The sequence below is a fragment of the Chlorocebus sabaeus genome, chromosome 20 (assembly GCF_047675955.1).
Source record: "Chlorocebus sabaeus isolate Y175 chromosome 20, mChlSab1.0.hap1, whole genome shotgun sequence".
In the NCBI taxonomy this organism is placed as follows: domain Eukaryota; kingdom Metazoa; phylum Chordata; class Mammalia; order Primates; family Cercopithecidae; genus Chlorocebus; species Chlorocebus sabaeus.
The window spans coordinates 15,249,206-15,366,811 of record NC_132923.1 but is presented as its reverse complement, the minus strand read 5'-3'; the positions used below and the strand labels follow the sequence as shown (position 1 = coordinate 15,366,811).

Sequence of the window (117,606 nt, the reverse complement as noted above, 5' to 3'; positions counted from 1 at the left end):
TGTTCTACCAGGACCTCTAATTTCTGCCAGTTACTCCATTCATTTGTTCTCTTCAGCACGAGTCTCCAGAGGATGCTTCTTTTGTCCATGCCTCCCCATCTCCCAGCAATTCTGCGTTTCCAAGATTGGCACCTCTGGTCCTCTGCATGGTGAAGCCCCTTCCTTTCAATTCCCCAGTAGCCAGTGCTCTAATCCACCAGGTCTCAGGCACGATCTGTGTTTCTCCACACTCACTTTCCGAGGGTAGTTTTACCTGTGTTCTGTCATGAACAGCCCCTGCCTGCTGTCCTGGCCTTTATTTGCATAGTGTTTCCTGCTCCCTCTGCTGTGGTGTGGCTCCCAGACCCTGCTAAATAAAATCACCTGAGGACCACGGTGTTCCCTAGCCCTGGTGTTTAGGGGCAGGATTATGGGTGAGATTTTTGATTCTCTAAGATAACCCCTAGGGCTTTGAAGTGTATGTTGAGAAATTCAGTTGTTATCATCCTAGGTGGCCTTGCTCTCTCCTATCCTCCTACTTCAAATGCAGAACTTCAGTTGTGTATAAAAGAAGACTGAATCATATAATAGAACACACCCTTATTCATTGGCTGGCTTCACCAATCATCTCATGGCTGAACTGTTAAAAATACAACCTTAGTCACATACCTATGAAATGTATACGTGTGTATATATATATATGAATTTGCTTCTGAGATTATGGAAGCTGAAATTCCCAGGATGGAAGGAAAGCTGGATACCCAGGAAAGCATTTGTTTCCCATTAGGCCTCTTAATTCTCTCCTGGCCTTTGATTGATTGTATGAGTCCCACCCCCATTAAGGAGGACAATCTGCTTCACTTAGTCTGCCCATCCCAATGTTACTTGTATCCGAAACACTTTCTGGAACACAACAAGAATCATGTTTGGCCAAATGTCCCGGCGCCCTGGTGCTTGGTCACAGTGACACGTACAAGTAACTATCACACATGCCATTTGTCATATTTGTGATTTCCACTGTTTTTCTTCCAGTCTGCAGCTTATATCTGTTCTCTTATTACTGTCTTGTGTTGAGCAAAAACTTTTAATTTTTATGAAGTTGAATTTATCAATGTTTTCTTTTATGGTTTGTGTTTATTGATAACAAAGATCACTTTGCCTAACTCTGTATCGTGAAGATTTTGTCTTATATTTTCTGCTATACTTTTTCTAGTTTTATAGTTTAGTTGCATAATCCATTTTGAGTTAGTTTTTGAGTGAGTATTGAGGTTCAGGTGAATTTTTTTCCTTTGGGGATATGCATGTCCAGTTGTTTCTACACAATTTGTTGACAAGAGAATGCCTTTTCCACTGAGTCATATTTGGACGTTTGTCAATCTGTTGGGTGGTTGAGGCTGGTGAGAGGACTGTCCAGGTGTTTGGACAGAGAGACAGGGCATGAAGTAGGGTGGTTCTTATGGTAAAAATTAAGGAAGGCACATCTTTCCATGAGGCATAGGAAAGCCCCCAGCACAATTGGGGTACCCTCTACCAGCATGTTGTAGCACACTCATCTCTGCTCTCTCTTCCTCTCCTGTTGCAAAAGCTTGAGTGTGCATAGACACTGAGGTCGAGTGGTGTCTTTGAGCACTTTTGAGCATTGACACCAAAGCTCCAGCATCAAATCTTAGAATATAAAGCAGCCAGGTGGATCACCTGAGGTCAGGAAGTCATGACCAGCCTGACTAGTGTGGTGAAACCCCGTCTCTACTAAATACAAAAAAATTAGCTGGGCATGGGGGCGTATGCCTGTAATCTGACCAATTGGGAAGCTGAGACAAGAGAATCACTTGTGTACCTGGGCGGCAGAGGTTGCAGTGAGCTGAGATTACACCATTGCACTTCAGCCTGAGAGTGAAACTCCATCCCAAAAAATAAATAAAAAAAATAAAAGAATATCAAGCAGCCAAAGAAACAGGAAAACATGACACATAATGAAGAATCTAATAATCTAGTTGAAATTGACACACATGTAGGAAATAGAAGAAAAGGACGTTAGAACAGTTAGTATAATTGTATTTTAATTAAATGGAGAGATTGAAGATTTTTTAAAATATCAAATTCTGTAGATAAAAACTGATTTATAGTCTGAAATGGAAGAAAGCACTGGATTAAACATTGCAGAAGAGAAAATTATTGAACTAGAGGGAATAGAAGTTGAAACTAACATAAAGGAAACACACAGTAACAAATGACTTGAAAACATAAAAGGACCATCAGCATAAAAACTTTAAACACCCTAGTATAGGACTAAATGGAATCCCTGAAGGGCGTGTAGTGGTGAAGAGAGACAAAGATACTTAAAACATACTGGGTGAAAGATTTAGAAGCTCCATGGAAACCATAAACTTCAAATATTACAGAAATATGATTATTCTAAGAACAAGAAACATGAAGAAAACTTCACCAAGGAACACCTTAATCAAATCCATCAAAATGAGTGATCAAAAGGAAATCCTAACAGTAGTAAAAGGGGAAAGAACATGTTACATACAGAGCACTAAATGTAAGGATGGCATAAGATTTCTCATAGGAAACTTTACAAACAAGAAGTTGGCAATAAAATAATTAAAAAAAGAAAAACTGTTGCCTACAATTCTACACCTGGACAAATTATCTTTCAAAAATAAACATGAGGGGGGCGGAGCAAGATGGCCGAATAGGAACAGCTCCAGTCTCCAACTCCCAGCGCGAGCGACACAGAAGACCGGTGATTTCTGCATTTTCAACTGAGGTACTGGGTTCATCTCACTGGGGAGTGCCAGACGATCGGTGCTGGTCAGCTGCTGCAGCCCGACCAGCGAGAGCTGAAGCAGGGCGAGGCATTGCCTCACCTGGAAAGCGCAAGGGGGAAGGGAATCCCTTTTCCTAGCCAGGGGAACTGAGACACACAACACCTGGAAAATCGGGTAACTCCCACCCCAAAACTGCGCTTTAAGCAAACAGGCACACCAGGAGATCATATCCCACACCTGGCCGGGAGGGTCCCACACCCACGGAGCCTCCCTCATTGCTAGCACAGCAGTCTGTGATCTACCGGCAAGGCAGCAGCGAGGCTGGGGGAGGGGTGCCCGCCATTGCTGAGGCTTAAGTAGGTAAACAAAGCTGCTGGGAAGCTCGAACTGGGTGGAGCTCACAGCAGCTCAAGGAAACCTGCCTGTCTCTGTAGACTCCACCTCTGGGGACAGGGCACAGTAAACAATAACAAACGCAGCAGCTCTGCAGACGCAAACGACTCTGTCTGACAGCTTTGAAGAGAGCAGTGGATCTCCCAACACGGAGGCTGAGATCTGAGAAGGGACAGACTCCCTGCTCAAGTGGGTCCCTGACCCCTGAGTAGCCTAACTGGGAGACATCCCCCACTAGGGGCAGTCTGACACCCCACACCTCACAGGGTGGAGTACACCCCTGAGAGGAAGCTTTCAAAGCAAGAATCAGACAGGTACACTCACTGTTCAGAAATATTCTATCTTCTGCAGCCTCTGCTGCTGATACCCAGGCAAACAGGGTCTGGAGTGGATCTCAAGCAATCTCCTACAGCTACGACCTACAGCTGAGGATCCTGACTGTTAGAAGGAAAGCTATCAAACAGGAAGGACACCTACACCAAAACCCCATCAGTACATCACCATCATCAAAGACCAGAGGCAGATAAAACCACAAAGATGGGGAAAAAGCAGGGCAGAAAAGCTGGAAATTCAAAAAATAAGAGCACATCTCCCCCGGCAAAGGAGCGCAGCTCATCGCCAGCAACGGATCAAAGCTGGACGGAGAATGACTTTGACGACATGAGAGAAGAAGGCTTCAGTCCATCAAATTTCTCAGAGCTAAAGGAGGAATTACGTACCCAGCGCAAAGAAACTAAAAATCTTGAAAAAAAAGTGGAAGAATTGATGGCTAGAGTAATTAATGCAGAGAAGCTCACAAACGAAATGAAAGAGACGAAAACCATGGCACGAGAAATACGTGACAAATGCACAAGCTTCAGTAACTGACTCGATCAACTGGAAGAAAGAATGTCAGCGATGGAGGATCAAATGAATGAAATGAAGTGAGAAGAGAAACCAAAAGAAAAAAGAAGAAAAAGAAATGAACAAAGCCTGCAAGAAGTATGGGATTATGTAAAAAGACCAAATCTACGTCTGATTGGGGTGCCTGAAAGTGAGGGGGAAAATGGAACCAAGTTGGAAAACACTCTTCAGGATATCATCCAGGAGAACTTCCCCAACCTAGTAGGGCAGGCCAACATTCAAATCCAGGAAATACAGAGAACGCCAGAAAGATACTCCTCGAGAAGAGCAACTCCAAGACACATAATTGCCAGATTCACCAAAGTTGAAATGAAGGAAAAAATCTTAAGGGCAGCCAGAGAGAAAGGTCGGGTTACCCACAAAGGGAAGCCCATCAGACTAACAGCAGATCTCTCGGCAGAAACTCTTCAAGCCAGAAGAGAGTGGGGGCCAATATTCAACATTCTTAAAGAAAAGAATTTTAAACCCAGAATTTTATATCCAGCCAAACTAAGTTTCATAAGTGAAGGAGAAATAAAATCCTTTACAGATAAGCAAATGCTTAGAGATTTTGTCACCACTAGGCCTGCCTTACAAGAGACCCTGAAGGAAGCACTAAACATGGAAAGGAACAACCGGTACCAGCCATTGCAAAAACATGCCAAAATGTAAAGACCATCAAGGCTAGGAAGAAACTGCATCAACTAACGAGCAAAATAACCAGTTAATATCATAATGGCAGGATCAAGTTCACACATAACAATCTTAACCTTAAATGTAAGTGGACTAAATGCTCCAATTAAAAGACACAGACTGGCAAACTGGATAAAGAGTCAAGACCCATCAGTCTGCTGTATTCAGGAGACCCATCTCACACGCAGAGACATACATAGGCTCAAAATAAAGGGATGGAGGAAGATTTACCAAGCAAATGGAGAACAAAAAAAAGCGGGGGTTGCAATACTAGTCTCTGATAAAACAGACTTTAAACCATCAAAGATCAAAAGAGACAAAGAAGGCCATTACATAATGGTAAAGGGATCAATTCAACAGGAAGAGCTAACTATCCTAAATATATATGCACCCAATACAGGAGCACCCAGATTCATAAAGCAAGTCCTTAGAGACTTACAAAGAGACTTAGACTCCCATACAATAATCATGGGAGACTTCAACACTCCACTGTCAACATTAGACAGATCAACGAGACAGAAAGTTAACAAGGATATCCAGGAATTGAACTCATCTCTGCAGCAAGCAGACCTAATAGACATCTATAGAACTCTCCACCCCAAATCAACAGAATATACATTCTTCTCAGCACCACATCGTACTTACTCCAAAATTGACCACATAATTGGAAGTAAAGCACTCCTCAGCAAATGTACAAGAACAGAAATTATAACAAACTGTCTCTCAGACCACAGTGCAATCAAACTAGAACTCAGGACTAAGAAACTCAATCAAAACCGCTCAACTACATGGAAACTGAACAACCTGCTCCTGAATGACTACTGGGTACATAACGAAATGAAGGCAGAAATAAAGATGTTCTTTGAAACCAATGAGAACAAAGATACAACATACCAGAATCTCTGGGACACATTTAAAGCAGTGTGTAGAGGGACATTTATAGCACTAAATGCCCACAAGAGAAAGCAGGAAAGATCTAAAATCGACACTCTAACATCGCAATTAAAAGAACTAGAGAAGCAAGAGCAAACACATTCGAAAGCTAGCAGAAGGCAAGAAATAACTAAGATCAGAGCAGAACTGAAGGAGATAGAGACACAAAAAACCCTCCAAAAAATCATTGAATCCAGGAGTTGGTTTTTTGAAAAGATCAACAAAATTGACAGACCACTAGCAAGACTAATAAAGAAGAAAAGAGAGAAGAATCAAATCGACGCAATTAAAAATGATAAAGGGGATATCACCACCAACCCCACAGAAATACAAACTACCATCAGAGAATACTATAAACACCTCTACGCAAATAAACTGGAAAATCTAGAAGAAATGGATAATTTCCTGGACACTTACACTCTTCCAAGACTAAACCAGGAAGAAGTTGAATCCCTTAATAGACCAATAGTAGGCTCTGAAATTGAGGCAATAATTAATAGCCTACCAACCAAAAAAAGTCCAGGACCAGATGGATTCACAGCTGAATTCTACCAGAGGTACAAGGAGGAGCTGGTACCATTCCTTCTGAAACTATTCCAATCAATAGAAAAAGAGGGAATCCTCCCTAACTCATTTTATGAGGCCAACATCATCCTGATACCAAAGCCTGGCAGAGACACAACAAAAAAAGAGAATTTTAGACCAATATCCCTGATGAACATCGATGCAAAAATCCTCAATAAAATACTGGCAAACCGGATTCAGCAGCACATCAAAAAGCTTATCCACCATGATCAAGTGGGCTTCATCCCTGGGATGCAAGGCTGGTTCAACATTCGCAAATCAATAAACATAATCCAGCATATAAACAGAACCAAAGACAAGAACCACATCATTATCTCAATAGATGCAGAAAAGGCTTTTGACAAAATTCAGCAGCCCTTCATGCTAAAAACACTCAATAAATTCGGTATTGATGGAATGTACCTCAAAATAATAAGAGCTATTTATGACAAACCCACAGCCAATATCATACTGAATGGGCAAAAACTGGAAAAATTCCCTTTGAAAACTGGCACAAGACAGGGATGCCCTCTCTCACCACTCCTATTCAACATAGTGTTGGAAGTTCTGGCTAGGGCAATCAGGCAAGAGAAAGAAATCAAGGGTATTCAGTTAGGAAAAGAAGCAGTCAAATTGTCCCTGTTTGCAGATGACATGATTGTATATTTAGAAAACCCCATCGTCTCAGCCCAGAATCTCCTTAAGCTGATAAGAAACTTCAGCAAAGTCTCAGGATACAAAATCAATGTGCAAAAATCACAAGCATTCTTATACACCAGTAACAGACAGAGAGCCAAATCATGAATGAACTCCCATTCATAATAGCTTCAAAGAGAATAAAGTACCTAGGAATCCAACTTACAAGGCATATAAAGGACCTCTTCAAGGAGAACTACAAACCACTGCTCAGGGAAATAAAAGAGGATACAAACAAAAGGAATATACCATGCTCATGGATAGGAAGAATCAATATTGTGAAAATGGCCATACTGCCCAAGGTAATTTATAGATTCAATGCCATTCCCATAAGCTACCAATGACTTTCTTCACAGAATTGGAAAAAACTGCTTTAAAGTTCATATGGAACCAAAAAAGAGCCTGCATTGCCAAGACAATCCTAAGCCAAAAGAACAAAGCTGGAGGCATCACGCTACCTGACTTCAAACTATACTACAAGGCTACAGTAACCAAAACAGCATGGTACTGGTACCAAAACAGAGGTATAGACCAATGGAACAGAATAGAGCCCTCAGAAATAATACCATACATCTACAGCCATCTGATCTTTGACAAACCTGAGAAAAATAAGAAATGGGGAAAGGATTCCCTATTTAATAAATGGTGCTGGGAAAATTGGCTAGCCATAAGTAGAAAGCTGAAACTGGATCCTTTCCTTACTCCTTATATGAAAATTAATTCAAGATGGATTAGAGACTTAAATGTTAGACCTAATACCATAAAAACCCTAGAAGAAAACCTAGGTAATACCATTCAGGACATAGGCATGAGCAAGGACTTCATGTCTAAAACACCAAAAGCAACGGCAACAAAAGCCAAAATTGACAAATGAGATCTAATTAAACTCAAGAGCTTCTGCACAGCAAAAGAGACTACCATCAGAGTGAACAGGCAACCTACAGAATGGGAGAAAAGTTTTGCAATCTACTCATCTGACAAAGGGCTAATATCCAGAACCTACAAAGAACTCAAACAAATTTACAAGAAAAAAACAAACAACCCCATCAAAAAGTGGGCAAAGGATATGAACAGACATTTCTCAAAAGAAGACATTCATACAGCCAACAGACACATGAAAAAATGCTCATCATCACTGGCCATCAGAGAAATGCAAATCAAAACCACAATGAGATACCATCTCACACCAGTTAGAATGGCGATCATTCAAAAGTCAGGAAACAACAGGTGCTGGAGAGGATGTGGAGAAATAGGAACACTTTTACACTGTTGGTGGGATTGTAAACTAGTTCAACCATTATGGAAAACAGTATGGCGATTCCTCAAGGATCTAGAACTAGATGTACCATATGACCCAGCCATCCCATTACTGGGTATATACCCAAAGGATTATAAATTATGCTGCTATAAAGACACATGCACACGTATGTTTATTGCAGCACTATTCACAATAGCAAAGACTTGGAATCAACCCAAATGTCCATCAGTGACAGATTGGATTAAGAAAATGTGGCACATATACACCATGGAATACTATGCAGCCATAAAAAAGGATGAGTTTGTGTCCTTTGTAGGGACATGGATGCAGCTGGAAACCATCATTCTCAGCAAACTATCACAAGAACAGAAAACCAAACACCGCATGTTCTCACTCATAGGCGGGAACTGAACAATGAGATCACTTGGACTCGGGAAGGGGAACATCACACACCAGGGCCTATCATGGGGAGGGGGGAGCGGGGAGGGATTGCATTGGGAGTTATACCTGATGTAAATGACGAGTTGATGGGTGCAGCACACCAACATGGCACAAGTATACATATGTAGCAAACCTGCACGTTGTGCACATGTACCCTACAACTTGAAGTTTAATAATAATAAATAAATTAAAAAAAAAAGAAAAGAAAAAAAATAAACATGAGAAAAAATATTTTTGAACAGAAAACGAAATGATCTCAATTTGCAGATGGTGTGATTCTCTATATAGAAAATCCCAAATAATACATATAAATGCAAACACACATGCACACAGAGACCACACACACACACACAAACACACATACACACTACTAGAGTTAATAAGTGAATTCAGCAAACTTTCAGCAAGCAATCAGTTGTGTTAGCAATGAACAATCTGAGAAGAAAATTGACACAATGATTTCATTTATAATAGCACCTGTAAGAATAACATGCCTGGGAATAAATTTGTTCGAGTAGGTGCAGTACTTGTACACAGACAACTACAGAACATTGCTCGAGGAGATTAAGGAAGATGTAAATCAATGGAAAGACATCTTGTGTTCATGGGTTGGAAGTTGTAACATGGTGAAGATAAAAATACAACTCAAAGCAATCCACAGATTCAATACAATCCTATCAAAAAGTGGCCTTTTTTACAGAAATGCCTAAGAAGAACTTCATATTCCTAAAAAACAGCAAGTGTCCCCCCAAAGCAAAAGCAATCTTGAAATGCAAGGAGGAACATTCTCTATTCCAAAGGTCTTTAACTGCTCTCAGCAATACTTGGTAGTCTTCAATATATAGGCTTTCACATCTTTTTTTTTTTTCTTCCTTTGTTTCTAGACACAATCTCACTCTTTCACTCAGGCTGGAGTACGGTGGCACGAACACAGCTCACTGCAGCATGGAATTCTCAGGCCTGTGACATCCTAGGGCCTCATCCACTGAGTACCTAGGACTACAGGCTCACACCACCACATCCGGATAATTTTTCTGATTTTCAGTAGAGATGAGCTCTCACTATGTTGCCTAGGCTAGTTTCAAGCCTCTGAGCTCAAGCGACCCTCCTGCCACAGCCTTCCAAAGTGCTGGCATTTGAAGCCGAACCTGGCTGGCTTTCACATCTTTTCTATGTAGTTTATATTTCTTGATGCTATTGCGAGCCTGGCTGACTTTCACATCTTTGCTATGTAGTTGATACTTCTTGATGTTATTGTATATGTTTATTAAAGGAATCTTTTAAAAATTTTGTACTAAAATTATATATTTAAGGAATTATATATATTATATATATTTAAGGAATACAACCTGAGGACTACATATACATATACATATACATATACATATACATATACATATACATATACATATACATATACATAAGGAACTAATGCCTGCTAGGTGAGGGGCTGCCTTGTGAGTAAACCCAAGGTCCCTGGCTCACGAAGCCTTTGTCTAGAAGGATGGAGGGATCAGCAAGGTGGGCACACGGCAGGTTCTGTCTTTGGTGCGGGCACCTGCCCACTCAGGTCTCTGGCAATACTAACCAGGCTTCACGATGGGTGAGGTGAGCTAGGAATGGGAAAGTGGATGACCTCAGATCCAGAGACTGCAGTTGTCACCTGGGGACCTGGCATGTGTGTGGAGGAGTCTCCCACGGATTTGGCCCTGGGTCAATGCCCAAACATGCACAAGGACAGGACTCTCGGCCTCAATGTTTTAGGAGCCCCCGGTCTTCTAAAGAGGGTTTGTGGTGGGGAAGAATGTTCAACAAAACAGAACAGTTATGGGTACTCTAGCTTGGCAACAGAGAATATTCCTTGTGCTACTAAATGGCAATATTTGACAATTATGGATGACACAATTGAGCAACAGCTTTCACTCTTTAACAAGCAGTGTCTCTGGAACCCTAGGTTAGTGCTATTGGATGTTGATGGAAAAGTCAGTGGTTTGAGCCCATCCAGTCACATTAATGTTCTAGCTGACGTGACCTTCCATCTGAAGAGTCTCTTCCTTGGACCAAATATATCTTAAAGCTTCTCTTCTTCCTGTCTCTTTTCTATTTTCCAAGGTGCCTCTTTGTCGCTTGGGGCAAAAAAAGTTCATTTTTAATCCACACCCAACAAACATCTACCCTCTCTTATCCTGGTTTTCAGGGTTTTGAGTTTGTTTGTTTTCTCAGCTTGTCATATTTGGAATACTGGAACTTCCTAAAATGGAGAACAGTAGAACCTGAATCACATCTGTGGTGAAGCCACAGGCTCTGGATGAAAAACCTAATCTGCCAGGGTTTGAAGTTAAACACATTAATCTTCTGTGCCTCCATTTCTATTAAATGGGCTAAATCAGAACACTTAGGTTTTCCAAAGTTTAAATGAGCAGTGCAGGAAAAGCATGGAGCCAATGCCTGTCATATAGTAATTGGTCAACACGCATGAGCTCCTATCAGCGTCAGGGCCTCCAGCATTTCCATCAGGCTTTGATCTTTGAAATGTCCTTCTGGATGTGAATGGATCATTCTTCAAACATCCTCTAACCGATGGCCTTGAAATTGCTCCAGTGTGTATTATTACAAATACAACTGCAGGGACCAGACTGACATATGCATCTGTCGTGCATTGCTTGTCTATTTCTCTGTAGACACCTGAGGATGGAATTGTCAGACCAAAGTGTTTATACATTTCTGATTTTGCTAATTTCTGTCTAAATTTCTGGGAAGAGAAGATATAACAAGTCATACTTTTAACATTTTATGAGAATTCTTTTTTTTCTCCATCTTCTGGCCAAAACTGGGAAGTATTTGCCTACCATTTGCTCTGAACTTACTTTTGCCAGCATTTCTGTAGTCATACAGTGGGATCACATTGTATGCATGACATCAAACTCAAATCCTTAAATGAAAAGAGGGATTAATATGATTGTATAAAAATTTATACTCAAAATACAATGAATGCAAATATATATATGTATATAAATACATATATTCACACATACATATATGGGAAAGGAATTTTTTTATTTGGATACTTTAGCAAAGTTATATATACTTGAAAATTTGTTTAATAAAACAGCAGTCCCCTTGTGTACTCTCAGAGTTTCATCACATGAAGCAATTATTTGGTTATTTATCTCCTTATGTCTAAATAGATATTATAACTTTTTGATTTTCAAGTTTAGGCACTATCTCTCCTTCACATACTTGCTCATCACCACCCCCCACCCAAACATGCCTTTCACTACCTCACCCTCTAACATGTTTGTGTCCTAGTTTGCTGGGTCAATTACTGCATTGTTATAACTTGTACATTTTATTCAGAGCTCAGTCACATTGGATATACATAGCAGGAATGAGAGGCCAGTATCTTCAGGTTCTCTCTCTCAAGTGGATAAGCTTCAGAGATTTTTGTAATCTTTGGTCACCCTCCCCGTCTTTTTCCTATTCCAGGTAAGTACTGGATCTGATGGGCCCAGCTGAGGTCAGGCACTCACTCCTTGAGCAGGGCAGAGCAGGACATCTTCATGTGTAGTACCAGGAAGACACTGTCTAAAGAGGGACAGGTAATTCTAAGACAGAAAAGTCAATCCGGGGTACGGGTAGGCAAAACAAGGACACGAAAAAAACCGTGTCTGTTCTGTGAGGGGAGCATGCAGTAGAGGGTGGATTCAGAGTGGGAGGGGAGAGTTTTGAGAGATATGGGCCATGGATATTCCTCCATGGGCTGGAGCCACACAGGACTCTTGGGGTCTCTCAGGGGCAGGGAGCTGAGGAGAATCTGCCCTCCCCAACCTCGGAGATTGGTGAGGGGACTGTCCTTGTCAGCAGACAGAAATGGGGTCTGGGCCAGGGCAGTTCTGGTGGGAAAGAAAGAACAGGACATCTCCTTAAGGTAAGATCCTGAGTTCAAGTCTTGGTAGGGAGGGCGGTTACTTCGGGCATTGGCAGCTGAAGATGGTTGGCCAGATGAGGGCACTGAATCTATGTACTATAAACTTCTAGTTCTAGTAAAAGAATAGCTGCAGTAAAGGGTCTTTAGGAAGAGGAGGTGGAAGACTTGATTTGGGTTGGGGGGTCCAAGAAGAATGTCTGCCTTGCTGTGCAGAAGCCTTCTGCATAACCTCCCTGGTCCCCTTGCTCAGTCTCCTGGCCAGAACCCCAGAGTACCTGCCCTGTGTGCCCTGGAAGTGCACAGTCAGCTCAGCCAAGGCATCTCCAGCCGGGACTCATCCCTGGGCATTTCTGTGGCCTTGGGTGCCCTGGCCTTCTCCAGGCCCTGTCCTGTAGCCAATCGGCCTGCAAGGGAAGGGGGGAAGGAAGCTACTTGACAGTTAACTCTGAGCAGCTCCACAAGGTCCTGACTTAGCTCCTAGTCACTTGCAAACCTATACACCCCCATGTCATCCCCAAAATGATGAAAAGAAACTATGCTGGGACTCATGCCAAATAGGGTGGGACTGTTCTGTAGAGCCGAGTTCTTAGGACATCAATAAGAGATGGAAACCACCTGCTGGAAGATGCCACAGTGGGAACTTTGGGGGCAGGGAGCAGTCACTGAACCATCAGGGTGAATCCTGGTTCCTGGCCCCCACACACCCTTTCTCCCCCTCCCTCCTTCTCTCCTCCATTCTATCTGCTCTTTCCCTTCTCTCCCCTGCATCCCTCAGGTACCTTCCATGGGCCCAGACCCCTCCTTTTCAGAGGCTCAAAAGTGAGCCCTCAAAACATTTGGTAACCTTGGACATTTCCAGAACTGGAGAGATTTGGCCACACCATTTTTATGAGCTAGGAAGGTCCTCCAGAGCGCCTGCCTAAATTTTTCTGCTGAGAAGAGAACAAGAGTTTCCATCTGATCTGGTCCTAAGGCAACTTCTCCTTGGAGCAGAGTCTGGGCAGGAAGAAGGGGGTTGCCCAGGGCCCTGGACTTGCCCCTCCCAGCTGCTCTGCTCCTCTGCCCTTCACTGTGGGAGAGCTGGCCAGGGACCAGGAACCTCTGTTCTCCACAGATGCTGGGATCCCAGGCTCAAATCTAAATATTGGCTGATTTAGGAGGCTAAGAGAGGCAATTCCCTGGAGAGAGGATTTGGGACAAGAGCAGGATCTAGTTGCCGTCCACAGACACCCCAAGGACAGGAATCTACTGGCAGCTGGTTGGAGGGGATCCCATGAAAACAAAATGAAATGCGTGCATTCATACCGGCCCCAAGATCAGGAGATTAAAAACTGTGCCGTCCTCAGGGATGAAGGAATTAGGGCATCCCGGAAGTAAAGTTTTTCATATGGGTCATTTCTTCCTAAGAGACACAGGGCAGTGGCCCAACGATGTGAGTAAAAGAAAACTCGGGGTCTAAGATTGAGGGGAGGTGGCCTTTTTAGTGGAGGAGACCTGTCACCTGGAGGCCCAGGGTCACCCTGAGAGGGGAGGGGTCTTGCTGGGTCGCTGGGTCTGGGACTCCAATTGCACACAGCCAGTGGCCTGGAGGGTCCATGACCACGATTGGGGCAATTTACCCCATTCTGCTTAGGGAGCAATAGAGAGGAACCTCATGGGAATTATACAGAGAGGTCCCACTGAGACTTGAACTCTGATCATTGTATTCAGAGTCCACAGCGCTCACCATTACACCATGGACCCTCACACTAGTTCATAGCTGGAGGTAACTGAGTTCATACTTAGCAGCCATAGTTCTCACGCACCTATGTTAAAGCATTTCTTCTGATCCCTCAAGCAACACTGAGGGAGGTGGACCTACGAGGGAGGAGTCATCCTCTCTCTTTCTCTCTGCCCTCTCCATTGATCAACTTTTATCATTTCATTTGCACCTCGGAAAATGAGGCAAAATCCAGTTTGGGCTTAGGGCCAGAGAAGAGCCCTTGAGGCCTCCCTCATGGAAAACATACTCTCTCAGTTTACCAGAGTTTCCTGTACCAAGGGGAAATTTCTGCAAACAGTAGTGTTATATTCTTTTTGCCTTCCCTCTTTTCCCTTTGCCCAGGGAGGCCAGATGATTGTCAGAACAGGACTTGGGACTTCCTGGGTGCCTTGCCCCCTTCCTCCATGTAATAAATAATGGCTGACACCAAGCAAGGGGGATTGGGAGGCAAGGAATCTTTCATTTTCTTCTTCATATACTTCTATGCATTTGTTTGGTTGGTTTTGGCAAGATTTTTTCACCAGAAATGGAAATTTGTTGGATTTAAAACAAAAAGTAATCAGGCATGTTTTACATTTCGATAAAACACTTAAACCAGGCCATACTCCCCTGCTATGCCTCAAAATGAACCATATACTGTCAAGGTCAGGAGGCAGGGCCCTGACACTTAAGCACAGTGTGTTTTCTCAGAATTGGCCAAGTTGATGCCATTCCAATTTCTCAATATACCACAACCCATTAATTGTGGTTTTTAAAAGTGTACATGTATTTTTACCAAAACCCCAGGGGTCCAGTGTAGGTCTTGCTGCTCAGCACACAGAAAGCCAAAAATTGAGACATTGAATATTGCTGAGGAAGAAGGCTTTAATCAGGTGCTACAGCTGAGGAGATGGGAGATGAATCTCAAATCTGTCTCCCTGATCAACTAAAGTTAGGGGTTTACATAGCAGGGAAGAAACATAACTGTGTGGGAAAAGAGGAACTGGGGAGGGGTGAGGAAGCAGTCATGGTGAGTGAGGGGTTTGGCATCTCATTGTCTGGAGGCTGTGATCGGCTGAGTTTCAGGTCTATGATGCTTTTTGGGAGGGGTCTGAGAGTCCTTTCCTGAGGAAGGAACTCAGATAAAACAAATATAAGTTTGTTTTATCGAAAGGCTTGACCTCAGGAGTTTGAAACTAGCCTAGGCAATATGGTGAAACCCTGTCTCTACCAAAAATACAAAAAAAGAAAAAAAAAAAAAAGAGGGTTGCTTCCAAGATGGCCAAATAGGAACAGCTCCATTCTACAGTTTCCAGCGAGATTGATGCAGAAGATGGGTGATTTCTGCATTTCCAACTGAGGTACCTTGTTCATCTCACTGGGACTGGTTGGACAGTGGGTGCAGCCCACGAGGATGAGCCAAAGCAGGGTGGGGTATCACCTCACCCGGGAAGTGCAAAGGTTTGGAGGATTTCTTTTTCCTAGCCAAGGAAGCTGTGAGTGACTGTACCTGGAGGAGCAGAACACTCCTGCCCAAATATTGCACTTTTCCCACTGTTTTCACAACTGACAGACCAGGAGATTCCCTCCCATGCCTGACTTGGTGGGTCCCAAGCTGATGGAGCCTTGCTTGCTGCTAGTGCAGCAGTCTGAGATCAACCTGGGATACTGCAGCACAGCAGGGGAAGGGGGAATCCCCCACTGCTGAGGCTTGAGTAGGCAATTCTACGGTTACAGTGTAAACAAAGTGGTAGGGAAGCTCAAACTGGGTGGAGCCCACCACAGCTTAGCAAGGCCTCCTGCCTCTCTAGATTCCACCTCTGGAGGCAGGGCATATCTGAATAAAAGGCAGCAGACAGCTTCTGCAGACTTAAAAGTCCCTGCCTGACAGCTCTGAAGAGAGCAGTGGTTCTCCCAGCACAGCGTTAGGGCTCCAGTAACGAACAGACAGCTTCCTCAAGTGGGTCCCTGACCACTCTGTAGCCTAACTCGAGACACCTCCCAGTAGGGGCTGACAAGACACCTCATACAGATGGGTGCCCCTCTGGGACGAAGCTTCCAGAGGAAGGATCAGGCAGCAATATTTGCTGTTCTGCAGCCTCTGCTGGTGATAGCTGGGCAAACAGGGTCTGCAGTGGACCTCCAGCAAACTCCTACAGACCCACAGCTGAGGGACCTGCCTGTTAGAAGGAAAATTAACAAACAGAAAGGAATAGCATCAACATCAACAAAAAGGACATCCACACCAAAACCCCATCTGTAAGTCAACAACATTAAAGACCAAAGTAGTTGATAAAACCACAAAGATGGGGAGAAACCAGAGCAGAAAGGCTGAAAATTCCAAAAACCAGAACACCTCTTCTCCTCCAAAGGAACACAACTCCTCACCAGCAAGGGAACAAAACTGGATGGAGAATGAGTTTGACGAGGTGACAGAAGTAGACTTCAGAAGGTCGGTAATAACAAACTTCTCCAGACTGAAGGAGCATGTTGTAACTCATTGCAAGGAAGCTGAAAACCTTGAAAAAAGAATAGATGAATGGCTAACTAGAATAAACAGTGTAGAGAAGAGCTTAAATGAACTGAAGGAGCTGAAAACCACAGTACGAGAACCTCGTGAAGCATACACAAGCTTCAATAGCTGATTCGATCAAATGGAAAAAGGATATCAGTGATTGAAGATCAAATTAATGAAATAAAACAAGAAGACGAGATTAGAGAAAAAAGAGTAAAACGAAATGAACAAAGCCTCCAAGAAATATGGGACTACGTGAAAAGACCAAATCTACGTCTGATTGGTGTACATGAAAGTGATGGGGAGAGTGAAACCAAGCTGGAAAACACTCTTCAGGATATTATCTAGGAGAACTTCCCCAACCTAGCAAGGCAGGCCAACACTCAAATTTAGGAGATACAGAGAACACCACAAACATACTCATTGAGAAGAGCAACCCCAAAGCACACAGTTGTCAGTTTCACCAGGGTTGAAATGAAGGAAAAAATGTTAAGCACAGCCAGAGAGAAAGGTCAGGTTACCCACAAAGGGAAGCCCATCAGACTAACAGCAGATCTCTTGGCAGAAACCCTATAAACCAGAAGAGAGTGGGGCCAATATTCAACATTCTTAAATAAAAGAATTTTCAACCCAGAATTTCATATCCAGCCAAACGATGCTTCATAAGTGAAGGAGAAATAAAATCCTTTACAGACAAGCAAATGCTTAGAGATTTTGGCACCACCAGGCCTGCCTTACCTGAAGAAAGCACTAAAAATGGAAAGGAACAACCGGTACCAGCCACTGCAAAAATATGTCAAATTGTAAAGACCATCTATGCTATGAAGAAACTGCAGCAATTAATGGGCGAAATAACCAGCTAGTATCATAATGACAGGATCAAATTTACACATAACAATATTAACCTTAAATGTAAATGGGCTAAGTGCCCCAATTAAAAGACACAGCCTGGCAAATTGGATAAAGAGTCAAGACCCATTAGTGTGCTGTATTCAGGAGACCCATCTCACGTGCAAAGACACGCAGAGGCTCAAAATAAAGGGATGGAGGAAGATCTACCAAGCAAATGGAAAGCAAAAAAAAGCAGGGGTTGCAATCCTAGTCTCTGATAAAACAGACTTTAAACAAACAAAGATCAAAAGAGACAAAGAAGGCCATTACATAATGGTAAAGGGATCAATTCAACAAGAAGAGCTAACTATCCTAAATATATATACATCCAATACAGGAGTACCCAGATTCATAAAGCAAGTCCTTAGAGACCTAAAAAGAGATGTAGACTCCCACACAATAATAATAGGAGACTTTAACACCCCACTGTCAACATTAGACAGACCAACGGGACAGAATGTTAAAAAGGATATCCAGGAATTGAACTCGGCTCTGCACCAAGCGGAACTAATAGACATCTACAGAACTCTCTACCCCAAAGCACCAGAATATACATTCTTCTCAGCACCACATTGCACTTATTCCAAAATTGACCACATAGTTGGAAGTAAAGCACTCCTCAGAAAATATAGAACAGACATCACAACAAACTGTCTCTTAGACCACAGTGCAATCAAATTAGAACTCAGGATTAAGAAACTCACTCAAAATCACACAGCTACATGGAAACTGAACAACCTGCTCCTGAATTACTACTGGGTAAATAGCAAAATGAAGGCAGAAATAAAGATATTGTTTGGAACCAATGAGAACAAAGACACAACATACCAGAATCTCTGGGACACATTTAAAGCAGTGTGTAGAGGGAAATTTATAGCACTAAATGCCCAGAAGAGAAAGCAGGAAAGATCTAAAATAGCCACCCTAACATCACAATCAGAAGAACTAGAGAAGCAAGAACAAACAAATTCAAATGCTAGCAGAAGATAAGAAATAACTAAGATCTGAGCAGAACTGAAGGAGATAGAGACACAAAAAACCCTTCAAAAAATCAATGAATCCAGGAGCTGGTTTTTTGAAAAGATCAACAAAATAGATAGACCACTAGCAAGACTAATAAAGAAGAAAACAGAGAAGAATCAAATAGATGCAATAAAAAATGATAAAGGGGATATCACCTCCAATCCCACAGAAATACAAACTACCATCAGAGAATACTATAAACACCACTATGCAAATAAACTAAAAAATCTAGAAGAAATGGATAAATTCCTGGATACATACACCCTCCCAAGACTAAATAAGGAACAATTCAAATCCCAGAATAGACCAAAAACAGGTTCTGAAGTTGAGGCAGTAATTGATAGCCTACCAAGCAAAAAAATTCCAGGACCAGGCAGATTCACAGCCGAATTCTACCAGAGGTACAAAGAGGAGCTGGTACCATTCCTTCTGAAACTATTCCAATCAACAGAAAAAGAGGGAATCCTCCCTAACTCATTTTATGAGGCCAGCATCATCCTGACACCAAAGCCTGGCAGAGACAAAATGAAAAAAGATAAATTTAGGCCAATATCCCTAATGAACATAGATGTGAAAATCCTCAATAAAATACTGGCAAACTGAATCCAGCAGCACATCAAAAAGTTTACCCACCATAGTGAAGTCAGCTTCATCCCTGGGATGCAAGCCTGGTTCAACATAATCAAATCAATAAATGTAATCCATCACATAAACAGAACCAATGACAAAAACCACATGATTCTCTCAATAGATGCAGAAAACGCCTTTGACAAAATTCAACAGCCTTTCATGCTAAAAGCTGTCAATAAACTAGGTATTGATTGAACATATCTGAAAATAATAAGAGCTATTTATGACAAACTTACAGCCAATATCATACTGAATGGGCCAAAACTGGAAGCATTCCCTTTGAAAACTGGCACAAGACAGGGATACCCTCTCTCACCACTCCTATTCAACATAGTGTTGGAAGTTCTGGCCAGGGCAATCAGGCAGGAGAAAGAAATAAAGGGTATTCAATTAAGAAAAGAGGAAGTCAAATTGTCTCTGTTTGCAGATGACATGATTGTGTATTTAGAAAACCCCATTGTCTCAGCTCAAAATCTCCTTAAGCTGATAAGCAACTTCAGCAAAATCTCAGGATACAAAATCAATGTGCAAAAATTACAAGCGTTCCTATACACCAATAACAGATAAACAAAGAGCCAATCATGAGTGAACTCCCATTCACAATTACTAAAAGAGAATAAAATATCTAGGAATCCAACTTACAAGGGATGTGAAGGACCTCTTCAAGAGAATTACAAATCACTGCTCAACAAAATAAAAGAGGGCATAAACAAATGGAAGAACATTCCATGCTCATGGATAAGAAAAATCAATATTATGAAAATGGCCATACTGCCCAAGGTAATTTATAGATTTAATGCTATCCCCATCAAGCTACCAGTGACTTTTTTCACAGAATTGGAAAAAAACTACTTTAAAGTTCATATGGAACCAAAAAAGAGCCCACATTGCCAAGACAATCTTAAGCCAAAAGAACAAAGCTGGAGGCATCACGCTACCTGACTTCAAACTATACTACAAGGTTACAGTAACCAAAACAGCATGGTACTGGTACCAAAACAGACATATAGGCCAATGGAACAAAACAGAGTCCTCATAAATAACACCACACATCTGCAACCATCTGATATTTGACAAACCTGACAAAAGCAAGAAATGGGGAAAGGATTCCCTATTTAAAAAATGGTGCTGGAAAACTAGCTAGCCATATGTAGAAACCTGAAACTGGATCCATTCCTTTCACCTCACACAAAAATTAACTCAAGATGGATTAAAGACTTAAATGTAAGAAGTAACACCATAAAAACCCTAGAAGAAAACCCAGGCAATGCCATTCAGGACATAGGCATGGGCAAAGACTTCATGATCAAAACACCAAAAGCAATGGCAACAAAAGCCAAAATTGACAAATGGGATCTAATAAACTCAAGAGCTTCTGCACAGCAAAAGAAACTATCATCAGAGTGAACAAGGAACCTATGGAATGGGAGAAAATTTTTGCAATCTATCCATCTGACAAAGGGCTAATATCCAGAATCTACAAAGAACTCAAACAAATTTACAAGAAAAAAACAACCCCATCAAAAATTGGGCAAAGGATATAAACAGACACTTCTCAAAAGAAGACGTTTACTCAGCCAAGAGACATATGAAAAAATGCTCATCATCACTGGTCATCAGAGAAATGCAAATCAAAACCATTCACATGGTAATTTATAAATTCAATACTATACTTATCAAGCTACCAGTGACTTTCTTCACAGAATTGGAAAAAACTACTTTAAAGTTCATATGGAACCAAAAAAGAGCCCGCATTGCCAAGACAATCCTAAGCAAAAAGAACAAAGCTGGAGGCATCATGCTATCTGACTTCACAGAAATGCAAATCAAAACCATATCAAAACAATGAGATACCATTCATGTCAGTTAGAATGACAATCACTAAAATGTCAGGAAACAACAGATGCTGGAGAGGATGTGGAGAAATAGGAATGCTTTTACACTGTTGGTGGGAGTATAAATTAGTTCAACCATTGTGGAAGACAGCGTGGCAATTCCTCAAGGATCTAGAACTAGAAATACCATTTGACCCAGCAATCCCATTACTGGGTATATACCCAAAGGATTATAAATCATGCTGCTATAAAGACACACACACATCTATGTTTATTGCGGCACTATTCACAATAGCAAAGACTTGGAACCAACCCAAATGTCCATCAATAATAGACTAGATAAAGAAAATGTGGCACATATATACCAAGGACTACTATGCAGCCATAAAAAAGGATGAGTTCATGTCTTTTCAGGGTCATAGATGAAGCTGGAAACCATCATTCTCAGAAAAATATCACAAGGACAGAAAACCAAACTCTACACGTTCTCACTCTTAAGTGGGAGTTGACACAGGGACACAGGGAGGGGAACATCACACACCAGGGCCTGTTGTGGGGTAGGGGGCTGGGGGAGGGATAGTGTTAAGATAAATACCTAATGTAAATGACGAGTTGATGGGTGCAGCAAGCCAACATGGCACATGTATACCTATGTAACAAACCTGCACGTTGTGCACATATACCATAGAGCTTAAAGTATTAAAAAAAAAAAAAGATTATTTCTTTGAATAAGCATTCTACTCTTTGCACCCTTCTCAATCCCCTCTTTAAGGCCAATGAATCTTTGATTTTCCCTTTTGAGGCCCTCCTCTAGATCTCTTAAACATTCTGTGTTCCTTCTCATTCTTTTTTCTCCTCTGACTGTATTTTCAAATAGCTTGTTTTCATGCTCACTAATTCTTTCTTCTGCTTAATCAGTTCTACTGAGACCCACTAATGCATTTTCCCGCTCCAGGATCTGTTTGATTTTTTTTTTATTACTTCAGTATCCTTGTTAAATTTCTGATATATTTCTGAATTGTTTCTCTGTGTTTTCTTGAAGTTCATTGAGCTTTCTCAAAATAGCTATTCTGAATTCCCTGAGAGGTTACACATCTCCATCTCTCCAGGGTTGGTCACTGGGTGCCTTACTTGGTCCATTTGTTGAGGTCATATTGACTTCAGTGTTGTTGATACTGTTGATGTTCGTCAATATCTGGGCATTGAAGGATGAGATATTTATTCCAGCCTTTGCAGTCAGGTCTTGTTTGTACCTGCCCGTCAGAGGACCTTCCAGGAATTCAAAGTAGGCTGATGGGTTCCCTAAGCCAGTGATCACTGCAGCCATGTTTGTACTACAGGGCACCCCAGGCCCAGGTACACTGCAATTCTTACAGATTCCTAGGTCTCCAGCCCTGTGGACTTGGGGGAGATCGTGGATTATTCTCTGCATTCCCAGGTAAAGCCCCTAGCTTACTTCCCTTTCTTTCCCCCAAGCAAAAGGAATCTGTCTTCAGGCTGCACTGCCTGGAGTGTGGGGAGGGGTGATACAGGCATTCCCATAGCTGCTGCAGCTGCTGCCGTCATACTGGCTCACACCTCAAGTCCAGGGTCTTCCAGACCTATGCAGCATCAGGGCTTGCCCAAGGACTGCGGTGACTACAGCCTGCCTGCCACTGAATTTATTTGAAGCCTAAGAAATTTCCAGTGATAAAGTCGGCCAGAATTTTGGTGGGTTCTTCCTGAGGGGGCAGCTGATTCCCTTGTGGCCCAGGGTGGGTCTAAATGCTTCTTTTGTGGGTGCCAGCCTGGAATCAAGTGCTGTGGGGTTCTGTCCAGTGTCGTGTGTCACTATGGCAAGACTGGTACTAAGTTTCAATATGAAGTTCTACACTTTCCTCCTTGTCCCCAAGCCATTAGATTCTCTCTCGGAGATGCTTTCCTGTGGCTGGGGGAGAGGTGTCATAGGCAATGCAGGACTGTCCTTCCTCCTTTCTTCAATCATCTTTCCTTGTTATCATGTTAAAAGCAGGTGCTGTGATCTCTCACCTGGTCAGCTCTTGTGAAAGTGTTTTCTTGCATAGACAGTTGTTCAATTTGATGTTCCTTCAGGGAGACCATTGCTGGAGAATTCTATTCTATCATCTTACTCCACCTTCTACCTATTTATTTTTTAAATGTGTCTAGTAAATAATTGTGAAGTGATAGCTTTATTTTAATCTTGGGGATCAAAAGCATGTAGCTAAGATCTTTTCCCAAGGAATATTTTAAAAATTTTATATCAATGTTAATGGAATGACATATTTTTGATTCAAGGTTCTTAAATGTAGTTTTAGTTTTGATTCTGCTGTTAGTATTTCTCAGGTCTACAGCTAGTACAGCAGGGATTGAATGACTTCCCTGTTAGACCCTGAGCCAGCCATACTGTATATGCAATTTCATTTAAGCATTTAAGCATCTGCTAACTCCACTAGGTAAGTGTTATCATCCTTATTTTATATAAAAGGAAACTGAGGCTCAAAGAAGTTAAGTGAATAGACTTGTTACAGCCATGTTTACTTCCACTCAACCCTAGTGTGAGTTTGCTATTGTGGAAAGAATTTATCTAGAATGTCTTGGTGAAAATTAGGCCTCAGTGGGGACGGCCAGGTGTGCATGTGCTTCACAAGCAGGGTGTTCCAGGGCTCCTGAAAACTGTGGTTGCCTTTACCCCCTAGATTCAGCTGTGTCCCCTGCAGTCCGGGATGTTGCGATGAATTCCCCAGCTCTGGTCCTCCCCAGCTCTGCTTCCTCTACTCCTGGCTCAGAAACGGCCATAATCCACAGAACAAATGGTAAATATGGCAACGAAAGGGCCCAGGGACTGATGACGGAAAGTGATTAATGCAAGCAACCTTTTATTGTCTCTAAACATGTTATCTGTATTTACAGAGTTTTCTCCGCGTGCCCCGAGGCCTTTAGCCCTACTCACTGCACCTTCTATGGCTGCCTTTCTTGCCATTGTTCATCCTCCTGTAGTTTTCCTACAGCTGTTTTTGCTTCATTGCACCATAATCTCTCCATTCTTTTTTTTTTTTTTTTTTTTTTTTTAATCTCTCCATTCTTAAAAATGCTCTCTGTATCCAGCTTGAAACCCTCCGGCAGGGAGCGGTGGCTCACACCTGTAATCCCAGCACTTTGGGAGGCCAAGGTGGGGGGATCACGAGGTCAGGAGATTGAGACCATTCTGGCTAACATGGTGAAGCCCCGTCTCTAGTAAAAATACAAAAAAAAAAAAAGAAAAGAAAAATTAGCCTGGCGTAGCGGTGGGCGCCTGTAGTCCCAGCTACTCTGGAGGCTGAGGCAAGAGAATGGCATGAACCTGAGAGGCGAAGCTTGCAGTGAGCCAAGATCTCGCCACTGCACTCCAGCCTGGGCGACAGAGCGAGACTCTATCTCAAAAAAAAAAAAAAAAAAAAAAATCCTCCTCCTTCATGGACTGTTCTGGTTCTCTATACAGCAGTGAAACATACTAGGTAGCAGGGATTCCTTATATGTTTCAGTCAATTAAAAAGAGCAATACTGGTCATGTAATAAGGAGGTTTCCACCATGACTGTCATATGTATAACTGGCAGATGCACAATAATAGTGGGCATTGTTATACTGAATTAAGACCAGGATTATTTGAATAACAGAAAGTGATTACCATTAGCCAATATTACTTACTTTTATCTAAGGAATTTGTAGAAATATTAATGCATTTCTGCCTGGGATACGGACCAAGTAGCCCCTTGTCACACGGATGCCTTGGCTGCAGCAAGGCGAGGCCCTTGGCTGTGGTGCCTCATGACCCACAAGTTTCCCTTCTCTGGGAAGAACGTCCTACCTGATGTGGGACACTGAGGAGAATCCTGCTTCCTCAATTTGAGCCTTTAGCTCCTTCAGTTCCTCCTCAGCTTTCCTCTTCTCTTCTAAGTGCTGGTGAATCTCAGCCCTCAGGTGGAGTATTTCTTCCTGAAGACACTTGTTACTGTCCCCTCCCATCGGGGAAGGAGGGGAAAAAGATGGGTTCTGGGTCTCCACAGTTGCCAGACTTTTCTCCAAAACCACCTTGACGAGCTAAAAGAAAATCATGGTTTGAAGAAGTTAGGCCATTAAAGAGGACCCAAGAGAAACATGAGATTGCAAAGGCAGTTCTCAATGAGAACAAAAACAAACAAAAAAAGAGATCTAAAATGAACTCCCTACCCAGAACCTCCTTAGTCAGGCATAAGGGCACTGGGGACTGGTTTGGGTGGGAAGGACACACCAAATGAGCAGGAGGAATTTCCCCATGGAGAAGAGGAGAATCCAGAGATGGTGAGGGAGAAAAGCACATAAGAAATTAAAACAAATGCAAACAAACAAGGTTGAAACAGGACTGGAGGGTGTGAATGCGGTGATTCTTCTCTTCCCGAGGAGACAGAGTCCTGAGAGTTTCCTCACAAGTCAGGAAGCTTCATCAGCTCTGTAACACTTGAGTGCTGGATGGCGGGAGATGAAGGCTTAAGGTATCAGGGCGCAAAGCCTAAGGCCCTGCCTGTAACTCTGACTCCCTCAAAGACAGCTGAGAGGGAGGACTTGGGGCACTGGGGAAACAGTCAGCAGACATAGTCACAGAATTGGAATAAGGTGGAGCTACAGGGAAGACAACACCAACCGTTTCATTGGCAGCAGAAGAATCACACTCTGCAGCTACTGGGAGGTACAGGTGGAGCCACCCCTGCCACGCAGCCGACCTCACTTTTTGGTTATTATCCTTATGCCGATGCTGCCAGACAAACTCTCTCTACAAATCTCAGCATGTGGAAGAAACAGAGGGAGGAACAATTGCCCAGCACCTTTTTATTTCTCGAGGACACTCTTGAAGTTATTCATCAATGTTTTAATTAAAGCAGATCTTATGGCTTTTCCTCAAATGGGAATTTGTTAACTTTTAGACTTCGTTATTGTTCATTTTGGGCTTATCTTTGGTCTTTTCCCATGCTCTTAAAAGTGTAGAAATCAAAATCTGAGTATGATAATTTACTTAGCATATGACTAGTTACTTTAGTACAAGGAGTTCCTGCCTGTCTGTCCAATATTAATCTAAATACGTCCCAATGTCACATTGGCTTCTTTTTCTTCTCAGTGGCAGCATCTGGAGCTTTTACTTAACTTCAGGTCAATTTTGACCTCAATTTTCCACCCCTCCCCCACAGCTGTTGTTGGGTCGTATTGGTTTGTTTTATCTCTATACATATTGTGACTTGTAATTGTCACTTACAAATTCATTCTAGATATACTGAATCATTCCCCAATTACCCAAGTCATCCAAATATTTGACGTGCATTTCCACAAATCATGTAGTGGCCCCATGATTGGGGCTAATTTGTAGAATTAATTATATGTTTGTTTTTTTTTTTTTGAGGTGGAGTCTTGCTCTGTCGCCCAGGCTGGAGTGCAGTGACGTGACCTCGGCTCACTGCAAGCTCCGCCTCCTGGGTTCACCCCATTCTCCTGCCTCAGCCTCCCGAGTAGCTGGGACTACAGGCGCCCGTCACCACGCCCCACTAATTTTTTGTATTTTTAGTAGAGATGAGGTTTCACCATGTTAGCCAGGATGGTCTTGATCTCCTGACCTTGTGATCTGCCCGCCTCGGCCTCCCGAAGTGCCGGGATTACAGGCGTGAGCCACTGCGCCTGGCCAATTATATGCTTTATATTTCCATTCAGGTCACCAATACATTGAACAGAGCAGGGCCCAGAACAGCTTATATGGATCAACGATTGACAGAGCTGCTGGGGTTGGCGCAAAGCCACTGACTTTTGCTATTCCCCAAAACAAAGTATGTTCAAATCTAGGTCACAGGTTTGTGGCAGGGTTGATTCACAGTATGCATGTGCAATGGTGTTCAGTAGCATAGCAGTTGAGGTTGTGAAGACCTGTGCACCCAGGTCAAAGAAGAGACATCCTTAGACAAAGCCACTCAATTCCCAGGCACCCAATCTTACTTGGGCTTTCTGAGCCTGAGATTTGGCAGGCTCCTGGGAATGTCTGTCTCTAAGACTCTGCTGGCAGGCTTAATCATGCTGGTGGCCATCTCCATATGTGCCCTCCAGCATTTGTGACAAAATAAGGGAAGGGGGACCAAATAAAACCACTTCTGAAAGCTTATGATCCCATCCCTCATTTAAACTGTGTGATGTAGTCATTCTATATAAGCTCTTTGCAAGTAACTTAACTAAAACGCACTTTGCCATTAGTCTTGAGTGCGGGCACAGCATTATTCTTTTCTAGGCCTTAAGGGTTCCTTCTGCTTAAAAATAATGTCTAACTTTAATGAAGTTTACCCATTATTAAAATGCCTTCTGGATATATGTTACCTTGTTCTATTGGTTTCAATATACCTATTTTCTTTAAAAAGAAAAATTATGAACCATGAATGTTAACACCAGAAAAACCTTAAGGCACATCTGATCTAATTTCCCACTTCAAAGTGAGAAAATCAAACATTGCCTAGGGATCTGATTTTTCCCCAGGCTAATTTGGGTTTTCATATTTCCATCTCAAAGTGGACTTTCTTTGGCTAACTTTAAGTTTTAAATGTAAATGCCTGAAAAGTAACTCAGGATCTAGCCTTTTCATTAGTTTTGATTATGTATGAAAGCAAATATTTCTTTCTCCCAAATGAAACCCCAGGGCTTCCAGTATCAGTAATGATAGTGTGAATCCATTAGGTCTATTTTGAATTATATCTCTCTTATTGTTTTTTTTTTTTCCATATTTCCTAACTCACTTGTGATATTGCTTCCATATAATTCAACTATTTGTGTGCTGGGTTCCCATTTGCCCCACAAAGGCCTCTATGCAAATCTGATATCCTGTTCGAATGACACTGTTTTGTTTTTACCCTATTGCTTCATATCTGCCACAATGTTAAGTCAGTGCTCAACATTAAGGCATTAAAAATGAGCTTTTCTCAAATGCTCAGCGTCACTAATCATTAGGGAAATGCAAATTAAAACCATAATGAATATCATCTCACACCTGTTAGAGTGGCATTTATCAGAAAGGTGAATGATGTGTTAGAGATAATGCAGAGAAAAGGGAACACACACATTGTGAATAGGTATGTAAATTAGTACAGCTGGTGTGGAAAACAGTATGGAGTTTCCTCAAAAACCTAAAAATAGAATCTACCCTATGATCCAGTAATCCCGTTTCTGGGTATATATCCAAAGGAACTGAAATGAATGTGTTAAAGGTATATCTGCACTCTCATGTTCATTACAGCATTATTCAAAATAGTCAAGATGTAGAACCAACCTAGGTCCATCAGTAGATAAATGGGTAAAGAAAATGTGGCAGATAATACACAATGGAATGCTATTTAACCTTAAAGTGTTGGGGGATAGGTCCTGTTATTTGTGACAACATGAATGAATCTGAAGGTCATTATGCTTAGTGAAATAAGCCAGAGACACATACCACATAAGCTTACCTATATGTGGGATCTAATAAAGTTGAACTCATAGAAGCCGAGGGTAAAATGGTGGTTATTAGAGGCTGGTGGAGTGGGGAGGGAGAGTAGGGGAAATTGTTGATCGACAGTATCGACAAAAAGAATAGGTCTTAAGATATATTACATAGTAGGGTAACTATAGCCAATAATAATGTATATTTCAAAATAAAAGTAAATTTCCAATGTCTCACCCTCAAAAATGATAGGTAGGCAAGTTGATGAATATGTAATTAGCTTGGTTTAATCATTCCATATTGTTTGTATGTGTATATATGTGTGTGTGTATATATATATAATAATCATATCATACCCCATAAATGTATACAATTATGATTTGTCAATCAAAAATAACTAATTTTTTAAATAGCTTTTTTGAAGTTTATCACACTTTGACTACTAATGTCTGTTCTTTGTATTTGAATCTTGATTTTTTTTCTTTAAGAGGTGGGGGTCTCATTATGTTGCCCGGGCTGGCCCTGAACTCCTGGGCTCAAGAGATTCTCTTGCTTCAGCCTCCTGAGTAGCTGCAACTATAGATGCACACTACCTGGGCTTGAATCTTTATTCTTGATTAATTTTTTCTCCATTACAAAAGTTCACATAAAAAATGCAATGGTTGATTACTCTAGTTTCTTTCACAGCAATTTCATAGGTATTTATGATAGATCTTACATCTGCTTGAGAATAGAATTTCGTGGGAGATAATCTAGGGAAAATTACTATCATGGCCAGACTTGAGGCTTCCTGAGGTGGCTGAGTCCAAAATGTAAGGAGCAAGCAACTTGCATTGGCCAAAAGGTGTTTCTCACCTTGGAAGAAAGACAAGGTTGGATGTGTCTGTTAGGGAAAGTGTATGAATGCTTGGAGTAGGAAGGGAGCTTGGTGTCAAGCAAAAGTTTACCTTCCAAGGATGTAACAAGGAGAAGCTCAAAATATACCTTAAGGGACCACTTCCCTAGAAACAAGCAAACAAATTTTGAGAATCTGGACACAAAACAGTTATGGCAAAGAAAGCTTTATTTAGCTGGTAGCAGGAGAGTCAAAACCTCAAACTCCAGAAAAGATGAAGTAAATTTGCAATGATTTCATACCCCAAGATTCCTCCCACCCAAAGCTGAAGATGTATTTTCAAGGAAAGGCGATAGAAAGAAAAATGGTGCTTACCCAAGAGATTCTTCCATCCAGCAGGCACATACTTTGTCTATCATGAGTCAAGCCCTGATCCAAAGGCTTGTTAACTCATAATTACACTAAGCATGTCTCCTATGCCAAGTAATGTGGCAAGTATTGTGAGGGAAATACAAATGCCCTAATGTAAAATGTTCATTCCAGGGGGACTGACCTTCTCAAAATGGGGTCTGGTCAGATTCTCCATTCTAGGCTATAGGAAAGAAGGCTGAAGAAGAAGCAACTTTACAACTCAGTTTGCCTACAGTTGAGAATTAGAGCAAATGACTTGCAATACCAGGAGCACTTCAGACCATATCATTCAGAATCTGACTGTCTTCATATCTGTGTCTCCTTTTCATTTATTCTGAAGTTAATCCTGTCCCACAGTCATTATAACCATCAGTGACCAGCTAACCTCCCAATCTAGCTCTCTTAGAGTAGACATTTGTTCATCCTGCAGGTCCCTCTCTCTCACCCAAGATCCTTGATGAAATCAGAGAGTGAAGACAGAGGGATCTGTCTGGAGGGACAGAGATGTATATAATTAAAGTCACAACCATCGGTAAGAAGGACTCAGGAGAAGCTGTTCAAGCAAAAGGAAAAGTGGAGCTCATGCAGGCACTCAAGGGAGCAGGGAAGGTCGGGTACAGCTATAGCAACAAGAAGGTTAATCCTACTACAGGAAGGTGATCCAACTACTATAAAGAAACTGTTAAGAACATGACATATCCCAGATAACTACTCATGTCCCCAAGTGCCAAATCCCAAAAGATTTGAGGACACTCACTTGGGCTCTTCTTATTGGTTGATTCAATGGCTCCTCTTTCTCTTATGCAGAAGACATACAGCCAGACCCAGAAAGCCTCATTTCTTGTATAGTTTTCCTAAAAGCCCCAAGAAAGCTGTCACTGGAAAGTCCAGCTGCTTGTGTGGGACACCTACCAATGATTCACTTTCTCCTTAAGAATCACAGGCACAGTCCATCTAGCAGATGAGATTGCTAAATGGCACGGACAAAGTGGAGACATTACAGGAGTTCCAGTGAGTGCTTGTGGGATCACTATTGGTGACTTAATCTCTGAAGTCCAGATTATTCACTCTTCTAACATGCTAGTTACATCTGCACTGATGATGGGTGGAAACAATGTTTCAGCCTCAAGTTCTGAGGCTTGACAGGGGATTGCTGTTGAAGAACCATCTGCTGATCATTGAGTCACCATGACCTCAGTGGTTTGTCAGGTTGCATAAGGTTCTCTCTGTATAATGAGATTCCACTGAGAAAGATCCTTGCTTTGGAAGCATTCCAGTCTTCTTGGAGTTTCTTCCCAAGCAGGTCCTTCACCCCAACACCTCCCCGAGCAGCCCTTTGATGACTCCCTGTCTTCTGTGGTGCTTTTCAGTTACAAAAAGCCCAAGGGGAATGTGTCCATTGTCTTGCAAGTAAAAATTCTTCTGAAGCTATAGCTACAGAGAATAAATAGAGGCAAAGGTGGGTAGGAAGGGGCAGGAAGCAGAAGAAAGAGATACAATACAAACCAAAGGGTGGATTGGAGAGAAAAATGGAGTGAAGATATGGGTTGGAAAGGCAGCTGGGAAGCTCAAGGAGAACAGGAAGATGACTGAGAAGTGGTTTATATAAAAAAAAAATTTTCTCACTCTAAGTCCACAAGGGCTGCAGGAGACCATCAGACCTCAGAAGGGCTGTGTGCCATCCACCCTGGAAGCTCCAGACCCTGACACTGACTTACTTGCTGGTGACTATGGTGTGTGGCCTCCTCCTCAATAATGTCAGTAAACTCAGTGCTTGCATCTTCCGTGTCATCCCCTGCAGCTGCACCTGGAAATAAGTCCAGAAAAGAAAAGTGATTCCCTTCACAGATGGCTTCCAGACAGCAGGTTAAGTTATACTCTTTTTGCCAGCTGCCTCTGATTTCTTCCTTTCTCCATATACTTGGGGAAGAAATTCTCCCTAGCCAGCAGGGCTGGCAAGAAAAATAGAACTTTTTGTATCACAAACACTTTCTTACTCATACTCAAGCCTGAGCCTCACAACATAAGCTGACTTTGCCTGCACAGACCCATTTCTAAGGAGCCCACTGTCAGATACACTGGTTAACCCACTCAAATGTCAAAAAAGCCTGAATTATTCCCCACTGCCTGGCAACATAAAAACTTTCTCTTCCACAACATGAATCCAACATGACTAACCCCTTCCCACCACTGAGTGCCTGGAGATTAGAGCTGCCCTGATTCTCTCAGAGGTATCTATTGTTGGAATCAGTTGTGCATAGGATGACAATCTCTCTGAGGAACTTCCCTCTGGGGGTCCTGTGTCCTCATAAGGTTCAGGTCTAGTCAAGATTCAAGACACCCAATGATTCAGTTGATCCGTAATTTCTTCTTCTAACCTCCCTTCCTCCTCACCTCTCTCAAACTCTTATTCTATGCAGACACCCTTCGCCTGAAGGGTTTCTTGCACTGCTTTATCCACATGTGATTTAACCCATCCTTTCATTCTCCAAAGATGGACACAGCAACTCTAGGGCCCAAACATCTACACCTTGCTCTAAGGTACAAGTAGCTGCAGTTTGTCGTATGGGCAAAGGTCTAAGGCAGCACTGACCAAGAGGACTTTCTGCAATGACAGCAGTGTTCCATGCCAGTGTTGCCCAGTACAGTGGACACAGTCATATATGGCTATTGAGTGCTTGAAATGTGGGTAGTAGAGCCCACATTTCAAATCATTGAATTTTAAATTTTATTTAAATTAACATATTTAAATGACTACATGTCGCTGGTGGCTACCCTCCTGGACAGCACAAATCTAGGGTGTTTCTTCCTCCTTATATTGATTAAAATTAAGACTATTCCTACTTTTTAAGACCAAGAGCTATGTTTTACATTACTGTATTTTTCGGAAAGTGTAGAAATTTATTATGGTTAATTTATCAAAGAAAATCTACTGTGACACTCACTATGTCTTATAGAACCTTCCCAACTTAAAGAATCTTGAAATCTTGTTCTGATCATAGCCTCAGCAACCAACCAGTTACAACTCCACTTCTGACCACTGATTAACCTGGACCTCAAAGAGATTAGGTGGTGAGTCCAAGGTCACACAACTAGCCCTCACAAGAGCTGTGCCAATAAGTCCAGACTCTGGATTCTTAGATAGAAGGCACTCACTTTTTCTTCTGGTGACAAATCAGATCTTTATCTTTGCTTCTTCCTCCAAGACCAAAGAACCTTCTGTTGAGTTCAGACATCCAGGCATGAAAGGCTCTGCTTGAATCATGAGCATTCACTACCCAATGCAGGTAAGGTAAGCGGGGCAGTTCACATCTACATGTTTGCAATGGCCCAGGCTGATCTCATGGAAGTGCTAAGAGGTAGTAAGTATGCTGTGATAACAGCTTAGGTTTCCTCATCTACACCATGAACTTTGTGTTAACTTTGGATCAAAGAAGGGTCTTGTTCAGTGAAGCCCCTACCACTTCTACCACTCAGCATCTTTAGAGGTCTGTGGCAGACAGTGTACAAGAGGAATTTCCAATACTTACTCATTCAAACCAACCCCAGAAACCATCTCACTCAGGATGCTAGCTGAGTAGAGGTGTATGGACACATTCCCTAATCTTTTGCTGCTTTAAAAACTTACTGAACCCAGGATACTAATTTATCTAGGACACCCACATCATGTTATGCTTACTTTGGAAAATCTTTCTCTGTACAACAGTAGTGATCACAATCTTTTATGTTTTTCCAGCAAAGGAAATGAATTGTCTCACTCAGTGACAGAAAACAGACTGTTCACATTGTTTCTCTTTTGAACATGGGGCTGGAGAAGGATCCTGTAGTTGAAGAAAGCTCAGCTCTACGAGGTCAGGATCCTCATCCCCTACCATTGTTGCTGGGTTGTGTAGTCAAGCTGGGCCCACATCCCAGGACCATTCCTACCAGGTTCCAGAAGCGAGAATTGAAAAGAGTGACTGTCACTGGTCTCAAAGGTTTTTATCTGACACTTTCTGCCCTCCATTTATCTTGGCAGCCTTTCTGGTGCCACGTCTGCATTCTTGGATAATGCTCCATATTATTTCACTTAAGAGCAGGATGTTATGGTTCTGGCTTCATAAGAAATTAGATGGAGACAAATAAATGTTCATCTCATCTCAATACTCTACTACACAGGGGTTTTGTTTCTTCCCTTCTTTCTCTTCTTTAAGCTAGCTGACAGTCTTCTTCCGTTATGGCAGCTTTAAGGGTTGCTCAGCCTTTTAACAATTTGAATTAAAATGCTGAAACTTTTTCTCCCATGTTTGAGGGGTAAAGCTAAAAAATTTATGGAAAATATGGGAATAAAGGTAAGTTATCTCATACAAGGTCCCATATATAAGTTTACATTAGACATCTTTTATCATTTTCCATTTTTTAAATTAATGATAGAACTTCTCTTTTGTGAGTGATACCCTTTTCTAAACTTTTACAGCACAACGAAACATTGTCTTCAGAACTAACTTGGAATACTTTGAATTTCTAATTTAAAGGTATGCTTTTGTATTGATGACTCTTCTGCTTATTTTTTGATAAAATATAAAATAGTCTGCCACCTTTAGATTCTCTGGAAGCTAAGAATCGCTTCATTTAACTTGCTTCTTCAAGATTAAGCTTTACATGTTAGACTAGCAATTTTATCAAAAACTTTTATTCGAGGCTTCAATAAAAGTTCTCAACTTGTGGTTCTTGGAAGTTTCTAGGCTTTGAACAATACAAAATGGAGGTGATACCAAGATGTCCCTTATTTAGATTTAGAAAATTATTTTCTATCAGCTATCTAATTCCACAAAGTACACAAAAATAAGCCTCTAAAACATAAGATCATAGAATCCTTGGGTGAAATGTAAGCATTATGCAAATATAAAGTATTCTTATCACTGAGGCAAAAATTCATACTATTGTAGAATTTTTTAAATTGAGTATGGCATAATAATTAAGAACACGAACTATGGAGATAGACTGTCTAGATTTGAATTGTGCTTTTTTCGTTAGTTATGTCACTTTAGGCAAGTCATAACCTTTCCATAACTAAGTTTCTTCATTTAATAATTAGGGTTAAGAGCATTATCCGCTCCAAACTGTTGTGAACTTTAAAGAGTTTGCTGATTTTGAAGTGCTTAGAACAGTGGTTGGTACACAGTGTGTACTCAATAAATATCATCCTTAAACAATATTATTATTATTGTTATTGTAAGTAAACTGAAGTGGTCCATGGGCTTATAAGTTGAAGCCTGAGAAAGTTGAAGGCCATAGAACCTGAATATCATCAGCAGAAGGAAGTTTTATACTTGATGTTATTATCTGAAAGATCTTGATGGATTCCACCTGCACTTCTTCATTTCTGAATACTTGTTTCCCCAGCAGGAGGCTTGAAATGACACTCTTTGCTCTCTGCCTCACAGGACATTGAAAAAGTAAAGAGTTGTCAGTAAAGTAGGTTGAACTCTTTGGAATAGGCGCCTTACAAAAAAGATTAATCATCATTAAACGATAACTGTCTTAAAACTCCAACATGCATAAATAAGCCTTAGGGGAAACTTCATGACCTCTTTTTTTGTTTTGTTTTATTTTGCTTTAGAGATGAGGTCTCATTATGTTGCCCAGTCTGGTCTTAAACTGTGGAGCTCAAGGGATCCTCCCACCTCAGCCTCCAAGTAACTGTGACTACAGGTACATGCCACCACACCTGGCTCATGACATGTTAATTCTTTAGTAACTAGTCCAAACTGGGTGGAGTCAAGACCATTTCCCCCAAATTCTACTCTGTTGTCATTATTATCTTCCTTTAAGTCATTAATATGGGATCAACAGAAAAGGAATGATGATTTTCCATATAGTTACTTAGAACATGGCAAGAGATCATATTTTATTAATTTTAAAAGGTGATCTGAAGAACTAAAACTTTAAGCATGAATAAGTTGGCAGTGCCAAGTGTTCTTTCCTTCGGTACTGGGCCCTTGTGTCCAATACTCTCAGCCCTATCTCACTTTCACTCCCAGGTACTCTGCCATGCATTCATTACAAGAATGCTCACATTTTCATGTCATGAACCAACTATTGCTGACTTTAATATTATGGTGCTGTATGAGAGAATCAAGGAAAAGAGGCCTCCTATCAAACTACAATTGCACACTGCCCAAGGCAATAATTGCATACTGCCCAAGGTAATACTGCCCAAAGTAATTTATAGATTTAATGCCATCCCCAGCAAGCTACTAATGACTTTCTTCACAGAATTGGAAAAAAATACTTTAAAGTTCATATGGAACCAAAAAAGAGTCCACATTGCCAAGAAAATCTTAAGCCAAAAGAACAAAGTTGGAGGCATCATGCTACCTGACTTCAAACTATACTACAAGGTTACAGTAACCAAAACAGCATGGCACTGGTTCCAAAACAGAGATATAGACCAATGGAACAGAACAGAGTCCTCAGAAATAATACCACATCTATAACCATCTGATCTTTGACAAACCAAACCTGACTAAAACAAGAAATGGGGAAAGGATTGCCTATTTAATAAATGGTGCTGGGAAAACTGGCTCACCATATGTAGAAAGCTGAAACTGGATCTCTTCCTTACACCTTACACAAAAATTAATTCAAGATGGATGAAAGACTTCGATGTTAGACCTAAAACTATAAAAACCCTAGAAGAAAACCTAGGCAATACCATTCAGGACATAGGCATGGGCAAGGACTTCATACCTAAAACACCAAAAGCAATGGCAACAAAAGCCAAAATTGACAAATGGGATCTAATTAAACTCAAGAGCTTCTGCACAGCAAAAGAGACTACCATCAGAGTGAACAGGCAACCTGCAGAATGGGAGAAAATTTTTGCAATCTACTCATCTGACAAAGGGCTAATATCCAGAACCTACAAAGAACTCAAACAAATTTACAAGAAAAAAACCCCATCAAAACTTGGGTGAAGGATATGAATGGACACTTCTCAAAAGAAGACATTTATGCAGCCAACAGACACATGTAAAAATGCTCATCATCATTGGCCATCAGAGAAATGCAAATCAAAACCACAATGAGATACCATCTCACACCAGTTAGACTGGCAATCATTAAAAAGTCAGGAATCAACAGGTGCTGGAGAGGGTGTGGAGAAATAGGAACACTTTTACACTGTTGATGAGACTGTAAACTGGTTCAACCATTGTGGAAGGCAGTGTGGCGATTCCTCAGGAATCTAGAACTAGAAATACCACTTGACCCAGCCATCCCATTACTTGGCATATACCCAAAGGATTATAAATCATGCTGCTATAAAGACACATGCACACCTATGTTTATTGCGGCACTATTCACAATAGCAAAGACTTGGAACCAACCCAAATGTCCATCAATGATAGACTGGACTAAGAAAATGTGGCACATATACACCAAGGAATACTGTACAACCATAAAAAAGGATGAGTTCATGTCCTTTGTAGGGACATGGATGAAGCTGGAAAGCATCATTCTCAGCAAATTATCACAGGGGCAAAAAACCAAACACTGCATGTTCTCACTCATAGGTAGGAGTTGAACAATGGGAACACTTGGACACAGGAAGAGGAACATCACACACCGGGGCCTATTGTGGGGTGGTGGGAGGGGAGAGGGATAGCATTAGGAGATATACCTAATGTAAATGACAAGTTAATGAGTGCAGCACACCCACATGGCACATGTATACATATGTAACAAACCTGCACGCCGTGCACATGTACCCTAGAACTTAAAGTATAATAAAAAAAAGAAGCACTACATATTCATGTTATATACTAAAATTAAACCTCTATAAGGAAGCCAACTTAGTTTATGTACTTAAAACCCTATTCTTCATATTATTTTAAATACAACATTTTCTGATGTTGCTGAACTTTCTATTTTACTCTTCCAGGTTTAGTAAGAGGAAAACAGTATGATAAAGATTTTTACTTCTGGAATTTGACTTTAAAAAACAAAAAGGGAGAGTTACACAAAAAGAATCAGTATGTCCCTTTATAAGTTTAATTATTTTTGTTTGAAACCTGGTAGAATTAGTACCGTCAGGACCACAGTTTTGTGTTTCCTTCCATTTCCCATTCTTTGTTGGAGGCAAATTACGATGCTATTTTTTATTTAGAGAATTCATCTCCACCCAGGTGAGAACAGGGAGAAGTTGAAGACTTACCTTCTATTAACACTTAGATTACTTAAAAGCAACGGGCTTGTTACTTGATCATAATAAAATGTTTTAACAAAGCTACTGGTATAGAGGGTGAGAAGGTGGCTTAAATCCACATTTTAAAACACATTATAACTGAAATCATTACCCTACAGAAATCACTCCAATATATTATCCTACTGACTCACTCCTTCTATTTATTACTGTATTGCCATACTCGAGTTCCATATTTCCAGCTATTCTTTCCATGGTACAAATCGTTCCACACTACCAAAGAGAAAAGAAAAGCTCACTGAGCTTTAACCCTGAGAGAACTGAGAGAAAATACTCTGTGTTAGTATCTCATTGGAAAAGAAAACTGATTTCATTTGTTCTATCTCTAGTATAATTTCTACAAGGTAAAATGGAAAACGGACTTCAAGTGTGTGAGTTACTAATATTTCTTCCTAACTTCACAGGAAATTTGTCACCTTTCTTTGCAGGATACTGACTGTAAAGTCAGTAATACTCCATGAAGCCCTATTTGAAAAGGCCACTTGAGCTTTTCAGGGATGCCAAATGTCAAGATTTTGTGATTGTTTTATAAAAAAGACCCTGAAATGGGAAAACAAGTTTATCCTATCAATGGGAACTAGAATTTTCTAATACTACCTCAAGAAAAGCAAAGGTATTATTGTTCTCTCTATGGCTTACAGTCCAAAGGAAAGTGACTTTAGGTAGCTCAGTCAACCTTTATTTCTCAGTGAAAAGGACAATTTTCAGTATAATGTGATCTGCTCCTCCTTTCCACAATCAGTAGACTCCAGATCCAACTGGAAGATCAACGTAAAGAGAACTGAAATCAGTTTTCTTGAAGTTTTTGAAGCTTTGAGCCAAACATCTCATGACCCAGACACTGAATTAGGAGGATGAATGAGCATAAAAGTGATAGGTTTTTTATGTATATCTGCCACAGAGTTTACTTGTGTATAAACTGTGTAAACAGAATATACTCAAGAACCCTCAAAGAAACTAACTCTTGTGGTTAGGAACTCATATCCTATACAGGTTAAGATTTTCTGGATCCTTAATAGATCTCTTGCAATATATAATGTCATAGAAACATCTTTTAAAAATATAAATAAGGAAAAATGTATTTCCTCTAAGAAGCAAAGGTACTAAAACTGTTACTGCTGTCCACAAGTGAATGAAGAGAAGAGAGTGTGGAGAAGGTTGGGTGACAGATAAAAGTGTGCACTATCAAAGGAGAAGGCGGACCTACTAACATAGTCCAATAATGTCTTTTCGAAAAAGTTATAACTTGGCTATCTAAAAAGAGAACAGCAGATGAATGTTGATTTATACTAGGTGCTAATAGTCATCAAATTTTCAATACTATAAACTTTCAATAGCAAAGAGTTTAGGGACAATATCTGTCTAAGGACATTTAGTTCACTCATTAAATAAGTCCTCTTGGAGGTTCTTTTCAACTCTATACTTCTAAAACCTACAGACTTCATCTACCCTGAACTCTTAGAACCATTACTCTGCATTATTTGCTATTATTCAAAAAGGAAATGTGAGAAAAACAAAATCTATCATATGGATTTTTTTCTCAATTTAAGTTCTATGCTTCTAATTAAGCATGGCCTAAGGAAAAATTTACTTCATTATTTTTATTTGAAGATTATTTTTAGTCAAGCAGAAGGTTCTATAAGCACACAATGCTTTATCTAAAATTACTGTCATGTTGAAAAATGACTGTCAAAGGTAGAATAATCTAGTATGAAAAAGAGTCTGTGCTCCTGAAGAGAAAACGGAATATTATATCATGCTAAATATTATTAAGTGATGTGTCCAACACCCAGAGTTGTTAGACCAGCAAGCTCTCTCCAGATAACACTGTTTGTAAGCCTCATTCCAGCTATCTAGACCAGAAAAAGTTAGTGCCATATTTTAGTCACATTTATGAGATTAAGATCAGACTTTTATCCTTCTATCAATCTACTCTTGCTGGAGGTTGACAGAAGTAGGAGTGATTATTAACATAAACTGTAATCACTATGAGCCATTAGAAACCAAGAATCACCCAGAGCTGAATGTTAATAGCAGACTCAGAGGGCTTCCTTGTTCTATTAGTAAAATTAAGGAGAGATGTTCCCTAAATGCCTTGTTGTAATGACACAACAAACTAGCCTTTGATAGGTTGGCATTTCTACAGCTCCATTGCTTTCCTCTTTACTTCTGGAAAGTTACAAAAAATTTTGTGCAAGAAACGGTCTCTTAAAATTAGGAGACTAAGAAAAGTGGATGGATCTGCCTACGCTTCCTATCTCCTTCCTCAAAAGACTCCTTTATCCTCAAAACCATCGAAACTGAAATGGCAGATCCATTAAGAGTAAGGCTTATGGCTATCAATCTTTTGCAAGTTACTTAATCAGAAGATTCCAGAGTGCTTCCCCAGTAGAACATTTTCTCCCTGTCCACTCTAGTTTGACTGATGCTCTATCTGTTATAGACACAGCTAAAGTTACAGAAACAGATGAAATTTAGAATGTAATACAAGCCATGTCAACATGTGAAAGAAATAAAGTGTCATGTAAAAAAAAATGGAAGGAAAAAAAAATTGTGCCCCACTTAGTTTAGAAAGGGTATTCGGTCACATTTATTATGCTACAAAGCTGTTCCCCAATTCCATGTTTAAAGTAACTGAAATCTCAGCTTCTAACATAGGAAACTTAAAACCAGAGGAAATAAAAACAAATTAATGACGTTGAACCCACAAAGCTGCAAAGCAATCTTGGTTCCTTTTCACACTCTTGACTGTCAAGACATCAGAAGTACAATCTCCAGTGCCCCTCTCCTTATACCTGTCATGTTGCCACAAGAAAGCATTGAGACAATGATTAAAGCTATAAACATACATCTGTAACATTTCTTTCTAAACTATTCAAGCACTTCAAAGCCTGAAGTCTATTACTTCTTTTTATATGGAGAAATGTATACATACTAAATAGTGAAAAACTTAGGACTCTATCTAATGCCACAAATGGAAGATGCAATACCCTCCTTTGGCTATAATGAGTTATTTGGTGAAACACTGAATGCAAAGAGGGATACTACATTTGAAATTATCTTTGTAGACAGAGAATTCTGACACTGGAAGACCACTCTAGAAGTCATGTTCTGACTAAATAGCATGACTTTGGTTTAAAGAAACCTAAAGGAATCAATAAAGAACAATTTTTTTTTTTTTTTTTTTAGGTTGTCTTTCATTTTCTTTCTTTCTTTTTTTTTTTTAAATTTATTTATTATTATTAAACTTCAAGTTGTAGGGTACATGTGCACAATGTGCAGGTTTGCTACATATGTATACTTGTGCCATGTTGGTGTGCTGCACCCATCAACTCGTCATTTACATAAGGTATAACTCCCAATGCAATCCCTCCCCCCTCCCCCCTCCCCATGATAGGCCCCGGTGTGTGATGTTCCCCTTCCCGAGTCCAAGTGATCTCATTGTTCAGTTCCCGCCTATGAGTGAGAACATGCGGTGTTTGGTTTTCTGTTCTTGTGATAGTTTGCTAAGAATGATGGTTTCCAGCTGCATCCATGTCCCTACAAAGGACACAAACTCATCCTTTTTTATGGCTGCATAGTATTCCATGGTGTATATGTGCCACATTTTCTTAATCCAATCTGTCACTGATGGACATTTGGGTTGATTCCAAGTCTTTGCTATTGTGAATAGTGCTGCAATAAACATACGTGTGCATGTGTCTTTATAGCAGCATAATTTATAATCCTTTGGGTATATACCTAGTAATGGGATGGCTGGGTCATATGGTACATCTAGTTCTAGATCCTTGAGGAATCGCCATACTGTTTTCCATAATGGTTGAACTAGTTTACAATCCCACCAACAGTGTAAAAGTGTTCCTATTTCTCCACATCCTCTCCAGCACCTGTTGTTTCCTGACTTTTGAATGATCGCCATTCTAACTGGTGTGAGATGGTATCTCATTGTGGTTTTGATTTGCATTTCTCTGATGGCCAGTGATGATGAGCATTTTTTCATGTGTCTGTTGGCTGTATGAATGTCTTCTTTTGAGAAATGTCTGTTCATATCCTTTGCCCACTTTTTGATGGGGTTGTTTGTTTTTTTCTTGTAAATTTGTTTGAGTTCTTTGTAGCTTCTGGATATTAGCCCTTTGTCAGATGAGTAGATTGCAAAAATTTTCTCCCATTCTGTAGGTTGCCTGTTCACTCTGATGGTAGTTTCTTTTGCTGTGCAGAAGCTCTTTAGTTTAATGAGATCCCATTTGTCAATTTTGGCTTTTGCTGCCGTTGCTTTTGGTGTTTTAGACATGAAGTCTTTGCCCATGCCTATGTCCTGAATGGTATTACCTAGGTTTTCCTCTAGGATTTTTATGGTATTAGGTCTAACATTTAAGTCTCTAATCCATCTTGAATTAATTTTCGTATAAGGAGTAAGGAAAGGATCCAGTTTCAGCTTTCTACTTATGGCTAGCCAATTTTCCCAGCACCATTTATTAAATAGGGAATCCTTTCCCCATTTCTTGTTTCTCTCAGGTTTGTCAAAGATCAGATGGCTGTAGATGTGTGGTATTATTTCTGAGGACTCTGTTCTGTTCCATTGGTCTATATCTCTGTTTTGGTACCAGTACCATGCTGTTTTGGTTACTGTAGCCTTGTAGTATAGTTTGAAGTCAGGTAGCGTGATGCCTCCAGCTTTGTTCTTTTGACTTAGGATTGTCTTGGAGATGCGGGCTTTTTTTTGGTTCCATATGAACTTTAAAGCAGTTTTTTCCAATTCTGTGAAGAAGCTCATTGGTAGCTTGATGGGGATGGCATTGAATCTATAAATTACCTTGGGCAGTATGGCCATTTTCACGATATTGATTCTTCCTATCCATGAGCATGGTATGTTCTTCCATTTGTTTGTGTCCTCTTTTATTTCACTGAGCAGTGGTTTGTAGTTCTCCTTGAAGAGGTCCTTTACATCCCTTGTAAGTTGGATTCCTAGGTATTTTATTCCCTTTGAAGCAATTGTGAATGGAAGTTCATTCCTGATTTGGCTCTCTGTTTGACTGTCACTGGTGTATAAGAATGCTTGTGATTTTTGCACATTAATTTTGTATCCTGAGACTTTGCTGAAGTTGCTTATCAGCTTAAGGAGATTTGGGGCTGAGACAATGGGGTTTTCTAAATATACAATCATGTCATCTGCAAACAGGGACAATTTGACTTCTTCTTTTCCTAACTGAATCCCCTTGATTTCTTTCTCTTGCCTGATTGCCCTAGCCAGAACTTCCAACACTATGTTGAATAGGAGTGGTGAGAGAGGGCATCCCTGTCTTGTGCCAGTTTTCAAAGGGAATTTTTCCAGTTTTTGCCCATTCAGTATGATATTGGCTGTGGGTTTGTCATAAATAGCTTTTATGATTTTGAGGTACGTTCCATCAATACCGAATTTATTGAGCGTTTTTAGCATGAAGGGCTGTTGAATTTTGTCAAAAGCCTTTTCTGCATCTATTGAGATAATGATGTGGTTCTTGTCTTTGGTTCTGTTTATATGCTGGATTATGTTTATTGATTTGCGCCTTGCATCCCAGGGATGAAGCCCACTTGATCATGGTGGATAAGCTTTTTGATGTGCTGCTGAATCCGGTTTGCCAGTATTTTATTGAGGTTTTTGCATCGATGTTCATCAGGGATATTGGTCTAAAATTCTCTTTTTTTGTTGTGTCTCTGCCAGGCTTTGGTATCAGGATGATGTTGGCCTCATAAAATGAGTTAGGGAGGATTCCCTCTTTTTCTATTGATTGGAATAGTTTCAGAAGGAATGGTACCAGCTCCTCCTTGTACCTCTGGTAGAATTCAGCTGTGAATCCATCTGGTCCTGGACTTTTTTTGGTTGGTAGGCTATTAATTATTGCCTCAATTTCAGAGCCTACTATTGGTCTATTCAGGGATTCAACTTCTTCCTGGTTTAGTCTTGGAAGAGTGTAAGTGTCCAGGAAATTATCCATTTCTTCTAGATTTTCCAGTTTATTTGCGTAGAGGTGTTTATAGTATTCTCTGATGGTAGTTTGTATTTCTGTGGGGTCGGTGGTGATATCCCCTTTATCATTTTTAATTGCGTTGATTTGATTCTTCTCTCTTTTCTTCTTTATTAGTCTTGCTAGTGGTCTGTCAATTTTGTTGATCTTTTCAAAAAACCAACTCCTGGATTCATTGATTTTTTGGAGGGTTTTTTGTGTCTCTATCTCCTTCAGTTCTGCTCTGATCTTAGTTATTTCTTGCCTTCTGCTAGCTTTCGAATGTGTTTGCTCTTGCTTCTCTAGTTCTTTTAGTTGCGATGTTAGAGTGTCAATTTTAGATCTTTCCTGCTTTCTCTTGTGGGCATTTAGTGCTATAAATTTCCCTCTACACACTGCTTTAAATGTGTCCCAGAGATTCTGGTATGTTGTATCTTTGTTCTCATTGGTTTCAAAGAACATCTTTATTTCTGCCTTCATTTCGTTATGTACCCAGTAGTCATTCAGGAGCAGGTTGTTCAGTTTCCATGTAGTTGAGCGGTTTTGATTGAGTTTCTTAGTCCTGAGTTCTAATTTGATTGCACTGTGGTCTGAGAGACAGTTTGTTATAATTTCTGTTCTTGTACATTTGCTGAGGAGTGCTTTACTTCCAATTATGTGGTCAATTTTGGAATAAGTGCGATGTGGTGCTGAGAAGAATGTATATTCTGTTGATTTGGGGTGGAGAGTTCTATAGATGTCTATTAGGTCTGCTTGCTGCAGAGATGAGTTCAATTCCTGGATATCCTTGTTAACTTTCTGTCTCGTTGATCTGTCTAATGTTGACAGTGGAGTGTTGAAGTCTCCCATGATTATTGTATGGGAGTCTAAGTCTCTTTGTAAGTCTCTAAGGACTTGCTTTATGAATCTGGGTGCTCCTGTATTGGGTGCATATATATTTAGGATAGTTAGCTCTTCCTGTTGAATTGATCCCTTTACCATTATGTAATGGCCTTCTTTGTCTCTTTTGATCTTTGATGGTTTAAAGTCTGTTTTATCAGAGACTAGTATTGCAACCCCCGCTTTTTTTTGTTCTCCATTTGCTTGGTAAATCTTCCTCCATCCCTTTATTTTGAGCCTATGTATGTCTCTGCGTGTGAGATGGGTCTCCTGAATACAGCAGACTGATGGGTCTTGACTCTTTATCCAGTTTGCCAGTCTGTGTCTTTTAATTGGAGCATTTAGTCCATTTACATTTAAGGTTAAGATTGTTATGTGTGAACTTGATCCTGCCATTATGATATTAACTGGTTATTTTGCTCATTAGTTGATGCAGTTTCTTCCTAGCCTTGATGGTCTTTACATTTTGGCATGTTTTTGCAATGGCTGGTACCGGTTGTTCCTTTCCATGTTTAGTGCTTCCTTCAGGGTCTCTTGTAAGGCAGGCCTAGTGGTGACAAAATCTCTAAGCATTTGCTTATCTGTAAAGGATTTTATTTCTCCTTCACTTATGAAACTTAGTTTGGCTGGATATAAAATTCTGGGTTTAAAATTCTTTTCTTTAAGAATGTTGAATATTGGCCCCCACTCTCTTCTGGCTTGAAGAGTTTCTGCCGAGAGATCTGCTGTTAGTCTGATGGGCTTCCCTTTGTGGGTAACCCGACCTTTCTCTCTGGCTGCTCTTAAGATTTTTTCCTTCATTTCAACTTTGGTGAATCTGGCAATTATGTGTCTTGGAGTTGCTCTTCTCGAGGAGTATCTTTGTGGCGTTCTCTGTATTTCCTGGATTTGAATGTTGGCCTGCCCTACTAGGTTGGGGAAGTTCTCCTGGATGATATCCTGAAGAGTGTTTTCCAACTTGGTTCCATTTTCCCCCTCACTTTCAGGCACCCCAATCAGACGTAGATTTGGTCTTTTTACATAATCCCATACTTCTTGCAGGCTTTGTTCATTTCTTTTTCTTCTTTTTTCTTTTGGTTTCTCTTCTCGCTTCATTTCATTCATTTGATCCTCCATCGCTGACATTCTTTCTTCCAGTTGATCGAGTCGGTTACTGAAGCTTGTGCATTTGTCACGTATTTCTCGTGCCATGGTTTTCATCTCTTTCATTTCGTTTGTGAGCTTCTCTGCATTAATTACTCTAGCCATCAATTCTTCCACTTTTTTTTCAAGATTTTTAGTTTCTTTGCGCTGGGTACGTAATTCCTCCTTTAGCTCTGAGAAATTTGATGGACTGAAGCCTTCTTCTCTCATGTCGTCGAAGTCATTCTCCGTCCAGCTTTGATCCGTTGCTGGCGATGAGCTGCGCTCCTTTGCCGGGGGAGATGCGCTCTTATTTTTTGAATTTCCAGCTTTTCTGCCCTGCTTTTTCCCCATCTTTGTGGTTTTATCTGCCTCTGGTCTTTGATGATGGTGATGTACTGATGGGGTTTTGGTGTAGGTGTCCTTCCTGTTTGATAGCTTTCCTTCTAACAGTCAGGATCCTCAGCTGTAGGTTGTAGCTGTAGGAGATTGCTTGAGGTCCACTCCAGACCCTGTTTGCCTGGGTATCAGCAGCAGAGGCTGCAGAAGATAGAATATTTCTGAACAGCGAGTGTACCTGTCTGATTCTTGCTTTGGAAGCTTCCTCTCAGGGGTGTACTCCACCCTGTGAGGTGTGGGGTGTCAGACTGCCCCTAGTGGGGGATGTCTCCCAGTTAGGCTACTCAGGGGTCAGGGACCCACTTGAGCAGGGAGTCTGTCCCTTCTCAGATCTCAACCTCCGTGTTGGGAGATCCACTGCTCTCTTCAAAGCTGTCAGACAGAGTCGTTTGCGTCTGCAGAGCTGCTGCGTTTGTTATTGTTTACTGTGCCCTGTCCCCAGAGGTGGTGTCTACAGAGACAGGCAGGTTTCCTTGAGCTGCTGTGAGCTCCACCCAGTTCGAGCTTCCCAGCAGGTTTGTTTACCTACTTAAGCCTCAGCAATGGCGGGCGCCCCTCCCCCAGCCTCGCTGCTGCCTTGCCGGTAGATCACAGACTGCTGTGCTAGCAATGAGGGAGGCTCCGTGGGTGTGGGACCCTCTCGGCCAGGTGTGGGATATGATCTCCTGGTGTGCCTGTTTGCTTAAAGCGCAGTATTGGGGTGGGAGTTACCCGATTTTCCAGGTGTTGTGTGTCTCAGTTCCCCTGGCTAGGGAAAGGGATTCCCTTCCCCCTTGTGCTTTCCAGGTGAGGCAATGCCTCGCCCTGCTTCAGCTCTCGCTGGTCGGGCTGCAGCAGCTGACCAGCACCGATCGTCTGGCACTCCCCGGTGAGATGAACCCAGTACCTCAGTTGAAAATGCAGAAATCACCGGTCTTCTGTGTCGCTCGCGCTGGGAGTTGGAGACTGGAGCTGTTCCTCAAGAACAAATTTTAAATAGAATTTAATCTGTACCTAATCTAATTTCACTCGTGTACAACAGTCAACTCTGAGACAGTATTGGAGATAAAAGTTTACTATGATCACTTTCATACTTTTTGCCTCTGTTCTTTAACTTGACCTTCCTACTATTACAAGACTACTCTCCTGGTTTTGATTGCCTTATGATAATGATTATATCACTTTTACGAAGTCATTCTTATAGACTCCCAATCTCTTTCCCACTCTCTCATCTTAAAACTTGTATTCGTTTGATTTAAAAATGCTGTCACTCAGAGAGGAGTTGACTGAATGGCAAAAATAATACACACACATGCACTTATGATATGATATGGAACATATGAAATGGATTGTGAAAGTGCGGGAAGAATAAACTTTATTGGCCCACAGAAGAGATGAGGGAATGAGAAGGGGCTAGAGATAAGAATGAATAAAAGTGGAAAAACTAAAGCAGAATGATTTAAAATGTGCAAATACACTTTTCAACCTCCACCATTCAATTTGGGGATTGATATGTATGTACAGTGAGATCCATGTAGGCTAAAGTGAGTTTCACTTTGTAGTTGATGCTACTTGTACCAGTTCTATCATTAGTAAGTCACCATTTAATTCTGCCAAAGTCAGATAAGGATCTTTCTGGTTAGTGCAAACAAGGTTTTCCATCCTGGGCTGCAGTCTGACCCGCCAGTGCTCAGTAGGCATGCTTGTGATGAATTCGCACACTTTCCAGTTCCCCACCTCCAATGGCGGCCAGGGTCTCCAGCCTGTTTAAGCACTCCAAGCTTCTTCCAAGAACTTCTTCTAGCCGACTGCATAACACCTGAGCCCCTTCCAGTTCCACCTGCAGAGTTCAGTCTCTCTCAGAGCTGATTAAACACGCCACATGGAAGGAAAATGGATTAGCCATCAACTGTAGTGAGTCCATATTTGCTTTGAAAGAACCATCAATGCCACTTTGAGCCACACGACTTTGTAAAGTAATTGTTCTCCAGGACACAATAAATGAATGTAGTCTGTGTGGCATTTGTGTTCACCGCTGATAGATGAGTAAGGACTGATCCTTTTTTAAAAGCTTGCCCCTTATGCTAGATTCTGGGCCAATTTCACATAAAATTATAGCCCCTAAGACTTATCTCACACCCTATAGCCCCCCAAAAAGAAATTTCATTATTTGACTAAAAGCTTTTGTTTCTGAAAAACTAAAACCCAGGACAAACTAAATACAAACTGGAGCAAGACTGAGCCAAGTAGAACCACTACTGAAGATACTTGTTTTCTCATTTGTTACCAAACTTGAGGTGGGATGGTGTGCTGAAAAGGAATCTGGTTCATAAACACTAAAGCTCCAGAGGTTCTTTAAAAAGTAACACAATCAACTGGTCCTATCAGACCTTTCCTCTGCCTTCATTTTCCTGGTAGAAAGAAAACATTTTTAAAGCCCAACAATAAATTATAGGAAACTGAATAGCAATAATAATAATAAAATAATAATAATAATTGAAAAAGAGTAAAAGGGGCTAGTAGGGAAGACAAAATGAGAAAAAAAATGAAGAGAATATAAAATGATCCAGTGAGGTATCATATATGTGACCAAAAATTAAGAGGTAGAAGAAAATATATTCATCATGATAGTTATCGGTGGTCCCAGGATGATTTAGCCATCCCAATTAATATATTTTAATTGATGATATTAAATGAATATCAGTGCCCATTAAAACCTTACTTTTTGTTTTTTTTTGAGATAGAGTCTTACTCTGTTGCCCAGGATGGAGTGCAGTGGCAGGATCTCGGCTCACTGCAACCTCTGCCTCCCGGGTTCAAGTGATTCTCCTGCCTCAGCCTCCTGAGTAGCTGGGACTACAGCACCTGCTACCTCACCCAGCTCATATTTGTATTGTTAGTAGAGACAGGGAATAGCCTTACGTTTACAATAGAACAGCCTTTAACAGGACGTGGATCTCAGAAAAGAAATGGACATACATTGAGTGCTTACTCTATGCAAGGCATTGTTTCAGACACCAAAGCTGTCTTCTTATTTAATCTCTGCAATAGCTGCGTGAAACAGGCACTATTCCCGACTTAAGATTTTGACACTGAGGCTCAGAGCAATCCATAAAACAAATGACAAAGTGGGTAGCCCCAGTAATTGTCCCTGCTTTTTCTCCCCTCTTCAGTATCATAAACATCTGCACTTAATGAAGAATAAAAGGCACAAAAATAATACAATAGTAAAAGAAATAAAGATTTCAATAAAGAATAAAAGGAAAAACAGCCAGTCTCTTACCTCTCTGGATGGGCATGGAACTTCACCAGACTGCTATACAGCTGTCTCTCTGCGTGCAACGCCTCATTGAGCCGACTCCGTTCATCCACTAGTCCTTCTAGCATCAGCAGCAACTGGGGAAAGAAGAGAGAAGAAGCAACACGCAAATGACACAGTGAGACATGAAGCCACAGTTAACCCTGAGAAACAAGAAAATGCATTAGCATGTACTAGGACTTAAAAAGCCCACTATCTTAGTACTTAAGCTTTTGATACTACTTTATAGTTTTCAAATCAGTGTCATATTATCTTTTAAAAAAATCTTGAAAGCCCTGCAAGGTGGAATTCAAACATGGGAGCAAAAAGAAGAAAAAGGAGAGAGAAGCTAGAAGCACAGGAAAGCAGGTAAGAGAAAGGAGTAAGAGGGAAACAGGACAGGCAAGAGGGAAATATGTATAATAGGACTCACTAATATTCTTCATTCATTCAATAAATATTTACTGAGCACCTTCTATGGGACAGACTGTTCTAGGTTCTAGGGGAAAGCTTACTATCTAGTGGGAGAAAAAGACGTTCATTAATCATAGATGTGTGTCACTGTGCATGTAATAAGTGCTATAAAGATAATGAGCTATGACAATGTATAACCAACAGAGTTGTTTAAGGTAGAGTTAAAAGCCAGAATGGAGTGGGGTGAGTAGTCAGTGAGAGGGATGATAATGGAGACAGGGAGTACAGGCAAGTAAGTCTTCTGGAAAAGTTTGGCATTGAAGAATGGTTAAACGGGGCTGTAGCTACAAAGAAATTTGGGGAAAAGGCAGGAGTTTCTTTCTCTCTCTCTCTCTTTTTTAACTGGGAGAGACTTGAACATGGTTAAACACAGATAAAAGAGAAAGATTCAGTTGAGAGGGAGGTGACTTATGTATGAGTGTGAGGGGTAACTATTGGTATGTGTCCAAAAGAACTGCTGCTCTTTTCAGAACTACAAATGTCAGAAAGGGGCATCTATAGCTGCTACCGACCAAAGTAGGAAACTTTAGAGCACAGTTCTCTATGAAATACCATCAACTAACCCTCCACAAATAGCTGAGACTGACAGCTTTACCATGTTTTATTTCACAGTAGAAAAATAAGGCTTGAGCTGGGCGTGGTGGTGTACACCTGCAGCTCCAGCTACTCAGGAGGCAGAGGCAGGAAGATTCCTTGAGCCCCAGAGTTTGAGGCTGCAGTGAGCAGTGATCGTACCACTGCACTCGAGCCTGGGTGACACAGTGAGACCCTGTCTCATGTGGTGACTCATGCCTATATGTAATTCCAGCACTTTGAGGGGCCGAGGAGGACGGATCACTTGCGGTGAGGAGTTTAAGACCAGCCTGACCAGCATGGTGAAACTCTGTCTCTACTGGAAAAAAAAAAAAAAAAAAAGTAAATGAATAAATAAGTTTACATTCCAATAACTTACCTGTTGTCTTCGGTTTCCTGACATTTCTTGACCCTGGGATTCTACTGAAGCAACTTTTTCCCGAAGAAGTAAGACTTCCCGGGTCAGGCGTTCCATGGCTGGTATGTCTTCAGGATCAACCAGTTGCATTTGCAGGTCCTACAAGTCAAAAAATAAGTGTGGATGTGAAAACAGCAATAAAAGGGTTATTCAGCAGAGGAGCAGGGAACAAATGTTCTTGAAATAGTCTGCCTATACTTTCAAGTGGGATATTGATAATCACTGGCCAAGGGATTCATGTGTGCAAATACTGTCTGAAGATGTCCTACAGCTATTCTGAGCTGTGAACATTTCCAATGGTCTTTGAAAAGTTTTGAAAGACCTTTATGAGATCTTCTTTAATCTGTATGTTCCTGGTCAGAGACTCCATGTCAGCAGCCTGCACCTGCAGCTCTTCTTCTTGCACAGCCATCATGGACTGTAGAGCAGAAAGTTCCATCTGTGAAAAGAGGAAACAGTATCTGCCATGTTTACATTTTAACACCGAGGCAAATGCTTTTGCATATCATATCACTATCATCCAGTAATGCAAAAGAAAACGAGAACATGAATAGGGCTCTACAGCATCAAATCAATAATCCATGCAGTATGGTACCAAAGGATGTTTTATGGGACGATGTCATAGTTGTTCTTAATGACGTCTTCCACTTTAGCTGGCACTATAAAACACATCAAATTTGTTTAACAAGCTTATTATAATACTGAAAAAGTCACCATTAGCAGAAGCAAGAAGAGATGAAGTTTTTATGTATTTCACCCAACAGATGGAAAAATGACAGCATGAGGATATCTCCATTTTGCAACCCTTAATGAATAAATGGATAAGGCATCAAACAGCAACAGCTGCTAACATCACGAGAGATCACCAAATATTACATGCCTCCTGATGGAAGAACATGCCACCACCTAGGAAGAAATATTGCCAATAGCTGGCACTACATGCCCTAAACTTTCAGTGTTCTCACCGGAAAATGACAAATACTTGGTTATGACAAAATTTATTAAAAATCATGATTTAATAGGCCAGGTGCGGTGGCTCACGCCTGTAATCCCAGCACTTTGGGAGGCTGAGGTGGGCGGATCACAAGGTCAGGAGTTCGAGACCAGCCTGACCAACATGGTGAAACCCATGTCTACTAAAAATGCAAAAATTAGCCAGGCGTGGTGGTGTGTGCCTGTAACCCCAGCTACTCAGGAGGCTGAGGCAGGAGAAACACTTGAACCCGGGAGGCGGAGGTTGCAGTGAGCTGAGATCGCGCCACTGTACTCCAGCCTGGCAACAGAGTGAGACTCTGCGTCAAAAAAAAAAAAAAAAAAAAAAAAATCATGATAACAACCACAGCTGCTAACACTATGCCCCGGGCTCTCAAATAAACGCTTTGTATATATTTAATCCTTTTAACAAACCTAGTGATCTGGCTCCTGCCTACTTTTCCTACTTTAATATCTGCCATTTTACTCCTCACTCATGACTCCGTAGGCACACTAGACTTTTTCTCTTCTAGGAACACCAGACTTTCTCTTGACTCGGCCTTTACAACTACTACTCCCTTTGCCTGAAATATCTTTCCCAGGGCTGCCTCCTGTTCATCCTCAGGTCCCAGCTTATGTGTCATCTGCTCAGAGAAGCCTTCTTTGGCCACCCTATTTAAGATGGTCTCCATCCATGTTGCTTTCTATCATTTTCCTCATATCACTTACTATACTCTATAACTATAATGTTTGTTTATTTATTGTCTGTATCTCCCCAGTAGAAATTAGCTATATAGAGCCAGAGACCTTACTGATTTCATTCACTACCTCATCCTCAGCACTAGCCCAAGCTTAGAGAAGGTCCCCATATAGCTAATGAATGAATGAGTGAACCCTCACAACAATCCTATGAGATAACTACTCTTTGATGTATACACAAGGTGACTTCTTCTACTCTTCAATTTACAGACAAGGTGATTGAGTCTGAGAGAAATTAAGGAACTTGTTCAAAAATCACAGGGCGGCTAGTAAGTGGTAAATCCAGGACGTGAACTCAGGGAAGCTGACTCAGAGCCACTAGGTTATAATGTCTTTCCTGTAGATACCACATATCCGTACAGTCTTTATGGTAAGGACAAGCTATTTTAAATAAACCCTTTAAAGGAATTTAGCAATAGTTAAATATCACCCACTCAAAATACCCATTCACAGGCATTTCAATTTCATGATCCTGAAAACAGGACAGAACCAAAAAGCAACTTTACTTTGGATTTGATAAATGTGAGAAAAACAGGAAGAGGATGTGGAAACTAAAATATCTAACATGAATAATCAGAAAACGGCTAAGGTAGAACCACAAAGAGGAAGGGAGACTAGGGGATTTTTAAAACTGGTGTTTCCTAAACGCCACACATTCTCATATCCTGAAAACTAACTGAGTCATAAAACATGAGTCTGTTTGTAAGCAGAAATATGGTAATGAAATCAAAAGATGAAATATGATAATTCCATCACAAATACAAACACAGGTTTTATATTATAGATCTAGCTATGGCAAAAGGTAGAAAAAAACTAAGGAGCTATTTGGACTAGCTAGCTAAACTGAATTCAGGAAGCCATGACACTGACTGATCTTCTAAAAGAGATGCCAACACAGTAACAAACAAGCTTTCAGTTTCAGTCTGTAACTCTGTGCTGTGGTCCTAGCATTTCTTCAACATCACATTTGAGTATGCAGCTAGCTGTGGAGGAAATGCAAGGGGAAGGGAATCTCTAAGGCTGAAAGGCCTCTTCTAAAAAAATTCATGAGAACTCTATACTAGAGAGAGTTGAAGCACAAGGTGGGAAAAATGTGCTCTAGGAAATGAATCTTCTTAGGAAGAAAGGGAAGTCACAAAAGGCTTGAGTTTGAATCATAACTCTGGCATTTATTAGTTACATGACTATTCTCCACTCCCATTTTAAAAGAGAAATCAGGGTTTCAGCTTCTTTGTCTATAATAATTGAGCCAACACCACTTACTTTGTGTTGAGCTGTGAGCATTAGTGCTAATTTAAGTACCTAGCACAGTACATAGCTCATGAATACTTGATAAACATTGATTATACTCAAATTTCTCATTTCATGTTTCTAAAACTAATTTCATGGGTCTAATGTCATAACTCTAAGCAGCAATCACACACTTCCTTTTTTCACTAGTGCTTTACAATTATTATTATTATCTTGGGGGTAGAGTTTTACTCTTGTTGCCCAGGCTGGAGTGTGATGGCACAATCTCAGTTCACTGCAACCCCCACCTTCCGGGTTCAAGTGATTCTCCTGCCTGAGGCTCTGAAGTAGCTGGGATTACAGGCGCCCGCCACTACACCTGGCTAATTTTTGTATTTTTAGTAGAGACGAGGTTTCATCATATTGGCCAGGCTGGTCTTGAACTCCTGACCTCAAGTGATCAGCCTACCTAGGCCTCCCAAAGTGCTGGGATTACAGGCATGAGCCACTGCACCCGGCCTTTACAATTATTTTATTCCAGTTAGCAATTGGGAGAGAGGGTTACGTTTTTCCAACACTTAATAAGTTTTAATGGTCCCAATCTAAAAACAGGAGCATCTTTTTGAGATAATGTATATATAAAATAACTTATATTTTTCTCCAAAAAGAAAAAAGTCATGCCCGGCATTTGGACTCAGATATTATACTTGGAAAATTATATGCTTTTAAATATAAACTATTTTGAAAGAAAAAACAGGGATTTTGAAATTAAGACTTGACTAGAAAACTCACTTGACTTTCTCTTTCTTTTTTAGCCATGAGTTCAAGTTCTGCTTTGGCATGACTCAGTTCTTTTTCCAGCCCTGCAACTGTGTCCAAGTCTCCTGAAATAAAAATATAGCGCTAGTTTTAATTGCTTTTAACATAATGTGATATCTGCTGCCTCCTTTGAGTAATTTACAGAGGACACATTCCAATAATAAGAAAAAAGAAAACATACACACAGGTTGTTCATTGTAGCATTATTTATCATAGCAAAATACTGCAATCATCCTAGAGGCTATAAAGATTGAATAAACTATAATATATTCACAGATAGCACTATATACTGCTGTAAAAAAAGAATAAGGATGATCTTTGTGAACTTACATGGAGTGATTTTGAGATTCTAAGAATATGTTAAGTAAAACAAACTATGTGCTTAAAAATATATCTAAAGTAGTAGATTTCCTATTAGGAAAAAGGGGAAATGAGAATGTACATATATACATCACATATACACAGATGATTCATTTGCTTATTTTTGCAAAAAGATATACAGGAAGAATAACCCAGAAATGAAACTGATTATCTTCAGGAGATGACTGGAAACAGGAGAGAAGGAATAGGGAAATATGGGACATTTGAGAATATCATTTTATATGCTGGAGTTTTGAACTGTGTAAATGTTTAATTTTTAATGTGTAAGTCAGCTTGACAACGAATGGGAGAGAAAATGTCTAAAACTGAATACTAATATAAATAAACAAATCTATACAGCAAATAGATAATAAAACCACCCAGAAGACAGTAAAAAAATTAATCCAAAAAATTTTTGAACTCACTACTCTAACTGAACACTGATCAGTGCAAAATATCCTAAGGATAAAAAGAATTACAAAAAAATCTTAAACATTACTTAATACATTTATTGTTGATGGTGGGATTTATGTAGCAATTCTGAAACAACTTTTGCATATTATAGTATTCTGCAAATGTGTAAATATTTTGAAACATATTGATGCTCTAAGTAACCAGGCTCTCAAGGAGATACAAATATGAAATGAGGGAAAAAAGAACCTATATTGTTAAATTGGAATTACAGAAATCAGTATCAAATCTTCATATGTATACAAATACACACATATATACTTAAAAATATTCATTGCTAGCTCTGTTCACTTAAAAGGGCTAGAAGCAAAAGGCATTCATGTAGCAATGAACACATCTTGTGCCCAGATCACAGTTTCTGAATGCCATTACCCACCAAAAGGAACCAGGGAGCTCTTTAGGATAATGGCTGATTCTGGGACTGAGGCAGGTAAAGCAAAAGGTAATCACAGAACATCTTACTGTGCCAGAAACTATGAAACTATGCTAAAAAAAAAAAAAAAAACTGTTGGGGATATGGCAAAGGGTCAGAGAAACAGCTTGAGGGCCTCCCACTGACCAAATATGGGTTAATTTGAGCATTAAAGGAAATAATGACCAAAATCAATAATATAATGTTTTTTAAAACTCCACATTGATAAAAACAAATGGGGTACAGAGATGGGGAAAGGATAGCTCTTCTTTATAAATAACACCCACAAATAAACAAGAAATTTTACAACAGAAAATCATAATTTTTTTTTTTTTTTTTTGAGACTGAGTCTTGCTCTGTTGTTCATGCTGGAGTGCAGTAGGGCAATCTCTCAGCTTTCCAGGTTCAAGTGATTCTCCTGCCTCAGCCTCCTGTGTAGCTAGGATTATAGGCATGCACCACCAAACCCAACTAATTTTTGTATTTTTAGTAGAGACAGGGTTTCACCATGTTGGCCAGGCTGGTCTCAAACTCCTGCACTCAAGTGATCTGCCTGCCTCGGCCTCCCAAAGTGCTGGGATTAAAGGCATGAGCCACCGTGCCCAACCCTGAAAATCACTATTTTTAAACCACTAATGTAGTTTAAAACCAATGTAGGTGGTTCAGGCAAGGCTCAAATCATACTAAAACCACTGAGTGAATGATTGTTGGAAAACAGAACTGTCAACATCTCAAATTCAGCCAGCAGATCACTATATACTAAGGGGGAAATAAACCTTTGACAACGGAGAGATTTGACAGCTACAACCTTAACCAAATGACTAAATTTAATATCACCAAGGATGATACAAACTGATCATCACGCACTGATGTGATACACTAAAAAAGATGTTATCTGGGCCAGGCGCCGCGGCTCACGCTTACAATCCCAGCACTATAGGAGACTGAGGTAGGTGGATCACTTGAGGCTAGGAGTTCCAGACCAGCCTGGCCAACATGGCAAAACTCTGTCTCTAAGAAAAAATACAAAAAAACTAGCTAGGCATGGTGGCGCATGCCTGTAGTCCCAGCTACTTGAGAGGCTGAGGCGTGAAGATTGCTTGAACCCGGGAGGCAGGCAGGCAGCCAGGCAGGATGGAAGGAAAGAAGGACGGAAAGAAGGAAGGAAGGAAGGAAGGAAGGAAGGAAGGAAGGAAGGAAGGAAGGAAGGAAGGAAGGGAGGGAGGGAGGGAGGGAGGGAGGGAGGGAGGGAGGGAGGGAGGGAGGGAAGGAAAGATGTCATCCATATGGTATTCCTGCCAAAAATGTTTAACTCTAATCTAGCCATGAGGAAACAATCACAGCTAAAATGAGGAATATTAGCTGGCCTGGATTCTTCAAAAATGCCAATCTCGGCCTCTGCCCCCTGGCAGGCCGGGCCTGCAGTGGTGAGGGGAGCCAGGCTGAGGGTGGGGGTGGGTGGCGGGCAGGCGGAGGGCGGGGAAGGGGCGCGGAGGAGGAGGAGGAGAGATGAGGGCAGCCGAGGAGGCGAGGGCTCTCGGGGACGAGACGGATGATGAACAAGCTTTACATCGCGAACCTGAGCCCAGCCATCACCGCCGATGACCTCCGGCAGCTCTTTGGGGACAGGATGCTGCCCCTGGCGGGACAGGTCCTGCTCAAGTCCGGCTACGCCATCATGGACTACCCCGACCAGAACTGGGCCATCCGAGCCATCGAGACCCTCTCGTGTAAAGTGAAATTGCATGGGAAAATCACGGAAGTTGATTACTCAGTCTCTAAAAAGCTAAGGAGCAGGAAAAATCAGATTCAAAACATCCCTCCTCGCCTGCATGGGAGGTGTTGGATGGACTTTTGGCTCAATATGGAACAGTGGAGAGTGTGGAACAAGTCAACACGGACACAGAAACCGCCATTTTCAATGTCACATATGCAACAAGAGAAGAAGCAAAAATAGTGATGGAGAAGCTAAGCGGGCATCAGTGTGAGAACCACGTCTTCAAGATTTCCTACATCCCAGATAAAGAGGTGAGCTCCCCTTCATCCCCTCAGCGAGCCCAGTGTGGGGACCACTCTTCCCGGGGAGCAAGGCCACCCCCTTGGGGGCGCTTCTCAGGCCAGACAGATTGATTTCCCACTGCGGATCCTGGTCCCCACCCAGTTTGTTGGTGCCATCATCGGAAAGGAGGGCTTGACCATAAAGGACATCACTAAGCAGACCCAGTCTCAGGTAGACATCCATAGAAAAGAGAACTGTGGAGCTGCAGAGAAGCCTGTCACCATCCATGCCACCCCAGAGGGGACTTCTGAAGCACGCCGCATGATTCCCGAAATCACACAGAAAGAGGCAGATGAGACCAAACTAGCCGAAGAGATTCCTCTGAAAATCTTTGCCCACAATGGCTTGGTTGGAAGACTGGCTGGAAAAGAAAGCAGGAATTTGAAGAAAATTGAACATGAAACAGGGACCAAGATAGCAATCTCATCTTTGTAGGATTTCAGCAAATACAACCCGGAAAGAACCATCACTTTGAAGGGCACAGTTGAGGCCTGTGCCAGTGCTGAGATAGAGATTACGAAGAAGCTGCGTGAGGCCTTTGAAAATGATATGTTGGCTGTTAATACCCACTCCAGATACTTCTCCAGCCTGCACCCCCATCACCAGTTTGGCCCGATCTCGCATCATCACTCTTATCCAGAGCAGGAGATTGTGAATCTCTTCATCCCACCCAGGCTGTGGGCGCCATCATCGGGAAGAAGGGGGCACACATCAAACAGCTGGCGAGATTCGCCGGAGCCTCCATCAAGATCACCCCTGCAGAAGGCCCAGAGGTCAGCGAAAGGATGGTCATCAACACCCGGCCACCGGAAGCCCAGCTCTAGGCCCAGGGACGGATCTTTGGGAAACTGAAAGAGGAAAACTACTTTAACCCCAAAGAAGAAGTGAAGCTGGAAGCCCATGTCAGAGTGCCCTGTTCTAACAAGTTTCCAGGTGATAGTGATGCTGCAGGTTCATGGACTGCACTGGAGGAGCACTGCTAAAAACTCTTAAATCCTACCAGAAAAAGAGCGCCAAGGCAGATAGAGCACAGTATATGTCTTGTATGTTATTTATTACGTTTTTTTCCGCAGTTTTCACAGATATTTTTATTAAATGATAATACCTCTAAAATGGTTATATTCAAATCTCCAAAGAGCCCACATTTTACTTACTGAAAAAATGGAAGTTTTTTTCGTATTTCCCTTAGAAATTGTGACAAGAGGTCAGCTTCTCCCTTAAAACAGTAGTACTTTTCCTCAGAGACAGTTGGTGTTACGATTCATCATCTTATACCCTCAGTAATTTTAATATCAACTTATTATTTCCATATTTTCTGCTTAAATGCAGACTTTCTGTGCATTAATAGTTAAAAATGTTCTAGCTCTTTCCCTTATTGTGTCATCATCTGTCTTAGAAAACTGGGGTTTGAAATGAAACAAGGTAACTCCAGCTTGTTGGTTAGAGATGGGTGCTTGGGACGTCAGGGAGTCTCTCCCTCCCAAGTATTGGCGCGGGGCCTGTAATTCTGAATTTCTTTCCATTAAGGTTTGCACTATCTTCTCTGCAGCAGCCTAGTAAGAGGAAATCACAAATAACATCAGAAAGATACCCTAGTAAAACAAAATTTTTGTTCTGGTATTATTTCTTCAAAGTCAACCATTCGTAAAAAACAAACAAACAACAACAGAAAACAGTGGGTCCTTAGGAAATAGTTCCCTTGCTTTCAGTTTACAGGGAAAAACATAGTAAAGCGAATGGAAAGAAAGTCTCACAGGCAGAATATTCGGGGAAAAAATGAATTTAAGACATCTGTAACAGATAAGAGAATCTGAAATAGGTTCCGCTAGAACTGTCAGGCTAAGGTGTTAAGATTCTGGTTTGAATTAGTATAACAAATGTCTTTATTCTTGGATAGCTGCTTTTTAGGGCTTGATTGCTCTTCTCTCAAACATTTGTGTGGTTTGCTCCCTTCAGGTCTTGGCCAAATATCACCTTATCAGGTTGGTCTTCTCTGCATATCCTATCCAAAACAGCAATCTTGCTGGCCAAAGGGTACAAGCTTTCAGGTATAAGATGAATATGTTTTGGGGATCCAATGTATAGCATGGTGACTTTAGTTAATAATACTGTATTATTTACTTGAAATTTGCTAACAGAGTAGATCTTAAGTGTCTTCACCATACATAAAACGTGTAGTGACGGATGCGTTAATTTGATTGTGGCAATCATTTCACAATGTATATGTATATCAACACATCATGTCGTACACCTTGAATATATACAATATTTGTCAATTATACCTCAATAAAGCTGGGAAATTTTTTTTTTAAACCCAGCAATCTCTTCTCTATCTCCAACACCCCTTACTGTGCTTAATTTTTTTCAATGCACTTACCATTATCTAATCGCTCTCTCTCTCTCTCTCTGCTTCCCCTACATGGAATGTAAATTTCCTAAAGACAACTTGGTGCTGAATCTCAAGCACCCAGTACAGTGTCTGGCACATAATAGACACTCACTATATATTTACTGAATGAATCAATTACACACATAAACATTTTTATCAGACCACATGATTAGGAGAATCTCAACCTCAAAATCACCAAACTCAGCTTGTTTCCTTTCAAATCCCAGTTTTCTAAGACAGATGATGACACAATAAGGGAAAGAGCTAGAACTTTTTTTTTTTTTTTGAGACAGAGTCTCGCTCTGTCACCCAGGCTGGGGTGCAGTGGCCGGATCTCAGCTCACTGCAAGCTCCGCCTCCCGGGTTTACGTCATTCTCCCGCCTCAGCCTCCCGAGTAGCTGCGACTACAGGTGCCCGCCACCATGCCCGGCTAATTTTTTGTATTTTGTAGTAGAGACGGGGTTTCACTGTGTTAGCCAGGATGGTCTCGATCTCCTGACCTCGGGATCCGCCCCCCCCCTTCTCGGCCTCCCAAAGTGCTGGGATTACAGGCTTGAGCCACCACACCGGGCAAGCTAGAACAGTTTTAACTATTAATGCACAGAAAGTCTACATTTAAACAGAAAATCTGGAAATCATAAATTGATATTAAAATTACTGAGGGTATAAGATGATGAATCGTAACACCAACTGTCTCTGAGGAAAAGTACTACTGTTTTAAGGGAGAAGCTGACCTCTTGTCACAATTTCTAAGGGAAATACGGAAAAAAAAAACTTCCATTTTTCAGTAAGTAAAATGTGGGCTCTTTGGAGATTTGAATATAACCATTTTAGAAGTATCAGTATATTATTAAAGTACCTTAATAAAAATATCTGTGAAAACTGTGGAAAACAAACGTAATAAATAACATACAAGACATATACTGTGCTCTGTCTGCCTTGGCGCTCTTTTTCTGGTAGGATTTAAGAGTTTTTAGCAGTGCTCCTCCAGTGCAGTCCATGAACCTGCAGCATCACTATCACCTGGAAACTTGTTAGAAGTCTCCCTCTGTTGTCCAGGTTGGAGCGCAGTAGCAGGATCTTGGTTCACTGCAACCTCCACCTCCACCTACCAGGTTCAAGTGATTCTCATGCTTCAGCCTCCCAAGTAGCTTGGATTACAGGTGTGCACCACCACCCCCAGCTAATTTTTGTATTTTTTGTAGAGACGGTGTTCGGCGGTGTTAGCCAGGCTGGTCTCAAACTCCTGGTCTCAGGTGATCTGCCCACCTTGGCTTCCCAAAATGCTGGGATTACAGGCATGAGCCACCACACCAGGCCCTCTTTTCAGCTGTTTTAAAACAGCATAATCACATATTTCCAAAATTGGTTTCTGCTGATTACTGATTAGGTCACTTTTACCACTAAAATCTTCCAACCAGTGCAATATTTGTACATATTTTGTTTTCAAGCACACACATGAAGGCCTAACAGTGATACAAGGCTTGGGTTCAAAATTCACTAGAAATTCTCACATCATTTTTTTTATTACCACTTAATCCAAGTGAATGTCACTTAATTTTAATAATGGTAAACACAACTAGGTTGAGAGAAATCCCAATTCATAGAATTTTCTAAAGGACAAGGCCAACCTGTCCCGAACATGGAAACTTTGTACCCATATCAGAGTTTTTCTTCATTAAAGTAAAGGATCTGCAACCAATTCAAATGATTGATCGAAACCAACTCAAGTTACTGATTGCATTGAATGTGTACCAAACCTCAGGCCATGGATGCCTGAGTCCTAGTGTTCCTGTGACATCCCCTTGGGGTGATGGAACTCTACCTTTCAATGACGGGAAGTCTTGGGAAAGAGCAACTCTCCTCTCCTTGTCTAGTATAGACAGCTTTTGTGTCTAACTCTACTCAGCAGGTGACCTATACCTGGGGCCAAGGGTAGGAAGTGTTCCTTCCTCCAACATCAGTAGCAGATGCCTTTTGTTTCATGTGAGAGAAGCGACCAGGTATCGTGTACAGAGTACAGCTCTGGTGGTGGCTGATCATGACTTGTATGCCTGCACCACTGAGGGAAGCTCAGGAAATTCTCTTTCCCTGCCACATGTCTCTTGTTAGTACTCAGGAAATGTGGACAGAAAAGACTTGGTAAATGGGCAAAAACATGCCAGGTATCTGGGACTCACGTAGATTCTAAGCTGTCACAATAGTTCACACTTGGCCTTTAAGAAATGATGAAAACTTCAGTGATTTTCTCCAACCAAGATTTATGGCTGCCATCTTTTTCTTCCATTATCTGGAAGGAAACTGGTTCATGTGTTTGTCCTTCTTTAGTGGGGTTTCTCATGCTTTGGACTTCAGTTGATCTAGTGGCCTTGCAACTTCAGCTCTCTGGTGGGATCAAAACAAATATGATTTTGCAGACCATACAGCTTTCTCTTGTCATTAGAGTGGAACAATTGTCTCTTACAGCTTTCTACATCTTAAACAACTGTAGAATCTATTTTATAAATTCTTTATCTTCTCTATTTCTAGACTAATTTCTCTTCAGGATAGTACACAAATTCTGTTAGCTGATCACTTCTTTTGAGGCTATGAGATAGAAATAATGAGCACCTTGAAGATCCCTGCAAAGGAGCATATTCATTTGGTGCTCAAGGGAAACCTGGGCCCAGACCAGTACTGAAACTCACAACTGTCACCCACGGCTCCAGTTAAATTGCATTTTTTTTAATTTTTTTATTTTTTTGAGACAGGGTCTCACTCTGTCACCCAGGCTGGAGTGCAGTGGTGTGATCTAGGCTTACCACAAGTTCCGCCTCCCAGGTTCATGCCAGCTCTAGTTAAATTTTTACAATGAGGCTCCTTCTTCTCAATCAGCCTACTAGTCTTAAAACAAGTTTGAAATAGGGACTGTCTTAAAATAGGCTTCCCAAGAAGCTAAGATTTGCTAGGACTCCAGTTTGTGGTCAAATGGGGACCAGCAGAGTACAGACAGCATTGTTGGTCCAGGAGAAGGCAACAATACAGGGAGATGCCATATTTTTTTATCAATCTCCAAACAGTTAGGTCAGTGAATATTCAAATTGGTGATGAAGTACTTGTTTCTTCAAGCAGGTGACAGGCAAAATTGGAAAAGTTGCCTTGGTTGTATAAATAATTGTGTGCTCAGATTGAATTTGAGGGTACACAGGTGCAGCCTCCAGTGGAGAAGAGTCTAAGAACAGGATGTGGGTAGAGGATGCAATTATGGAACTTGATATCTTCCCCACCTTTCTTTTCTTTTTTCCTATTTTCACTAGTCTTGTTATCCTAGTCCCATACGTCAATATACATACAACTAAGAGAGGCAATATCAATGCAAAAGACACAATATCTATACAGTGAAATTATATGATGCCTATTGCTAAAGGTACTTTAACTTCACATCATGTAGCCCAATAAGGTGAATGCCGCCCACCTACCAAGGGTATTAGTCAGCTCAGGCTGACATAGAAAAATACCAAAGGTTGGGTGGCTTAACAATAGACGTTTTCTCAAAGTTCTGGAGGCCAGAAGTTCTCCTTGAGTCTTTTGTGAGGTTGGATGTGCTAGCAGGGTTGGTTTCTGGGGAGGCCTCTCTTCCTGGTTTGCGGAAAGCCACTTTCTTGCTGTGTCCTCCCATAGTCTTTCCTCTGTGCCTGCATGGAGAAAGACAGAGATTCTGTGGTACCCTTCCTCTTCATATATGGACACCATTCCTACCAGATTAGGGCCCCACTGATATGACCTCATTAACATTAATTACCATATTAAAAACCCTGTCTCAAAATACAGTCAACTTGGGGGTTAAGCTTTCAACATGTGAATTCACAGGGAAACATTTCAGTCTATAACATCAAGCAATACGGATGATCCTCGGATTGTCTACCTCTTAAAACCTGTGACATTTGCCTGGTGATGCGGCCAGAAATAAGTTGTTACCAAGGCTGCTATTATTGCTAATTACATGATTAGGAAAGCACACCTGAGCTGGTTTGCATGACATATAGGAAAGAGTGCAGATCAAAGAGGTATGAAATAAAAACAGGGGAAACTGGTAGCAAACAAAACAGTGCTCTTTGAGTCATGAATCTAGGAAGGACTGAAATCATGCAATTTCAAGGAAATCCTCTTGTCTTTATCAGGAGAAATGACTTGACAAGGTTCCCAAACTAGGGAGAAAAGTTTGGTGTGGATTAAGGTCCACACCTGACAGTTCAGGATAACGTGAGTTCTTGGCTAATCAGCTATATGGGTAGTGGCAGGTGCCTGTAATTCCGGCTACTTGGGAGGCTGAGATAGGAGAATTGCTTGAACCAGAGTCGGAGGTGGCCATCTAGCTGAGATCGCGCCACTGCACTCCAGCCGCCGATGGAGTGAGAGGGAGAGAGAGGGAGAGGGAGGGGGAGGGGCGGGGGCGGGGGAGGGGGAGGGGAAGGGGAGGGGAGGGGAAGGGGAGGGGAGGGGAAGGGGAGGGGAGGGGAAGGGGAGGGGAGGGGAAGGGGAGGGGAAGGGGAGGGGAGGGGAAGGGGAGGGGGAGGGGAGGGGGAGGGGAGGGGGAGGGGAGGGGGAGGGGAGGGGGAGAGGAAGAAAGAAAGAGAGAGAGAGGGAGAGGGAGAAAGAGAGACAGAGAGACAGAGAGAGAGAGAGAGAGAGAGATCCCAGAATCATGGAGGACCTTGATTTAGGTCCTCATGTCATAGGCGAGACACCGAAGAGAGGAGGGTAAAGTTGGTCTCACTCTGCGTTTCCATGAGAGCATATGCTGGAGCATGTGCTGGATAGAAGAAACTTGCCAGCGGTTCAAGCATTTTTAAAGTAGAAGAAACTCTCCATAGGACAGGTTCGAACCACACACCTCCAAACTTGGAAGCAAGTCGCTCCGGCCTCACTTTGCAGAGCATGCGCCCATCCAACGCTAGGCGGAGCCACTGCCTTTTCTAGAATAATTGTGCAGGCTCCGAAGCCTTAGAAAACCGGAGAGGTGCATCTTGCCGGCTACGATTGAAACCCATGCATTGAATGATTCCCAAGCTAGGAGGGCAGCGGAATGGCCTTCGCCCCTTCCTGCCCCTCGCCGGCGTCAGAGCCAGCGTCCCGGGAAAAGCCCGGGTCCACGACTTCCCAAAGGAAGCAGAACGCCCGTGGGCTCTAGTGATGGCTCTTCCCGTTCTTGGCTCCGCCTTCACCCGACTCTACGCCGCTTGGGCTCCACTAGCTAAACTCGGCTTCGGTCGGTGGGGCGGGAGAGAGAAAGCGCGAAAAGCAGAAATACGGAGAGGCGGGAGGGAAGCAGAGGAGGTGCGGATGAGGACAGAGAGACCACCTGAGAGAGCCCGGTGCAGGGAGGCCCAGGCTGGAGTGAAGGAGATGAGAATTGTTCTCGTCCCGTATTAGGATTGGGAGGAAGGGAGGGAAAAGCAGAGCGGGCATGAAAGGGAGAAAAACGTGAACTACGTGAACCCCCTGTGGCTGGCTCGGAACAAAGCCGCCTAATAATCGAAATGTATTGACGTCAAAACTGCTAGAGCAAGCACAGGCATTGCCGCTTAGCCTGTGGCTCGCCGTGATCGTATAGTGGTTAGTACTCTGCGTTGTGGCCGCAGCAACCTCGGTTCGAATCCGAGTCACGGCAAAGTTGTCCTCCAGGCAGTCAGTTGGCCCTTTTGCTCCCCGCAACCAAGCGCGTCAGGGTAAGGCAGAAATGTATTCTGCAACATTCTCTTCCAACAACTTTAGGGTGCCGTTTTAATTTCTAAATCTATGTCATATCAAATTCATCTCCTGACCACAGCAAGCTTAGCATCTACTAATGTCCTGATCCCCAGAAAACTTCTCTATACTGTAAATACACTGGCAAGAGTTTCTTCTCTGCTGTTCAACACCTAAGGGCCCTGTACCTCCCTCCATTTCTTCCCTACTCCTCTCTCACTGCATCTCCTTCTCTGTCCTCTCTCTCCTCCGGTACAGCTGAGAATCCCAGAGACACCTGAAACAGAGAAGTGGACAGGTGCAGTCTAATCTATGTCCAAGAACCCAGGTTCTGTGTTGAAAATCTACATCAGCCCTTGCCTGACCTTGGGTAAGTATCTTAAATTTTATGTGCCTCAACATTTTTCTATGGAAGGTTGGGCCATTCACAAACTCTTCCTTACACTGCTGTTGTCAGACATGCCTGGATTTACTGACTATTCAATCAATAATGTAATCACTAGAATTATAAAAATCATTGTCATTGTCCTCTGCCTTATTTGTGAACAATCATTCTCCAGATTGTTTTCACTTTACCTTTGCTTCTAGAACTTCACGTCGATGATATCACGGTGCATCTACTCTGTTCTATGTGCTTCTTTCTCTCTGCATCATGTCTCTGGCTCTGTCCATTGCTCAGTGTAGCACATATTCATTCCTCTTTCATTGCTGAGTAGTATTCCATTGCAGGGAAATAGCACAGTTTGTTTGCCATTCCCGCCCCACCCCTACCCCTATAATGAGCATTTGGCTATTGGCTATTCTGAATAAACCGGTATTGGCTATTCTGAATAAACCGGTATTGGCTGTTCTGAATAAACCTGCTTTGAACATTCTTCCCACAAGAGATATTGAGGGTGTCTGTTTTCATGTCTCTTGGGGGAAAACCTAGGTGCAGAATTGCAAATGCCAAAGAGTGGGATATGTTCAAGTTCATAAAAACTGACAAAACTTGTCCCAAAGTAGTAGTGTCATTTTATGTTTCCACCAATGAATGACATGTGAGAGTTGTGGTTGTTCTTCATCTTCTCCAAGATTGGGTATTTCCTCTCCTCATAAATTTAGCCATGCTACTAGGAGTTATAGTGGTGTCTCAATGTGGTTTTAATTTCCATTTTCCTGATAGATAATAATATTGAGCACTCTTTTATGTGCTTTGTTGACCATGTGCTTTGTTGACCATACTTTTATTCTAAAGTATCTGTTCAAGTCTTTTACCCATCTAGCACATTTGGGTTTTTTTTTTTTTTTTCTTTAATTTCCAGTTAGGAAGATCTCACCATACATTATAGTTACAGGGTTTGGGGGTCAGATAGGTTTTGTGACTGTTTTCTCCTCATCTGAGGCTGGCTTGTTTCTTCATTTTCTATGTAGCATCTTCTGATGAGAAGATATGGCTAATGTTCATGAAATCGAATTTATCAAGTCTTTCCTTTTTACATGTTTTTTCCTGTGCCCTGTTTAATAAATCTTGTCTACCAACAAGTCACAAAGTATCCTCGAAATGCTTTATACCTTTAGCTTTTAAGTTTTGGTCTATAATGTGCCTCAAGTTACTTTCGAGTGTAGTGTGAGGAAGAAATAACCTTTTTGGTCTCCCTCTTCCCCCATATGAAAGTCCATTAATTGAAACTATTTCTTTTGCCTCATTGAACTGCTTTTATTGAAAACCTATGGCCAGTCATGGTGGCTCATGCCTGTAATCCCAGCACTGTGAGAGGCTGAGGCTGGTAAGTCACTTGAGCCCAGGAGTTGGAGACCAGTCTGGGCAACATGGCAAAACCTCATGTCTACTAAAAGGTGCCTGTAGTATGAGCTACCTGGGAGGCTGAGGCAGGAGGATCCCTTCAGCCTGGGAAGCAGAGTGAGACCTTGTCTCAGAAAATGAGACAAAATTAACAAACAAAAAACCTATGGACCATATAGCTGTGGGTCAATTTCAGGTCTCCCAAGTCAGTCTGTTGATGTACTTGTGTCTCCCAATGCCACTTGCACACTGCCTTGTTTATAACAGCTTAGTGAGTCTGAAAGTCAGGTTGTACAAGTCCTCTGGTTTTGTTCTTTTTCACACAACACAATAACCTTTGAAATAGGTCATAATTCATGTAACCATCACATAGGTCAAGATATGCTGTCACTTCATCCCTCTCATTTCAGTGTGGGACACATGTCCTCACTCACCTATGCTGATTGCCCCCTCGGGGCCAAGGATCCTCTCTTCTACCCTCTGATGAGAATAAATCTCCAGTTGTCTGCAGGGAGGATGAACATGCAGAAAGTCCACAACACTCAGCACAAAGTCCAGATTTTAGTGGTGGGGTTGGTTGGAAGGAAACTCATGTTTCAGGCCTTTCAAAATCTTAGGAAAAGTTTTCTTTATTTCTAACTGTGAAATGTACAAAGCTTTGGGTCATTTATAATTTCTTATTCTTCTAGAAAGATCACAGGAGGCCTAATGTTTGTGTCCCCCCAAAATGCCTTGGTTGAAACTCTAACCTTCCCCCACCCACCCCTGGAAAGTGTTAAAATTAGGAGGAGGGGCCTTTGGGAGGTAATTAGATCCAGAAGGTGGAGTCCTCCTGAGTGGGATTAGTGCCCCTATAAAAGGGACACTAGAGAGCTCTCTCTGCCTCTTTCAGCCACTTGCAGATGCAATGGGAAGATGGCATCTACAAGCAGGAAGAGGTTCCTTACCATAACCCTACCATGCTGGCACCTTAATCTTAGACTTCCAAACTCCAGAACTGTGAGAAATGTCTGTTGTGGATGAGCTACCCAGTTTATGGTACATTGTTATGGAAGCTCCAACTAAGACAGAGAAGGAGTCCCATGGAGGGTGTCTAATTTTTGATGCTGGTTCTTGAGTCCTTCGAGTGGGATGTTGCAAATTAGAAACTGAGGGAGAGCTGACCTTTCCTGCATATGAAAGAAGAGAGTGGAGAGGCAGGGATACAGAATGGGGAAGACTAAGCTGGTACCAGAAAACTGATTTCAGGGTCTGGCACTTGAATGTCTGATTTTGGAGAAAGAGAAGACACTGGTGGGTGTATCCAGAGAAGACCTTTAGTGGAAACAGCAGATGTTTAAAAGCCATTCGATTACATCTTTCACTTGTTTGTGTGTAGACCCTCTTTTCCTATCTTTGTAAGTGTGGCACAGGTGAACTGGATGCGTTTGTCCAATGTGTTTTTGGAATGCACGTGTAAATAAAAATGACTGTGTTATACTTCAAATACTCACCCCGGAACCTCATAGACTCCCCTTAGGCTCCGCCAAATGTGCATTGAAAGTACAACAGGCCAGTCGTGGGGATTCATTTTCATTGTACATTTCTAGGAAGAGGGAGGAGGAGGAAGAGTGGGACAGTCTCAACAACGGTTGCTCTACTCTTACCGAATACATGCTTCTCAACAGATCTGCCCTTACTTCAAATAAGAGCAGTTGGAACAAGAAAAGGTGTTCAGTTGTACCCTTGGAATCCACAGAAATCCTGGGTAGGGAAGCTCGAGTACCACCAACTGGAAAGAGGGGGATGCCTACTAGCTGATTCGGGGCCCATTGTGGTAGGCTTTGTCCACTTTGGAGACAGGGACTCATCTCGCCTTGGCCAGCCACTGGAGGACCGGGAGGACCTTCAGAGGAGGTTAGATCGACTTCATGGTGACTTTAGATCCTGAAACCTCACAGGATTTTTCTTCTCTTCCCTTCAATCTCTCTTCCACTAACCCAACGGGACAGGACTGGCCGCCTTTCTTTCTGGTCAGAAAGGGGTCCCTTGCGGACAGGACCGAAGTGAGCAGCTTGTTTCCGCTACGTGTCCTTTTGGGCCTTGGCTTCTTTGGAGCTTATGCTGACCGGAGACCTACCTCGGGGCGAGCGGGACCAGCAGGAGCTGGGAAGGGTGGGAAGGGTGCGCACCGGGGTGGAGGGTGAGCGCCAGGGGGTCGGGAACCACAGTCACACTCTCCTATTCCCCTCGCACAGCGCACCTGCCCCCTAGGATGCCAAACGAGGTGGGCCCTAAGGCTTCTCTGCAGGCCCAACCGACAGGCCTGAAGTTCCAGGAGGGGCAAGAGGCTCCTCCTTGAGCGAACCCAGCCTTCGACCTGGCTGGCCCTGGTCAACAGGCTTGGAAGAGGCCGCTTTGGAGGATAGAACGGAAGGAAAGACCTAAAGGTGGAAACTCAGAGATGTTAAAAGCCTCAAATCCTAAGGTCAACTGTGTTGGGGAGGGAGGGGGTCTCCAGCTGGATCGACCCCTGAGCCTTCATCTGGAAAGTCCTCTGCACAAGCTCAGAGCAGGACTAGGCGCACCAATACTCAACAAGGGGCAACTTCGCCTTCTCCATCCCCGCTGAGACACTAGGCCACGAGTGGGGGAAGCGGGGAGGGAGAATGTTAACCCCTGGCATCCATCTAGTTAGCGGAGGCGACGGATGCTGCTAAACACCTTACAATCCACCGGAGGGCCCTCTCCCACCCCGAAATAGCCATTCTGCGGAGGTGGAGAAACTCACGTGTAGATCGATGCCCACGCACTTGACCGACGGGAAATCACGAATTGGTTACCAGTTCGATCTTGGCTTTGAGGAAAAATCTCAAGCGTCAGTTTGTACCACCAACTGGAAATACGGGAATGCCTACTAGACTGGACGCCTACGGAAAGCAGCCCGTCTCGGTTTCCGCATCCGTCTGAGTCCTTTATTACGTCGGGGATGCCAAGGTCTGAGTCCTTTATGATGTTCAGGGTGACCCGGTCTCACCCCGGGAGCCTCCTCCCTCCTGCCTGCTCCTGGCTACCCAGTGCGAGGCTCTGGCCCCGGCGACCCGCTACTGTCTCTCCATGCGCTGCCGCTTCGCAAAGGCACATCTGTAGGTCAGTGGTCAGGTTCTGCCGGGACTCTGCAACTCGCTCCGGGACTCGTGGCTTTGGTGAGCCTTGCGGAGTGCCGGGTGCGTCGCCTGCGTGCTCCTCTTTTGGAGAAAGGAGGGAGGAAACGGCCTTATGAGAGGACTCCAGGAGCGACCAGCGACCCCCACAAGTCCCAAGTCTTCCCAGCGCACAGGGAAACTGTCACTTCAGTGGCGAGGAGGTTGAAAATGCCCCATCCTGTGCCTCCCAGGTGGTCTAGTGGCTAGAATAGCGCTTTCACCGGCGCAGTCCCCGGTTCGATTACCAGTCAGGGAATCGTTTTGCACTGACCGCCACCCCGCAGAAACCTTCCTTTACGCCGCTGTAAGCGGGCCTTCTCCAAGGGCCGGAGACAGAACAGTCTCCGCAGTGGAGGGCAAGTCCTGGTGGGTCACTTCTCATGACACAGCGCTCTTATTTACCTCCGTGTCTGTCATTCGCACAAGCGGCTTTACAGAACGACAGAGCGTCTCGCTCAGGTGTACACCGCCGTGCAGGGATGCCAGCCCTCCTGGAGCTGCACCCAAGAAGCCCACCGTCTTTGCCGCCTCCGCCATCCCGGAGGCGCCGATCGGGCTGAGCTGCGAATGACTAAGAGAGAGGCCAAGCCAAGTCGTGGCGTTTCTCCGTGCCACAAGTTGTCAGCTGACACGGGACGGTCAGCGGAGCGTCCTCACCTCCGTTCGCATGTAACGTGCTTCTTAGGCCTTCAGAAGAAGCGACTGGAGGAGATGCCTGCGAGGTTGGAAGTCGGGTGAGCGGCGGGTGAGGTCCTCCAGGACCGCCCGTTTGTAGACTGAGCGGTAGAGGGAGACGATATTTGCTGAGCCAACAAAGACAGCAGGTGGAGTAGGCACAAATGGAAAACTGTGGCCCGTGCCCTAAGCAGAAGGCAGGCGTGAAAATTCAGCACTAGGACGTTAAAGCGATGGTACCACCGTCAAATCCCACACAGTCTACACTCTACCAAGCACTTGCGCACGCTCCCCCTTTTCCATTCAGTACTCCCAAGAGGGGTTCGGAGGAATCCCGCGTCCACTGTAAGCTCAGGGGAGAGCGGGAGCCAGGGAGGTGAAGTGCACAGACTCAGCAGAGGCGGCGGGCAGAACCGCGGGGGTGAGAGGGCGCGGTGGCTACGGGTCGGGAGCCGCTGCTGAAGGGAGGCCTGGGTTGTCCGGAGGGTGACTGTCGGTGGAATCTTTGGCGGAGAGTGGTTTGGAAGGATGGCGACTGGCGAGCAGAGCGGGGCGTTCGGCCAGGGGAGAGGAGGCTGTACTGTTTCTCCTCTCCCCTTACCTGCCGGAGGACAGACAGTGGTCAGGAAGGGGGTTCTCCCTGGACTAGGCTAGTCCACCGCACTTCGGCTGCGCTGACCCCTGCGATTTCCCCACACGCGGGGCCCTCGTCTGCGGTGCTGTTCGCGCTACCCTGCGGCTGGGTTCGCGCACTCACTCTCCTGACAAGCCTTGGCTCACCGCCGACGCGGATATCGCCGCCACAGACCCTTCCCGCTCTTCTAGAGATTTTGAGTGCGCTTCCTTGGTTTTCTCACTGAAGTTCTCCAACAGACAGATGTGAGTTCTCGGTCTTTCACACGCTGAATTTGGCGATTGGCAAAAAAGCCCTGACCCAGAGCTTGAGTCTCCTCCCGGCCTGCACACGACTCTCTGACTCCCGCCTCCAAGCGTGGCTCTTGACTCGCTGGTGGGCAGCGTCCACCAAGTGTGGAACCGCGGCAGCCGTAGCCCCCGCAGGCTGGCGGGCCGACACTAGCAGGAGAAATGACACAAGGCGTCTGTGGTGGGAAAGCATGGGAGACGTCGCTTTCCCACCGGGCGAGAAGGTCTCCCTACAGTCTTTGGAGACCAGATGGATGGAGGTATCCCTTTCAGGAACAAGGCGGCTGCTCCTGAGGCCTGGCTCCGCACGGAGGCTCCTGGGTCCCGCGCACCCTCTCCCTACCCGCTGTAGCCAGAGCTGCTTCACACATCTCAGCTGGCTTCCTCTTCCGCCTCTGCCTCCTCTTCCTCCCCAGCCATCCTTGGAACAGCAAGGCCCCCAGCCCGTGGGAAAGACCTAGCCTCCTCTCCAGCACTTGGAGAGGGAGTCGGATAGATGTCTCTTAACACCAGGAGGACAGAGACACCTTCCCTTGCTGCTTCTCTTGGCGCAGCCGGTCCAGGGGGCTGGCTCAGGGCCCAGGACTCCTTGCTCCTCCTGGAGGGCCTGGGTCGCGTGGCCCAGGAGCTGGCCACATGGGCATCTCCCGCACTGCTCCTCAGGGAATGGGAGGCGTTATCCTGCAGGGCCCACTCTTACCCATGAAAGACGCTCGGGAAATGCTCCCGCGGAAGCTGGAACTGTGCGCGTTTGACCACTTCGGGGTGAAGCTTCCGTCTGCCCATCCTTCCTTCGGAGGGTCTGGGGGGAGAGGAGAAATGCTCCAGGACGATGCCCTTTGCAGCGTCTTAGCCGAGACCAGAGAAAAGGAGGGTGCGTCTTCCTAGAAGAAGGTGGCCCGAGGCCTGCGGTGGCAGGGAGGCTCGCGGAGCAGGAGCGCCCTCTCTCCTCCCGAGCTATCCGGTGGCTTCCTGCATCCCTCTTGCTCTCTCTCCTACTCCGGCTCTTCTATCCTGGTGTTCCTTGAATGCCTATCTTCCTTTTGTGCCACGGAACTTCTGACGCCCGCTACAAGTTACTCATTTCCTTGGTTGTTCTGAACTTTAAATAAGGTAAGGTATGTTACCTTATGCATTTTTCATTGTTAAAAATAGACAATACTGATGATTCAGATGATGTTACTGATGAAAATAATAACTGAAGACAATTATTGAGCATTTATGGCACTTTTACATACATGGGGTATTGAATGTTTTATACTAAAGGAATTTGAGGAAATATTTATGCTAAAGGAATTTGAGAAAACAACAGAAGCAGGAAGGTGACTGTCACCCTCCCCCTGCCCTTATTTCCTGAAGCCGATCATAACACTCTCATGTGAGAGGTGCCCTCTCTGTACCCAGAGGAAAGGTGCATCCTGGAGTGTGAAGACACAGGGACACAGAGAAGAGCCTGAACACAGAGGCCTGGCTACATTTTCCCCAGTTTCTTACTGTTAGGTCATACTTTTTTTGTCTTATCATACTTCTCCATGAGTATCCACTCTTCATAAAACATACTGTTAAAAAACAACAACAACTGAGATTTAGCTGTTTCCACGGGTCTTCATTTCCTTTGAAGGCACTCCTGTCATGTAAAACTTACATTAAATAAATACATATGCTCTTCTCTTGTTAGTCTGTCATATATATTATATATTTATAAAAGTATATATACTTATATGTAATTTATATAGATGATATGTAAGTATATATATACTTTTATAAAATTGAGCTTAGACTCTATTTTACAAATATTCCATTTAATAGTGCATGAATTTAACTGAAGACACAGAGACACAAACAGAAATCAAGGAATTCCTGAGCTCTCAATCACTGATAGACACTTTTCTAAGGCTAAACATACACTAAATTAAGTAGAAGACATTAAGATTTGGAGTTTTTGTTTCTCTTTTCATATACTATATGTTTTATTAGTTTGTACTAACATATTCTCATATTACAAAGGCAATTTAGTGGAAGAATATTCTGATATTTGAATCATCTGAAATAACACAAACAGAACTATACATTCAAAATAATTCTCATTTAGATAACAAAAAAAGACAAGTTAAACAACAAAAAAACTTTTCCTTTCCCACAGGTGGACATTGAAGTGAACCTAATTCGGTTTTCCTTTTAAAAGCCCCCATAAACAAAAGTAGTTTAAAGCCTATTTAAAATGAATAAAAGATTGGTTTACTAAACTACTGGTCTTCAGCACCGTTTTCTCATTTCTGTTGTTTGGATGTAGGTTCTTGTTTGTCTGTTTCTTCTCTTGCTCTTTTCATAGGTCCAGTTGCACCATTTTCATCATGTTCATCATTAGCAAATTTCATTTTCTTGCCCTGAAACTGAACTTTTTCTTTACCAGACCCAGGATAGGCAGCTTTATTACCCTTTCCTTTTCCTTTAAATCTGCAACCTTTTGACTTCCATATGTTTAGGGATTCTTGTTGGTCTACTGTTATTTTCTTCAGTGCTTCTTTTTCCACCTTTCCTTCTAGTACTTCCCAAGTCACTTCTTTATTCCATAATTGTAGGTTACCATTATTTGCATCTTTGGCTTTACCCAATGCTTCCTTGGCTTTTTCTTTAAATAGAATTATTCCCTCTTTGGTCCTCTGATGAAGTCTATCCATTTTATTTCACCATGATTTCAGAAAAGGATGTGTAAATCTTCTCTACAGGTCTGATCATCTAAATCACCTGAAAACTTCAGCAAGCATCCAATCTTTTTTTCTAGAGATTTCATTTCAGCATCTTCTTCTAACTTTTGATTTGCTTCTTGCTCTCGTTTAGCTCTTAATTTAGCTTCCACTTTATTTTGTTATCTTACTTCATTTATTTATTTATTTATTTAGGCAAAGTAATTATCCTTGAAAAGTATTAGCAGGCCTGTGTCTTTGTACTTCTGGCCAGGGCCCTCTACAAACTTCTTAGTAGATTCAATGCTATCAAACACAACAAAAATTGATCCCTTAAATGTTTTATGTAATGTTCTTCTCATCTGAATATTTAGTACTTGACCTTTATCTTCTAACCATTCTTTTGTGTCATCGAGAGTTGCATCAGTTTGGAAGCCTTTAATATAAACAGATCTGTTTCTTCACATCATTTTTGTACTCATCAGTCACTTCAGGTAGGGGTTTGCTTGGAGACCTTCTGATTTTAGTTTTATCTTCACTAATTTCCATGAGTTCTGCCTTGGATTTGCTCCGTGTTTCCACAATTACATTAAAGTCTGTTGTTAGTTCAACCTGTTGAATTTTATCATTATCTCCAAAGATACCGAACCTTCGTCCAGTTTTATCTGTTTCCTTAAAAGCTTGTCCCGTGGCAAATTGAAGTCTCCAAAATAATATTCAATTTGACGACAGATTTGGGCCTCCAGGGCAGCCATCTTTTCATTATCACCATTTTCAGCCATCGTGGCTGTCTTTAAAGTTCCAGTCCCACAGAGCCGTGCCACAGGCTCACAAACAGCAACAGCAACGACTCCTGCAGTGGTTTTCTTATTACTTTTTACAATTAAGTTGATTAAGGTGTGAGTTGACTATGGTACAACACATCCGTTTCAAGTTTGATGACGTGTCTATTACTCTAAAAGGTCTTTTTATGCGCTTTGCAGTCAGTCCTACCCTCCCCCTGACCCCAGCAATCAATGATGTAGTTTCTGTCACTATATGATGTAGTTTCTGTCACTATATGTTAGTTTTACCTGTTCTAGAAATTCAGCTTGATGGCGCTACACAGGATGCCCTCTTTTCATCACTCAGCATGAGGTTTTTGAGAGTATCCACACTATCTCATGTTTTGTAATGTGTCCCATTTTATTGCTGGATAGTTCCGGTAATTCGAGTAGATCGCAGCGCATTCTGCTGACATGTGAGACTGCGGTTCTGACCTGCGGGCCTCTGTGAATATGCGCAAGGGCACCTGGGCTCAGAGCCATTCCCATCCACAAAGTAAGCGTGTTATGTCTACAACCGAAGACGGACACAGAGCCCCAGAGACCCTGCTTTCATCCCAAAGAACAGCACCCGACTGCGTAGAGTTTCTACCTGGCTCTGTGAGGTGAGAACACATTCCCCGCCAGCACAGAAATCCCACAAACTCCTGTGGGGGCTGCAATTAGAAGCAGAGGCTGTGTTAACGGTAACTCTAGAGGCTGTGGAAAAACACGAAGATTTTCACAGAGCGTGAGAACCCAGGAGACTGGAGACCATGGACCAATCTCTGCTAAAAGCAGCCCCACGTAGAAAGGAAGGAGTTCTGGGGCCCTCGCGCTAGTTAACTTGTGTTAAACAATCTCACTAGCGCTGACCCTTAGAATTTCTCTGGCGGCAAAGACAGCAACGTGTTACTTTCTGTTTCATAGCCTCCTAACTACGAGGAAAACACTTGGGATACCATCCAGGATATAACGCGGTAGAAACTAACAATAACCACTACGTGCAGTCTATCCTTCCGCACTGAAAACAAACAAACAAACAAAATATATATATATAATCATAAGTATTCTTTCCAAGGGGCTCAGGAAAGAAAGAAAAACAAGAGAGTCTACATGGATGGAGTTAGCAAACAGAGAGTGGGGATTGTAACCATGGCCCGACTTATTTTCTCTAATTCCCTGAAGTTGATTCCACACCTGGTTACGCCTTAAGGCATTTAGCAATATTCTCAATATCTAGACCAACAAAACTCTGAAGTAAGAAGGATTCCCAAGACAGTAGCAGTGGGAACAGAGCAGAGTTCAGAGAGCAAAGAGCAGATGGGAATGGAAGGTCTTGGCAGGGTGGCAGCCCATGAGACACAGAGGTAAGATCAGACAGATGTGACAGCAGCTGCTGGAGAGAACAAATAGGGAAGAGAAAAGCAATGGGAGAATGAGCTGTCATCATAGACAGAAATAAGGAGCGAGTGCAGCTAACAGCCATAGATGTGATTACCTTCGTAGCCTAAGCTTGCAGGCCAGGGAATCTGCATGCCAGTCTCCACTTGCTGAACGGCAGTTTTCTTTTGATCATCTTTGGTTTTAGGACACTTGAGGCATGAATGTGGCCAATGACTTGATACCCATGTGTGTTGTCAGCTGAGCCTTCAAGAGCCTCACCTTCCAGCTGGGGAGGGTTCTTCATTCCAAGGGAAGGCTCTAAACCCAACTCTGAAAATGAAACCACACCTAACAGTGTTCACTGTTATCCATGATCTTCTTGTGACTTTCTCTTCCACCCAAGAGGATCATCAGAGAAGGAAAGTGGCCTTGAACAAGAAAGTCCAAGGGGTAAAGGGAAGTCAAGGAAGACATTTTGGTATTTTATGCATTGTTGGTTTTTCATGCATCACCCAGTAATGACAAGATTGCCAGGAGGAAAAGGTGATCCCAATTGACAAACATATTCAAGAAATTTAGGATTAATAAACACAAGTAGCTTCCAGGTAGGCAAGGCAAAGGCAAGGAAGTCACACTGGATACAGGCTGTGTTTTGGGAGGGAGGAGACTCTAAAAATCAAGCAAAATCAACATTAAATGAACATATGAGAGAAAAGAATTGGAAAGACTAAACATGGGATATTGATGAAATGATCATACAGATATGTATACAGCATATATACACATTTTATTAAAAATACATGCCAAATATGCATAATGTACATGACAAATGACATAAATGCATATATTTATATATAAAAATCTATTGGAAGAAAGTATTACATAGGGATGTGGAGGATGTTGAATTAACATTATAATCACTAACACTATAATCTGGTCCATTGAAACTGGAAAAAAATTCAGAAATATAAGATGAATGAGAGAGAGAAGACATGGTGAGAAACAAATGCCCTATTAGACAGCAGGGAGAAGTCACCAGGTAAAGGGGAATGAAACAAAAGGCATTCACTCTGTCCTCTTGCCTGGAGCCTGGTTAGTGCTCTGGACTCCTGGGGAAGCCAGCAGGTGAGAGTGTTGGAGCCAGAGGGGTGAGTCCTGACTGGGAATCCATGGAGAAGCAAAAGAGAAATCAGTTTAAATACTCAAAGTTATCAGGGCATGTGTCAGGAACTACGCATCCCCCAACACTCAATGAGCATCTTTCATGTGTCCTCTCCACGGACCCAGATGTTGCTCATTACCTCACGTGACCCTCCTTCCTCCTGAGGACTTCGGTCTCCTTATTCCTCAGCTGAGGGCATCGCCTCACAGATGAACAGCAGGCAGCCCCAGGGGATCCAGGAGGAGATGTTGAGTGGAATGGAGAGTAGGATGAACACGACCCAGGGTTTTAAGGAAATCTGAGCAGAAGTGGATCCCTGGGAGAAGGAAACTGAGGACATGGCCGTGGACATGAGTGGAGATGACGAACTAAATGGAGTTTCATAAAAGAGACAGATTTGTACACTTTCCAAGAGAAGGTTGCCGTTTTATTCTTTTATTTCAAAACAAGGGGGGAAAAACAGAGCAAGAAACTGGGTATATCAGGAGACTGACTTGTGGGCCCAGGATTTGCACTTTTGCTGAATGTGCCTAATAGGTTGCTACTGAAAGTGCTCGATAGGGGAAAATTGACTTTAAAAGGGACACTGACAGGAAGAAAACTGGCAAAAGAGACTTTCTAAGAAAACACAGGAAGGGGGTCCCTAGAAAGTAGAGATCCTAACAGTTACTTCTCCTCAGTTGAAACAACGAATGTCAAGTCATTTCCTAAGTGCTAACTTACCAGAAAGATAACAGAATTAGATAACATCTATTCATAGATTTATTGAGCAATTTTAACTGAATTAGCCCTTTGGAAATTATCATAATTAATGTTATCAACAATGATTGAATGTAGATATTATTTTTCAAGTCTTTCAGATGACAGAACTGAGATGTAAATGCCAACACCACAAATGACTTGGCTGAGATGAATGAGTAAGGGTTAAATCCAGGACCTGAGAGCAGATTTGATCCTAAACCCCAGGCTCTTGCTCACCTCACTGGGCTGCAACATTGTGGATTTCTACTTGACTCTGAGGGAGCATGAAGAGACCCCATTGCCTCCTCCCCTCACAGCACCATGATCACCAACACCCGGATTAGAGCTTCCTGGTCCCCTTTCCTTCCCTACCTTGGAAGGGCCATTGCTTCCCAGGATCAGCGTTGGCTGTGAAGCTGCAGGTGGCGGAGGAAACGCCCCGCCTGGCTAAGCCATAGCCACTGTCAAACCCTTGATCCACCTGCAGTCGCAGACAATTGGGCACTGGGGTTCTCGGCTCCGGCTGTGCCTGTGAAGCCTGCACTTCTGACAGGTGGTGGCTCAAGTCTCCACTCCAAGGCCCGTAAGGACAGGCTGCCTGGGTGGGAACTGAAAGGAGAAGGGGCTTCAGTAGGAACGCTCTCAGTTTTCCCTTTGTTAATCATGCCCAGAACACCCATCTCTGGCATTTCCGCCTCTGAGGTAAAAGCCACCCAGTGGCCCAGGCCACAAAGACAGACATCATGTAAATGGGTGATGTCACTTCCTGTCTGTGACTGGGGATGCTGAGATGGAAGGCACCCAGGCTGGATGTCACTGAAGTGAAAATCCCCCACTTCAGCCTAGAGGGCTTTGGATTGGCTAACAAGGCCAAGCCAATTATTCTGTTATTGTTAATATCCATCCTGCAGCCTAGAAAGAATGTTCTAGAGAGCCTTCAGAGCATAGGAAATGCTGTTTTTCTCAACACACAGGAGTATAAGAACAGAGGAGGACTTAGAGCCTCCAGGCTTTGGGAAGGAACCATAGAAAAGGGTTTTGGGACACTGTAGACCAGCAGTCTCCAAACTTTTTGCCCCAGGGACTGGTTTCATGGAAGACAATTTTTCCTTCTATCAGGGGTGGGAGACGTGAGAAGAGGGAAGGATCATTTCGGAATGAAACTGTTCCCCTCAGATCATCAGACATTAATTAAATTCTCATAAGGAGCGCACAATCTAGATCCCTTTCATGCACAGTTCACAATAGGGTTTGTGCTTCTATGAGAATCTAATGTCACCGCTGATCTGACAGGAGGCAGGGCTCAGGCTGGAATGCTCCCTTGCCTGCCACTCATATCCTGCTGTGAAGCCTGGTGCCTAACAGGCCCAGGACAGGTAGTTGACCACAGCCCCAGGGGCTTGGGGCCCCCTGCAATAGACCAAATACTACATGAGTTGAACATTTTAGGGTTCTGGAACAGTTTGAATTTCCATTGCCTATAATGGTTTTGCCACCTGCCCACACATATACATCTTGTTGCCATATAATGGGTGTCCACAGCCATAAGCAATGTTGTAGAGAGACCAGTCCCCTCACGGACACTTAGGGGCCACAGGTATTACCAATCAGCGTGTGTGGTTCTGTAGGGAGATAACACTGAGCACAGTCCTCCTCTTACCCGCTCCTCCAGTGGGGCCCGGGCAGCACCCCTCAGAAAAATTATCGCCATTTCCACAGGAAGAGGAAATCACACTCACAGAAAGTGGACTAAGGAAAGACTTCCGGTGGCCTCACGCCAGTCCAGATCTGCCTCAGAAGAGGGACAGGGCCTGCAGGGCTTGATCCACGTTGCTGCAGGGCTCCTCTCTCTCCTCCCCTCTGCATATCCTCATTCTCATCAAGATTTCTCTAAGTTTTATTAAAAATGCCTTCCATGTATCTATTCTCCTTCATCTTCCTGAGAGCACAGACTCATCACTGATGCCTGACTTCATACACACCCCCAACTGCTCATCTCTGATTCTGCCATCTCCACACTAGCAATTATCTCTGCAATTTTATTGCCAAGAAGTCCTGTTCTTTCCATGTCCCTACTCTGCTTCTGAAACCTCTCTCTCTGCTGCTCACTGCATGACTCTCCCCACTCACCCTGCCTTTGTGCTCCTTCTAACTTCTGCCCCATGTTCCTATCCAGCATCACCTCCCATCCCTCCCTCATACAGACTCTTCCCTGGAGTCAGGCTGGCCCCTCCCTGGCGCAGCCCTGCATGGAGTGCTTTCCAGCTTCTGGGTCTTTGTCCCTGAGCCCTTCGCTCCACCTCATGTGGCCTCCTTAGTTGCTCAGGGCACAGTTTACTGATCATTAACCATCACTCAGGACACTCAATGCGACTTCATGATAGTTCATATTGGGCAGACGGGGAAACATCTCAAAAGGACAAATCTGGTTGGGGAAGGCTGGTCAAACCCAGACTTCCCATTCTTGTCCTCTGCATGTGTGATTTAGAATCAATGTCTAAGAATATTTTTAATTCTAAACACTTAATTTTGTTAGGTCCTTTTACCTCTCTTTCTCAGAATACTAAGTCTTCTTAAGCTTATACTTTTAATATTCTTTGCATTTTCAGAAGAAAACAAAAAACATCTCAAACTTCTGTAACACTGTACATATTATTAGCTGAGCAGGTGGGGAAAAGTCCTAATAAGTGATCAAGTTATGATTTAGATTGTATTCTCGCTGATTCTACTGTGACTTTCCCTGAAGCAAGAGGATGGGTGGAGCACATCAATTCTGGCACCACGACTGGGATCACAGCTGTGCACAGTACAGACTCTTCACAGGTTATCATCGGAACCCACACACAGATGCCTCCTGGTGTAATTGAGACAGTGCATTCATGCATCGCAGCCTGTCTGCATGGATGAATGTGGCCTCTCCTGGCCTATGTTTCATGATGCCCTGGCAGAGCCGGCCCATATCACAGGCGTCTCACTTCTGAGACATGTGTCTGAGCATTTCCCTTCCTCATCCTGGCAGCCTGGTCCTGACTGGGGTGTTCCTGAGACAAAGCCCAGTAACTTTACAAGGGCTCCAACACTGCCATGTTGAGAGCAGAAACGCAAGTGATACAAGGTAGGAACAGACCAGCACCTTTCACCCCTTGAGAAATTTTCCAGTAAGTACCTTCTGGAGTTGTAGGTCCCCCTGGGGGGACTGGAGGAACCACTGGTTCTGCTCACAAAGTGCACCAAGGTGTTTATCACTGGGTTACATGTGTCAGGGAATATAGGAGTTCTTTGTACAAGACCAGCAAATTTTCTGTTTCAGCTTGAAATCATTTCCAACAAATTTGCTACAAAGGGAAAAATCTTGAGCACCCATCCTAGCCAGTCTCTGAGAGATCCCACCGCAGAGAAATGAGAGCAACCACACCATGGAGTCAGGCAGACATGGGGCCCATGTTCTCACTGTGACTAGTCGGGGCATCCTGGGCAAGCGAAGGGACCTTGCTGAGCCTCAGCATCCTCAGCTCTAACATGGAGATGCCACTGCCCGCTTGGGAGTGCCTCTTGAGCACTGTATGGATTATAGCAAGGACAGAGCTTGCTTGGCCAAGGGCAAGGTGTACAACAGGTGGAAGGGTGATGTGTATTTTACTTCGTTTTATGAATTGCTGTGATCCTACAAAAGCCTTTGCTTCTTTGAAACTGAAGGAGAAATGAAACACAGGAAAGAGGATGGTTCCAGCAGGAAAGGTGCTTACTGAGCAAAATAGAATGGAAGACAAAAGTTTCAGTCACTACTCTCATTACAACATATTCAGATGGGGGACATCACAGAGTTACTTGCTCTTCTTACAAGAGTTTTGATGGGTAAAACTACTAACAATCCACATGAAATTCCCAGAATAATGGTATAAAAACCAGAATGAGTGAGAAGAAAATTGTTTTTTTTTTCCTTACACACCCTATGAAACTGCAACCTCAAGGGGCACTTGCTCACAGGAAGGGTTTGCTGGAGATCATGGGCATGAGAACCACTGCGCTTTGCTCATCAGTTAGGCCAGCACCTGACCAGGGACACTAGCTGTTGATGGTTTACATGAGAACATAGCACTGAGACAACACATGATTGAAACCACAAACCCACACATAAAAGAAACCACCGGGGCTCTACAGAGGATGCAAGCCATGGCCAGGCATGGAGGAAGGGACGCTAACTGCTTCAGTGGAGGGAAGCCACCTCAGAGGAGGTAGTAGAGAATCTGGCTTGAAACACAGGAATCATGAAACAGCCTCCAAAATAATGGGGGAAAACTGCCAGCACAGGTGGATGGCCAGAGAAGAGAGGAGGGCGCTGTGTGATGTGAAGCGTGCTGCTCAACATAATGTCTGAAAAGAGAGATGCCCTATCTTAAGGAATGAAGTCTGTTATACAAAATTCTCCAGGTGAGCTGTTGCGGCCAAGAGTATGCAGTGATCCCTCATCATTCCCCTCTCTGACCTGTTTTGATACCTACAGCCTGATCTTGTGAGAAGGAGTGAGTGACAGAGGAATCACCTGGCACAAGAGAAGGCGGTTCTACCCATTGAATGTCTGAGCTTAAAACTGGATCCAAGAACCAGATTCAAAACACTCTGAATTTACAGGGGCTGCCTGCAGCGATGATCCATCTCACCTGCACAAGTTACAGGAAACAGAATATATAGAGGCTGCCTGGGAGAATAGTAGAGCTTTGTGACCTTTGGGCTGGAGTATTCACAGGCTACATCCAGAGCAGAGCAGGTGAGCTGATCCTCCAATGAACACACGTGCTGCTGTAAGGCTGCTGGCAGTCAGACAGGTCAGGGGGAAGTGAAGGAATCAAGTAAACTTCATCCAGGGAGTCCTGCGGGGCGCCCTGCTCCTCTACCTCTAGCAGCTCTGAGCTCAGTCTGGTGGATGAAGAACACAGAAGATAAACACCAGAGGGAACAGAAACCACAGTGCCCAACTGGTTCTACAGAGAGTCTGACAGGAGATGCCAGAGGAAGCAAAAAACAGTCCCCTCAAGCAGAGAATGATCCTTCTCTGTCTCCAGCAGGAGAGAGAACAGTAGGAGCTCAGTGTCCTGGGTAGACAGTGAGCTGGAAAGGAAGGAGATGGAACGATTCCTGTGCCAAAGAGCTATGACATGGCACACGCAACAGGCCCCTGTGTCTTCGTAGACTGACAGACTTACTGGGACCTCAACATCTCTTGTTCTCAAAATTTTGGCATGATATGAATTATTTGTATTCACATTCCTGCTCTCAGATATTTGCAAATATAATGGCAAAGAGGCAGACATCAGATGAGCATCTCAAGTTCACTTTAAGCCAAAAAGGCAGAAAGGGAAACTGCAGAAAATGTGATTGATCAGTTCAACAAAGTCAACTGAATAAAGATTAGTACAATTTTGAAGGATTTAACAAGAGAAATAAATACAAATACAGGGGTAAAATGAAAAGAGGCAACTTTATTAATATTGTACCAATAATATTAATATTAACTAATAATCCTGTTTAATAATTATTCCACACTGATAATCTTAACATGACTAATATGGCGATTTCATGGTTGGCTGAATGAATGGATAGGTATGTTCCGTTTTCCCTGTATCTGGCATCTCCAGGTATCAACAATAAATTAAATGTCTGCAATTGCTCAAAGTTACCTGGGGCATGGTGGGTCTTGGTCTTCTTCTTCTTCTTGATTTTTTTCAATGTCTGCAACAAAGTGGACAGGGAGAGACACATTAAGTCTATTCCTCTATTCATGCAACAATCCACCATCAACCCTAAAGCAGGAACATCTGTCTCCTCAGCATGGGAAGAGAACTCTGTGAGAGACATACTCCAGGAGGCCTGAGGGCCAGACGTGATACAGATTCCTTGGTTTTCATCTCTGAACCTAACGGTGAAATGTCCCCTGTTCTGGTAGATCATTATCCCAGTATCATCTCTCCTGAGTTTGTGCCAACAGTTATGCAATATTTTCCCTAGCAATTCAAAGCAAACACCCAAAATAATTTCTGGAAAAAAAAAAACTGCAGTATTCAACCCTGTCTCATCAAATACCTAGCTTATTCACAAAGGTGAGGATTTTAGACACTGAAATTACAATGAGCGAGAAAATCAACAAACCCTTCAGTCAAAAATAAGTCTTTGGTTCTATAAAAAAACATTGGTTATTCATGGCATCAAAAAGTGACAAGGCTCAGTCCTGCTTCCAAAACCAAAACAAAAGGTAACAGACACATCAGTTAAAAAAGCAGACATTGAAGATACAAAGAATGGGGTTAGGTTAATTAAAACCAGGGTAACACCTTTGCATGAGCTGTACACAAAGATGACACCGACCTTGAACAGCTGTAGAAGCTCAGAGACTTGCCTACAAAATGAAATCCCTGAGGAACTTTGTAGCTACCTAGAGATATGTGGGTATATCTTTCAAATTAGAATGTCTGACAGACCACTCCCGGCATGTGCTGCATAGTTATGTGAACGTGTCACACCTAACTCGGGTCCAATGTCTTCAGACTGAGCACAGGTTGCCACTGCATGGTCTGAGAATAGAAATAGAGCAATGCCCACTGATCCATCCTATGTCTGGGCTTCCAAATGGAACTAGAGTTTCATTCAAACCTACATGTGCCTATAGGTCCTGCCTGTGGCAACATCTCTCAGTTCAGTAAGGGCTGCTCAGTGCAGGAATATGACCCCTATTCGGAAGACCAGGTGGAGCCTTATCACCTTCATAGTAAGGAACCTACTGATCACATGAAGAGCCAAGCCAACATGCTGTTCCTCCAATGAGTAAAAGGCACTTTTGTAGGGCTGGCATGAGTCAGGCAGTTCAAAATAACTGGAAGGAGTCGAATAACATCTATCCAGTGAGTACTGCAAGACTTCAGGCTCTTCCCCTTCCAGCAGCTCCCTGCTGAGCCTGGAGAAGTAGGAAAAACTAAAGAGTCAGCCAGGGAAAATCAGACACCATAGAGCCCCAGGTAGATTTCATGAGTAGCATAAGGAAGTGGTTATAAAAAGAAAAGGATAGATCCATTAATGAGGTAACAAATTATTGGCTATATGTTGGGACAGAACAGGGCCAAATGGAAAAGGATGAAAGAGAAAGACAGACAGTGAGAGAGACAGACAAAGAGAGAGAGAGAAAGAGAGCTCAGTGAATTGTCCAGGTGACACACTGATGAGGGAGTAACAGGACACTTTGAGTTAGTGCTCTAAGGACACACAGCATACAGTGATCATGAAAAGAATGCACTCAATAATTTTCCATAAAATGTGCTCAAGTTTCCATGCAGTCACCATGAGAATACAGCTTTTGAAGTATGGTCAACCTACGGTAAGTTAGTAAATGATAAGGGGAGGAAGAAATGGAAACCTAAATATCTACTGCCATGAAAATCAACAGCAATGGTTAGGAATAATTCAGGCTTGGTTGAAAAGATGTAATCGATATTGTCAGCCTGCTCTGTTTTCCCTGAACCAGGAGTCTCCAGGTGTCAACACAGAATTAGCTGTTCACAATTGCTCAAAGTTACCTGGGGCATGGTGGGCTTTCGTCTTCTTCCTCTTCTTGGTCCTTTTTAATTCCTGCAATACATTTAGACAGGGACAAAAAAAATAAGCCAATTCACCTACACCCATAACACTCTACTGTCTAATCCCCACACAGGGACCTCAGGCTCCTCAGCATGAGAACAGGACACTGTGAGAGACCTACTTCAGGAGGCCTGAAAGCCGGTCATGATAGAGGTTCTTTGGTTTGCATCGCTGAACCAAGGGTGAAATGTCCCTATTCTGCTAGATCGTTATCCCAGAATCATTTATCCCAAGTTTGTGGAAACAGTTATGCCTTACTTTTCCCATCAATGCAAAGCAAATGTCCCAGATTATTTCTAGAAGGAAAACTGCAGCATTCAGCCCTGTCTCATCAAATACCCAGCTTGTTAATGGTTGCAAGAATTTTAGAAGCTGAAATTAGAATGAAGGAGGAAACCTACAAACCCTTGAGTCAAAATCACAGTTCTGTGAATTTTTTACATCTGCCTGGGTCCAGTGTGCTAAGAGTGGGCTCGGGTTGCCACAGACATGGCTGGAGACTAGGAGTAGAGCCATGCTCACTGGCCCATCCTATGTCTGGGCTTCCAACTGGAACTAGAGTTTCCTTATAACCTACATACACCTATAGGTCCTCCCTGTGGCAGTGACATCTCTCAGCTCAGTAAGGGCCACTTGCAGCAGGAATATGACCCCTTCCGGAAGACCAGGTGGAGACCTATTACCTTCATAGTAAGGTACTCACTGTCCCCGCCAAGAACTAAGCCAACATGCTGTTTTTCCAATGAGTAAAAGGCACTTCTGTAGGGCTGGCATGAATCAGACAGTTCAAGATAACTGGAAGGAGTCGAATAACATCTATCCAGTGAGTACTGCAAGACTTCAGGCTCTTCCACTTCCAGCAGCTCCCTGCTGAGCCTGGAGAAGTAGGAAAAACTGAAGAGTAAGCCAGGGAAAATCAGACACCATAGAGCCCCAACTAGATTTCATGGGTAGCATAAGGAAGTGGTTACAAAAGAAAAAACATAGATCCATTAATGAGGTAACAAATTATTGCCTTTATGTAGGTATAGACCATGGCTGGGTAGTAAATGATGAAAGAGAAATACAGAGAGAGAGAGAAAGAGAGACAGACAAAGAGAGCTTAGTGAATTGTCCAGGTGACACACTGATGAGGGAGTTAAAGGACACTCTGAGTTAGTACCCTCAGGACACACAGTGAACAGTGATCATGAAAACAGTGGGCTCGATAATTTTGCATAAAATGCGCTCAAGTTTCCCTGCAGTCACCATGAGAATACAGCTTTTGAGGTATGGTCAACATTCACTAGGTTAGTAAATGATAAGGGTAGGAAAAAATGGAAACCTAAACATTTACTGCAATGAAAAGCAACAGCAATATTAGTAGGAGTAATTCAGGCTTGCTTGACAAGATGAAATCGTTATTTTCAGCATGTTCTGTTTTCCCTGGACTTGGCGTCTCCAGGTGTCAACACCAAATTAACTGTCCACAATTTCTCAGACTCACCTGGGACATGTTGCCTCTCAATCCTCCTTTTTCACTTGATCACACTGATGTCCTGCAAATAAATTCAGATGGGGCCTCTTACATTAAGCAGTTCCTCCTTGCACACAGCAACAATCCTCTGTCCAATCCTAACACAGGGACATCAGTCTTCTCAGTGTGAGAACAGGAGACTTTGAGAGAAATATACCAGGAGGCCTGAGGTCAAGTCTTGAGAGAACTGACTTGGTTCCTTTCATGAGCCTTGGGCAAAATTCCCCTGTTTTGGAATGTTATCTTCCCAGTGTGCTCTGTCCTAGGTGTGTGTACACAAATGAGCAATTTTTTTCCCCCAATAGATTGTAGGCAAATAGTTCTAACACCTCGTAGGAGAGATACTTCAATATTAAGCTTTCTGTCATCAAATACCCAGGATTTGATAGTTTACAATATTGTGGACACTGAGATTTGATGAAGGGGTGCAATGTACCAGCTCTTGAGTCAAAATTAGTCTTGGTTCTACACAGAAGCATCAGCTATTATGGCTTTTGTGAGTGAAAAGTCGGCTGTTTATGTAGAAAACATACCAGCAAGAAGATGGACAGCTGAGCTAAAACAAGCCAACTTAGAAGACACAGAAAATGGGGATGAATTCAGTGAAACCTGGGTCACATCTTCCACTGAGAGGTAGACAAAGGTGACACTGGCCTTGGGCAGGTAGAGAACCGCACAGACATGCTTGGGGAACGAAACTCATAAGGAACTTTGTAGCTGGCAAGAGACATTTAATTCAGATGAGCTGATCTGACAGACAACTCCTGGGCATGTACTGCAGAGCTTGGTGTGAGTTTGCTACACCTGCCTTGAGTTCAATGTCCTGACAGTCAGTCAAGGGTGCCATGGGCATGGCCTGAGACTAGGAAAAGAGCAAAGCTCACTGACCCACCCCGTGCCTGTGCTTCAGACTCAACTCCAGAGTGATTGAAATCTACACTGACACATAGGTTCAGCCCACAGTGATGGCAACTCTCAGCCCAACCAGGGGCACAAGGCCCAAAGATTATGGGGTCCACCTGGGACACGAACTGGAGCTTTATTACCTTCACAATGGAGTACTCACTGCCTATGTCAAGAGGCAAGCCGACTTGCTGTTCCTCTAATGAGGGAAAGGTGGTCTTGTAAGACTGGTACGAGGCAGACATGTCAGGAGGAACTGAGAGAGTCGAATAACCTTCATCCCAGGACTCCTGGGGGGCTTCCTCCTCTTCAGACTCCTGCAGATTCCTGATGAGCCAGGCAGGACAGAGATGACAGAAGATTAAACCAACAAAGATTAGACAACAAAACCTTTCAGCTGATCCAATGGGAAACAGAATCGAGTGATCACAAAAAGCAAAGGCATTTTTCCTTCAAGAGAAAAAAAGCTATCCTTCTAAATGCAGGGTGGAAAGTGACTGTCTTGGGGAGAGATTGAAAATGTGCAGGTCATGCTCAGTGCGTTTGCCACAGATGAGCCACTGCAGAGCACCCAGACTCTCCCTGTAAACTACCATCATGACTTGCAGCACAGAGAACTGACATAGGACTTCAACTACTTTGCATAAATTATGTTGAATTTTACATGCGTCATTCAAGTGAACAGAGCTCTTGAGGCAGTGCAGACATACAGCCTGTGTATTAAGGGCCTCCTTTTTCCAATATTTTGATATATGTTTATTTTCTGAATTTCTTCTCTTGCACAGATACTAGCAAACATACTAACAACAAATGGGCAGAAAGCATATGTGCATCTCTCCCTGGATTTAAACACGTGGGAGAGAACAGGCAACACAAAGAAATCCCTGTTTGGTCAGTTCACCTGGCTCATCTGATTGCAGGTTCCTATCTTGAGAGGACTACAAAATTAAAACCAATACAAGTGCCATGAATAGCCCACAACAGTGTTAATGAGGACAATTTGTAGCTGGGTGAGGAAGAAATCGTTCTATTCATCACTTCCTCGTTTTCCCTGGATCTGCAGTCTCCAAGTGTCACTACTGAAGTAACAGCCCACAATTCCACAGTGTTACCTGGGAGACACTGGCCCTTCTTCCTCTTCCTCATGATCACTTTGATTTTCTGTAAATAAATTCAGAGAAGCAGGTCACATTAAGCAAATCACACTTCACATATGACCAAATCAGTGTACAGTCGTAGCACAAGGACATAAATATTCTCAGTGCAAGAATATGGATTCTGATAGGAATGTTCTAGGGTGTCCTAGATTAAGTCTGATGTGAAGTAGATGAGCTTCCTTTCCAGACCCACAGGCCAAAATCTCCCTCTACGGGTAGGCCATAATGCCATATTCCCTGCCCGAGTCTATGCAAGTTAAACAAAATTTTTCCCAAAAAAATCTCCAAAAATTGGTCAAGCTACTTTCTGAGAGTGTTGCTGCAATACTGACTTATCTCACCAGATAACATGGTCATTGAATGTTTAAAGGCATCTATATATGAGACTGGACTGATGGATGAATTCTAACAACTCTGTCTTAAAAAATAATCTGCGATTTGGGAGGCCAAGGTGGATGGATCACTTGAGGCCAGGAGTTCGAGACCAGCCTGGCCAACATAGTGAAACTTTGTCTCTACTAAAAATATAAAAATTAGCCAGGCATGGTGGTGTGCACCTCTGGTCCCAGCTACTCAGGAGGCTGAGGCAGGAAAATTGCTTGAACCCAGGAGGCAGAGCTTGCAGTGAGCCAAGACTGTGCACTCCAGCTTGGGTGACAGAGTGAGACTGTCTCAAAAAAAAAAAAAAAAAAAAAAAAAATATCTGTGATGCTACAAAGAAACATTGGCCATTGATGGGGTGGAGAACTCAGGGCCCAGCCTATGGAGACATATCAGCAAGGTAAAGAATAAATGTTTCCATCCTGGTTTCAAGGTGACTGTGCAGCTAAGCAAGCTGACTTAAAGGAGATCAAGACGGAAGCTAAGAGCAGTAAAACTGGGGGAGCAATATCTCCAAATAAAAGGCAAGGCTGTCAGTTTCCTTAAAAAGGCATAAAAACTCCATGGATTTTGTTCAGGGACAGATGACATAATGACAGATGATGAGAGATATGGATCCAAGCTAGAAGGCTTGATAGATACCTCCTGTATACCTCCTGGACAAAGGTGACTATGAGTTTGTCCCAATTGCCTGGGGTCCATGACACTGGGGACAGGGAGACAGGGCTGAGGAGGAGAGGAAAACTCCCTAAATCACCTGATATCTGTGTTTAGTACCCCATCCTAATTTCTGATTCAAACCAATTTGTTTGTATAGAGCTCTTTTTCAGAGTTGATCTTCCTCAGCCTAGACAGAGGTATGAGGGGCAGAGAATATAGAGTCTACTTGGGAGAATGTGTAGAGCATCCTCCCATTCATCATGAGAGGATTCACTGTCTACAACCAGTGCAGAGTCGACTTTGTCTTCCTCAAATGTGATTTTGGTGTTTCTGTGTGGCTAGTTGGAGTCAGAAGGGCTGTGGCTATTTGAACAAGTGACAGCACATTCCTCCGGTGAGTCCTCAGGGACTTCCTTTTCTTCAGGCTTCAGCACCTCCCTGATGAGCCAGCGGGGAGAGAGATGACAAAAGATTAAACACAGAGAGATTGGACCCTCAATTGGACCCAGGGAGTCCTAGCCAGTTTTGACAGAGGCATAAGAGAATTGTCCCAAAAAGCAAACGGGTGGCTCCCTGTAAGAGGGAACAGGCACTCCTCCTCTCTCTGCAAGAGATTGTGGATGCCATGGGAACCAAAGAGGAAGGGAGCAGCTGGTGTTCGTTGCACTGGGAAGATAGGAGCTGAGGAGGACGGAGGCTCAGCTATCTCTGTGTGTGCAGACATGACACACACAGAGATACATACATGGAGAACCATAACAGCTGCTACACCGTGTGCCAAAGCTGGGTTGCATTTAAATACTGTGACCAAAGGAATACAGGCTCTTGAGCCACTGTAGGCTCCAGAAATGGTGTGCCTTCTGGGTCTTTTTTAAAAAATAATATTGTGAAATGTACAATTTTTTTCTAGGTACTTCTCTTGATGTTTACAGTTTCTAGAAACTTCCTAAATAATTCCTCTGCTTTTTACCTCTTTACTAATTTTTTGAGACACATTCTCGCTCTGTCACCCAGGCTGGTGTGCAGTGGCATGATCTCGGCTCACCGCAACCTCCGCCTCCTGGATTCAAGTGATTCTCCTGTCTCAGCCTCCCAGGTAGCTGGTACTACAGGTGTCCCCCACCACAGCTGACTAATTTTTGTATTTTTAGTAGAGATGAGATTTTCCCATGTTGGCCAGGCTGGTCTCAAACTGCTGACCTCAGGTGATCCACCCACCTTGGCCTCCCAATGTGCTGGGATTACAGGTGTGAGCCACCGTGCCTGGCCCACCTCTTTGCTATTTATCTTTCTTAACAAGAACCTGAAGACAATCATGTAGAAAGCAGCTTTGCATCTCCTCCTGGTTTTCATTACAGGAGAGAACAGTTCTCCTCTGTGAGTGCAGGAAGTCCCTAGGGCTGGTGACTTCATCCAGGGTCATGCTTACAAGGCCCATGAAGACAATGGACCAGGCCTATTTCCTTGTTGGGTGAGCACATGAAATCAGTGCACTCTGCAGCTTTCTTTATCCTGCATCTGGAATCTGTGACTACCTTCAACTCCCTCGTATTCTAAGACCTTTTCCATGGTTTATTCACCCACTACCCACTCCTGATTATTCAGTGTAACCTGGGGACAGGTGATTCTTGTACTTTATGAATCTCCTCATCTTTATCATTTTCACTATCACCTTCATCATTCTCTGCAAACAAATACAGAAGTTTCCATTTAGATATTCCTCACTTCACACACTGCAAGCACAGTGAGCTGTATGTGCACAGAGACATGAACATCTATGCATGGGTCAGCATTGGACTGAAAGCTCTCATGTTTTATCTTTAATAAAATGCCCTGGCATGGTTTCCTGATCCATCAGGCAATGCATTTCTGATCTGGAGGGCCACCATCAAGCTGTGGCCAAATATGGAAAAGACGTTTTGCTCCCCATATCACTGGAGGCTTGTCCAGCATCTTTCTGGACTTTGGCAGTGTCTCCCCCATCCTGTCACAGATCTGATTCCCAGGCACAGGCTCGGTGCCCTGTCACAGCTCTCACATTTAGAATCTATTTCTTTCTCTTAGGGGAGGACAAACAACCTTATCCCACCTTTCTTCATGCATTGGGAGACTTCACAAGCCCTCCAAGTTGGCTTCTGCTGTGTTATTCAGGGACATTCTCTCCATGGGGAGTGCTCCAGTTTGAAGCACTTCCTACCACCAAATGCCCCCACATCAAGTGCCTTCTCCAACACCACATGGTGAGGGGCTTCATCTCATTTTGAAAGGTAATCATAAGTGTTCCCATATTTGAATGCTGTATCTACCATTGAAGAGACAATTTGACCCCTTTGCAGGTTTAGACAAAGAAATCCAGAAAGGATAAATCAATCACTTACCCACAGTTACTAAGGACATTGCTGAAGATACAGCCTGGGAACCTTCATTCTTAGTCTTGGACTCTTTTTACTCTAACAACTTGCCTTCTGTCATAGCCTCCTGCCTGTCCTTTAAAACTGAATGGATATGGCCTCTTGCTCCAAAGACATGACTGTCAAGGAGGAGGAGACATTTGCAATACTGTGACCTCTAACCCCATGGACTTCTTACTTCTGTTCCTATCCAGGAAGTCCTGGTCATGTCATGGCCATATATGTTTAATGGAAAGAAACACCACCAATATAACTGTCATTGTGAAGGTATGGAGGTGTACAGTCTCTCATAAGCCTGGGCTTTGTGTCATCAGGGCCTGTGGTCACCTTACCTGGGCTGAGCTTGTGGACAAGGTGCTCTGCCAGCCTGCTCTCAGAGGTCCTTCCCCTGGGAGTTGTCAGAATCATCAGGAGTGAGGAGGACCTTGAGATGCTGATTCAGTGAGAGGAAGGCATCTCTCCCCTCCTGTAACATGTCCTGTAACTGGGCCAGCTCTCAGGTCTGAGAGTGAACAGAGACTTTATATTGCCTAAGGTGGAAGAGTAGAGAAAATTTAATAGTGGAAAGGGATGAGTGATCTGTTCTAATATTGCAACAAAGGAGCCCTCCATGCAGAAAGTCAGTACATGTTAAGGGAAAAGCCTGTGGCAAAGGAAAGAAAAATATATATATATATTTTTATTAAAAACAGGTCTTCCCCTCTGCAATAGAGAGAGAGAGAGCTCCAGGAAGATTTTTCAGCATTCCATTCATCTTTTTCTTCTGTAACCAAATGAGTTCCAAAAGGATTTTCCTTCGATTTCTCATTTTGGTTGTGGACATTTTCATGTTAAAATACACATAGTGCATTATTCAGTGACTGGACACAAAGCCGTGCACAGAAATGTGGCCAGGTACAACCGAAAAGATGAAAAAAGAAAAGAATGACAGGGTCGAGAAGGCAATATTGATTGAACAAATGAGAAGCCCAAGTCAGTCAGGAGGTGATTCTGACTAAGAGTAAATGCAGTGGTGATCGCACAGCATTTTGAGTATGCTAACTGCTGCTGGGTAGTTCACTTTCCTTTGGTTAATTTTGTGTTATGCAAATTTCACCTCAACAATTGCTTGTTTGAAAAAGAGAAAACGAGGCAACCCATAACTTACTATTATTGTTCTCTGTTTTATAAATATCTGTGTGACATGAGCCTGCCATGGCAATTCTTGCCCTTCCCCTGGCCCAGCTTAGCTCTTACTTCTCCCCGCTGAGCTGCTGTACAGAGATTCACACACCTGCCCACCTGCCTGCCCCCACGGGGCCCCCTCAGCTGATCTCCTCCGCTTGCCTGAGCTTCTCTGCCAGCTTCTCCTCCTTGAACTTCCGTTCATCCCTCAGCATAGATTTTATCAGGTCTTTGCACTCTTCATATTCTAAGACAGACACGCCTGCCTCAGTGGAAGGCTGGACATGCTGCTGTGGTCACTGCCTACAGGGCAGGAGGCAGGTCCATCCCAAGGACAAAACTGTCCCCAGTTCCAGGCTGTAGGCAGGGATGTCCACATCTTTACTCTTCAGCCTCCCGACTTTCTGGCATCTGATACTCTCCACTTAGATATAGGAAAAAAGATGCTCAGGGGCACATCAAGCAACTCAACAAGATGATTCACCTGGAAGGAGGCAGGGTCAGAATTCACGGCCCCTGAGGTCTGACTCTGAATCATGGGATGCTTTCCCAAGGCTTGCAGCCTCTCCTGCACTGGGGAATGAAGTGGTGATTTTCTGTACAGCTAGGAAGGCTTCTAGGGCTGTGAGACTGTGAAAGGAAAATATCCTGGGCCCTCAAAATCACTAAGGAAAACTCAAGCTGGGAACTGCTTGGGGCAAACCTGCCTCCCATTCTATTCAGTCACTCCTCTGCTCACTGAGATAGATACATATCTGATTTGCCTCCTTTGGAAAGGCTAATCACATACTCAAAATAATGTAACCATTTGTGTGTCACCTATCTGTGACCTGGAAGCTCCCTTCCCTGGTAGCTCCCTCTCCACTTTGAGTTTTCCTGCCTTTGCTTCAAGTTTTCCTGTCTTTCCAGACAGAACCAATTTACCTCTTTTTGATGTCTGACGTCTCCCAATGTATGAAACTAAGCTACGCCCCGACCACCTTGGGCACATGTCGTCAGGTCTTCCTGAGGCTATGTCCTGGCGCATCCTCAACCTTGGCAAAATAAACCTTCCAAATTAACTGAGACCTGTCTCAGATTTGTTGGGTTCACATTTTGGTAACCACCACTGGGGGATTCTGAGTGGAGATGCCCCTAACCTTTGACAAATGTGTCAGTGCTTGGTACCAGCATGAACTAACTTTATGGCTCAAGCCAATAGGACAATTTGCTGAGGTCTGAGAGCACCCCCTCCAGAGAATCCTTGATCTACCCAAATTTGGTCGAGATCTTAAATTTATTTTACTGTACAATTCTTCTTTTTCTGGAGTTTTGCTTGCTGTCAACAGGAAGGCAAGTTTTCCTGCTTCCATGACAATGGAATGCAGGTAACTGCTTTATGAAGTTCAAGCTTGCTTCTTCTAACAGGGAAGATGAGTTGTTTTTTCTGCTTCTAGGTGGTGGAGAGCAGTCTACAGCCTGAGACCAATCACTAGGTAAGAAACTGGTTTGGGATTGTATCTTGCAATTTCCTTTTAAACGACTAAAATAAGCATTTAACCAGCCGGTGTTAATTTCTGCTTACACTTAGAGTGCTCAGAAATCATATAATTTGGGTCTTCCTGCCTTTGCTTCAAGTTGTCCCGCCTTTCCAGACTGAACAAATGTACTTCTTACATACATTAATTGATGTCTCGTGACCACCTTGGGCACCGTCAGGTCTTCCTGAGGCTGTGTCCCGGGTGCATCCTCAACCTTGGCAAAATAAACTTTCTAAATTGACTGAGACCTGTCTCAGATTTTCTGTGTTCACAGGACTGATATATTTTTTTTTAACTGGGAATTTTAAGCACCAATATGTCCAAGATTTTAAAAATCATATCTGGATATACCTGCATAAAATATGAGGCATAAGACCATAAGGCCATGAAGGAGGCATGCCCAAATACTAATCAAGTTTCTGTTAAGTTAGAAACAGTAGAATGAAGAACTAATAGTGCTTACTCTGTGCCAACAACTGTTCCAGGAGGTTTACAAGCAATAGGTTGTATAATTCATTGCAGCAATTACTGAGGTAGGTATTATTATAACACCCATGAACAGATGAGGAAACTGAGGCACAGAGAAGACGAGCAACTTGGATGGAGCCCAGGAAACTGGCCCAAGGTTCCTGCTTTACACACTGCTACCTCCACAAAGTCTTGGGGGCTCTCTTTTTTCCTCTTTAGAAATAAGAGCCTGGGCCAGGTGCCGTGGCTCACACCTGTAATCCGAGCACTTTGGGAGGCCGAGGCGGGTGGATCACCTGAGGTCAGAAGTTCGAGAACAGCCTGACCAACATGGAGAAAACCCATCTCTACTAAAAATTCAAAAATTAACTGGGTATGATAGCGCATGCCTGTAATTTCAGCTGCTTCGGAGGCTGAGGCAGGAGAATTGCTTGAACCCAGGAGGCGGAGGTTGTGGTGAGTCGAGATTGGGCCACTGCAGTCCAGCCTGGGCAACAAACCAAAACTCCATCTCAAAAAAGAAAAAAAAGAGAGAAATAACAGCCTGTGCCCCAGAAAGCAGGACTTTCCTCTCACCAGGGTACTCCTTGCTCTTGATGCTGTCACTTACGGATACCGCAATTTCTATTAGGTGCAGACTCCTCTTTAAGCTACTTGGAGTTGGTACTGTGTGCTATCACCATGTTTCCACCAGGGTTCTCAGCATGGAACTTTGCCTATCAGGCCTCAACAGCCTGAATTGAATGGAAATTCATTAGTCCCAGATATGTAAAGCCACAGATTAGATGCTATTTGTCTGCAGGATCTTATATGGTACAGAAAGAATTCTCGTAAACACAATTTAGCCTCTTGCTGAGAAAAACAGGTGGTTCTGTTCCTATGTCAGACACCAATAACTGGTATTTTAACTCTAGTTCCACCCCACACCAAATTACAAACATGGAAAAGCTGCTGAATACTTTGTGCCTCTGTTTTCCATCTTTAAGAAAATGAGGTTAAAATACCCTCTTCTTTTTTCCTAGAAGCATGGAAAGGATAAAATTAATTTTGATTAAGAGAGCATTTCACCTCTCAGGGAGAAGATGGGTAATCATTCATCATTTTTGATACAGTGAACCTATAGAACTTACTGTACTTCTTCAGCTGGTTGGCCAGGGAGTAGGTAGTAGTTTGAGGTATAAGAAATTTCTCTTTGAGGTCTCAGAACTGCTGTTTGCCCTCTGCCAGCTGTAAGCGCAATTCTTGGTGGATTTCTAGGATGTTCATCTCTGCCCTTTCACTCGACAAAAGGCTGGCAGATACAGTCATGCTGACATTTGTGCCAGAAGAGGTAGAGCCACGGACTAGGGAGAAGAAACTCAAACACATAATGGGTTGAAAACTGGTGAAATCAAATAGGTTTGATCAGGACTGAGGGATGACAATAACTGGAATTGTTATCTTACCGCTGAGAAAACCTTGATCACTCCCCACAGCACTTTAGAGTCCTTAACCACAAAAACAGGGTCTGAGATGCCAGACATTTGAGCCAAAGGCACTGCCTGTAGCTCAGACTCTGATAAGAGTGAGGCAGATAGTGGCCAGCGTGCCAGGTAATGGCCTGCAGTTGCAATAACAGAATTAGGAGGAGGGAATGTCATGGAATCTTAGGAGCCCTGCATTACAGTTGCCCAGGCTTTGCTGAAACACAAGGTCCCTTGGTCTTACCTGAGGGTCAGCATTGAGGGGGACCATTTGTTCAGCAGTCATTCTCAGGATTTGTGTACTTTTGTGACAACGCCACAGACCCATCTCTTTCCCAATACATCTAAGCATATTCCTCGTTTCTAAGCATATTGTTCGTTTCTTATGTGTACCAGTCAGAAACAGTTTCCCAATGGGTTATATTTTCTTAATGGTAGTCATGAAGTCACCACACCTTCTCTTTCAGTTAAAACAGATCTGAAGGCTTTTCCACAAGTGAAAGATATCAAACTGTTAGACTGCTATGATATTCTCAGGGTCTTCTGCAGTTTTTTTCTGTATCCACTAAAAAGTGAATGAATAATTCATTTTTTAAAAATGTTTTCTTTTCTGTCTCAGTATTCTTCTTGCTGCATCTCATAGTCAGGTTGATTTCTATTCTCTTACTGGATCGGAATTTTGGCTTTCCATTGCACTTAAGACAAGTTTGACATCATTATCTTCAAAGTTTTTCTTCTATGCGTGGGTTGATTTGTTTTCTAATGTCAGTGAACACTACATTTTATACTTGTCACTTATCGATGTCATTCTAGTCCCACAAGAGCTCTTTTCAAGGTATCAAGTAATCCAGATTATTTATACATATATCTCCTGAAAACATGTGTGACCATCTGTCTTGGGAAGTTTTGTAAACCTGATACTATTTTGTTGTTTTCATTCAGTTCAGTTTTCCCGTATAATGAACAGAACAGGGTTGTGAGCAGTTCTTATGGAGCATCGTTTGACATATATATTTTTTCTGAGTTTGTCTAACACCATTGAAGTGTGGTTGCATTCCACTAACAGAACATGGCAAGATTAAGGGGGCAAGACATGGTTAGGGTTGGTTGGTGCTCCTCAGTGTTTCTGTGCAGTAGAAGGTGAGTTTGAGGTGAGAGGAACGAGTAGGAGAGAGTGATCCCCTGAACCACCTACTCACTTTCTCAGCTTTTATTCCCACCTAGGTTTTGTGAGCCTGGGACTGGGGAGATAGTCCCATAGCCCAGGTCTCCTAAGTTTGGCTGCTGGACTTGAGTGATTTGAGGGTGCAATGAGCGTGACCCTGGGCTACTCGGCATTCATGTGGAAGTGAAGGACAGAGGACTGGGTCAATCTCATTTGAAAGCATACCTCTCAGCAGTCCCCACCATCCTGCAACTACGCTGTGTAAGGACATTGCTTTGAAATGTATCAATGTAAATAAATTTATTTCCTGGTGTCTATGAGACCTGACATTATATGGCAGGAAAAGAAATTTGTAAAATTTCTTTATTTTAAAAATGGTGAAGGCCGGGTGCGACGGCTTACGCCTATAATTCCAGCACTTTGGGAGGCCTAGGCAGGTGGACCACCTGAGGTCAGGAGTTCAAGAACAGCCTGACCAACATGGAGAAACCCCATATCTACTAAAAAAATAAAAAATAAAAAAATAATAATTAGCCAGGCATGGTGGCGCATGCCTGTAATCCCAGCTACTTGGGAGGATGAGGCAGGAGAATTGCTTGAACCTGGGAGGAGGTGATTATAGTGAGCTCAGATTGCACCACTGCTGCACTCCAGCCTGGGAAACAAGAGTGAAACTCCATCTCAAAAAAAAAAAAAAAAAAAAATGGTGAAACTGCATGTCACAAAGTTACATGACTTACTTGAGGTCACACAGGGATGAGTTCTGAGCACTGCCAATAAAAGCAGTCACAATAATTATTCAATAATTATTCATAGGATCCATATAATTCAGCAATATTTATATAATTATTCAGTAATTATTCATTGACCAATTCGTACCAGACATTTTGCTTAAAACTGTGCACATATATGGGCATTGTATTTTCATCATAATCCTTAAGGTAATGTTGTTATTCATAAAAAACAGATAAGAGACTTGAAGAAGAGGGAAAGCAAATTATTTATTTGACCGTATTTCCATTTTTTTTTTGTTTCTATGATTCTGAAAGAACGAACAGAATGAGTCGAGGGAAGAATACTCATTACTGTATCATTTTCCAGGACAGAGGTGTGCCCTCCTAGAGTATTGGTACCAAAATTCAGAAGTGTCTGAAGCATGAGACTTGGGTCGTCCCTTGACTGTGTTTAATTTACTCTTCTATTGAATACCTATGAGTCTCACTAAGACTTTTGCCTTTTTATAACCATAATATGTGTTTTATGAAAAGGATTTTACTATTGGTTCTATTTAGAAAGAATACATATAAGCTATTGTTTAGGTTTTATGCACTGGACTTCATATTTTTCTGATTTCTGTTTTGAGATTAAATTCTCATGTAAAAAGAAAAATAACTGTTATTACTTTAAAGAACAAATTACTTACTGGTTTGAGTTTTTGAAGATGAAGCACAAACTTCTGATTTTATCTTTGTTTACCCCCATCAGCGCCACCCATCGTCTCTCAGAATGACCCGGCCTTGCTCCTGCACTTACCCATGCAGTGTTGAACCATCTCCATGCACTGCCCAATTCACTCAGTGATTTGGGCTCCTCTCAAGGCTCCCTGAAATGGGTACAAGTCTCAGGATGTCAGACACATTTTAGGTGCAAAAGCAACCCATACTGTAGAGTGGACAGCTGTGTTCTTACTTCCCTGAAGTTAGCAGTGATGTCTTAGGACGGGAAGGAATGCTTTCCATTTTTAGAAGGTCTTTTCTTTGTGTCTCAATGCCTCTGGACAACTGTCCTGAACATGAAAGAAACTGCTAAATTTCTGATCTCGTGTTAGATAGCTAGAATAGATTTATAAGACTTCCTTACTTTCCCATGACTGCTGAAGTGTGATTTCTTAGCAGTATGATTCCTTTTCTTATAAGCTGAGCAGCCTAGGAAAGATTGGCCATGTTGCTGTGCAAAAAGAGGTAAACTTAATTTCTACTCAAAGCATGCTTGAATTTGAAACTAGAGCTTCCACTGTTCCAAAGTTGGACTGTCACTGCCTCAGGCATGTGTCCCGAAGGGCTTCTGTCTCTGCTGTACTCAGGATAAAGTTTAAATAGAGCCCAGCAAGCCAGGTCTCCTTTACTTCTAGGTTCCCCCAACAGTTTCTCCTCTGCTTTAGGGACTGCATTGAAAATATTCTTGTTCTGCTGTTGTGTTTTGGCTTTGAAATGATGTGATGCAGCTCAATGGGTCCTACCCCCAAGTTGACCAGAGTAAGAAACACCTGGCAAAGTCAGTGCAAATACAAGTTCATTGTCCTTCTGGCACGAATTTTGATTCTGTGGGCTCAGGTGGAGCCTGGAATGTGTTTAACGTGACTCAGATGTGCAGTCAGTTTGGGGACCCACTGATACCATCAACCTTACAGTTTATGGGATGATTATTTCTGTTTTGCTGTTGAAAAAACCAAGGCACAGAGAGCTTGTAACTTGCCCAAGTTCCCCTTGCTGTAGGCCCTGGAGTCAGATCTCAAGTAGAGCACCCTCTTCCCATCCCCTTCCCACATTTTCCAATTCAGCTGGGTCAGTTCTTCCCAAGTAGATGTTTCTCTTCCCTTATTTCTACAAACAACAACAACAACAACATCTTTTTGAATTTAATTTGTTTCATCTGATACATTTCATCACAGCATGCTGTCAGCATCATATTCTGGTCACTTACTGTGAATGCAAGATGCTTTTTTTTGAGAGAGGCTCTTGTTCTGTCACCCAGACTGGAGTGCAGTGCTGATGATAGCCAACTGCAACCTCAAACTCCTAGGATCAAGTGATCCTCTTGCCTCAGCTTTCCAAGGAGCTGAACTGTAGGCACACATCACCATTCCTGACTAATTTTTAAAAATTTATTATAGAGATGAAATCTTGCTATGTTGCTAAGGGTAGTCTAGAACTCCTGGCCTCAAGCGATCCTCTCACCTAGGCCTCCAAAAGGGCTGGGATTACAAGAGTAAGCCACTGAGCCTGGCCCTGAGATGAATTTTTTTTTTTTTTTTCGTGAAAATACAGAGCATGGAGATGTGGAAAGACACCTCGCTTTATTATTGTTGTTATTATTATTTCTAAAGTATAATTCATAAATCACAAAATTCACCATTTTTAAGCATACCATTCAATGTCTTTTACTATATTCCAAAGGTTTTGCAACCATCACCACCATCTAATTTTAGAATATTTTCATAATGCCAAAAAGCATGCCTGTACTTCCTGCCAGTCACACTCAAATTCTCCCCTTTTTGCAGTCCCTGACAACCACTAATCTACTTTATCTCCCTATGGATATACTTGTTATGGACATTTCCTGTATATGGAATAATACAACATGGCCTTTTGCACATGTGTCTTTTACTTAGCACAATATTCTCAAGGTTCATTCTTGTTATAGCTTACATCAGTACTTCAATCCTTTTTATGGCCAAATAATATTCCATTATATAGTTATACCACATTTTGTTTATCCATCAACTAATGGTCAGTTGGGATGTTTCCACTTTTTAACTATTATGAATAATGCTGCTATAAATGTTTTTGTACATGTTTTTGAGTGAACATCTGTTTGTAATTTTTTTGGTTGTATAACTATGAGTGCAATTGCTGCATCGTAAGTCACTTTATGTTTAACTATTTGAGGAACTGACAGACTGTTTTCCAACCTCAGTGGCTATACCATTTTACATTTCCACTAGCAATGTATGAGAATTCCATTTTCTCCATAACTTTTCAAACATACATTGTCTTTTTTTTTTTAAGTAACACTAGTGGGTGTGAAGTGGTATCCCATTTTGGTTTAAATTTATATTTTCCTAATGATGAAAAAATTGAACATATTTGCAGGAGTTTGTTGGGCCTTCATATGTACCCGTTAGAGAAATGTCTATTCAATCCTTGTTTCTCATCGTTAAATTTGGTTGTTTGTCTTTTATTGCTGTTTTATGAATTATTTATACACCCTACATACTAGACCCTTGTCAGATACATGACTTGCAAATAGTTCCCCATTATGTGAATCATCTTTTCACTTCAATGACAGAGTCCTTTGAAGCACGAAATTTTTAAATTTTCATTAAGTCCATTTATCTATCTATTTTCAGGTTGCTTGTCTTTATTTAAGAAATGTCTGATCCAGAGTCACAAAGATTTATACCTGTGTTTTCTTCCAGACATCACTTTTGGAATGAGAACTTTCCTGGGCTTTAGTGGAGGATGGATATTGTTTATTTATGCCTCTTGTTCATTACAATATTTTTCCTGATCGGTATTCATAAGTCCACCACCCCTCCATGGAGCATCCCATGGCCTGTAACAGAGCTCTGGGGACTGGTAGGTATCCTTCCACTAATTTTGATGCTGGTGAGAGCCCTGGTCATATATTTCAGCCTGAACTTAACCCAACCCAGTTGCATCTATAGCTCAGGGCCATTAGAGTTGAAGTCAAGAGCCACTCTGAGAATGCTTGGCAGCCTGTGCTGCTCTGAGACTCAAGTGGGCTTTCTCAGTTCATTCCAGACAGAAGAGACCACAGGGGTTGGACCCAGTCAAGACTTTCTTCTCTGGTGTTAGAAAGTAGTCCTGCTTCAGGGTTTGGGGAAGGTTATTTAATGCAAACTAGATCCTCTCTAATCATTTACACTGCATGTGTGACTTCTTTCTAGAAACAATGGAAGAATATTTATATTAGAACATTTTGTCTATTCTTTGTCAATTGTTGTTTGTCTACAATTTTAAAGAAGATAAAGGAAAGCTCAGTGTAACTATATTGTTAGCACTTAATTAGGGTTCATGTCCACTGCAATGTGATCATATTTAATTCTATAAACTATCTTATTACGTAGATATTATCTGGTTCCTGGTGAGAAAACAAACTCAGACAGATTAGAAAATTTCTCTAGGTCACAAATCTAGTAAGAGGAGGAATAGGAATTAGAAGCCAGTTCCTTTTGGCTTTCAAAGCTGACCTTGTACCATTAGATCAAACTGAATGACAGTACTTTTACAGGAATTGGCCTCAGAGTTTGTGGTTCTACATTGATTTTCCCAAGGAAACAGTGTGCCTTTTTTTTTTTTTTCCTTTCTTTTTTTTTTGAGACGGAGTCTCGCTCTGTTGCCCGGGCTGGAGTGCAGTGGCACGATCTCTGCTCACTGCAACCTCCGTCTCCTGGGTTCACGCCATTCTCCTGCCTCAGCCTCCAAATAGCTGGGACTACAGGCGCCGGCTACCACACCTGGCTAAGTTTTTGTATTTTTAGTAGAGACGGGGTTGTCATTTTAATATTATTTCAAACTTTTAAATTTCAAACCTTTTTAAAAATTATACATTTTTTGTTTGTTCTGTTCCATTGCTTTTGGTTTCTTCTCAATGGATCCCTATTATTTATATGCTGAATATTTGCTACCTATCTTTTGTCACTTTTCACTTTTTCTTGAGTGTCTGTCAAGACACTTTCTATTAACAGTTCTTCACTGAGGTGTAATTTGCATAGAGTAAAATTCAAAAAACATAAGGGCACAGCTTAATGAAGTTTAATGTAATTATGCATTGTATAATAACACCCAGATCAAGATAGGGAACATTTTCCCCTATGTCAAAAAGTTCTGATGTGCTTTTGCCAGTCAATACTCATCCCCCAAATGAAGAATACAATCTGAATTTTGTCACTGTCTTAGTCCCTTTGTGTTGTCAGAAAGGAATACCAGAGACTGGGTAATTTATAAAGAAAAGAAGTGCATTTCACTCATAGTTCTGCAGGCTGCACAACAAGCATGACACCAACATCTGCTCTTAATGAGGGCCTGAGGCTGCTTCCACTCATGGCAGAAGATGAAAAGGAACCAGAGTGTGCAGAGATCATACGGTGAGAGGGGAAGCAAAAGAGAGGGAGGAAAGGTGAGAGGCACTTTTTAATAACCAGCTCCTACAGGAACTAAGAGCGTGAGAATTCACTCACTACCTTCTCCCAGGGTGGGGATTAATCTATTCATGAGGGATCCACTCGCACGACCCAAACACCTCCCATTAAGCCCCACCTCCAACACTGGGGATCAAATTTTAACATGAGATTTGGAAGGGACCAATATCTAAACTATAGTAGCCACCATGGATGAATGTTTTTTTATTCTTGTGCTTTATAAAAATGGAATCATTTAGTATGTTCTTTTTTGACTTCTCTTACTCAGGTGGTTATATATGCTACTAATTTGTTTGTTTGTGTTTTTCTCTCATTTTATATTGTTTTGGCCAAGTAATATCCTATTTATTGTAGGATTATCACACAATTTGATATCATTTTTCTTTTTTCTTTTTTCTGAGACAGGGCCTTGCCCTTTCGCCCAGACTGGAGTGCAATGGTGTGATCTCAGCTCACTACAACCTTCGCCCCCCAGATTCAAGTGATTCCCCTGCCTCAGCCTCCCAAGTAGCTGGGATTACAGGCAGGCACCTCCACATCCAGGTAATTTTCATATTTTTACTAGAGACGGGGTTTCACCATGTTGGCCGGGCTGGTCTCGAACTCCTGACCTCATGATCAACCCATCTGGGCCTCCCAAAGTGCTGGGTTTACAGGCATGAGCCACTGCGCCCGGCTTGCTATCATTTTTCTAACGGTAGACAGGTTTACTTGCTGACTATTATGCATAAGTAACTATGAATATTCTCGTACAATTCTTTTTGTGAAGATACATACACATTTCTCCTGGGTATATGTAGCTAGGGATGGAATTGCTTGGTGAAAGGGTAAAAACTGACACAAAGTTTTGGGAAGTAGTTGTATTATTTTACATTTCTATGGAAAATATAAGCCATTTCCTGTTGCTCTACATTCTAACCCACTTAATATTTTCAGTCTTTTAAATTTTGGCCATTCTACCAGGTGTGTAGTGACATCCTATTTTGGTTTTCACAGGCCTATTGGTCATTTAGATATATTTTTATGTAAAGGATCTTTTCAAATTTTTCTGCTCATTGATATACTGGGTTGTTTGTCATTTTCTTTGTGATCTATAGCTTTTTATATATTTTGAATGAGTCCATTTCAAATGAATGAGTCCGTGTGTGTGTGTGTGTGTGTGTGTGTGTGTAGCAAATAATTATTCCTGGTTTACAGACAGCTTTTAACTTGTTAAACAATAACCTGTAATAAGCAGAAGCTTTTTAAAAATAGAGAACAATTTAATTTATTTTTCATTGTGATGAGTGCTACAGTATCTGGTATAAGAAATATTTTCCTATGTCAAGTTCACAAAAATATTTTCTATTTTTCTTTTACAAGATTTCTAATTTTAACTTTCACATCTTAAATTTAATGTATTGTGGAAAGTGGTTGTTAATATTAAATTTTTTTTTTTTTTGAGACGGAGTCTCACTCTATTGCCCAGGCTGGAGAGCAGTGGCGCAATCTTGGCTCACTGCAAACTCCGCCTCCCAGGTTCACACCATTCTCCTGCCTCAGCCTCCTGAGTAGCTGGGACTACAGGCGCCCGCCACCAAGCCCGGCTAATATTAAAATTTTAAAGCAACAAATATTATTTTACTGAAGAACTTTTTTATTGAAAAGTCTTTCTTTCCTCAACTAAGGGCATTAGCATACTTGTTTTTAAAAAATTTAAATAACTGTACATATGTGGGCATGTTGTTTGAAACTGTATTCTTTTACTTTGATATATTTATGTATACTTACACCAGTAGTATAATTTTAAATCATTGTAGCTTTAAAATGAGTTTTAAAATTTAGCAGAATAAATCCTCCAATTTATTGATTCTTTAAGACTGGCTTGCCTGTTATAGATTCTTTGATTTTTAAATACATTTGGAAATTAGCTTTTAAATTTCTCTAAAAACTGCTGCTAAAGTTATTAATCAGAATTATGTTGAGGTAATAGCCTAACAAAATGGAGTCTTCCAATCCATGAACATTATATATATATGTATTTAATTTCTGTCACCAATATCCTTTAGAGGCTTTGTATCTGCTTCAGTGTATGTATTCTTAAGGATGTAATGATTTGGGATACTAATTTCTATTCTGTTTTATTGAATTTCATTTTCTAGCTGCTAACTGGTAGTATGAAAAAAATAAGATTATGAAATCCACTTTATAAAGGTATAATTTAGGTACAACAGGCTGCACCACTTTAAAACGTGTAATTCAATGCATGTTTACAAATGTATACACTAACGGAACTACTGCCACAATCAAGATTTAGGAATTTCCCTATATTTTCCTGTGCCCCAAAGTTTCTTGTACCCTTTTGCAGTTCATCCGTCTTTCAACCCTCAGCCCCAAGGAGCCACTGTCACTTTAGGTCAGTTTGCAGTTTTGACCATTTTCTTTTCTTTTCTTTTTTTTTTTTTGAGACGGAGTCTCGCTCTGTCGCCCAGGCTGGAGTGCAGTGGCCAGATCTCAGCTCACTGCAAGCTCCACCTCCCGGGTTTACGCCATTCTCCTGCCTCAGCCTCCAGAGTAGCTGGGACTACAGGCGCCCGCCACCTCGCCCGGCTAGTTTTTTGTATTTTTAGTAGAGACGGGGTTTCACCGTGTTAGCCAGGATGGTCTCGATCTCCTGACCTCGTGATCCTCCCGTCTCGGCCTCCCACAGTGCTGGGATTACAGGCTTGAGCCACCGCGCCCGGCCGACCATTTTCTATAAGTGAAATTATACCTGTGTTCTTTTGTGTCTGCCTTCTTTCATGCATCATCTTAATTTTAAAATTATCTAAATGAGTATCTGCATCAATAAATAATTCCTTATAATTGCTGAGTAGTATTCTTTTGTGTGGCTTTACCATGTTTGTTTATACATTCACTTGTTATTGGACATTTGTGTCATGCCATGTTTGAGCTATTATGAATAAAGTATAATGAGCATCCACATACAGAATATAGTGCAAACATAGTGTGTAAATTCCTAGGAATGGAATGACTGTCCAACTGATTTGTATATGTTTAACCTTATAAGAAACTGTTAGCCAGATTTTCAAAGGAGTTGTACTACTTTTTATTCCCACAAGTATAAGACTTTTAAGTGCTTTATATCCTGACCAACATGTGGTATTTTAAATGTTTTGAATTTTAGCCACTCTCATGGATACATAATGGTATCTCATACTTCTACTGATTGATCTTTCTGATGACTAAAGAGTTGAGCATCTTTTCATGTGCTAATCGACGATTCATGTATCTTCTTTTCTGAAGTGTTTATTCATGTCTTTGGAGAAACTGTTTTATAGTGCTGTTTATCTTATCAAACTCCATTATATATATATACTCCAAAAATCCTTTGTTGGAGATAAATATGATATCTCCTATATTATGGCTTCTTTTTATGTTCTATTAATGCTCCCTATTTTGGACATAAAGATAAATAATCTTCAAAAAGGTGATTTTACATGTACATATATAAATTCATGCCTAAGAATCATTTATCAGGCATATAAGTAAGGGTCTATTTCTGGATTCTCTCTTCTCTTCCATTGATGTATGTTCTGTTTTTTTCAACAATACACATGATATTGACTTCCATAGCTGTATAGTAATTCTAGAAATACGTAGTGAATTCATTCACCATTGTGTTTTTATAATATTACCCTTTTATTATTCTTGATCATTGACATTTCCATATAAATGGTAAAGTCAACTTGTAAATTTCTACCAAAATGCCTGTTGGAATTTTTACTAGAATTACATTGGATCTAGAGATCAGTTTGGGAAAAACTGACTTTTAAACTATAATAAGTCTTTTGATTCTTGACAAGGTTTATCTCCCCACTAATTTAGTTCTTTTATAATTTCTCAAAGCAATGGTTGGTAGTTTTTAGAGTACCAGCCTTACATAAATTTTGTTGAATTTATTTCTAAGCACATCATGTATTTAGAAGTTACTTTAAATGAAATTGTATTTTTATTTCATTTTCCAAATGCTCATTGCTAATATACAGAAACACAACATACTATATTTATATTGAACTTATGTTCAGCAATACATTGCCAAAATAACTTAGTTTTTGTAGATTTTTGTAGATTTCTAGGATTGTTTACGTACACAATCATTATCTGTGAATAAAGACAGCTTCAATTCTTTCATTTCAGTCTTTTCAATGCCTTTATTTATTTAATTTTATTTTTTTAACTTCATTGCATTGGTTAAGATCTCTAGTATAATGCTGGATTAAAAGAGTAACAGAAGATATTCTACCTTTTTTTCTCTGATTTTATACAAAAGCATTTGACCATATGCCATTCAATATAATGTCACCTGTAGGTTTTTCAAATTTGCCCTTAGTGGGGTTGGAAGTGTTGCCTTCTGTTCTTATTATGCTGAGAGTTTTGAGGGGTTTGTATTTTTTCATCTTGAAAAAAGTTTTCAATTTTACCAAATACTTTTTCTGTGTATGTCAAGGCAATCATATGACTTTTCTCTTTTGTCCTGATAATATAGAGTATTATATTGGTTTTTTTTTAAAGTATAAAAAGATTTATTGAATCAAGCTATGACAGTTTTTAAAAAATATTTTAAACTGTTTTAACAACTATATTGAGATATAACTTACATGCAGGAAACTACACATAATTAAAGTGTTTCATTTTAAACGTTTGAACATAATATACATCTGCAATCACGATAGTGGATATAGGTCGGGCACAGTGGCTTACACCTGTAATCCTGGCACTTTGGGAGGCCAAGGTAGGCAGATTGCTTGAGCTCTGATTTTGAGATCAGCCTGGGAAACATGGTGAAACCCCATCTCTTAAAAAAAAAAAAAAATACAAAAACTAGTCAGCCATGGTAGCATGTGCTTATAGTCTCAGCTACTTGGGAGGCTGAGTTGGGAGGATGGCTTGAGCCCAGGAGACAGAAGTTGCAGTGAGCCAAGATTGTGCCACTGCCCTCCAGTTTGGGTGACAGAACCAGACACTGTCTCAAAACAAACAAACAAACAAAACAAAACAAAAAACCTATAGAGGATAGATCTACCACTTCCAAAGTTTCCTTGTGTCCCTAGTAATTCCTTCTTCACTTTTCTCCCCCCACCGCAGGCAACCACTGGTTGTCTTTCTGTCATAATAGATTAATTTAAATTTTCTAAAGTTTTCTATAAATAGAATCATATAGTATATACATTATTTTGGCTTGATTTTTTCATTCAGAATAATTATTTTGAGATGTAGACACGTTGTCAGGTGTATCAATAGATCACTCTGCTATACTGCTGAGTAATATCCCATGTGATGGATGCATCACAATTTATTTTATTCATTCACCTGTTCATGGATTTGGATGATTTCTAGTGTTAAGACTAAAGCTTCTATCAACAAATTTGCATGGACATATCCTTTCTTTTCATTTGGATGTAATAGCAGTATCATATGGTAGGTACAGGTTTACTATTTTAAGAAGCTGCCAAATCGTTTTATAATGTGCTTGTAAAATTTCACATTCTCATCAGCAGTGTATGAATTTTAATTCCCGTACATCTTTGCCAGTATATGGAATGGTGAATTTTTTAACTTTAGTCATTTTACTTGGTAGGCAGTGGTTTAAATTTGCATTTACCTAATGACTAATGATGTTGAATACCTTGTCATGTTGTTATGTGCCTTCCATATATTTTTTTTTTTGCCCAAGTATCTTTACACATCTTTTACTCATTTGAAATTTGATTTTTTTGTCTCCTTAGTAATAACCTTTGGGAGTTACCTTAGTGTTGTAGACAGGAGCTCTTTATCAGATATGTAATTTCCAAATATCTTTTCTTAAGTGTGGTTTGCTTTTTCATTCTCTTACAAATGCCTTTTTTTTTTTTTTTTTTAAATTGAGACAGAGTCTCACTCTGTTGCTCAGGCTGGAGTGCAGGGGCATGATCTTGGCTCACTGCAACCTCTGCCTCTTGGGTTCAAGTGATTCTCCTGTCCCAGCCTCCCGAGTAGCTGGGATTACAGGCACCTGCCACCACGCCTGGCTAATCATTTTTGTATTTTTAGTAGAGACAGTTGTTTCACCATGTTTGCCAGGCTGAGCTCAAACGCCTGACCTCATGTGATCCACCTGCCTCGGCCTCCCAAAGTGCTGGGATTACAGGTGTGGGCCACCGTGTCCAGTCACAAATGTCTTTTGAAGAGCATTTTTCTAAAAGTGTTGTTGAAGTTCAATTTATTAATTCGTTCTTTTACCAGTTCTTAGGGGGAATTCGTTCAGCATTTGCCCATTCAGTATGATGTTGGCTGTGGGTTTGTCATAGATGGCTCTTACTATGCTGAGGTATGTTTCTTCGGTGTTCAGTTTGTTGAGAGTTTTCACATGAAGGAATGTTGAATTTTATCAAAAGCCTTTCCTTTATCTATTGAGATAATCATGTTGTTTTTGATTTCAGTTCCATTTATGTGATGAATCAAATAACATACGTTGAACCAACCTTGCATCCCAGGAATGAAGGCTACATGATCATGGTGGATTTGCTTTTGGATATGCTGCTGGATTGGATTTGCTACTATTTTGTTGAGGATTTTTGTGTTCATGTTCATCAGGCGTATTGGCCTGAAATTTTTTTGTGTGTATTGTGTGTCTTGGCCAGTTTGGTATCAGAATGATGCTGGCCTCATAAAATGAGTTAGGGTGGGTCCTTCCTCCTTGATTTTTAAAATAATTTCAGTAGGATTGTTATCAGCTATTTCCTATATGTCTGGTAGAATTCAGCTATGAATCTGTCTGGTCCAGGCCTTTTTCTGGTTGGTAGGTTTTTTATTACTAATTCAATTTCAGAACTCCTTATGGTCTATTCCTGGGTTTTATTTTATTTTTTTCTGATTTAATCTTGGGATTGTATGTTTCCATGAATATATTCAATTCTTGTAGGTTTTCTTACTGCTTTCATTGAGTTTTGTATGTAGTTTCACATCTCAGTTTTATTCAGTTCAGCTCTGATTTTGGTTTTCTTTTCTTCTGCTAACTTTGGGGCTGGTTTGCTTTTTTTTTTTCCCCCTAATTCCCCTTGGTGTAATGTTAACGTTGTTAATGTTCTTTCTTTTTTTCTCTTTTCTTTTCAGCACAGAGTTGTTGATCCATAGATTGTTAATTTGAGATCTTTCTAACTTCTCCAAAAATGCCCACTCTCACCACTGCTATTCAACATGGTACTGAAGTCCCAGCCAGAGCAATCAGGCAAAAGAAAAAGAAAAGGCATTGAAATACAAACGGAGGAAGCCAAACTCTCTCTCTTTTCTGATGATATAATTCTACATCTAGAAAATCCCATAGTCTGTCCAAAGGCTCCTGGAACTGATAAACAACTTCAGTAAAGTTTCAGGATATACAATCAATGTACAAAATTCAGTAGTATTTCTATACACCAATAACATCCAAGCTGAGGGCCAAAACAAGAATGCAGTCCTGTTGACAATAGCCATGAAAAGAATAATATTTCTAAGAATACAGCTAACCAGGGAGGTGAAAGATCTCTACAGCAAGAATTACAAAACATTGCTGAAAGAAATCAGAGATAAGACAAATAGAAAAACATTGCATGCTCCTAAGCAAATTAATGCAGGAACAGAAAACCAAATACCACATATTCTCACTTATAAGTGGACATGGGAGTGCAGATATCTCCACTAGGTGTTGATCTCGTTTCCTTGAGATATATAACCAGAAGAGGGATTGCTGAGTTATATTTTTAACTTCTTGGGAAACCTCCATACTGTTTTCCATAAGGACTGCACCAGTTTACATTTCCACCACCAGTATACAAGTGTTTCCTTTTCTACCCACCCTTGCCAACACTTCTCCCTTGTCTTTCATACAGTCACCAACCTAACAAGTGTGAGGTAAAATCTCATCGTGGATTTTACCTGCATTTCCCTAATGATTAGTGATATTGAGCAATTTTCATATACATGTTGGCCATTTGCACACCCTCTTCGGAGAAATATCTATTCAGTTCCTTTGTACAGTTTTTAGTCAAGTTATTTGTGATTGAATTCTATGTGTTCTTTATATTTTGGATATAAACCCTTTAACAGATATATGGTCTGCAAATATTTTCTCCAAATGAGTAGGCTGCCTTTTCATGTTGTTGATTTTTTTATTTTTATTTTTTTGCTGTGCAGAAGCTATTTGGTTTGATGTAGTCCCATTTGTTTATTTTTGCTTTTGATGTCCTATCAAAAAAATTATTGCCAAGACCATTGTCAAGGAGCTTTTCCCCTATGTTTTCTTCTAGAAATTTTATGATTTCACATTTTACACACAAGTCTTTAATCTATTTTGAGTTGATTTTTGTGTATTTTGTTTATGTGTCCAATTTCCTTCTTTTGCATGTGGATATCCAGTTTTCCAAACACCATTTGTTTAAGAGACTATCCTTTCCCCATTTTGTGTTCTTGGGGGCATGGTTGAAAAGTAGTAGACTGTATGTACCTGGATTTATTTCTGGGCTATCTATTCTGTTTCTGGTCTATGTGTCTGTTTTAATTCCAGTCCCATACAGTTTTGATTACTAAAGCTTTGTAATATAATTTGAAACTAGGTAGTATGAAAGCTTCAGCTCTGCTTTTCTTTCTCAGGACTGCTGTGTCTGTTTTGGGCTTTTGATGATTACATACAAATTTAGAAGTTTTTCTATTTCTGTGAAAAATGCTATTGGAATTTTGATAGGGATTGCTTTGAGTTTGTAGACCACATTAGGTCAGTACAGGCGTTTTAACAATATTTATTCTTCCATACCATATCTTTCCATTTATTCACATCTTCAATTTCTTTCAACAATGTTTTATAGTTTTCAGAGGTCTTTTGCCTCCTTGGTTAAACTTATTGCTGATTTTATTCTTTTTGATATTATCATAATTGTATTTTTAGATGTTTTATTGAATAGATCATTATTGATGTATGGAAATTCAACTGTTTTTTATTAGTTAATTTTATATCCTACGACTTTACTGAATTCATTTATTAGTTCTAACAGGGTTTTTTGTGGAGTCTTTAGAAGTAGCTACATGTAGGATCATATTATCTGCAAATAGGAATAATTTCATTTCTTTTTTTCTGGTGTGAATGCCTTTTAATTTCTTTTTCTTTCCTGGTTGCTCTTGTTAGTACTTCCAGTACCATGTTGAATAGAAATGGTGAGAGTGGGCATCCTTGACTTTGACTGGATCTTAGAGGAAAAGCTTTCAGTTTATCTTGATTGATTATCATGTTAGCTGTGGGCTTCTCATAAGTGGCCTTTATAATGTTGAAGAAATTTTTATCTATGCCTTATTTGTTGAGAGTTTTTATCATTAAAGGATGCTGAGCTTTGTCAACTGCTTTCTCTGTAGCTACTCAGGTGATCACGTGGTTTTCATCTTTCATTCTGTATCACATTGATTTGCATATATTAAACCAAACTTCAACCACAGGGATAAATCCCACTTGGTTAAGACATATATTCTTTTTGATGTGTGGTTGAATTTGGGTTGCTAGTATTTTATTGAGGATTTTTTAATCTGTGTTCATCAGTGATATTGGCCTGTAGTTTTCTTTTCCTTTGGTGTCTTTGGCTTTGGTATCAGGATGATACTGGCCTCATAAAGTGATTTTGGAAGTATCCTCTCTATTTCTATCTTTGAGAAGAGTTTAAGAAGAACTGGCAATAATTATTTTTTGAATGTTCAGTAGATTAAGCCCTTGTGTCCTGAGTCCTGGTCCTGGCTTTTCTTTTTTGGCAGGTTTATGGTTATTGCTTCAATCTTTTTATTTGTTATTGGTCTGTTCAGGCTTTCTACTATTTCTTGATGGAATATGGGTAGGTTGTATGTTTCTATGAATTTATCCATTTTTTCTAGGTTATCCAATTTGTTGGTATACAGTTCTTCATAATAGTTCTTTATGATTCTTTTTATTTCTGAGGCATTTGTTGAAATGCCTCCATTTTCATTTTTGATGTTGTTTAACTCTTCTCTCTTTTTTTTAGTTTAGTTAAAAGTTTGTCAATTTTGTTTATTTTTTCAAAAAATTAACTCAGTTTTGTCGATTTTTCTATAGTTTTTCTATTCTTTATTTGCTTCTGCTTTGAATTTTATTATTTTCTTCCTTTTGCTAATTTCATTTTGATCTTTTCTTAGTTCCTTGAAGTGTAATGTTAGGTTATTTATTTGAGATCTTCTTTTTTAATGTAGGCATTTATGTTTTACTATGATTTTATTTTATTTTATTTTTTGAGTCAGGGTGTCACTCTGTTGTGCAGGCTGGAGTGCAGTGGCATAATCTTGGCTCACTGCAACCTCCCCAACCAACTCCTATCATCTCTCCATTCTCCTTCCCAGTCTCTGGTACACACTAATTTTTATATATGGAATGACACATGAATCTGATTTTTTACTTATTTTTATGTGCAAGTGGATATGTCATATTCATTTGTTTAAAAAAATCCTTGACCATTTGTTGAAAGATTATACATTTTTTAATATATATTTTTCTTTTTCATGTTGATCAAAAATCTGTTCTCCAGATATGTACTGGTTTATTTTTGGACTGTATATTTTGTTCCTATTTTATCAATCTATTTTATTGATCATATCCCAATGCCATTCTGTTTTGATTACTGTAATAGTTTTTCAAATTAGGTAGAGCTAGTCCTCCAAGTTTGTTCACTGTACAGGCATTTTGGTTAGGCTAGTTCATATTAATTTTAGAATCAGCTGATCGATTTCTACCAGAGATGCTTGCTGAGATTTCAAGTGATATTGCATTGAATTTATAGTTCAAATTGGGGAAAATTAACATCTTAATAATATTTAGTCTCCTGACCCATGAACAAATAATGTCTCTCTAGTTTTTAGGTATTCATTGTGCTCTCTGTGCAACATTTTGTAATTTTCAATCAGATTTATCCCTATGTATTTTATATGTTTGATACTATTATAAGTGGTATTGCCTTCTACACTTCAATTGTGCATTGGAATTACACAAAATAGAACTGATTTTTGTATATTGATCTTGTATAATGCTAGAAACAAATGTTTTTCAGATTCAAGTTACATTTGGCAGTGACAATATTTTTGGGGTCTTGTGTATTTACCAGGTGAAAAGAATCTTTTTTATTTCACTTGGAGCTTTATCATCAGCCCAAGGAAGAGGAATGTCCCAAACCATATGAAGTTCTGAGGCTGGGCAGAGTTTGTACCTTGTGGACCAATGCATGTGAAATGTTCTGCATGTTTACCAATAAGTTTTCCTTAAGAGTACTTATGCAGTTGATGGGGCTTCTCATGTGCATGTCTGTCTGCAATGTTACATTTGTAAAATTTAGAAGCCAATGTTATCCCTTATTTTCAAATTTCATATTCAATAATCTATCCCAGCAT

At 41.8% G+C, this 117,606-nt stretch overlaps 1 long non-coding RNA gene, 1 other non-coding gene and 4 pseudogenes across 2 annotated transcripts; 2 read left to right on the top strand and 4 right to left on the bottom strand.

Annotated features, from left to right (window-relative positions):
- Positions 1 to 29,812: 29,812 nt before the first annotated feature.
- LOC140709280 (myomegalin-like) lies at positions 29,813 to 57,133 on the bottom strand (annotated as a pseudogene).
- A 672-nt stretch (positions 57,134 to 57,805) lies between these two features.
- LOC119624197 (insulin-like growth factor 2 mRNA-binding protein 2 pseudogene) lies at positions 57,806 to 59,315 on the top strand (annotated as a pseudogene).
- A 6,985-nt stretch (positions 59,316 to 66,300) lies between these two features.
- Positions 66,301 to 66,372, top strand: TRNAH-GUG (transfer RNA histidin (anticodon GUG)). The gene has a single exon. It is a non-coding gene; the product is annotated as a tRNA-His (tRNA).
- Positions 66,373 to 68,848: 2,476 nt separating this feature from the next.
- On the bottom strand, positions 68,849 to 72,324 carry LOC140709335 (uncharacterized). Its single transcript, XR_012089857.1, has 2 exons — positions 71,006 to 72,324; positions 68,849 to 69,820 (listed from the first exon to the last, which is right to left on the bottom strand). It is a non-coding gene; the product is annotated as an uncharacterized lncRNA (long non-coding RNA).
- Positions 72,325 to 74,944: 2,620 nt separating this feature from the next.
- LOC103247229 (lupus La protein pseudogene) lies at positions 74,945 to 76,495 on the bottom strand (annotated as a pseudogene).
- A 1,180-nt stretch (positions 76,496 to 77,675) lies between these two features.
- Positions 77,676 to 99,441, bottom strand: LOC103247227 (NBPF family member NBPF4-like; annotated as a pseudogene).
- Between the last annotated feature and the right edge of the window lie 18,165 nt (positions 99,442 to 117,606).